The sequence below is a fragment of the Plectropomus leopardus genome, chromosome 19 (genome assembly GCF_008729295.1).
Source record: "Plectropomus leopardus isolate mb chromosome 19, YSFRI_Pleo_2.0, whole genome shotgun sequence".
Classification (NCBI taxonomy): Eukaryota; Metazoa; Chordata; class Actinopteri; order Perciformes; family Serranidae; genus Plectropomus; species Plectropomus leopardus.
The window spans coordinates 15,351,678-15,460,521 of NC_056481.1; the positions used below are offsets into that span (position 1 = coordinate 15,351,678).

Genomic DNA, 108,844 nt, shown 5'->3' on the forward strand with positions numbered 1-108,844 from the left:
TGTATATGTGTGTGTGTGTGAGAGCAGGCATTTGTGTGCATATGGGGGCAGAGGGAACTAGAGTGAGTAATGTGTGTGTGTGCATACATGAATCTGTAACGGCATGTGGTGTGGTGTGTGTAGATGTGTCACTGGTGCCCTGTTTCCCCTGCAGCCTCCAGGCACTGTGCTGTAAACTTGGCCTCACAGTGGTGATTGAACCTAAATGGATTAGCACAGTGGATGTCTGTTTTGTAAAACCTCGGACATGTTCAATTTCACTGCTTCTGCTGGGATTGCAGATTGATTTCATGGCCAATTGACATTTTGGGAAATGCATCAATTTGGATTCTCTCCAAAGTTGAATGAGAAGAAACCTACTTTGGATCGACATTGGGGGAAATACACAAATTTGGATTCTCTTGAAAATGAAATAAGAAGAATGATACCGTATCTGTCTGTTAAACATGAAGCTACAACCAGGAGACAGTTGCACCCCACGCTGCCTGCAAGAGCAGCACGTGCATCATGCAACCTGTTTTTTTTTTTTTTTATTTCGTTCCTGTTATCAGGTTAGAGCAGCCGCACTGCTGGCGTCATAGATATAGAAATGTAGATACCTCTTTGGCTGCTGCTCTAAGATCACTGCGTCTGTATGGGTGTCATATTGTTGACTTTAAGAGCCAAAAGATCAAGATCATGAAATGTATTTAGTTATAAACATCGGACAGTGAGCATGATAGTGGTTACTTGTTTGAATAATTTCAGTTTATGCAGGCAATCTAATCAGCTCTATGACAAAACAGTAATCTTCTAAATAGCCACAGCACTGGGACATGCAGGCTCCGACTTATGAATAAGCAACACCCTGTGATGGAGTTGAACATGTACATTTATTCAAGTACAGTACTTCAGTACAATTTTGAGGTACTGGCAGTTTCCTTGAGTATGTGCATGTTCTGCTACTTTAAATTTCATGCAGCTTCACTACATTTCAGAAACATTACACATGTATAATAATAAAGCTGGCAGGTTTAATTGTAGCAAATCCATTCTCCCTGCTATTGTGTAAATTGCACCAGAGAGTCAAAAAAATCATCTCCATAATAAGGCCACATCTTTAACAGTGGTAGTGGAGGCATTCATATTCTTTACTGAAAACATTATGTTCTTGAAATGTATTGTAGTAGAAGTATGAAGCTGAATTAAATGAAGTTGTTTAAAATTTAAAGAGAAATTGGTCACCTGGTGCCTTTCTTCTGCGACCCCCAGTCAGTTAATCCAATCAAATGAATGTCATTATTTAAGTTACACATCTCTAGTATTTGTGTAAAGTAGCAGTATCAAAATCATCTCATTCTGAATTAATGGCAGCATCACATAGAAAGCTGGTCTTATTGAAAAAGACCATCAGTGATACAGACATCTGCTGTTGATGCTCCACATTAGCCCTCTGATGTACATGATACATTATTTGTGTAGATTATTTCATGTGTAATTTTTCTGAAATGAAGTGGAAGTATGAAGATGAATTACATAAAGTTGCATGGAAATTTAAGTAGCAGAAAAAAACAAATACCAGTGCCAGTGCCTCAAAATTGCACTTAAGTACTGTACTTGAATAAATGCACTTTGTTATACTCCATCACTGGATGTTGCTTATTCATAAATCGGAGACTGCATGTCTCAGTGTTGTGGCTATTCAGAAGATTACCATTTGTCATATAGCTGATTAGATTGCCTCCAGTAACTTAAATTAATTCAAACAACTAACCACTATCATATTCACTCTCCAATGTTTATAACAAAACAGATTTCATGATAATCTGTTCACAATTCAGTGAGTTACTTAATCTCTCAATACCCATGTATTTGTTTACTAGCAGATTTTGACCTCCCCAATATGCATCTGTGTTTCTATATCTATAAACCAGTGCTTTTAGGAATCCCAACAGTATGATTTTCAATAAGAGTTCCCCAGGAATAAGTAGTATGACATTCGCTATAAGCTGGATGTGAGTGATTTCAACATGTTGAGCCAGGTAAACATTCCAGAAACATCTAACCTGGGGCAAAACATTAATGAGTACATAACCCTCCTACAAGCCTCCTTAATGTGTCCTGTTAAGAGGATATTGAACTGGGGATTGTAGGACCCTGGGATACGCTCTCAAGCAAATAAGGATAATAATGTTGAACTATTTCCACAAGCCCTTTTCTGTCACCTAGCCAGCAAAAAAACTTTTGTTTTCAGATCCTCCAACTTTCAGCCAAGTCTGACATAAATCTTAATCTATTAGAGCAAAGCTCTTTATGCCAGTCTGGCTCGGTCCTGTGAGCTTTGCTATGAAAGCATAAGTGCACTACTGGATAATGAAAGGTCACTCTTGAAGCTGATGTTCCAGGCATCACTTGACTTGGTCGTCATCTGACAGATCTAATTTCACCAATTCTGAAGAGCTTTTACTCCTCAGACTGAATCATTCAGATTGGAAAGCTCTGCTCGACTAAATAGGGTCTTGCCTTATGTCACTGCCTTCTCATTTGTCTTGTTTTCCCACCTTTAAATTAGACACTTTTATTGTCGTTTAACATTTGGTTATATCAAGGAGCTTTTAACTCATTGTGAAACAGTCTTGATTTGATACCTCTGTATGACCTACAAGACCATTGGCAAGAAGATTGGGTGTTTCTGTATAGTTCTTCTTGATGTCTTTGTCTGCCACATTAGATACAAATTATTCATGGCACGCAGACTAGAAGAGCCTGTGCACATTTTGTCTGGCAAAGTTTGGCAGTGACGTTAGCCATTTAAAAGTAAGAAGTGTTTTATTACTGGCCCTTCTCCCCTTAGACTGGTACATGATGCATCTATTTGATTTATGAAATACATTGTGAAATGTGGTTTTCCATAAATATATGAATTCATTTTAGTGACTACAACAAAGTTTTGTTTCCTTATCATCATGTTACAATTTTAAAGGGACATTTTGCCAATTTTCAACCAGCTTTGTATCAAAACAATTTCGGTAGATTGTGTAGATGAATTTTGGTAACCCTCTCTCCATCTAATCAGTGCCTAGATATCCCTCCTCCCCCCAGGAAATGACGTAAAATACGTAATTTGGAGGAGTCGGGGCTGTTGCTGAAAATACAGGCAGTACTTCCACATTTTTGTATAGCTCACCAACCATGCCACCGCCAGCAAGCCGAAATCCCGAAATCTGACCAAAGAGGAAAACTAGGCAGTGTTCCTAAAATATAAATCTGAACATAAATCTGTTAATGCACTGCCGATTTGTCTCCTAATATGTTTTCAGAAACATATTTTAACGCTGTGTTTCACTGTAATGGCGAGAGTTTGTGAACAGGAAGCAGGCGCCACGGTGCTTCCTGCACAGTGAAAACAAAAGAGATCAAATGGTAAAACTAAGCAATGCTGATATAAATATAAAACAAGATTCCGTCAAATAGCCAAATAGATATATCACCTCAACACTATGCATCCTGAAAACAGTTGTTTAAAGAAAGAAAAAGAATATTTAAAATATATTGCGTTCTTCTGTCACTAACTTCCAAAACAAATCCAGATCAAGATCTTTGATAGGAGATGGTAAACATTTTCCTCCACAAGAGCTGCAATAATTCATACAAAATGAATGTTCCTTGTAGATGAGGATGAGGTGTAAATGGAGAAGGATGCTGATTGTGTAAATTGTAAAGTAATGTGTGAATGGATGTGGATGTTTTTATGGTGTCTATTTTTAAGGCGGTTAAAAAAAATTCATGTGTTAATGAAGCAAAATGTTGCACAGTGCACCAAAGACTTGCTTTGCTTAAACAAAGGCACTGCACCTTTTTTTTCCCCAATAAATCCTGAATCCCCAAGGATTTTCAAAAGCATTATGAGAGGGGAGGAGGTGTCCCTGATATGTAAAATCAATATCTCAACAGAGCCAGAATAACTTGAGTCTCCGCTGTGATGCATTTTCTAGATGATTTCATTATTTGGCCATTTTCTGGTGAGGGCCTCTCGTGTTCCTATATCCAGTGTTTCCGATGATTTCATGAGATAATGAAAGACAATTTAAATTCTCTGAAACGATTATGACGACTCTCGTCTTCAGAGACGTTTATCTGACAACTCATCTCTTCTTCTCTTCCCACCATTTTCTTCCTTTCTTCCCGGTTTGTCTCTTTTCTCGTCTCTGTGTCTTCCTCCTGCTCAAATGTATAATTCATTAACACTGCACTTTTAAACACTTCAACGGCTTGTTGATCGCAGCCCCGAGCTTTCGTCATGTAATAAAGCAGCCAAATGATCATGAAAAAAACAGCACCTCTCGTGTCAACATGACGTTTTGTAAATGTTTATTTATCAGGTTTTATATAATTAGGGTCTTGTTTCATGCATGTTACTTTGCAACCCTGTCTGTCACCATTTAAATTAGCATGTCGGCTATTTCCATACGAAATTCATCTCATCAGATGTCGTCCTCTGATTACAAATCAGTTCCATTCCCTGTTATCGTAATTCACACACATTAATCTCCAGATAAAAACCAGTTGGTCAGATACAATCACCAAAACTGGTGGATAACTTGGCGAGACAGTTCACCCCAAAATCAAAAATGCATTTTTTTCTTCCCACCTGTGGTGCTATTAATCAATGAAGATTGTTCTGGTGTTGTGTTGGAGATATCCACCATGGAGATGTCTGGCCTCTCTTGAGTTTAATGGAACTAGAGCACTCAGATGATGGTGCATCTCTACGGTAGATATCTCCAACAATCGGGAACTCACACCAAAACAATCTAGACTGATAAATAGCAGTACAGGTGAGGGTAAAAATATGTATTTTTGATTTTAGGGTTAACTGTCCCTTTAAAATTCAAACTAAAGCCTTGAAACCTACCATGTAAGTCATTTCAGCGGTGTATTTTTTCACACGGCCAAAAAAAAAAAAAAAAACCCTTCAGATCAGCAAGGGACACAAGTTCAAGTTTTGATTCACTTTCCTGTCAGATGGTTAATTTGCAGACAGAATAAGAGGTTGTTTGGCACAGAGACAATTTTCATTTGGTTTTTTTTTTAGCCCGGCAATACTACTGTAAAATGGCTTAATGATCACTACAAACCAACATCTCAAATGCCCTTTCAAGCATTTTTGCATATCAATGTACGTTTAATACAATTCTGTTTTGAATGTGGCTGGCTGCACATCACCTCAGGCTGTATGTATGCACTTTTGAGATAAAAAAAACAAAACAATTCAGTGCCTTGCTCCCATTTTAAGCGACAGCGCTCTGCATTAGATCAGAATTAGACATTGCTGACATAACAGCTTGTCAGCTTGCATTTTGTTAGCGGATGTATGCAAAGCTGTGTGAGATTTAAATGATGCAGGACTCATGATGTTTATAAATATCATGAATAAAGTTCAAAGTACTCAATAATAAAGCTGTTAACATTAATTTAACATTGTTTTATGATAGCAACAGAATATACATTAGATTTCAACTGAGCCTGAGGTTGTTTGTGATTTAAGAAAAAAGTTAAACTGGTATTCTTTGGATGAAACCAATCTTCGAACATATGATGTTTTTTTTTAAATCTAGCCTATATTGACAATTGAAGACAGGGTTGAATCATATTTTTAAGTACTGGCCAGAAAAGTGTTTTTGTCAGAACATTATGACGTCACAGTGAAGTTGACCTTTGACGTTTTGGATATAAAATATAATTTTATCCTATTATACTTTTGTGTGAAATTTTGTCGTGTAGAATTTCTGGAGAGAGAGTCCCAGTGACCTTGACCTTTGATCTCCGACCACCAAAGTCTAATCAAAGTGGTCGTTTGTGCCAAATTTTAATATCGTCTTCACAAAAATGAGACAGACAAGGTCACAGTGACTTTGACCTTTGACCTATGACCACCAAAATCAACTAAGTTCATTGCTGAGCGGAAATGGATGTTTATGCCAAATTTGAATACATTTGAAAGCTCAAGAATGCATGAAGGCATTCTTGACATATAGCTTTCACAAGAATGGGACGGACAACGGACGGTGTGATAATAACATCCGAAACACAATATTCACTTCAAGCTCTGTTACATTTCTGCCACATGAGAAATACTTTGAAAAATAAGTAATAAGTACATAAGTAATAAGTCACACAATGCAACTGTAATGCCATTTTCACACCAAACGCGATAAAAATGTTTGCGAAGTTGAAAAAACCTGTGCAGTCTTGTTAATTTCTGCTTTTTCCACAAAGTTTACGTTAATGTGTCACAGCCTGCAGGCTCATATATATTACACATCTCCAAGATATTAATCTTTGCAATATAGCGCTTATCTAATAAACCTTCAGCTCTATTCCCCACACAGCTGAAGGTACATGATTACATTAGTACACAGAGGAAGCTGTTGGCATACTGTACAATCACATCCCTCTATCATGAGCAAATGTAAAGGCCACAGACACACAAACATGCCTGCATCTGCACATTATGGGCTGCAGGGTTCATAAGCGGCTGCACAGACATCTGCACACGGCACAGTCGGTCATGCACTCATGTAAACTTGTCCTCTGCCCCCCGTGACTGTTCCAGCGGTTCGTCTCCGTATGGCAACCAAGGCCGCTCACTGACTGACTGACATCTCTCATCACACGACTCCCTCGAAAACAACTTTAAATGAAACAGCTTTAAGATATGTTTTGTTTCCTTCAGTCAAACCAACTGACATGAGTGGGCTGCCTGCGTGCCTTAGTCAGAGACTCTCTGTCTCTTGATGTAAAGCTCCATAGGGGATGAGCTGGAAAAATAGAAAAGATAACTGGGACAGTGCCCAGGATGCACTGCAGTGAGTAAATGCACATCTTACGGTATATGCAGTAAAATCACATGAACCTTGCTTAGATGTTCAGTTCAGAAGAGTACACGCTTGAGGCTAAAACTTTGTGCTGTTTTCATTTATTCTTTCACACTCTTTGACTGGACTTATGAGGTAATATAATAAAAGAATATATATTTTTCGCCTCGAGCGTGTGCTTCCCCTAGATCTTTAAGGATTATCGAGTCATTAGATGAAAGGAACAAACTTTATTGATTAAAGAATTTGAAGTGTTTTGTTGAAAGGTATTAATCACCTGAATCATGATAGGATACTGCTGGAATTTTCCTTCCTTTACATTTTTTATTTTGGGTTAAAAATGTCAGCAATCTACTTTTGTGAGACGTATTAATTACTCCTGCATTTATGAGTTCTGCAAAGAATTAAAAAACGAAAACTGAACATCCTCACCTCCTTTTCTAAACATTCTTTTACAAATTGAGTCTTTATATGAATATACTTAACTCTCCTATCTGTCATCAGAACAGCTCCTGTATTCCTCAAGACAATGTCGATATCAGTCTCTTCCCTCTTTTCATTTCTAACATAAAGGCGCAGTGCTAGCATTTTCATTTCACACATAAATATGCCAGTGACTCATGCAAGGCATCAGGGCAGCTCATCTCAATGAGTGACAATACTGAAGAAGCAGTGTGTTGTGAGAAGCTCAAGTCTTTTCTTTCCGATCAGTATGCGCTGACCTTGCAGTCACATGGCTGAGAGTCAGAGAAAAAAGGACCTTGGAGTTCTCCTGTTTTTTTTGTTTATTCTGCTTATCTGTGCTTGGCATGATTTCATTTTCACAGCTGGTTGTTCTGCCAGTTTATCCCTATTAAAAATCTTTAGGAAGGACATACTGTGTTGTGAAATGATCAAATGTGTTGTTCTGCAATATATACATATTGTGCTGTCTTTTTGTATTTGTCTTACATAAATATGTTCTGTGTGAGGTTTTTCTTTATTATACTTGTAGGCTATTATGTGTATGTGACATCCATATACATGAGGATATTGCAATCACACATAACCCAGATCATCCACTCCACCAGTACTTTAGCCTCCTTCCTTCTGGACGCCGTTAAGGAAGGGCTCGTTTCAGCGAAAGCTTTGTTCCCTCAGCCATACGAGCCTTAAATAAGTAACCTCCTCATGATTCAAAATTCAGCCTGTGTTGTGTCGAATGCCAATCCATGCCTTTGCCTCTTTTGTATTAATGTTCTATTCTATGTCTTAGGTGAAAGTGATATGCATTTTGTATGGCTTACTTGTTTGTACCATGTATGCACGTGTTTGTATGGAAATGCATGGAAAAGTATTATCTATCTAAAATATACTTGCAATCAATTGTAAGCTTTTATTTTTGCTCACTTGTGCACTATTCCTTTATATCTTTTAGCTTTATTTAGATTAAACTGATTACTAATGCTGCTCTGTCTTAGAAAGTCAAAGAGCATTAAGTGCAGAAAGATTCAGTGAGAAAAAGGCTTCGAGCCAAATCGTGTAAGAGATAATGGGTGCTAATTTTATGCCTTTTTTTGCTAGCTATTAATAAATGTCACCAACAAAACCACTCTTCTTGTGGATGTGCTAATAAATTGCAATTAAGGGAGTGACAGTGTGCAGGACCTTTTCATTTTGTCTGCTGCTTTCTTTTTTGCCCAGCATCTGCCTTAAACAGTTTTTTAATGTTTTTCATACTGACAAAACCTAAAAGACATTTAGATACCGCACTCTATATTTGGACGATCTTAAAGTCACAAGGAAAGTGCAGTATCTATAAAAAAATGAAACAAATGTTAATGTTTCATCCTCAGATTATTTGTCCATTTAAACTGATGAGCTAGTTCCATTAATTATTTTTTAATTACAAATGCCTACATTTAAGGTCCTGATACGCAAAGGAAACAGGCGGCCATCGGTCAGTGTTGAGCAGTTGGTGAGCGTCTGCAATCGCTGCAGTGTGTCCCGTACAACTGGCCCTTGTTGGCTTTATTACCAACTCAGCATGTTGAATCAAACATAAGCGCAGAACGTACATGCTGGTTGGCCATTAATTAAAGTCTTTTGCAGTGTTTCATGTGCAACTTATTGGCCAGGTTGGAGGGTTATGAGATGGATAGTTGATGCTACTCTATTAAGCTAGGCTAGTTAGCATTTAGCAAGACTAACCTACTGTTAACACTACTTTTTTTTTTTTACTCCATTATGATTAGATTAAGCTACTGCTCTTTACGTTCCAAGATGCCACTACTGTGATTTCAACTCAAGCACATGGTGGGATTACGCTGCACGTGGTTATGTTTAGGCAACAGAAGCAGATAGCAACAAACCCCTGAAAATCAACAAATGCACATTATTGCAGGGATGGTTAGGATTAGGGGAAGGAGGTACATGGTAAGGTGTAGAAAGCGAACACGGGGCTCGCTTACACTGACATTCGAAACTCTGCACTGCAACTCTTATTTTAATATATGTGTTTTTATATTTTTGGGTTTTATCTGTTGTTTTCCTACTTGCTGTTTTTAATCACCTTTTACATGCTTCTTTTATAATGTTTTAAATGTGTTTCTTTTCCCCCTGTTGTTGTATTTCAATGTTCTGTGTGAAGCACCTTGAATTGCCTTGTTGCTGAAATGTGCTATACAAATAAACTTGCCTTGCCTTGCCTTGCCTTGCCTTGACATGGTTACAGAAACATTGAATAATGTGAGTTATCTTTTTAAATTCAAAAATAAAATGAAAAGGTATACCAAATATGTATAAGTAGAATACTAAACAAACATACATTAAACAAATAGTGCAAGTATAACAAAATTAAATCTGTGTGAAATTAATATCATTATAATCATTTAAAATGTATAGCTTAATAGGCCTTTTTTTATTGTTTATAGGCCTACAGAATGTATAGACTGTCGATTTGTGACTTCCATTTCATAAATAGAAAAATCATTCCTGTCTGTATTTGTCATCTGTGTGTAACGAGGGCGGACTGGCTCGCTGATGTCATTTGTTCTTGTCAGGGCCATTGTGGACTCTGTTTTGGTCAGCTGTTTTCACTGAAGCACAAGCCCCCGTCCCCGACATAACTGGTGTGGAGAGAGCACGTAACGACTATGCATTTATAATGAGGAGATTTTCAGTCTTCATAAACAGGAGGCAGGAGAGCAGAGATATGACAAAGGGGAGGATGAGAGGGAGGAAAGTGGCATAGAGCCCAAAATGATGATATAAGGGTTTTACGCCCTATATACATATAAATTGTACACTGAAGTGTTTTTTTCACAGAGTTGGCAGAGTGGTGGCTTTACAGTGTGCATCTGTGTGTGTGATGGTGCAAACGGGTGTGGCATGAGCTGTATGAAGGAGTGGGAGTCAGCGTTCTCTGGAGGCTGCGTTATATTGCCGTGTTAATGCATTCATGCATGTCTGTACTATGACATCAATTTAATGGGTCCAGAACATACATGTGTGTGTTTGTGTTTCTGCGCCTTTGTGTCCTTGTGACAGTAGCAGAGAACGAAGGAACTGAAGAGGGGCATGAGATAAGAAAGGAGAGAGACACCAAGAACACCGCAGAACAAATACATCAAGCATTTGTTGAAGATAACACCCAAAAAAAAAGCTGCAGAAAGTCTATTCAGCAGCCGGCACTGTGTGTGACAGCCTCTTGGCTCCTCTTATTGATAGACGGGTAGTTTTGGAGAGTGTAGACTTGAAACTGAAAGAATTAAGAACAAGTCAGATAAAAAGTGACAGAGACACAAAGAGAACACCAATTTTGTCTCTTCAATAGCAAGGGGCAAATAGCATGTTTCCCCTTGTCTATCACTGACTCATGAACCATTAGCCTAATTATATGGAGGAACTGAGACTGAAGAGACCGTGTGTGTGTGTTTGGGAGACGACAGAGAGATTTAGACACAGTGTATTAGTTTGAAATTAACATGGACAAAAAGATGAGAAGAGATTTAATTAGATGTCTTTTTCCCATGTAAAATTAGTACAAAGCCTGCCATTTAATAGGAGATGTTGTCTGTGTGTGTACTTGTATCTAACAATATAGGGACTTGTTTGTGAAATATGTACTAGGGAGTCAACCAATAATTGTTTTTCAGGGCCGGTACAGATATTGATTATTAATTGTTAATGAGAGCGATAACCGATATTTGGAAACGATATGTATTTACATTATTTACAATATTAAGAATTTGGAACATAACAAACTCCAACACAAAACTTTGTTAAAATGCCTTATTTAATTTGGTCAGCAATCATTAAAATAAAAAACAGAAACAGATAATTGGCAAAACGCCAAATATCGGCCCAAATAATTGGTAATGCCAAAAACCAGAACATCAACATTGAGCCTCATTCCCACTGCACAAAAAAACCACTAACAGTCGCTAACATCTGACTTTTTAATGCAATGGGAAAGTGTACAGTTGGTATTCACACTCAATCACTCTACAGTAGTCACGGGTATTAATCATCTCTGGTTCCAATCGGCATTGATGGAAACAAAACACCCGGGTGACACAATAATATCAGCTCTTCAACCAGTGAGATGCAATGATGAGCTGCCACTAGTTACCGTCCATCTCCATCTAAGCAGCGCTTGAACATCCAAATCAGTCTGCACCGAGTTTGAAAGAGAGACTGAATAAGTAAGAGATATATAAAAAGAAGTAAAATTATTACAGACCTCTGTCCATGCTACTGTGGATACACCAAAACAACCACCCACACATAATCATCTGCTGCAGAGCCATGTACACAGCTCTGCTCTACTGGCAATAATAATGTTAAGTGATGCATGTTGTAATATTAGCGACGCTGCTGTGACTAGAAACACGTCACACCAGTTGATAATCTTAATATATCCTGCTCAGTGACAACAAAAAGTAAGCAGCATGCTGCTGTCTGCTGCGCTCCAGGACACTTTCACTTCAGGGAATTCATGCTCCGATTAGGTGCCGCTTAAAAGGGGCGCCCACGCACATTTTGCAAATCGACATATTAATTGATGGCGTCAATTGCATCAATGAATCGCTCCAGCCCTGCCCCTTACTAACAAACTATGCCCACATGGTTTGTACCAATAGATGCCTCACGTGGTCTAGTTTCACAAGATACCATTACATTTGCTAGCTTGAAAGTATGCTCGTAATGTTGGTACCACCATCGAAAGGTAAACATTAATTGCAGGTCTGTATTTGAAGTGCTAACTCCAATATTGTGCACAGAAATCTGAAACCCCCCTAGGGGCACAGTCACCTCCCCCAGGCTGTTATTTGCCAGGTAATAAATCAAGCTCAAAACTCCCCCTAATATTGAGAGACATGGTTGATTTTTTTTCCCAACAACTATAGAGATTTAATTCTTCACACAGGTTGGCAGATAATAAAATGAAGAATAAAATTGGTAATAAAAGGAAAACCTGACCTCGGAATGTTCAGATATTTTTCCAGGCTGGTTACATCAACTGCTCAGTTACACCATTTAAATGACATGATTAGCTCCTGCTATTGTTGCAAATATTGTATTTTATGTCAGAAATAAACAAAAAAATGTAAAATATCATCAGCCTTATACCTAAAGGTTAGCTTAAGTCTTCAAGGAATGGATGCAAGTCAATGCAGCATCCTCCTAAGGGACAAAAACAAGTGTGTGTCTGTGTGAGTGTGAGTGTGTATGTGTGTGTGTGTGTGTGTGTATGTGTGGTGATGGTGGGGGATGCAGGAGGGAGTGAGGCAAAACAGTCACATGCACAACAGACTGTCAAGTAATAACTCCCTGCTGCCTCTATCTCTCTCCCTCTTCTCCTCTTGACTCCCTCCCTCCCTCCCTCCATCCTCCTCCTTCTCCTCTTCCTCCTCCAGCATGCCGCTCTCCTCTCCCCCCTCTGCTCCTCGTTTTATATCAACTTGAACTATTCATGCATTTAATTTCTAATGATACACGTAGAGCTTACTCTCGCCCTCCCTCTCTCTCTTTGTCTCCCCCCTCCTCCTCTTTCCCTCTCTAGTTTCTGCTCTTCTCTTCGCCACCTGTTAGTTAGTCTCCCTCTCCTCTCCGCACTGGAATCCCCTCTTTTTTTATGAGGAGTTTCACACTTGCGCTATCAGTGAGGTAAGTCCACATTTTGATTCTGTTATTCTGAAATGCAGACTGGTCAAATCTACTGCAAAATGTTTTAAATGTTAATTTTGTGTGATTTATATGCCTTTTTTTTCTAGCTTTTATTTCTCTGCATGAAATGCACCTTTATGTTTTACACCTTCAAATAATGTTTCCTTTTGCTCTCACTCTTCATTGCTATCTTTCTGTCCTCACTTTGTGTTTGGTTCATGATTATTTTTCTTCTGCATGTGAACATAAAAGCAGATTCGGTAAAAACTGGACTGAGAGACGGGCACATTCACTCTGCATTATTTTCACACAGCAGACAGGTGCAACACGTGGCAGCCTGTTCTTGTACCTTTTTACCTGCTCCTTCACACCTTTTAACATGTGCTGTCACCTGACACACTCACACACCATTGCACACACACTTTAAAGTTTACTCAACCGTGGCTTGCCTGAAAATAACCCCTCTAATTGACAAGTAGTCCTCACTGTCACTGTGGTTAGCTAAAAACAAAGTGCCGACTGTCAAGCTCTAATGAGTAGCTACTGTGTGCGCCACTGTACTATAACCATCTGCCTGTCAGCCAGCAGCTTGTTATTTAAAGGTGAACGGAGCCCGCCGCAGGGGCCCCATTGTATGTAGGACACAAGAGAAGAAGAAAACCAGCCGAGGGAGAGAGAGACAGAGAGGGAAAGATGTTCTCATACCTACAGGTGGAATAATGGTGTCTGAGAAAGTCTGACAGTGAGATAATAATAGAAAGGGGAGAAGAAGAAAAGAGGGGGAATCTAAAGGTGGAGATGGGAAGGTATAGAGGATGGGGGTCGAGGGAGGGAGCATCCATGCCTGTGATGAGTCTAATTTAAAGTGAAGGAGCTAAAAGGGGAGGGGGGGAGGTCGCATGTTGTACAAAGATATTCCTGACTCCCAGCTTCATTCCTCCCTCTCAAAAACCTATTTAACATCAGGAATATATATGTAGCCATGTCAGAAACACTGTATGTCGTTGCATAACTAGCAGCCACAGGCTTATTGTATGTATGGCTGACAAGTTTCGCCATTATTATGTTGCAGCTCACACGAATCATGTAAAGTAGTTAAACCGTGTGCTCCGAGGCTGTGTAAACGAGCTTTAGCGTGTAACAACAAACTGTGAAGTGTGAGGTGAAATCTCTACCTTGTTATTTTGAGTGCGAGAGCTTCACAGAAACAAGACGATGATGAAAAGAGAAGATGAGAGAGAGATTCCAGCTGGCAGCATGAGGGCGATCAATCATGAGGTCCCCGTGAGCTTCTGCTCCCCCCTCGAGCTGTGAGCCACCAGGCCTCCGGGCTGTATGTGTGCTGGTGGTGCTGGTAGTGGTGGTCAGACGGCTCAGACTTACAGCCACATCTGCCAGGACTGGGAGGCGACTGACTGTGCACATTATATCAACAGTCAGTCGCTCACAAGTCTGCAACAGCTGCATAGTGTGTGTGTGTGTGTGCAGAAAGAGATGAATTAATGATCTGACAGAAGTGTATCTGCATTTATGTTTGATGGCATGCCTTCGTGAGTGTGTGTGTGTGTGTGTGTGTGTGTGCTTTGACGGATGATATATTACTCAGAAGAACCCTTATTATCCCCTCATCCAAGTTAATTAATCTTTTAATCAATTCTGGCCGAAAAAAATCATCCTCATCATGGGGGAGTTTCATTACCTTGTTTTCACCTTCTCATTCTTCTTAATGTCGTGCAGTCTTCTGCTTAATTTAAGATTATTTCACTGTTGTTTTATTGTTGTGCCAGACTGAAATGATTTCGTGTAGCTGTTCTAAGAACTGCTTTGTCTCCAGGTTTGAAAAACTGGGGTTTTAAAAAGAATCACAGCGACTTGTCCCGAAGTACAAAAGTCTGATGTTATCTCCGCGCTTCTTAATTTAGCAGTGATTAACTCTGTCTGGTTGTTTGGCGCTTCTGAAGTCATCAATTTTCTTACTGCGGTCCTTAGTGGAACCAAAATGGCTGCTGTTTGCTGTTGATTTTCAAAAAGGCAAGAGGTCCATCATGTCCCGCTCTAAAGCCAGTTGTGTGTCAGAGTCCTCTCAGTCAATTGAGTGGAGGAAGTTTGCAGGCTGGCACACACTGCAGTGCGTTTCAGAAGTTTTGTTTCATCTCAAGCCAAGGAAAAGCTGAATGAGCTGTGCTGTGTATCGCCCGCTGTTGTGCTCAGCAGAGAGACTGGACCATACATGACAAATGACCGTCGCTGCCAGTAATGCTGCTGAAGGTCAACAGTCAGAGGCAACAATTTCAGAGCCACTTTCCGCCAGGGTGCCATTGGTCATATCGACATTATCCTGCAGGATGTGGCAACTGAAGGGTCTGAAATTAATATGTTTACAGGTTTTGACCCAAACAAACAGAAGTAAGTGGACAATGAGGAATAATTATAGTTTTGATGACCCTTATGAAGCCACCTGAGTAGCAGATGAACTGTGCTTGGCAAATATGTAAACACTGTTGTTTTTGCTCCTATTTTTCACATGCTTAAATGAAAGGTCTATGACTTTTTCTATGCACACAAGACTTGGTCTAAAAATTTAGCTGCACAAGTCTGTTAGTGAGCACTTCTCCTTTTCCAGGATAATCCATCCACTTGACAGGTGTGGCATTAAAACGCTGATTAAACAGCATCATTACTACACAGGTGTGCCTCTGGTTAGTCACAATAAAAGGCCACAGTTTTATTATACAACACAGTTTTTCAGGGAGCGTACCCATTGGCATGCTGACTGCAGAAATGTCCACCAGAGCTGTTGTCTGTGAACTAAATGTTCTGTTCACTAACATAAGTCATCTCCAATGTCACCTTTGTGAATTTGGTGGTATATTCTACCAGTCACACAAATGCAGACCATGTGAAATCACATCAGCTCAGGAGCTCTACTTCCAGCATCTAAACCTGCAAGAACGTCTGAGTCAACCAAACAGCTGATGCAAAAACCGCCCAGCATCTGTCTTAGGGAAGCTCATCTGCATGCATGAGGCAAATCGTGGTTACACCAGATACTGACTAATTCTTCGGGGTAACTGTGACCAAAAAAAAAAAAAAGATAAATAGAAGATAAATTTTCGATGAAAAATAAAACCCTCCTGTAATCAGGAGCATTTGGTGTTAGGTAGTATTAAAACTCAGTCCAAGCTGTCTTCTTCTAGTCTTGATGTTACATTAAAATCAAACATCTCAAAAATTATCATAATTTTTTAGTCTTGGCTCACACAAATACTGAAGTTCAATAACATGGACATTACGAATAACAACCTATAGCTGTGCTTTCTCCAGCACCAAAAAGGAAACGGCAAACTGGGTAGACAGTAAACACGGAGGAGACTATACAATAAGAATGCGAACAAGTCTCGGTTCACTTGTTCTTTGCAAAAAGAGGGGAAACTGGTAGAGCTTTGGGGTGAACATGAGTCGGTGTTTGATTTTATATCTGACCGACCAACCAACACTTTATTTAGCGAGAAATCTTCATTTTTGAAGCAGCTTGCCTATCATTCCCTTGTTCTTCATCCCCTAACAGCAGCTAACCAACAGAGGCTGGTAGTAAGTTGAGGCAACCAAATACAAAATGTAACGTTTGAACGAATATACATTTTATCTTTATAGATTATATTGATGGTGGATTGTCAAGAATACTGACAGCATATGAGGTATTTTATCTTGTTTCTAGAGTTGTGTGGACACATATGGTTAATAAGTCATATTTCTTACAGGGAGTTTAGTATATTATTTTCCACCAGGAGCAGGATGTAAAATCATTTCAAAACAAATGTAGTTGTATACTGTGACCCTGCAAGGTGATCAGTCATTGCTAAATCTTATGGTTTGTGACTAAAAACTCGCATTGTCTTAAGGTGTGAGAGGGTGTCAAAACCTCTTCTCAAAGTCTTCTAGTGTATGGTAGCCATAATAAGGATTTTAGCAAATTTACAGCTGAGATTTAAGAGAGAATTAAGTCTAGCTTGTAAAAAAATACAAACAAAAACGAGTTTTGCGTTCCTTTTTTTTTGTTTAGTGCTAAACCTTTTTTGAGAAGACTGACACTTCTCTCATATCTCACCTGTAGATATGAAGCAAAAGCCAGCAGGTTAGTTTAGCAAACAGAATGGAAAAAGGTGAGGGCTCTGTGTGAAGGTAACAAAATCCATCTACCAATGAACATGTTACATTTCAATTGTTAAAATCAAAAAGTAGGACTACTTCTTGGAGCAGTAACTCTCTCAATTAGTGGTAATAAATGACCTGTCTGCCAGGGACTCATTCAACATGGGGCACAGATCAACCAGGTGAGCTATCAGGACACAAATATGAAGGCAGGTTTGAGATCATTTATTCCTCAAATGTCAGCACGAGGACAGCCAAAAAAAAAAGACTTAATCCTGATTTTCCATTTACTTCTGTTTAATTTCAGTCACCAAAATAAAGTCGTAAGTCCTGTGATTCTCCTCATTTTGACATTTCTAATCACAGCAGTCAAATTACAGACAACACAGAGGGAGTGCAAATACTCACATTGCAAATATTCACTTCTCAGTTTCAATCGATTAATGCAGAGAGAGCAGAAGGTAGTCCGGGAGGGGGGGTCTGCTCAGTATTGAGGACAGACCGCCCCCTCAAGGCCTGCTGTCTTTAGAAAACAAAAGCTGTGAGATATTTGTAATCCACCCCCCTCTTTTTTATTTTGGGAAGAGAGCAGCAGACACATCAGCCTTGTGGTAAACTCCACTCCCTGCTACCACAACTTTATATAATCACCCGGACTCTCCCCTCCATCCGAGTACGCTGAAGAGCGTTCCAGCCTGTAAAGACCTCATCCCGTAATTACCTGCCTGTCTGTGGAGGCTTGTTAAGCACTTTAGATAACATGTGTGCCTCTGTGGCTCACGCACACACTCACACACTGCCATTTCATCGAGGACGATTAGGATTCGGGGGAGACCCCTATTGTCGGTTATCCTTTATTCTCGCTGATAGGCTTGAGATTATTCAGATGTATTCAATTGAAATGCAAATTTGCGCACATCCTCTGCTGTATTTTGTCATCTTATGAGTAATGTCTTTCTTTTTAAGGAGTTCTAATTATGTTGAAGGAGATTTCAGTGTGAGAGCTGTTTGAGATAAATGCCTCCTATCACAAGTTCTTCTTCTTGAATGTAGGGAAAATAAGAAACTCCTTTTAGGTGTTATGATATCACAGTGATGGCCAGACACAAGATCTTATTTATCACCAGCCATCATAGCAAGCTCACCTTGTTTTGCTAAGAAAAGCAGAGGTGAAATTGAGAACAACAGCTCTTATCTGTGGACCAATGTCTTGGCTGTCGCTTCGACTGAATGCATTCCAAAATTTCAATTATTGTATTGCCTGTAGTTATTTGATTTTTCCCTCCGTCTATCTATCTCTGTCTCTTTCCCTGTAGCCCTATGACTGTGCGTAAAGGAAAACGTTTAGGCATCTCCATCCAGGAGCACATGGCCATCGACGTATGCCCGGGCCCCATCCGCCCCATCCGTCAAATCTCTGCCTACTTCCCTCGCCTGTCACCCACTTCCTCCTTCTCAGAGCCGCTCTCACCAAATCAGTTGGCAGCTCCCACCACGCTAAGCCCTGGCAGCACGGGCCAAAGTGGCGGGGCCGCTGGCGGAGGAGGGAGCAGCAGTCTGCTGTCACCAGGAGGGGCGGGCGGAGGGGGCTCACTGTCAGCCATGAGCAGCATGGACACTTCCATCGAGATCGACAGCTGTGACAGCGATGATAACAGTGAGTCACCTGAAAGTAACGGCCTGGTTTCACTGAAGCTGCTTGAGCCCAAGAATAGAAATGAAGTCAACACAGATGTGGATTTGGGACTAAGGGATAAAATGATTCCAAGAAATCAAAGTTGATCTTTGCTAAAGTGGTGCTGCTACGCCCTTCAAGTTTTCTTTTCTCACACAACATCCCAATCACCAGGAAAAATGTTGGCATTTTACGCTTCTGCAAACCACACGCACATTACATTTCTAAGCTTTTAGATATATTGAAACATCATGTTTCAACAATGCTGTGGTTAATGTGTGGTTAGGTTTAGACACAAAGCACTTGGTTATGGTTAGGAAAAGATCATATTTTGGCTTAAAAATCCTGTTTCTAGGGGCACAATCCCTGCTAGAAACCGTGATGTCTCCATAAAAAATAGGGCTGTACACGACTCAGAATTATGACAGTCGAATCGGATTTTGCTTTTCAATATAACTATTCGATCATTCTTTTTGTTTTCCATTCAAAGTTTTTAAGTTTGAACGGACTCCGCAGGATGTTTATTGTGACAGCAGCATTCACTAGATAGAGTAAATAAGCTTACGGCACTAACAAGGGGTCGTAAATAAGCAACATTTTTTGCTGCCTCTAGATGTCTAATAAAAGCCAGAGACTGTATCTGATTAAGCTTTTGTTAGCTGCATCTTCACTGCTTCTAAGTAGAAGGTCTCTCCTGTCTCCCCTTGTTCCGCTGCCTGCAAGTCTTCAGTTCCCAGCTACCAAAGAGTAGAGCGAAAGTCAAGAGCACTTACTCCACAGCAAAATCTGGGGACCAAAACGTCCCCAGAAATACACTGCTCAGAAAAAAAAAACAAAAATAGATTGCTCAACCTGAAGCAATCTCAGTAGACTGAGGGCCTCCTAATGATGATTCAAATCTCCGACTTTCAGGGGGCAGCGCTAGTAAAAAACAACCACTTTTTGTGGGACTATCCTGACAGGAAACACAGTAAATTCTCAATTAAAAACAACCTCTTTCATGGCTCTATCCCAGCAGGAGACGCAGCGATGTCTCAGTAATAAACAACCACTTCTCATGGGACTGTCCTTGGTGGAAAAACAGCGCCCGGTCGTAAAAAAAAACAACCGGTTTAGTTTGTTGATCTCATTGGCCTGCAGCTTAACATAGGTGTCTCTCAGGTGTCACACCAGCCACCATCTCATCTCCTCCACCTCCTGATAACAAAATCAGCTCCTATACTACATCACTTCAGAAACATTAACGTTCTATGAATGATGTATGTACATTTCTGCAAACCATGAATACATTAGGCTACATTTATATGCCTTAATGCCAACATTCTCTTCTGGCAACCGGGCTGCACACAGCACTGTGGTTTACAGTGATGATGGTGGCAGATTTACCGAAATCGAAATTGTCAGCTGAAGAAAACTAAAACATTTGTGTCAGATTTGAAGAAATTTCCTCAAGGTGTTCTTGAGATATCGCGTTCCCAAGAATGAGAAAAACTGCAAGGTCACCGTGACCTTGATTTTTGACCACCAAAGTCGCCAGTAAGGAGGCATGAAAAATAAAGGCCAAAATCACTTCCTGTGGCCTTTAATGAGATCAAACAAGATATAGCATGTTAAGTACTGTTTTTTTTGTTCCCTTAGACAGAGGCAAGCATGCAATTTGCTAACCGGGTTTCCAACACATTCATTTACTTGTGGCGGCCTGCCACGATTAAAACATCTGCCACCACAAAATCGATTTTCTATTTTTGGAACTGGACCATTCATTGGGAGCACTTTAGAAAAAACTGGTCTATGTTAAGCTTGGCTAACCTTTAACTTGCTTGTTTACCAGACATGAGATTTGGATACTCATCCCATCTAACTTTCAGCATGAAGGTGAAAGTAATTTTCCATAATGCTAAAATTTGATTTTAACTGTCCTTATTACTTCCTGCCGTCATCTCCATGGAAAGTAATAAAGTCATCAACTGAAAAACCATAGTAACTGTAACATTTTTACCTACTACCTTCCAGCCTCCCTGGGGACGTTAGAGTTTGACCTAATGTATGAGCGAGCCACCAGCTCCTTACACTGCACAGTCCTGAGAGCAAAGGTAAATACTTTCCTCTGAAACACCACTAGAGCCAATACAAGTAGTTTGTCTTGTAGCAACAGACAGTAAATATTTTATTTAGCTTTGTATCAGTCATATCTGTGTGTTGAATGGGTGAAACAAAAAAAACTGTTGTCATTTTTCAATTGTAAGCATGTGAATTCAAAATAAATTTTAAAAAAAGCTGTTTCCAGGCATGCCAAATCCTATTAACCTTTCCGCTAGGGGCCACCAAAAGGTTGACATTTTTGTTTTTCAGTGAAACTAGTGCACTCCCTGGGTGCATAGACAAAAGGGAGCACAAAAGATTCAAGTAACTGAAAGACCCCAAGCAGATGTCACATTTTTTATTACTTGACTTTAAACATAGAACAAGGTGCAAACTGTAGGTGGTTTGGGGGCCGAAGGCAGTCACCCACAGTATAAATACATCTGGATGTTTCCATATATCCTGCAAAAGACACAGTGTTTGATTGTTGTTGTGTCAAATATCAGCGGTTCTAAACAGAATCCATAATATGACAAGAATGTCAAACCAAGGTTGGAATTTGTTGCTGTTTTGAGAGGCAAAAATGGTGTTGTGGACTTATTCTTTGAACCATAAGAGTTTGTGTGAAAAGTGGTCTATATGTTGGCATCTTGTGTATAAAGTAACATGTTCCCTCCATGTGGTCTTCATGTTTAAATTTAACGTAACAAGAGGCTTATATTGCTTAATCAACTGCCCATGCATATATTGAGCATTGAAAAGAGACACTGGGATCTGTCTGGGACAACTGATAATTAGTGTCATCTGTGATTGATTATGGTTATTTGCCTGATTAAGATTATGTCACTTGATATATAAGTGGCCTCTATTGGATAATATCTCCCTGGTGCCAGCTGGACATATTCTGTCCACAATCCCAGCTCCAGCTACAATTGAGAGGAGAAGACTATATAACCTGGATAAGAAGAGATCCCACAGATAATAAAGTGGCTTTTGAGCGCTTCTCACCTGAAGATAGCTACAGTCAAGTTTGCATATTCATTTTCCTTTGTTACTTGTGGTACAGCATAAATTTGGCATATTGTTACAGTGCCATGATGCATTTAATTAAATATGAAGTTTATTGTGAGTTATTCTAGTTTTGGTCTGCATTGCTTAAAGGAATACTTCACCCACAAAATGATCATTATTATAACAATTACTTAATTTGTGAAGAAAACTACATTGAACAAAGACTCCAAAACCCAAGAAATCTTGTGATAAACTGGAGTAAAGGGGAGACCGCGTTCCGCAACAGCAAAACCATAATAAAGCATCAATATACAAACTCTCACACAACTAGTGCTCTATAATCCAAGTCTCCTTTATCAAGTACTTTCCAAACACTCGCATTTTCATGAAAACCTTACTAATTAAAACACTTTTGCACACTTCCAATTAGCATTCCATCAAGCAGAGTATAAACGCATGCTGTCACTCGTCGCTGGTGCCCAATTACTCCAGTTCATTAAGGATTTTTGCGATTTTTGGATCTTCATTCACCTCTGAGACATGCAGGAAGAGCCAAGTTTTCTTCACAAATTTAACATGACACAGGGTGCGTAATTAAATAAAATTAGCAAATTATCCTTTTGCGAGTTAGGTATTCTTTTAAAACAGGTCTAAGCATTAGTAGTCGATTGGGCATAGTAAGCCTCAAATCTTGTCCAATTTTAACATGAAGACAACATGGAAGGAACGTGTAAACATTACACACAAACAGACCCCTGTTCACACAGATTTTTATGGTTCTAGAAGACAACCTTGGCTTACCATACTTGTCGGCTTTGGCTCAGGTGATAGAGCGGATTGCCCTCTAATCAGATGTTAGGAGGTTCGATCCCCAGATCCACCAGTCAACATGTTTAAGCATGCATTTACCTCAAGGCACAACTGCTCTGAGTGCTGCCTCAAAGAACCACCAGCAAGGTTGTAAACTCTTAATCAGGTTTCTTTTTTACTTACAACTCTATTAAATAGCTACTTAAAGTTTTATAATTGTGTATAATCACCATAATTCAAAATAAAAGCCTGTCTTGCTACATATACAACCTGCAATTCTACAGTTCTTACGGCAGAGAAACAGCTGAGCAGCTTTTTGTTTTCCTATGTAAGAGAGAGAAATTAAAGAAATTACACAGACTACAATTTGTAGACCGTTTTTAAAATGGGTATTAACGCCTCTGCGCTATATGGCTATCTATCAAAGTAAAATCCCCCCCACTTCTTCTATCGCTGTTCATTAGATTTATTTTGCAAATGAGCTCCTCACCTCCCTATCTGGTAATTGTTTAACAATTCACTATTGGTGCTGGTAGTTCACACAATGTTCTCCATCAATTATTTTATATCCTTTCCTTATATCTTCTCTTTATGTTTCTATTAGGGTCTGAAGCCGATGGATTTCAACGGTTTGGCTGATCCTTATGTCAAGCTGCACCTGCTGCCGGGAGCCTGCAAGGTCTGGTGTTATTTTCAGGACATAGCTTAGTCCCCACGTTTTTCTACAAGACTTTCAGTGACCTGTTTGAGTGCACACTTTGTCTCGCTATAATTTTGAGCTGCGTTACCAAAGTGCATGTGCGGATCAGTAAATCGGCCCTAAAACAAAATGACCTTGTTGCCAGTAAGAAGTTGTTTTCCTGTTGAGGTTTTATTTGCAGTTTGCAGCTCTGAGATTGTTTTCTTCTCCTCTCTGCTGTGATGCACAGGCCAATAAACTGAAAACCAAGACCGTTCGCAACACGCTGAACCCTGTGTGGAACGAGACGCTCACCTACTGTGGAATCACCGAGGAAGACATGTACCGCAAAACACTCCGGTAAATATTTGCTTTATGTCTGGCTATTTCTGTCTCCTTCACTTCCTGCCTCTCTGCCCTGTCGTGCTCATCAGGACTGTTGCTTACGAAGGATTTCTTATCGTCTATTTCAATCACAGAGTCTTTTACTCTCGGTTTTTAGGCCTTTATACTCTCTCTTCTCTCTCCTATCTCTGCTGATCCTTTGATCCCCCTCTGTCACCTCACCTTCATTCCTCCCCGTCTTCACATCTCTTCTGTCCACTAGGACCAGAAAAGATCTCCCTCCACTCTATCTATACCATCCCTCTCCTTGTCTTTCCTTCCTTCTGTCTCTCTGCTTTCCTCTCTTTCCAAGTTGCAGTGACAGATTGAGGTCAGACGAAGCACCACGGGGTGTTTTAATTTCATTGACCCCCTCCAGAGGTGACGAAAGCTGCGAATCGTCTCTGCCTGTGACTAAAACTTTGCCACAGCGCACGTGGGAGTGGGATTTAAATAGGATCAACGGTTGATCTCTCGGGGGAAATTAGAGAAGCTGGACCTACTATCGGCCTACGACACTGTGTTAATTTAGCAGAGGCATTTAAAGATCAGCAGACAGGAAGTTTAACCTATTGAAACATAATGGTGTTGCACACTGCAATGCACCGACATTTGAAATTTTATGACTTTTCTGCAACCATGTAAATCTGAATGATGTAATAGATATAATTAAACTGCTGGGTGAAATTATGAGGGATTACACATTTAACAAATGGCTACTGTTGATGTCCTTGCATTTTGAGTGAATTTAGTTGCCTTGTTTTGTGCTTTGCTTAGCACACACTAACTGCCTTTATACATATTGGGCTTTTTTTGGGGTGATCAATTTATGTGTCAACAAACAAGGTTTCCCCCAGAATTAGAATCTAAGTGTGGCGGTGCACAGGATTACTTTTTTTTTCTTTTAAATGCATGAGTGTCCCTTTGTAGTAATTTGTGTTCCTTCTCTAAATTCTAAGGTTTTTGTGAGTCCGTGAACACTGCACAGGTGGAGCTCTCCATTGGTTATTTTTTTCCCTCAACGGCAGTTTGTCATTGCGTTTACACGCACATTCAATTAGAGGTACGCTTTTAGCTCGATAAGTTCATTTAACTGGACTACTGTCCTTGTCCCAGAATACAAGCAATGAGGGAGAATTGATTTATTGAAGGAACTATGTCCATCTCCGTCACAGTAGGTCACAATACGCCCCCTTTCAGCCAGTTGGACCTTCTTCCAGTTGACCTATTACATCACACACCAAACAAGGCTGCAAGCCGCAAACAGGTTGCATGTTGAACGGTGACAACATGGGTAACTTTCTGGCACTGTACTTTTTGTACACACTCTACCCTTCCATTCTTCTTTTTCTTTTGTTTTTCTCAAATTTCTTCTACAAATTTATGTTGTTTGACTTCTGGGTCAAAGGCTGGCGCAGGGACTTTGGGGGATGCAGGGAACGCCTGGGCCAGTTCAGGTCCGATTGAGGTGTATACATGAACGAGAAAATCGAGTGTTAGTCAGACTTCAAGAAACTCAACTTCATATGACAATAGTTTGCCTTTTCTAACATCATGTAAACGTGTTGTGTGAATGAGGGGAGCAGCCTCTGTGAGTGAACGCAAATTTTAAATGCGTCTGACGTCTGTGATCAGAGTATGCTCTGCGCTCCGAGAATGTGGTGCAATACATATCTGATATATCCCTATATATTCCTATAAAGCTTCTTATAAACAGTCCAGTTTTAAAGACTAAAAATCTATGGTGGCAGATGTTTTTGATTGTGCCAGCCTGCCGCAAATAAATGAATGTTTGGGAAATCCTGATATATACATTTAATTTTATTTTTGTCATGAGTACTGTCATACACTTCTTGTTGCCTAAGTTTGTGTAGTTGACCCCCTCCCCCGTGCATCCCCCCACCTTGCTTGGATCGTTGTGAAGGTTGTGTAGATGGATAAAGTAGACTCAAAACAATGTAGCATCAGATACAGTACACAGTCACTAGTGAAAAATGGATCCAATATTTACTTCAGTGACTTTGGAGTTGGAGAATCAGATCATAATCTGAACTTACGTTCACTTTCTTCATTGTAATTAATAGACTCGCTTGTCGCTAGTCTCCTAAAGGGGCAGAGCAGAGGTGAAACGTGACACAGATGCAGGAAAGTGTTTATGCTTATGAGGATAACAAAAGAACTACACAGAGGCTATATACTGTAGTTCGAACCAAGACTGCAGTATTCATTACTCCTTTCAACCTTGAATATGGCAGCTAAACCAGATCCACTCATTCCACTCTTACCTTTTTACAATAAAAGCCCTAGGCATATACACTGCATAACTATTGACCAGACAGAACTTAAACTTTGCTAAAATGAAACTCAATAAAATGCCTCACAGTAGCTTCGGCTATACAACAACTTATGACAGACAGACAGATGCTGGTCGATAGGATACGGCTTGTAATATTGCCAAATCTAATCACATTAAAACTTTTAATTAAACAAGTGTTGCAACTGTCACAAAGTCGCATCTCCAGCATGAATAGTTTTGAAGTAAAATATTCACAGGTGGGTATTTCGCATTTTGTGTTGTTTATTCGTCACGTCCCCAGTGAGTAAAAGCCTTAAGTGTCCACTGTATCTATCTATAAGTTTGAATAAAAGAGCTTCCTCCCAAACTTTCATTTTTTAACTGAATTTCAACACTTCCCATACAGGGAGAAATTTATCACAGAAAGGGGAGGTTTTCCAATTTCCCCACTGACAGTGGCTTCATTCAACCAGAACTCAATGTAACCACAAGATATGCTACTGTTTGAAAAAGGGTCACACTGATTTTTTTTATACCACCTTTTTCATTACTGGAAAAAAATACAGCACTATTACTGTTTCTGCCTCTAGCTGCAAACCAGCAGCTGCAGCAAACTGCAGCAAATCCCTTGAAAGATCTTACACCAGTGCAAAAGTACACTTTCAGAGTTAGCTATGATTAAAAATGAAGACAATGTAGTGCTATAAAATCATGGCAAATCAATATTTTGTCCTACTAACTAAAGCCCTGTCTCCGAGAAATATACATATAGAACTAATTTGAAACAATAAAGGGAAACAAGCCATTGTTACTAATTAACACAGGCTACCTGGCAAGTTGTGAAAATGTTGATACTGAACGCATCAACAAAATGTTCGCTGACGACATATTCCTTTAATTTTGCAATACCCTATCCACTCATAGCGAGACTTAACTTTGACTCACCATGACGTGGTGCAGTAACACAATATTACAGTATATCAGGGAATTTAGAATTCCTTTAGGTATGTTTTCCAAAACTGTCATAAGTACAGGCTCCTCTGTCTATCAAACTCATTGCATGCGGTGCACAGCATGCACCACCACAGCTAGCTCAGTCTTCGGTCTCTACTGGTAAAACAGACAGCTGAGCTGAAAGAAATGGTGACACCTAGTGGTGGAGGGATAAGTTACAGGACTGTAAACAGCCAGTGGCCAGCAACAACAGAGAGAGAGAATGTGAGGAATAACAACATGTTTTTATATCTAACTCTGTGAATTAAGGATTTATTTCAACCAAACCGGAGCTGGTGATTATTACCTAGATTACTAACAACAGTAGCCAAGACGATTTGGGTAGGTTTTATTTTGTTTGTGTGAAAGATGAATTCAAAAGGTTTACAGTTGTATTTGTCTGTTTAATGAAGAAAATATGTATGAATTTTTTACTTTTCTTACATTTTGTTTGTTTATTAGTCTGAAAACATGAGAGTAGGTAGGGCACTCAGCATAGGGGCAGGGGGTTGTTAGCGCTGCATACTTACAGTGTCAAATACCATTATATACGGTCATATACTGTAAACTCCAGTGAAAATTCACGAGGATATGAAATATCACAGCCCAAGTCTAATTTTATTATGTCTATTTATTTATGCTTTCACTACCGAAATGAGCTTCTATACGAGCTGATATATATTTATTTGCTGTGACACTTTAAATAGCCTTTGAATTATACCGTGTCAAACAGTATCAGTGAACATCTTTAGTTACATGTCTGACATGGACATTTAATTGGTGACAGCTTGTGCTGATTAGATTAATCACCCCGCTTTAACAGCATGATGAAATCTTCTTGATCTATTACAAAATGTGAGCTGTCACACTCACAATGAAAATGTGTATGTTACCGCCTGCTGTGTAACTGTTATAACTGTACATCCGTCTCACATTATAATGACTGCGTTAACGCTCACTCGCCACTCTCCATCCTCAAGTCCTTTTAATCACGGCCATCCTTCACTCATACATCTAGCAGACCATCTTTCACCTCTCGGCTCTGACTGAATTCATCTCTCTTTATTCCTTTTTGCCTTTCACCAGTCTTTTTCTGTCTTCCATTTTAATTCTTTCCTTTTTTTATTTTTGCTGCCGTTCCATTCTGAGGGGCTCATAAGCTACTAGACTCTGGGGATACCGACACATATCTGGTGTCCCCGGGCAACTGGCCTCTTGCGCCTTCTTCATTTCTGCATTACCGTGTTTTATTACCGGAACCTGAAGGCAGCAGTTGGCTGCGATGTTTCATTCCTGTGGTCATGAATTCAGTCAGAAGATGAATAAAACCGAGAGCAAAGATGACTTCTCTGACAGATTGCATTCTTAGTTTTCCTCTTGTCTTTCATTCACATTTACATAAAGCTTAGAAAGTGGCAATCACATTGGATGTCTAGCATGTAGTAGCATACTGATTTTCCACTTCTGCCTACAGTACAAACATGCACAACTGCATGCATAAATGAGCTCTAACACACACACATGCACGCACGCACACACACACAAACACACAGATTTAAATAAATTTTTTTCATTTTTATCTCCTCCTCTCACCCACATCACTCCATCCCTCGCTCGGCAGCTTTTTGATTTGACATACGCTCACAGCCTCCATCTCCTTCACTCCTCTCTGCTGCTCCCACCCAGTTATGCATTTCAGGTGTCATCATGGCGTAATGGTGTTAACGTTTGCCAGCACCATAAAAATGGATTGGCTTAACCTCACATGATGAACTTTCACACTATTTAAATTCTCACAGCGGAGAAAACGGTAATTACTTGTACAGTGTGCATGTACAGCTGCTGGATCTATAGGTAGGTTTGTCTTTAATTCAGGTCAGATCTGTGTCAACAGTTTCCTCTCTCATTTTAATGTTTCCACAATATTAGGAATAATTAAATGAGTCATAATATGCAATGTTGTTTAAGTAACTCCATCACTGTTGCTCACACTTAGAGACGTCTATGTTTCACTCTGTTTCTGCCTCATCAATCAGCTTTCTTTATGTTTCACTTTCTTCCCATCTTTGTCTCTCGCTTCTCCCCCTCCCCGCTCTGTCTCTCACTCCCAGGGTGTCCGTGTGCGATGAAGACAAGCTGACACATAATGAGTTCATTGGGGAGTCGCGGGTGGCCCTGCGTCGCGTGAAGCCTGACCAGACCAAACACTTTAACATCTGTCTGGAGCATCCACCTCCTGTGAGAAGAAGGGATGGGGGGCAGAAAGAATTAAAAGGGAGGATAGGAAAGAAAGACTAAAAGGAAAGAGGGTATTAAAGTGTGTGACAGAGATAAATGACTCGAGGGTACAGTAAAATTCAATATATTAATGCTTCCTGTCTGACTCACAACCTCATCTTTTAAAGTAGAAAACAGAGGAGGGTGGAAATGAGGGAAACAGAGAGGGCAGGAAATTGTTTACAGGCTAGCGGGGAGGCGTTAAAATGTCGATATTTAGTGGACCGATGACGACCAACCACCCGGGTCTCATAAATACAGAACACCAAAAGTGTCTGTACAATCACTGCAGCACTGTTAGAGCCAAACAAAGAAAAAGAAAATAGGCCAGTTTTCATGCTACATAAACACAGTCATAAATGTTTATAGCAAGGATCCCTCAAGTGTGTTTAGTCGTTTTCCAGAAATACATAAACTGAGGCAGGCATTATGCAGCCAAACAACATACTTCATTCTTAAAAATGACAATAACACTGAACTTAAAAAAAAAATGTAATCTAGGGTTACAGATGCAGAATTATGACAGTCAAACCAGATCTGGCAGTTTATTACAAAAATTCCACGATTCACACCTTTATTTCCATATAAAGTTTGAGATTTTTAACAGGCGTCAGCAGGAGGTTCAGGTTGACAGGGACATTTACATAATATATTAGACAAGCTAACGCATGCCATCTACACTAATGACTGATCAGAAATGTGCAACATCCATCTTTTGCTGACACCTCCAGTTCAATCAGGAACGCAAGGCGTTCTTCATTTACGTTCATTTTCTTACCATGCCGTCACACGTGCCATTAATCATGCTGTGAGAACTACGAATAAATACACAAATTTACTGAATGAGTTGGTAAATAAAAAGTCTCACAGAATACAGCAAACTCTGCTAGCATATAGCCCTCAGCCACATCGTCAGCATACACAATAAGTTCATTTCAGACATAACCAAAACTTTCAACTTAAATTTACCGTGTTAGCTCAAGAGGAGTGAAACTGAATTTTCCAAGCAGTGAGCATCTTCACACTTCACTTCATATTTCACCTTTACGGTTCATCTTATGCTGCAATGTGAACACACTCAGCCTCCACTCTACCTTGCAGACATAAAGTACAGCTCTCAAAAAAGTACCAGAACACAGCGCAATAAAGGGATGTTTAACTTCCAGGGTGCAGGTCCTTCCAGACACATATATTTTTATGTCTTAAATTTAGAGACTATCATTGCACTGCAGGGTTTCCCATGTATTCATTTGTTTATAGCAGCCCTCCACCATCAAAACATCTGTTGCCAGACTCAAACCCTACAAACTGCTGCTGAGGAAAAAAAGAACTCATGAAGACTTCCACCTAAGCTGTGTTCACGGACCCATTAAAACATACAAATTTAGAAAGGAGTCAGAGACTGATAAAGACGGGAAACACACAAGTTTAAAAGAATGGGAAGTTTGTGGAGCCCTCCCCACCATCTGCTACTGATACAAATAAATGTATCACTTCTAAGCAGAAAACAGAAAATAAAATCATCTTATCAACCTCACTGTAATCAATCTAAATAAAAACTACCCCCACACCCCCAAAAGTTTGAGAGGAATAGTTCCACATTTCTGGAAACATGTTTATTGCTTCTATGCAGTTACATTGCATGGCCAAAAATATGTGGACACTCAATTAAAGTATGCAGGCACTCCGTCATCACTCCAGAAAAACATCCAGATATTATGTTCTGTGGTTGTCACTTAGCAACCACAAAACTATGAGCATTAATCTACTGCTACCATTCCTGTAAAACCAGATTTTAAAACCTGGCTGCTGGGATTTGCTCACATTCAGCCACAAAAACGCCAGTGAGGTCAGCCACTATTGTGGAGCTAAAAGGCCTGGCTCGCAGTCACCATTGAGACTCATCCAAAAGGAGTTGGATGATGTTGGGGTCAGGGCTCTGTCCAGTCAAGATCTTCCAAATCAAACTGGAAAATAATTACCTCTGCCAAGGAGGTCATGTTTTCGGTTCATTCTGTTTGTTTGTCAGATGGATTATGGAAAACCTAATGGCCCAATTTTTATGAAATTTGGTGGAAAGGTTAAGCTTGGACCAAGGAAGAACCCATTCAGTTTTGGAGCAGATCTGAATTGCAGGGTTGCTACACGTTACATTAGCATTTCGAGATGGGCATTTGGCTTTGGCGGAAAAAACGCCATAAATCTGGAAATCCAGTAGATGGTAGCAAGGTTCAATGGCGACATAGCATGACACTAAGGATTATGTCAATGTGTAATAAAGATCACACCACAGATATTGAACAACAGTTTTCCCCATTAAACTTGCATGACATAGGGCAAGTGTGCACACATTGCGTTTTTCCTCATGTCCACATACTTAATTTTGCTTCAAGGTTACAATATGTAACTTTTCCGCATCAAAATATCTAAAAAATGACTGGACCAAAGGTTTATATTTGGTTGAGTTGAGAGTATTTAAATCATCCCAAATATTTCCAACGATGTTCAAACCCAAAGAAATCTGTAATTTAATTTTTGAATTTTTATTTTTTATCCAGTTTTTAACCACATTTCTAAGGCACACTTTTGCGATCCTTGCTATGCCAAACTACGTAACAGATTTTTTAACCTGGAACTGCTTTATTCAGTGTGTGTGTACTTGTTTAAACCACCTGCTCCATTTGTTTTGGAGAGGAAGAGACCTCAACAGATAATGAGCCTCCAAAACAATGAACACTGAAGGAATCCTCACCAGGAGAAACTGACTGCAGTGACGGCATTGCTCCGAATTTTGTTAATGTTTCGATTGAGACCCCTAGTGGCATTACATATTGAACGCTTAAGCCAATATGAGCTGGTAATACTGGCCTACTGAGAATAACAAGTATTGGGTAAACAGAGCACAGAGTATGACATCTATTCTGACAGCTCACAAACAGCTTTTTGTGCAGGCTAAATGTCAGACGGGTCACGCATTGCAAAAGGGTACATAGAGATTGAAAGAATAAAGGGAGTGGGGGGGGCAGAGGCAATAGAGAGAGCAAAGTGAGAGAAATGAGAAACAAATGGATTAAAAAATAAAAGTGGGGGAGAGCAGGGGGCATGTGCGTGAGAAGGATTGGGAGGATGCTGGGTTTTTGTTCTTCATGAGTTGGAAAGGGCTGTTGGTATTAGATTGGCCCTCTGGGGCCGGTGACCACTCTGTGATCAAACACTAAAGCTCTTCTGTCATCCTGCGACGCTTTGTCAGGCCTGTAATTTTTCAAAGTGGCTTCACCCTCGACTCGATGCGCCTATCCTTTCCTTCCTTCCTATGCTCCTCTAACCTGCTTGTACAGCGTTTCTGTCAGTCACGTCCCTTTATTATTTATCTCTGTCTCTTCTTCTTGCCTCCAGCTGCCTTCACCGACTGCGATGAGCACAGCCCTGAGAGGAATCTCCTGCTACCTGAGAGAGGTAACCACATGACCCCTTTCTTAAGTCTGTCTGTCCTCATAGTCCATTTTTTATCCTGTCTACAAGGACTGCAGCGAGTTTTGTTCACCCAGTATGAGACTATATGACTACAAGCATTATCCTACAAGTATGAGAATAAACCTGTCAGTATTCAACGGTTGCTTTCAGGTTTAATTCTAGTGCCTAGGAACATTATGTGTTAGTGTTCAAGTCTAACAAGTGCTGAAACAAATATTAATCGGTCAATTATCAAAGGTAATTGGCAGCAGTTGATCACTGATTGATTATTTGTCAAACAGAAATATCTAACATTTACTAGTTCTAGATTTACAGTAGGTTTTAAAAAATTAAACAGTAAATCAAATTATCAGAAGAGTATTTAAAACAATCACTTTCACTCAGCTCTCGTTTGATTTGTTTAACCCTCCTAAATCTGGATTTACATCCGTTTTCTTATGCAGCGTTTAAAATATGAGCAGATTGGTTTGATGTCTTTCTGAGACATGGGATAAAAAGACAATGACCAACTTGGCAAAAACTATATAATAAAATGGCAAGACCTTAGTAAAAGATGATAAAATATCTACCAAAAAATAGTTTTTAAAAAAAGAGGAGAGGATAAGAAAATGATCCAAAACAATCTGGAAATATAATAATATCCAGACAAATATATTTATGACTATAATAATTTTGTATTTAAAATTATGTCACAAAAATGAATATAAATATATATAAAAAATAATCATTATTTTCTGTACTTTTTTTAAGATCATTTGTTGTTTTGTTTGATTTGGGTTTTGTTTTTGGTTTTTTTTTTGATTGTTTTTTTTTTTCATTTTATTTTTATTTTTACTTGGTTTCAGATAACTTTCTTTTAACTTTTTTCACTAATATTTTTCCTAATTTTTGAGCCATGTCTTTTCCCCGTGTTTTTGTGAAAGAAATCAAACCACTTTGCTTTGGTTTCAAAGGGTTAATTTTACCAAGTCTTGCAGGTTAAAATGAGAGCCATTTATGTTAAAGCATAGGCCACAAATTGAACGTAACATCACAGCCATCATTTGTATTTTTCTACACCTCCAGATATCTATTGGTTTGCATTAATCCCTCTAAGACATGAAAATCAATGTGCAGACTGACTTGATTCATGCAATCCATTAAGCCGGCATTATTCATTGTTGTGAGGTAATTAACTGCTGTACTTCAATCTGTGGTTAGAGTCGATAAGTTTGATTTCTGGATCATGTGGAAATGAATGAAAACTGGTGGCTGCCTGTTTTGAAAAAGGGAAAAACATGCAAAAAACTAAAACTACAGTTGACATTACAGTGAGAGTATTGTAACTTTTATTGTCAAAAAGTGACAATTACAAGACAATACAAAAAAAATAGTGTAGGATAATAGACAGTAGTATCTATCTAAAGTTGGGCTGGGCAATATATTAACATTACACCAAGGCTAGATATTGTCTTAGGTTTCGGATAAGGTAGTATTGTAACTGTTGTCTTTACAACACTTTGCTGTACTGGTTTTAAAAGCTGCATTACAGCAAAGTGACGTCATTTTCTGAACTCACCAGACTTCTATTAATTGCCTTTAGCCACTTTGTCATTATAGCCACATTACTGATGATTATAAAAAATCTCATTGTGTAAATATTTTGTAAAAGCACAAACACAGTATCGTCACAGTATTAATATTGAGGTGTCTGGTCAAAAAATACCAAGATATTTACATTTTCTTCAAATTGCCCAGCGTGCAATGGATAATCATCTCAAAAAATATCCACGTGTCATGGTATTACAGTATTACAGAATTATTATCATCATTATTATTATTATTATTATTATTATTATTATAAGGAATGGTTGATCGAATGTTTATTGGTTGATCAATGTTTATTATTAAACTTTTTTTATGCAGGTGGGTTAAAAGTTTACCTTTTGAAATTAGCACAAGTTAAGGGGAGATTCTCAATCCCGCTGTTTTTTGAAATAGCATCAATAAGTAAATGTAAACTGTATGATAACTGTTCATATTTATACTACTGAATCCCTACCCTATCCCTTTAAAGTGTGCCACAATAGCGAGAGCAGAGTGGGGGCTCCCTTCTTAGCAAAATGACCATGTCGTCCTCATTAACCTGCCATCCCTCTCCAGCCTCAGGTCTGGACCCACACGTTGTCCTATCTGGACCCAGAACTCTAACCAATACATTAGTGAGAATCATTATCATCGTTTCGATAGAGCATTTCTGTTTCAGCCAGCACCGCATTGTTGTGTTGATTTAGCGACCATGAATCTTGCAGACCAATTGCACGTGTTACATCATCTCACATGATGCTTCTCAGCCAATCAAATCTGTGCATTACGATGAGCATTTTGACCCAAGTGAAGACAGACAACAACAACAGTCAGGGGAGTAATGAAAGAGTCAGATAAAAGTTATTATTCTAAATAGAGAAAACAACAAAATAAGACCTTTTAATCAATAACTGATAGACTCTTAGGTGTTCGTTCTCATGGACAGTTCAAAATTACCATGTGTCAGACCATGGCAGTCAGCCAGCATACCCACTCAAATCCAAAATAAGGCCAGAGAAACAAATGGAAGTGAGTCACTGAATCAAAACGCAAGGTAGACATGAGACAGGGGGTTGGGGTCAATCAACCTTGTTAAATCTAACAAACAGCCAACTGTGAGAATGCAATTTGGCTTGAGGGTGACTATGGGGCAATTGATCGGCCGTCAAATGTATTGAACATGGAACACAACATTAGCTATTGCAGGCTGCTGGTCACACTGGGCCAAAAAGGCTGCAGCAGCAAAACCCCGAGTGAACTGAACTGAGTAAAGTGTGTTTTTAATTGCCTATATATACTCATTGATATACTCATTCTTTCACAAGTTATTTCTCGTAACAGAAAGGATGCTAGTCTGGTTCTTTAATTAATAAACCGATGTGAGAGCTGTTAGAAGTTCTTAATGTCTTAGTTGTTTTTAGACACACAGATGAATTTAGAGCCTTTTAACACATATTGGGTAAATCAAAGAAGGGGCCCGTCCAAAAAGTCAGTCGTCCCTTAACTTCATTAGTATAACTGGAGTGAAACAGCTGCTTCTGTGTTTCTGGCTACATTCAAGGTTGTTTAATATGATCGTCCTGCCAGTTCTCTCGCCTCGCAAACCCACCCACAAAATTTATCTCTTTCCCGTTTCGTCTGTCACTGTGTGTTTGTAGCCGCGTGTGGCTGGCTCCACATTGATGCCTGTTTATTTTCACCTCCCTAATGAGTTGCTCTCTATCGATCTGTGAAGGTCTGAGCTGTTCTATTACCAGATACCTGGTGCAAATTATCCTCACTAATTGCGAGTCTCCTGCTCAGTCACGGCAGATGGCGAACTGGCTGTTGGCAGTAATGATGATTCCAAGAGAAAAAAATACAGACAAGGAGAGGAGGAAAAATAGGAAAGAGAGATGTAGTTTATAAAGGAAAGGGGCAAGTGGTTGAGACAATTACAGAAAGGGAGGGAGGAGCATGGAGGAGTGCGGGGCGTGTGGCATATTGATCGTCCTGGCTGTGTCCACCTCACGCCTGCAGATAAGACTTAATGAGAGATGGAGAGAGATAAAGGAGAAGAAAGACATTTAGTGATGGGGGCCTGTTTTACATTAAAATGACATTATAGGCAATAAAACAGCGCGCTTTTTTCATTTTCTGTGCTGAGATATAAAAGAAATGTACCTGCAGTGAAGACAAATAGCTCGTTTTTCCTATAAATAACATAACGTGTATTGGTGCTGTTGGCCATGAGGGTGAGTCACGGTCCTGTGAAAACCTCGTCTTCATCCTCTGTTGTTGCTCCCTCACTTTCTTTCATCTGTCACTTTAAATCTACTCTGTTGTTCCGCTTGTTGTCAAACAGTTTGATGTTGTCCGTGGAAAATAATCGAGCCAGGAGCGACAAACTGGACTAATATGTCTTTAAGGCGGTGCTTCAGTCTGTTCGAGACAGGTTGCCATCAGACCGACTGACTGCACTCCTGTTTATCACTTGTTCTCAGCGATAGTGATGGTTGACTTTGTCTCTGAGCTGTGAGAGATGAACTCGAATGATAGATGAAAGTCACTGAGCTCTTTAGGTGTGTTTGCTTCTGAGAAAAAAAGAGTGATTAACTCCATCACAGCGAAGGACACAAAGTACATTTTAAAGCTCTGTAGGTTTTCATAAAATAAAAGACGCGTTTTTCTTCTTACAAGGAAACGGTTGGATTCATAAACGATAAAACTCGCTCCCTGTACTAAATATGGGTTCCAAAAGGGTTCTTCCCAAAGGGGTGAGGTTCTACCCATACATAATTTTTTGCTCGTGAAGAACTCTGTTTTTGAAGAAAGCTTTCTTTGGGGTAAAAACCATTAAAGAACCCTTTTCAGTGAAAGAACCCTTTTTCTTGGATCAATTAACAATCATGAGTGTAAAAGACTAATATTCTTTTTAAGTGGTATTTTTAAATGTAATGGAATCATAATCAATTCATTTTACTATGTGTTCTGTCATAGTTGATATCTTTATCAGAATTATATATATATATATATATATATATATTATATATATATATATATATATATATATATATATATATATATATATATATAGGTTCTTTATGTTGGGTTCTAGATGGAACCCACTGAAAAGGTTCCAGGTGTAACCTTTACAAAGGCCCAAAAAGGTTCTCCTAAGGGGACAAGCTGAAGAACCATAATGGTTATAGTAATTCTAAGAGTGTGCTCAATGCATTCAGGGGTTTTGCAGCTCCAGCCATAACAAAGAGACAAAATAGAGCAGAAATATAAACCTTGAGTGTATGATTTGCTTTCGGTCTAAAATTTGGCAGCAACAGATGGGTTCAGTGTGATTGAGTAAGAAAGATGTGGTGGGCATCTGCTGGCGACGTGTTTTAGGCCCCCACAGACGTCTCGTACTGTTACACTGTGTTCTAGCATTTATCCCGTCACCTGTAGCAAAAGCAGCCGCTGTTCAGCAAAGGTTGCATAAGTTTGCTTTGTTTTCTGCTGTGCTGATGCGGGAGGATCTGCACTGTACTGCCGCGGTTTGTTTTCACTGCAGCTTTAACCTGCTCCAATTGATGTCTTGGCCTGGGTTAACACAACGCTGACATGTTGTCACCTTATTAAGTTGATATTTCGAGCATGTATTCAAACAGCTGTGGCTTATTTACACATCTAACAAACACACAGCAACATTTGCATTCATTTGAAGTCGTGTTTGACTCGATCTCCTGAGGGAAACACCCGACTCTTTAGTAAATGATGACATTTTTCAGGAGTCCTGTGGGTCATGGGATTCCTGCGGGATTACTGCACAATGCCAATTGTATATCACATTGTATAGTCAATTTCAGTCTTCATCACGTGACTATGATGGGAGAGGAAAAACAGTCAACAGGAGTGAGCAGGACAGTAATCATTATAACAATGGGTTGATTTTTATATAGAAATATGCAGTTCTAATATGAATAATTGCAGAGTCTGGATGAGAAAGCAGTCATTCTTTTTTTGTGGGGGTGGGATGAGACAGGAGTGAAAATCTCATGGGACCCTCTATAGCTGCTAAAAGCTCCACCATCTTCACCAGCAAGTCGTTCACTTTTCCTGTCTGCTGCTGTTTGGTGTTGAGTAGGTAGTGTGCCAAGAATTCATCTGAGTTTTTTCACATAAAAAAAATACAGCTGCTATAGCTAAAAAACGACGTTGATGAGGGCAGTGAGAGTGAGCTAAACCTGTAAACTGGGCTGTAAAACAAAAACAAGAAACTGGAAGGTAGAAAAACGTACAGTCAAGAGAAACTGCAAAGTCAGATGATAACTCTGTGAGGGTTCATCGCCACACACAACCCCTTTTACATTACACACAGTCATAAATCCACTTCGTGATATAAAAATAGAACAAATCGAATGCACATCAGGTCATGGCACAAGATTATTTTCAATATGAGGCTTCCTTTTAACTTTAAGGCACCAATCTAGAAACTACAGATACAGCTTTTATTCTGATGCCTATTTCACGATAAACAGTTACAAATTCCCTACAGTTCGTATTACTGTTTCAAATTTTAATTATCATAAAGATTTGTTGAATTACCATACTTTGAAAAACTCACAGTTAGTACTGCCCAGCATTGATCAAAGTTAGCAACACTCTCCCAGACACAGACACAAAGGTGCAGCATGAAACGTCAGTTTTATTTGCTTTAGGCTTGCTGACTGAGCCGCAGGCAAACCCAAGCTAAAATCCCTGTGGCTGAAAAATTAAGCCAAGGCAGAAGCACCAACATCTGCAGTTCCTCAAATGGCCACTTGAGGCTGGCACCTGTAAATTTCCATTGTAAAATGCCCAATTTAAATGCAGAAATAAACATGTCTACAGTCTGCTACAAAAAATGGTTTTGCTCTTTACAGCTTATTTCAACATTCATGGCAACTGTACAGCGATGTATTTTTATACAACTCACTAGTTTATATTTTATTAAAGCTCAAAGTTATACCAGGGTTTTCACACACCTTTATTTATTTGTGGCACAGCACCACAACATCAGCATCCACCACTACATATAGATTTTCTAGTTCTAAAGCTTCGTCTCTCTCTCCATCACTCCAAGCAGCAGAGTGTACTCTTGGCACAGATGGAGCAGTATGGCGCCAAGTGAAACTTGACCGTTCATTAATTCATATAGTTTTAGTATTGTCTATCATTTTTACAACCTACTTTAGAAGAAACAGTCTGCAATCCCATGTAACGTGCACACACTTGGATCCAGGACTGTGTCGAAGCAGAACTAAGTTTGGTGTCACTCGCCTCTGCAGCAGCTGCTCCTCTTATCCATCCATCTAATCTGATCAGCTCCGATCATCTGACTATAAACTGATTGAAAGGAAGCATTGAATGTGAAAATCGAATACATTGTTCCTTGATAATCCATCCCATGGCTCAAAATCTACAAACTGCTGCAGAGGGGAAAAAAATCAATAGTCATGAAAAGTTTGCTTGTGTCGCATTTACAGACTTGCAAAAACCTCGTAATTAAGGGAAGAGATACAGAATGATCACAAAATCACACACATAAAAAAAAGTTGAAAGTTTGCTGAACTAAAGGCTTCAAAATGACAGTCCACAAACCAATTGGTGACGCCATGGTAGCTACATCTATCATTTGATACAGTCTGTGGGCAAACCCAGTGATGCCGCTGGTCCCTCGTACCATGAACAAGCATTTCAAATACAGGCTATCTTTAATGTTAATGCGCATTCACTATGGTTTTCATATGTTTAAATAAGGTATTTTATTATTTTAATGTTTTTGCAAAAAAAAAAAAAAGAAGGTATTTTTAATTGAATTTTTGTTTTTAAATATAAAATATTGTGATGATACTAGTAACAGTAATGATTTGGGACACACAAAAATTTTCCTACCATTCATCTCTATTTCTGACTGATTTTTTTCTATTTTCTTATTCTCTCTTCAGTGGGAAACTGAGCAGCAGAGAAGTCTAGAGGAGAGAGGCCGTTTGCTGCTCTGCCTGCAGTACCTCCCCCCCTCCAGCGATGGCGATGTAAAGGGCGAGGCCAAAGAGAGGGCTCGTGGTGGGCTGTGCGTGGGCGTCAAACGTTGTGCCCACCTGGCAGCCATGGATGTCAACGGCTACTCAGACCCCTACGTTAAAACGTAAGGATGGCATCAAACCCCTAACTGAGCGCCATGGCGTGTTTGATAAATGAGATGGAGGAACCTGAGCGATTAAATAATGAATACTTAGACTGATAGATTGACATTTCAGAACAATTTCCACATGACTTATCCAGCACCAAGCTGCCTCTGCACCTTATTACCTGTGTTTGGTCTTAACTGGCCATTGGCTCATAGTGACCCCATGAATCACCTTTTGTCGCCACTCGTGAGTGATAGATGGCTCGAGTTAACGCTGCACAAGGTAATGATGACAAATGAAGGCAGCTTTCACACATGTGGAAGCAACTGTAAAATATATCACTCACTCACCAAGATAATGGTGACAGTGTGTGTGCGTGTGTATTGACAGCCTTCAAAATAGAAAGGCAGTGACATGATGTAGTGTTATGGGTGAACTGTATCACAGAGGAGAGTGCTATTGCTGGTGTCATAGGGGTCCGTTAGAGTTTCATCACTCACTGATGAAAGAAAAGCAATAGCACGTGTGTCACTATGTGTGTGTGTGTGTGTGTGTGTGTGTGTGTTGGGTGGGGGGCGGAGAGGGCAGGGAGGTCCCTGGGCTGAATGATGCAGCCTGACAGAAACTGGACAAATGGGCTTGAAAATCTCCTCTTCTCCTTGGTGCTCTTCCTGAGAGTTGGCTCAGGCTTTAAGGTTGTTTCTGGAATGAGTAAATTACTAAAAAAAAACTCTCAGCACACACATGCACATAAATCTGAGGATGCCACCACGCTCTCCTCACTTCAGCACACACCAATCTCACCTCTCTTTTCTCGTCATGCCTCAAATTCTTCCTCCTTCTTTAAATCCACCGAACCTACGCTCACATCCCTCACACATCCACAGTAATACATCATGCACCTTGTTTCACTTTGGATGCGTGCTCGCATCTTTGCCCTTTGGCGCAAGCTTTTTCCCAGATGCTTTGTTGTGTCTGAGAGCGTGTGGGAACATACGCTCTCCGAGCTGTGGGTGGTGGGTGGAAAGCAAATGTGAATAGAGATTTCAGCATGCTCCTTCCAGCTGGCTTAAAAATATCCTGAGAATTTAATGACACCTCGTGAAGGACTGCTGAGCTTTTTCAATCTGTGCTGTTTTGGTGTTCAGTCCTCACACTCACATACAGTTAGTTTCACGAATAACACATTAAACCTTTGAGGGAACAGTTCGACATTTCTAGAAATACGCATATGCACTTTCCTGCTGAGAAAAAGATGAGAAAATGGAAACCACTGCCATATCTGCACAGCATACAGTCAGCAGCTAGTTAGCTTCGCTTAGCTCAAAGACTGGAAACAGCTAACCTGGCTCCGACCAAAGGTAACAAAACTCAACCTTCTTATACTTCATTAATGTCACTAATTAAGTCAGTCTGCACATTTATAAAAAAAAAAACAAAACATCAATCTCAATCACGATTTTGGATTCCCACAATAAAATAGTAGTTGTTTGTTGAGTCTCATTTTCAGGTCATCAAATACTGACGCTTTGGGCTGGTAGTTGGACCGCATCACCAACCCATCAGTATTTGACGACCTGGGAATAAGACGCGACAATCAACTGTTTTTCTCTGAAGCAGTGGTTCCCAACTGGTGGATTGCGGTCAAAAAGTGGATCGCAGGACCATTCTAAATAGACAACAAGTTACTTGTGAACGTGTCAAGTTTGGAAAAAACACATTACGACAATCACATTACAAAGTGCACAGAATTTCTGGCACAAAGCTTTTATTGTGAAGTGCTTTATTTTGTTTAAATTTTGTGAAATGAAATTGAAAATGTGGCCATTTATAATGTGTGGACCTTGAATAATGACTGAGGAGAAATCTTGACACCTGTGACTGGACCAGTTGGAAACCACCGTTCTAGAGTTAAACACAGCACTTTTAAATTAACGTGATCGACTGAGATACTGACATTTAAAATGTATGCTCCGCTGAGTGAAAACTCTGCTGCATATAAAATCAAGCACTTCCTAAACTAATTCCAGCCTCCACATTTGAAGAGCTGTCATGCCGCAATGCGTGCAGCCTGCGGTGGCAGTCTGCAAAAAAAAAAACTTTAAATGTTGCAACTGTAGATGGCAAAACAAAACTCATCCATTCATCAACCATCATCATCCCTCGTATGAAAGTATATAGGATTTAGGAGAGAACAAATCATGTTCATGCAAAGAGTGCATGAGACTTGTGTCTGCACCACAAAGCAAAACAACCAAAAGCAAAAACCACAATCCGCAGTACGATTAATGTATGACGGCCAAGAAGAATAACATTGCTAACATCACTGAATCACCATCCTTGTCCAGCATCAGCTCAGTCAGCAACACAGTTCAGGGCATCACAGTACAGTGACTGCAGTACAAATAGATTAATAAATAAAGCAGTGGGTAAGTATCCAGTGCTCAAAAATAGATGGAAATAATTAATGCGGTCTCAATCCATTTGGTCCAAGATATGTGTCCAATAAACACTGTTCTTAACTGGATGCACTCTGCAAGGGCATCCTCCTTATCTTCAGTTAGCCCATATTTGAAGTACAATTTTATTTCTATTATATTTTCAGAAGATGCACTGAATTCTGTTGAATAACTTCAAGTGTGTTGTATGCGGGGTAGTTACTATATATCACAATTTACTAGTTTATTTATATTTTGTATTAATAATCTGAATCTGCAAAGTATCTTAAGCTATCAGATCAATTTAGTGGTGTAAGAAAAAAAACAATATTCACCTCTGAGATGTAGAGTACTTAAGTAGCCTACAGTACTAGAGTAAATATACTTAGTTACAAGCCACCACTGTTGACAATTATCCATTTAACTGTTTTTTTCTCACTCTAGGAAATAAATATTAATGATAGTAGCTGTTAAGTATTACGTTTCTACACTACATTGATGATATTTACATTTTTTTTATGACTTTTCTTTATATGAAATGCAGGCTGACCAACAATTTTTGAGGTACTCATTTCAATTTCCAACGGTTAAACTTTGAACTTTCAATGTAAATAAGCACATTTTAAAAAAGCATCAAAATAGAGCTTGTTTATGGGGCGCCCAGGAGCTCACCTGGTGGAGCCGGCCCCATGTACAGAGGCTGTCATCTCCTCTCTCAACAAGAAAACAAGAAAACTCTCGAGACAAATACACAACAACAGCAACACACCTCGGCGGGTGCAACGGTCAGTATAAGACGATAAGAAAATGAAATATCATGTCCCCTCTGAACGATCAATAGCAATTCAACATCACCAAAGCAGCCAACACAGACGCAACTCCACACACGTTGCCTGGCAACGTTGACATTCTACTATGTACAGTGAGCGTGTTGTTGTACTCACCTGTCTGATTCTGTAGGTCACCGCGAGGTAATCCATCTGCACCAGGGTTAACTCTTCCGCTCGTTCACTCTCACGCGGCCTCTCCGCTCCCAGTATGACCAGTCCACTCAGCCTCTCTGTCCCAGTGAACAGTATTGTCAGAAACAAGTCCAAACAAATCTGACTGAAGGTCAAATCTCTGTAAAGTTGAAATATCCGCTGAAGGATCCACCACAAGACTGCAGGCGTTTAGCGTGTTCGCCGCACCCAGCATGCACCTGTTGGGGTGCGTTTGATTTGGGTCACCTAGCTTTCCCTCCGGGGATGCTTTCCACCAGTGAGTAACCCTTTGACACCTGAACACGTCGGCTTGAATTCTTTTAAAAACATTGAAGATGGCAATGACAACTTCTAACCAAATGCAGAAAAATGGCAAGAAATTATTTAAATAAATAGATAAATACAGAAGTACCTGTAAATAAGCAAAAAATGATAATTAAAAAATAAAATAAAAAGAGAAAAAAACAGGAAGAGAAAAAATGAGCTTAAGCAAGTGAAAAAAATAATAATCTGTAAAATGTCTGTTATGTTAAAACACACACTGAAGGATCGGTGATCCACTGGATCCACCACTACATTGTCAGCATTTAGCATGTTAGCCACACCCAGCATGCACCTGCTGGGGTGCGTTTGATTTGTTTCACCTAGTTTCCCCTCCGGTGGGTGCATTACACAAGTGAGTAACCCTTTGAAACCAGGGCAAAATTGGCCTGACTTCCCTTAAAAACACTGGAAGATGGCAATGAGCGACCTGTAAAGAAATGTCCCCCCAAAATATTAAGAAATTAATGGAAAAAAAAGTTATCTGAAGATTGAAAATTGCACTTGCTTAACCCTTAAAAACAACTGCAAAAAAATTAAAAACATTGCTGTAACATAATTTTAAATATATAATTATAATGAAATCGTTTTTCCCCCTTTTTTGGATGATATCTAACAATTTCCCTTGCTTGTTAAGGGTGAATGCAGCAAAACAAAACAGATGTTGGTCCAGTTCTAAAGGGTTAAGGGAACAAGGTTGTTGTTGTTGTTGTTGTTTTGATTGTTGTTTTAACATTAACCTATAATAACATAATTATTTTATCAATTGCAGTGTAATGTTGCTCACAAATTGCTTAGCTTGGCCCAACCACAACCGCAAAGTTAACTAAATATTTAAAACAAAAAGATAAAATGACTGTTTACTCACTCAAAATAGTACACAAAAAAAAAAAAAAAAAAAATAGGCCTATAGCTGTCTATTTCTGCCCCTGCCTCAAAGGAAACACTTTTTTTCTAAATCACCCATCAGGGAAAAAAGTCAGTAAATGAAAGTGACATGGCAGGAAACCCACTGAATCTAACCATAACTGACACATATTCCTGAGTGAACATAAGGATTTTCTATATGCATGAACTTCACTGACCTTAGTTATCCCTGGTTGCCTATTTGCCAGTCACCACTAAAGCTTCACTCTTCCCTTAAGCGGCACTATGAGCTGTGAATGATAATCTCATATATGATGGTTCCCTCTCTCTCAGGTACCTCAAGCCAGACGTTCAGAAGAAGTCCAAGCACAAAACAGCGGTCATAAAAAAGACTCTCAACCCGGAGTTTAATGAGGTAGAAATCCATGTTTGTGTATGTGCATACGTGTGGGAGTGATGGTTGAATGTAAAGAGAGAGCTCATTTAGTCCTCAGAGGCGCTGCACTGCATGCAAGCTCTCTGCAGCTGTTTTGTCAAACAGCCAATTACAGTTTGCTTATTATTAACCGTTGCCTCATTAGTGAGTATTTTAGAGGTTTATAAAAGAAGGAAAACATGTTTAAAGTTTGATCTTCTGACTTTTGCTCTCATTCGCTTAACCTTTACATTCTTTTATTTTCATCCAGGAGTTCTTTTATGAAATTACCTTCTCAGAATTAGCCACCAAGACGCTGGAGGTCACAGTGTGGGACTACGACCTGGGAAAGTCCAATGACTTCATAGGTGAATTCAGAGACAGCTAATAATTTCCTGCCTGCTGGTGTTTCTTGAATCACTGATCAGCTGCCTGGATACTTTATTCGCAGTCCAATAATGTTGGGCCCATGGCAGATGTTACCAAAGATATTTTAAGCTGTTCTTTATTATCTGCTGCTGAGGGCAGCACTGAGTGTAATTTGCAACGTTTAGTTGCCAAAAGGGTGTCAGTGAAGTTTTGGCTAAAAAGGAGTTTCATACTACACTTGCTCTGCGAGTGGGAATAAGTAATTACATTTACACCTGTTCTTCTATTTGAATAACCTTTTCCCACACTTTGTCTGAGATCCTTTAGATTCAAGATTTTCGTTTCTTAGGAAAAGGTCAAAGTCTGGTGTTTTTCTCTTGGTTTTTATAACAAATACAAAGAGACCAATAACAGCATCTTTCTCTTAAAACTTTCCGAATTCTTTGTTCTCTCAAGTCTCTCCAGTGTGAACTCTTGTCTACTTCTTTGTAGTTATAAAGATGCAATCATTATCCTTTTCAAAAAAGATTACTTAGTCACTCTAATTTGAAAGAAATTACTTATTCCACCCATCACTCAAGTTGATTTTAATGCAGTACACTGTTCGGCTCTGTTTGATAGCACATTTGTATCATTAGGAACAGTTATAATCAAAGAAACTCGAAAAAAAATATGTATAAACCGTGTTAATTTGATGCAAAAAGTTAGTAATTGGGTAATATTTTTTTATCTGGTGCCACATGATAATTAAGTTAATTATTGTGCGTGCATACAATAAATAACTTGCTCCCACCAAAGTCACTGCTGAAAGAAAATTAACTTATTCCAACAAGATAAATAAATTGTTTCCCTCAAGATAATACCATCACTTTTTAATGTATAAATACTTCATATTTTATTATATTTTCAAGTTGATTTTTTTGCTTCTTCTATATAAGGAAAATCATGTTTTCACCTCCTTTGGTCTGGGTTTCTTTTGAACTGAAATGTATTTCTGTCTGCACGTAATTTCGCAAACAATTGGGAGAAAAAGAGAACAAAAACTGTAACGACTGCTAAAAAAACAGAACAGTAGGAAATAAAACAACGGTTTGGAAAAATTTCAATAGACCAAAAAGGTGATTACAACTATTCTTCTTCCAATAAATCAAAAGAAATATCAGACAAAATGCCAACTGCCATTCTGAAAATACATTTCTATATTTTCCCATTTTAAACACTTTTTTTTGTTAACTTGTAGAGTGTGTGACTCATGAAAACACCCCTTCAACTGAAGTTCATTATGTTTATTTGTTCTCTTTCATCTGGAGTCACACTGACTTTCATTTTACTTCTGCGCTGGCCAGGTGGTGTGTCCTTAGGGTGTCACTCACAGGGAGAAACTCTGCAGCACTGGATAGACTGTCTGAAGAACAAGGGCAAGAAGGTGGAGCGCTGGCACACACTGACCAACGAGCTGCCGGGATCTGCACTGCAGGAATGAACTGATCCTATTCCACCGTACCGACACTGGAGAGACCGCCTGACAAGAGACGTGTCATCGCATGCCCTGAGGATTCTCTGCATGACTATGAGGGATTCATATCCTACTTATTTTGTGTCACTAATGAGATCATAACTCACACCCAAAGGGGGTCACACTCGGAGATCAATACACTAATCTTGGATCTAAATAGACCGGATGCAAATTTGACAAACAGTTCCTAATGCAAAGCTGAACAGCATGAGAATTTTCATAATCATATTCATAGGGATCTGTGTCCCTTTTGTGGATCTAATGTCAGTCTAAATGCTCTTTGCACTGCTTCAAACAGGTCAGATCTCAATCAACAAGAAAAATTGAAATCGTGCAAGAAAATACAATGAGGGAGAAAGCTGAATTATTCTGCAATTCGACTCTCATGTCAGGTTTTACTTGCTCTCATAACATTCAGCCTGTTATTTTTCATTAACTGCTGACATCCATCATTATGACCATCCATCTCACGGTGCACATACCTCTCCCTTGCAATAATTTTCTGCCTAATGCTTCCGAAGACCTCCAAGTGGTCTTGATACTGTCAAGACATTTTGTATCTATTGATCTGATTGCCATTGGATTATCGGCAGACAGCACAACCTGATTAGCCAGTTGGATCTTCCATGTTGATGGTTCGTGTCAGTTATTTGCATGTTTGGTGTTGAAGGAGCAAACTAAAAGACAAATATGTGCCAGGCTCTGCTGCAGGATGTTCATCATTGTGTTGCTCCCAATTCTCCTGAGGTGTGTTGCTCTGATTAACTGAAAGATTGTTTAATTTAATTCAAGGCTAACAGTTTTTTTGTTGTTTTTTTAAAAAAATATTGTTCTGTTGTTTAATGTGTCAGCTCTGATATCACAGTGTCAGTTTCTTGTCGGTGACACGTTGATGTTGACCTAAATTTGCTCCACAATTCCTAATTTGTATGAAGGAGAAGAGTGATGTAATTAACAGAGAGGTCTCAGAGCAGATTGGTTCATGGAGAGCTGTGCACACTGTAAAATCTGACAAGTTGATCTTACCTAAAATAATCAAACCGATTGCCTTGAAAAAGGAAAGTAAATATAACTGTAAATCTTAGTTCGTGTTTACTTTATTTATTTAACTATTAAATTTACTCAAATTTAAGCTGTATTTATTTAATTCTGTGAAGTTGTTGCAACTTAAAAATGACAAATAAAATTAGCTTTTTCTTTCTAAGTGTTGGCAACTTCAGTAAACCAGTTTAGTCTGACTTAACTTGCTTTTGCGAATGATGACTTTAGCAGATCTGCGAGTTCTGTTTTCTTAACATGTTTAGGAATACAGCAATATGATTGACTAGTCTGCAACCAGCAGAATACAGATATATAGCACAGTAAACTTGGTTTGTTGATGTTGTTAAAACTTAGAGATGTATTTAATTAAACTTGTCATTTTTAAGTTGCAACAACTTCACCAAATTAAGTAAATATAACCCAATTTTAAGTAAATGTAACATTACATATTATTACATATATATATTACATATTACATATATAAGACAATTGATTTCCCACTTTTTTTTTTTTTAAAGTAAAATCAAGTTGTCAGATTGGACAGTGCATGGTCACACTCAGACACACAGTAAATAAAATCATCAGCCTTTGTTTGATATCTAAATTATGAATGGTGTATAAAGCACAGTGCTGCTGCTTTACTATGGATCGTATTAACCACGCTGCAGATTTCATCTTGGTCTCATGTGGTTAAAGAGGCATGCTGAAAATACCAGTGGTGTTTATATGTAAATATGTATTGTGGTTCACTTGCTTTGGATGTTTGTCTTTTGGAACATAAAAGTGTGCATGGTTGTTTTTCATAAAATATTCATATTGATTTATGGCTTGCATCCCTGAATTTTTATCATATTTGCTTCAAGTGGCTTCTTTGGATCGCTTGATGTTTAGGTGCAGCTCATAAATCCAACACTGCCACCTAGTCTTCAGGCTCTGCAGCTGCAACCACCTCTCTGACAATAATCTCACCCAAAGTGATGGGGCAAATGTGTCCTAGCAGCACAGAGGCACACAACACAGTTAAAAGAAACTCAATAAAAGCATTGTTTAACACTTTATAGTCCTATGTAAAGACACCAAACCAATAAACCCTCTGTGACTGACTGTGATTGGTCAAATTAAAATAAACACCCAAAGGTTTTAAACATGCATATGAATGCAAATAATAGACATAATAATTACAATTTCTCCCAAATATTTATCTTCAGTATCAAATACTTAATTTAGAATGCAATTCCAGACAACTTTTCAACTAAGTAAAAATACTCTTCTGTGATTAATATTTTGCTTAACCTTTTTAAACCTGGGCGGACAACTGTTTGAACCTTGAGCACATTGGTTTTATAAAAAGAAATTAGTAAAAGGTGATGAAGAAAATGACCTGAAAATTAGTTTTTAAAAAGCAGGTGAGAATTATTAGAAAATTATTTTGAAAAAAAGTCCAGATAAATATATCTATAATCATTATACTTACATGTTTTAAGCGTTAGAGGAAAACATGGAATAAATTCAGCCGCACGTTTGACCCTCCGTCAGACAGAGGAGGGTAAAAAGAAAAGTCAGGTCATCAAATTGTGTCATGTCATTGGGGGTTTATCACACGTGCAGTAAACTTTGGTCTTCACTTTCTGAAAGGCTCAACAGCAGGCACACTGTCATAGAACGCAGGGGATGATCGATTTATTTCACAGGCGCCCACAGTCAGGCTTGGGTCGATATATATTCACAAAGATATGGGTGAGAATTACAATTCTACAGTTATGGAAAGGATCTTTTTTAAAAAGACTATGAACAAGTTTTTATATGAAAATATTGGCTGCTATCCATTTAAGTTTACCCAAAAAGTTCTGTCAGGCCCAGCACACCCAAAGGTACTAAAAAAAAGTGTACTCTAAGAGCACCTGAGAGGACACCATCCCTTTATTTCTAGCGCCATCTGCTGTAAGCCTCCAACATCGCAGCTCCAGTTACACTATCATTCTCCATCGTTCCCACGCGGTTAAAGCGCCGTAAAAGCCTCTTACGAATAGCCTTGAATCAGACCCATGCTCAGATGAGGAGGCTGTTGTGCACCACAGCATGGTCACGCTCCCAGGACGTAACGTGTCCCTGGCATCGTTAAAGGGGGCACCCTTTACCGTCTGTATGAGACACAAGGGGCTTTCCACATACTCCAATGTAAACCAGTCCACATCATTATTAGATGCTCAGAGAAACAGTCGTAGTATAAAAAGCACAAAAGTCTGCAAAGGTGAATGCCCCAAAAAAGAACAGGACTTTGACCCAGGAGACTAATGTATGTGTCCCATGTGAAACTAAGAGTCACCATTGGATTTTTTGGACACATCAATCATCAGTCACATGAGTGATTAGTCAAGTCAACAACAAGCTTTTCCGATCCCTAACCAAGTAGTTTTGTTGCCTAAACGCCGACAACTTTTTAGTGATGTGAGTTAACTCGTCAAGATACAATTGAAAAAAGGTCGCCCATAGTGTTAGTTACTCCAGAGGCTTCCTTTTTTTTGCACATTTTTGGATACTTTCCTCTTAAGTTTCTCATTGCCTTTTCCCATGTTTTTGGAGATTAAAGGTAAATTTACCCAGGTTTCAAGAAGTGCATAGGCATTAGTAGAGGAATGTGAAAACACCTCTAACAATATAACCTACAATAGTCAGTATAATAGAGGTCAGACACTTTAGGGGACATAAACATAAGAAAAACACATTTAAGTTTAGTGACAGCATTTAAACAATTCACAATGCAGGTTAAACACAAAATAGACAAAAAAAATATCTATGTTTGATTTGTCAAATTGGACTGTAATATTCTGAAAATCTTCTGACTATTTATTGAACTTTTTACTTGTTCCATTTGAGAGTGAAGTCAGGGGTCTGCATCAGCGTCAGGACATTGGGATGTTTCTGATGAACTCACCACTGCTCGGTGACCCACAGTATTGATAGAGCATCATCCTGCGGGGCTGACTGCGAGATGAAGTGTCTGAGTCAGAAACGGAGTCCTGCACGTCGGGACAGAGGCTCGGTCTAGATTTCAAATAGAAGAAGAGGTGTCAGGAAAACAGAAACGCTGTGCAGTTTCTGATTATTGTGCATTTTCTGGTCTATCCTGAGTGGGAAAAAAGGAGCTCTGTGAAATCAGACACGACTGCTACTGTTTCATCTTAGTCACTGTTTGTTCCTCCTCTCGGCCTGACTGAGAAACACACAAGTCTGTCCTCTGCAGATCCGGCCTGTAATACAAAAACAACTAATAACAAACATTAATAGCAGTGCTTTCATTTCAGAAAATGAATTGGGGGGAAAAAAGACAAAGAAATTCATTTTTACCTCTGGCAGCTCATGACAGAGTCACGATTTTAAATGTTTAACTATGAACGACCATGCCATTCCCATACAAGACTTAAAGGGAAAGTTCACCCCAGAATTAAAACAACATATGTTTCCTATTACCTGCAGAGCTATTTATTAATCAAGATTATTTTGGTGTGAGTTGCTTATTTTTGGAGTTATCGTCCATATAGATGTCTGCCTTCTCTCAAACAAAGGAACTAGATGTCACTTGACTTGTGGTGCTCAAAGCGCCAGGAACTATTTTTTGTCAACTGAACTACATCCGCCAACTGTATCATCATCCAGAAGGACACACACATCTACTCAGGGAAAAGAGGCTCGTACTCGTGACAGAAAGCGATGTTAACATTAACTAGCACAGTGGTGCTAGGTGAGCTAGTAGCAGATGCATCACCTCCTTCAGCAGGACAGTTTGCGGGTGTAGTTTGGTAGAAAGAAAATAGTTCCTACATGTAACTGCTCACAACAAGGTCTGTCAGTTATCAGTAACCAGGTCATGATTTTTGTTTTCTTAATTTTTTTTTTTTTTTGCACTTTGAGCACCACAAGCCATGTGCCATCTAGTTTCATTATAGTGGAGAGAAGGCAGACATCTCTACAGTCAATATGTCCAACACTCAGCAAGTCACACCAAAACAATCTAGATCAATAAATAACACCACAGGTAAGAGAAAAAAAATGTATTTTTGATGTGAACTGTCCCTTTATAAGTGAGATATCTGTGGTTTTATGAGAGTAATTTCGAAAGAGTTTAGGTAAACACAGATACAGAACATTGCAATAGTCTAGGTCCAGATGTAATAAAGACATGAATGAGTCTCTGCAGACAAAAAAAGATCTGATTTAATCTATTTCAGAAAGCTGCAGAAAGGAGGAATTGGACTGTTTATTTTCTTCAATGATCTAAACTGAGATTATTGTAAAAAAATGAGAGGGGACACTCAAGGACAGTAAACATTCAATTTTAAACCATTCTGGGGTAAAATAGTAACAGAGATGGCCAGCAACTGATAAAGATGCTTAATTAAATTTCTGCAGCAAACATCTAAAAAAAAAAAGACATCCGATCACAATACAAAAAAAATCAGTTTCTAGGGATGCAGACAGACTCTAATATAACTGTGAAATAATAGCGCATATTTTTGCTCAGGGAGGATTAGTCTAAAACCCAGTGGTTTATCAGATTTCTCTAAAACCACAAACATTTATTTAAAACCAAGCCGCGTCCTGTCTGCAGGGACAAATGGCAGCATTACTGCTGATTGAGACAACACATAATAGATAATGATGAGAGCTACTTGTAGCACATGACGTCATAGACTGGTGTATTTCAGCGACAAACATCTGGCTGTCTGATGCTCTGCAAAGGATTTCATTTATTAAACATTCACTTTTTTGATTGAAGAGGAAAAGATCTCTTTTTTCCTTATTCCATGTTATTGAACTCCTGTTAAAAAATGTTTAAAATAGACAAATATTTGCTTGGGCTGCCTCTTTGCACTGTCATCTAATAACAATAAAACTGGAAACATCATAAAAAAGTCAATGCAAAAAAAGGCTGCTGCTGCCACTGTGATGCCACCAAAGACACCACAGCATGGAGACACACTAAGAGCCTTGATAGAAATATTATACTGATATTTCACCACAGGGCTCTGCATCTACTCTGTGATGATAAGTGGTATTCATTAAATAGACAGCAGTGACCACATTACTGCCACCTTGCTGGGACTATGATGAAAAGTTGAGGTTAGCAGAGAAAGTGTAGCAGTAGAGCTGCACAGTAATAATGGGCCAGATATAAGCCTGGAGCTCACATCGAGTTTCAATTAAGCTACGTGTAGATATTACACTAAATTAATAATTAATCAACTAGACATCATTTTAAACCACAGTTCATGAGCAGATTCGCAAGGATTAAAGACGAGTGGGGTTGGAGCAATTGGAAATTAAAATATAAAGTGTTTTCTGTTTCTGTAGATTTCTGTATATTGTAACTACTGTGACGTCTGTTTTTCACATCTGCTGTAGTTTTGTTTATTATTATCATTATTATTAATTTTATTATTGCTGTTGTTTTCTTGTTATTGTTGTTGTTTGTTTGTTTGTTTTGTTTTTTGGTTTTGGTTTGCCTTTTTAGTTTACAGTATACCATATTTGCCCCCAAGACTATTTAATCCATATGTAATATCTGTTATAACTAAAAAAATTAAATATTGTTAAAAAAAAAAAAAGAATTGCATGGATTACTTACACCCCTTCTTCAAATGCTTATTAAGGGGGATTGTACCTTTTTTATAAGACTGGGGGTTGGCTTGGGTGTGACCTTGTTTTGTTTTTTATCTTGACCCTCCTCAGAGCTACAAATATTTTTTCTTTGAGCCTCCCTGAGTGCCTGGAGGGAGATGCATGACTCTTCCTCCATCATAAATAACCATATGTCTGTATGTTCACACCAAAAGTTGGTATGGAGCCAATGCTCTATGCACGGAGGGAGTTATTGCTAAAACACTCAGCTTATTTCTTAGGCAAAATGCAAATCTTCCCCATAAATCACATCAGCACAAGCTGCATGTGCATTTTAGCATAGCATCACACAAAACCAACAAAACTGAATAAGCACTCACACTCACTCACACACATTGAACACAGTGTTCACAAAGCCAGCGTTAGCAACATATGCATATAATGACTGTTTTCCAAATAAACCAGTAACATACACACTCGTTACAACTATAACATACACAACAGCGTCAGCAGCTACCAGAATTTCAGTAACTTGGTGTGGCGACAAATATTATATTTTTTTTACTGTTTGATCAAAAGCTGAAAGCTAAAAAAACAAAATCCAAAAGTTAAAAAAAGAAGAATTAAATGTTTATTTCAAAGGATCTGGTGAATGCAAACAGTTTTTTTTTTTTTTTACTTTTTACATTTTAGTGTATAATAAATTGAATAAATACTTTGATGAAATATGCTCACAGACTGCCTGTAATTTTAAAATCAGACAATAATTTCTGTTTTCATAGTTTCTGGCTACAATAAAATTATATAATTTTGGCAATTAAAAAAAAAAAAGAAAAGAAAAGAAAACATGCCTTTCAAACTCACTTGCAGGTTTTGGGGTACAGTGGTTTATTTTTTTCATTGTCTACAAAGTATGACAATTTAAAATTGAATATTCATCCCCATTTTTTTAAAAACAATTTTTTGAAATCCCTCTCTAAATTTGCACCTCCCTTCAAATAAATTAAGAACAGTCCTTAATTGTGAATTTTTGTCACAAGTAACAGTCAGGAGTTGGAGAAACTGCGTACATGTTTTATGAGCAGAACTAAGCCATCATTAATGTAACACCGGGGATTTTCATCAAAGTATCTGCTGTAAAAATAAGGTCAAGCAACAGTTGGCCCTTTTAGGACATTCTGTCTAGTCAAAAACAAAAAAAAAACACAGATGTAAAAAAAAAAAAAAAAAAAATATTTGTCTCAATTCCATTTAGGTTTATTATTAAGCCCTGCCAGTGAGCCAGCATTAAAAAACAGGGTTCTGCAACAAAAGCAGCTAAACAGAGTGTGGTCATATTACAGTTATTAGTTATTTTTCCTGCTGTGATCCATTGATTGCATTATGCAAATTCATCACATTAGCGGCGCAGTTTTGACAGTGTTTTGACAACAAACAATGAAAATAGAGGAAAGTTGTGACTGAATGAGTGATGGAAACTGCAGCTGATAATTGTTGTCAACACAGTACTGTGTTGACAGTAACTGTATTTAAGAAGGGGCCCAGTGGAGTCCCCTGTCACAGTGACCCTTTTTTTTCCTTTCCAAAGAGGAAATCCTCAACAGTCCATCAAAGCATTAATTCACACTCATAACGATTGTTGTTCAGCCCCAGTTCTCTTTGCAAATTAAGCAGGCTCAAATAGAACAGCATCGCCACAGGTCAGTACGTCTCATTATTTCCTACGCTGACTGACAGGATGATCATGATGCATCCAAACGCTGCCAAGCTGACTCACAGCCCCAGTGTTTATGTGACCCAGCTGGATAATCCCTGACCCACTTACTGCATCTGGATGTGACTCTGTCTGATATGCTGATCCTCTTCCGAGCCGTACTGTACCGCATATACCTACTGGTAAATTAGCTGAGTACAAAGAAAAAATATCTTTTACTGTCAAAATGTTGACATTGGTGAGGGAGAATTTGCTGCTCTCAGTGCTTTCACATTTCTGCAAATGTAGTTGATTTTCATCTCTGTGAGCAAGTTTTGCTTTAGGAAAAAATGTGACATTAATTCATTCACATATTGAATATAGCTGTGCTTATTTAGTATGTACATTATTATTTTTTTAACGTTCGTTGTTCAAAGAGAATAATTTTACTGGTGGCTATGCATCATTTTAGAATCTATCAAGCCCATGACTTACAATGTCAATATAACACATCTCAGTTCATGTGCCCACTCTCTCTGGATTTATGGATTAATCATTTGGTCTATAAAACACTAAAAACAGTAAAAGGTGCCCATCACAATCTCCAGTACAACACCCAAATATAATTAATAAACTATTATGTAAGACTGCAATTATATTTGATGGAGACATTTTTGTCCCCGTCAGGATGAATGAGCTAACTTTTAATGTAGTGTCATCAGGTAAAAATTTGAATTTGTCCAATACTTACTGACCACTCATGACTTTCCCATCAGCCCCAGATGTACTTTGTGTTTGGGGCTAAATACCAAATGCTAATAAACTAAGATGGTAAACACTGTAAACAACACAGGGTCAACTTGGCAACAATTTGTTAGAATTGTCATTGTGCATATTATTGATTTAGGTAATGGTTAACAGTATAGGGACAATTTACAATGCCTGTCAATAGAAGGGCCACATGTTATTGTGCTTGCCTCATATTAATTTAAATATCAAAACAATTTGCTTGCTCGGTTACTTTTGGAAAAACTGGACATCGCTGCAGAAAAAAAACAACTAAAAACCAGCTTATGCTGATTTTAGTTGGTTTTAGCTGGTCGATTATGGTTTTAGATGGTCCTGACCCAGTTCTTGCTGGTCTTTGATGGTTTGACATGCTGGTGTGACCAGCCTGTAAAGCTGTGCAGATTTATCTTTATGCATAATGCATGACAGCAGACTGAACTAATTTATGCCTTTTGCTTTTCATTCTTCCCCCTCACAACGCTGTTATTTCTCCACACTCAAGGACATTGATGTGATTTCAGTTTTACAGGAACTTCAATGGACAAACCAGCTACAGTGAACATCACAGGATGATATGACGAACTAAACCATCAAAAATGATGTGAAAACACACCTGAAACTGGTCAAAAAAGCTGGTCAACCAGCTTAACCATCTAAAGCTGGTCAAGCTGTTTTTTTCAGCAGGGAAGCAGCATTTTAGCATTTAGCTTCAAACAGTGTCTTGTGCTGTGTTCCATTTACCTCAGAGGTCGAAGGTCAGAGCTGGGAATGATGTCACAAATGAGTTGACAGCGATCCAGTATAACAAGTTGGAAAACCAGCATGTTGTTTACAATACAAGTTCTAGCCAGGTTAGCCATTGTTAGCAATGCCAGTTGGTAAAGAGGCATTAGACTTGATATTGTGCATACAAACACTGCAGCAACCTGTCCACAGACATCTGTAGAGACAAGAAAAACACAGAAGTGATGGTACCTACGGCTTTCACTACTGTTGATGCACAGGACAGCCATCTTGGATTACATCTTGGTTAGGTCCCGCCCCCTGAAAGTGGGCGGGACCTAACTTCCAGTGTGAATAGATCAAAGTAATGACTCCAACTTCACCACGTGGCAAGTATGTATGTAGACTCCTGGTGTTTTCCCTTTAAAAATGACTTTTTAAACTAAAATTTACAGATTAATTGTAATTACTGTTTTCACCAGTCATTGCTAGTTTAACCCTCTAAACCCTGGATCAACATCAGTTTTCTTATGCTTTGTTGAGAAACCTTTTACAAACATTTGGAACATGGGCAACTTTTGTTTAATTTCTTTGGAAAACATGGTTTAAAAAAAAAAGGCAATCCGGCACCTTAGCATTATTTATTTTTTTTTTAATTATTAATTTATTTTAGCACTTTTTAGGTCATTTCTTGTTTTCATTCTTTCATTTTTATTTTTGTTTATGGTGGCTTCTTTCTTATTTTCCATGTAATTCTTTACTAATTTCTTGCTATTTTGGGCCATTTTCTTGCTTTGTTACTCATTGCCTTCTTCCATGTTTCTGAAAGAAATTAAGGCAAATTGCTCAGTGTTCAAAGGGTTAAAAACATGATATGATATTGTTAATGTATCAGTTGTCCACTGTTTTACAGGACATGTTCATTACTATCAGTTCTGGTGCAAACATCTATAACAAACTATTAAAACAGTATTTGTTCTTCATGATATTCCTCCCCAAAAAATTGCTCATTCACTGTTCTTGTTTTGGTTGCTCATAAATAAAAAAGGGCAGCGTAGGAAAATAATGAGCCATCATTTGCTTTGATTCTGTGGAAGTCATCTTAGGCTTTAGCTCTCATTACAGCCAATCGCGCAGTGCATTTCCTTGGCTCTGGGCGTCTCCCTTCAAGCATTTGCTCTTCGCTCTGCTGACAGCAGGATGCACTTTCAATCCCTGCAGTTTACACACTATCACAGTACAGACAACTACATTAATGCTTGCCTGTTTTTTTTCTTTTTTTTTCTTCTTTTCTCATCTGCTAAAACATAAAACCTATTCTCTTCTCAGTGGCTCAACTCTCTGGATATGACTCACTTTTGACACTCATTCTCCCCCACCAAACAAAATCTCTAATCTCCTCCGTTGCTCTTTATCTCTCCGAAACAATGAAAACACACTGCATGCATTGTGTCTTTATTATGAATGTGCTGCAGAAGAATAATATTCCAAGTGCCAGTTTTATCTTTGTAATTTTTAAACTTCTATCATCATACATTAATAAAAAATCCACAACATGCCAATAATCACAAAGATTATAGAAGCCCGTTGGTAACACGAGGACTGTCGGCTTCTGTGCCTACGTTAGATCATAACTACTTAACGCTAACTCATATCGACTAGAGAGTTATCACAATATTGAGATTTACATCTGCAGACTACATCAACTGGTGATTACAATTAAATTTACATATTAAGTGCTAACAGAGGGGAAAAAAAAATTTAATCATTACAGAAGTTGTGGCGTATCTGTACATGATTCAAAATCCAGTGAAGGAGGAGAGTTTTATCAGTTCATGAAACCCATTGTTTCAGATCACAGTGAGAAGCACAGGTAGATTTGAGGTTAGTTCAGGATACATGTGAGAAACAATAAGAATATTAAACTAGATTTAAAAAGTTTTTCACCACAGCAATCCACATTTCTCACCCATATAACCATGTTTGAAGCAGTGTTTTACTAATTCAAAAGACCTACTGTGTGTGACAACAAAATAATAATGTGTGATTTAAGTGTAATTTAGGGTTTTTTAAAGGGACAAAAAAAAGCCACAATCTGTCTGATTTGAAAGTACAGGCTACCTGTGGATGCAGACGGAGCCTACAGCCACCAACTTTGACTGCAATCACAAGCTATTTAATTTGTTAACCAAATAGTGATGCCCATATGCACATACAATACTACCACCATCTGTCGACAGCACTTCAAGAGCATCACATTATGAAATTCTGTTTCAAAATGATCTTTTACAAACATTATCAAAAGATAGGTTATAGGTGATGGAGCATAATTAGCTTCACGGTGACTTGCTACAGTTTGGGGTTTTTTTTGGTGAACATGTATCCTTCCCCGGCTCACAGTGATCAGTGGTGTCGAGCGGATATACAGTAAAGTTGCAGCAGAGTAAAAAAACACTCTTTCTCTCTACAACAGTTCTGTAATCAGAGTTGGGTCTTTACAAAGCAGGAAAATTTCCCTCTACATTTTTTTTGGCACATATTTTTCCTTGCAGTGATGACGGTGCCTTCTGTGTGAGACTTCCCATAATCCCATTCAGTTTAGCACCCATAGCTTGTCCTTGGTAAGCCTCTTTTTCATCTTCTTTGCCACCCGTACACTCACTCTCAAGCACAAGATGTAAGGGGCGGGCGGGAGTCATGAGAACCACAAAGAAGAGTCAGAAACAAGAGGACACACTGTGATTCAAAGTGTTTCTTCTCTGTGAGGGGATGAATTTCTGCTCTCTCATTTCAATGCAGCCACAAATCCCACAGCCTCTCCACGTATCTGAGAGGATTTAACGGCAAGCTGATGGTGTCCTGTCCTCGGGTGCAGTGAAAGATGGACTTGGGCGGACATTTTGTTGCATGTGGCGCTGAAGCTGGGAGGCGATCCTTCCTGTTTGGCGTTCTGTGACCACCTCCACTGGTCTCCCCATTTTTCTAGTCCACCTTGTCAGTTCTGCGGGTGATGATTGGAGTCTTGAAGAGTTTCTCAGGAATCGTTCTGAATGCGTTGACCAGAATACGAAGGGGCTGATTAGACTGTCTACTCCCTTCGCCATCTAACAGACAAATTTCCCCCACCCCACCCCCCGATTTAGAGCAGCAGCATTTGCATATTTTATTTTCTTCCATTAGCAAAAAGGGATTTATATAGATTACAGAAATACAAGTAAGCACTGTATATCGGGTGCATATTTGTCACATCCAGGTAATGACTAGGCGGTAAAGACGGTGGTGCAGGTGCGGGCCAGACGGTCAGTTGCTTTATCCAGTTTCACCCTGGGATGAAACTCAGGTTTTCACATTTACTAAAAAAAGAAAAGGAAGTGTATTAGTTGAAGCGCTATATATTCTGCAACTTAATATGGATGTATAAACTTTCATAGACCACAGAGGACAGAGATACATAATGAGAAAAAAACAAGGATTGTTGAGCCCTTATAGTTGTGTGTACAATTGCTCTCCCAGTCATCAAGCTAATGAGAACATCTCTCAGCTTAATGAGACCCAACAGGCTACATTCACAGTACACATAAGTCTCTGCATGAACTGAAATGAAAGACAAACAATCATTTAACTGACTGACCCTTCCTGTCCATATTTAAAGGGGACTGATTATGCTCAGTTTCAAGTTCATCCTGATATTTGGGCTTTCTACCACAACATGTTTACATTCTTTAATGTTAAAAAAAATGCTTATTTTCATCCTACTGTCCGTGCTTGAACATGTGTATTCACCCTTTCTCTGGAACACTCTGTTTTAGCACCTGTCTCTTTAAGACCCCCTCCAGAAAAAGCCACGTCTGCTCCGATTGGTCAGTGCTTTCTTGGTCTTTCGAATCTGGGAATCAATGCACCGCCGTTAGGGTGTAAGAAAATATTGACACTTGAGTGTTGCTATATTATGTCTCGCTCAGTAAGTATTGCTATGATGTTAGGTGTTACAGGGACTGTGATAAATACAAATTCCAATCCCATTATTAGGACTGCAGAAAAAGTAAACTTGTTTAATACACATGGTAGTGTTCCCCATTGTGTCAATTTTAATAACAACATGGAGCTATTAGTATACATATATATATGTATATATAATAGTTTGAATCGTAATCCCTGTATTGCAGATCCAGATTCCTGCCAATACACAATCCTAATTATCATTGCAGCCAGGGAATGACTGTAACAAAGTATAGCGGCACTTTCTACCGTGAAAAATCACCAATAAAACTTCTAAACCAAAACCCTCACAACTGGATATGTTGCAGCAAGTATATGATCTGAAATCTGGGAAAAATTACCATCGGAAAACAAGATTAAAGGTTTCCCTGATGTTGCCATCTGGCTACATGTTGCAGTGGAAATAGTGTAAACGATTGCAGTGGTGTGCCGGGAGCAGATGACCATATAAAGAAATCCGTCACTAGCTAATCAGCTTGTCTGGAAAGTACTATATGTTTTGGTGACGTTAGCATGTAGCTACATGCAGCACTGTAAAAAATGTAAACACATGCAGTAGCTTGCCTGGAGCAGATGCCTATATCAAGAAATCCTGCACAAGCTGACATCAGGTTGTCTCCAAAGTACTACATGTTTCCCTGGTGTTAGCATGTAACTTAATGTAGCAGAGTAGGCTACATAATGCAAACACTTGTAGTATTATACTTGGAGCAGATGACAATATAGAGAAATCTGCCATGATCTAACATTAGCTATCTGGAGGTATTTCATGTTTCCCAGGCATTAGCATGTAGCTACATGTAGCAGTGTATATAATGTTAACAACTGCAGTAGCTTGCCTGGAGCAGGCAATCATGTAAAACACATCTGTCACAAGCCAACATCAGTTTGCCTCAAAAGTATTACATGTTTCCCTGATGTAGCCATGTAGCTACATGTAGCAGTGGAGGCTACATGGTGTAAACACTTGCAGTAGCGTGCCTGGAGCAGATTACCACGTGAGGGAATCTGCCATGATCTAAGATCAGCTTATCTGAACACATTACATGTTTCCCTGGTGTTAGCATGTAGCTACATGTAGCAGTGTAGGCTACATAATGCAAACACTTGCAGTAGCGTGCTTTGAGCAAATGACCATATAAAGAAATCCATCACGAGCTGGCATCAACTTGTTTAAAATAACGTTGGAAAGTATTCAGAAAGTTCTAAAGCTTGAGGTTTTTGTCCAAAGGGATTACTAGTAGATATGTTTATCTCATTATTTGCCATGTTTATCATAACCACTAAAAATTGAACTATCATATAAGGCTACATGACAGAAAATAAGGAAAAGCATAATAAATCCCCTTTAAACATACACTACTGCAAAAAACAAATACTAGTCCCTAACAGTAAGTAATAATCACTGATCTGTTATCAGAATCCCTTTATTTGGTGAAATAAATGTACATTTATTGGTCTTGTGAGCATGTCAACACCTCACACTCTCACATACATAATATATATATAGATGCATATACATATGTTACAGGGACAGCAAGACTTCACAGTTTGTACAAGCAAACAGGGCAAGGCATACAACAGACAGCGGACTACACAAATCACTACAGATACACACACAGCAGTCTGAGGCATGCAGTCGGTTACAGCTGGAGGCCACCCGTGCAAATAAAGAAACATGTCAGAAAAATGTAATTTTGAGTCTGATGTGATTAATATGCTCTGATCTTTGTGTAACGTTTATATAATTTCTAAAGTGCTGCAGCGTATAAAGACTCGTGCAGGCATTGTAACTAGTGCAATATTGTGCAAACATGAGTAATAATATCAGTGATTACAGTCAGATTGTGCTGACGGGGCTTAATATTCTGTTGTGATGGGATAAACTGTGTCAGCAGCAGGTGTTTGGGCCAGGAGGATCAGTGGTAGCAGGGCTATTGCTACAAATTCAGAGGGGAAACACTGCACAGAGGAGGGTAAAAAGGTTTAAAGGTCAGATTTGGGACACTCACTGGCCAGGTTGACAATGCAGGCGATGATAATGACCGTCCCTCCTACTAGTGAGACCATGGAGAGCATCTTGGCGACGCGTCCCAGACGCACGGCCCCATCCAGGTTTCCCTGCTCGAGACTGTTCTTGGACTAAAGGAGAAGATTGAACCAACTGTTAGCTTGATAGAGATGCATATTTTTTAACAACACTTAACAGAAAAAAAAAGCTTTTTCTCACCATGATGGAGTAGACAAATCCCACAATGTTGATGGGCCACACAGGGCAGAAGCAGGCCAGCACGGAGAGAAGGAGGTAGTCTTTGACCTTGGTGCGGTCCAGGGGTGGGTTGGTGGCGATGCTGGAGTGGCGAGAAAGCGACGGCCTAGGCGAGAAGGCGGTGTATCCGATGGAGCTCGCCCTGCTCCCCTTTCTGGTCTTGTTGTGATGGGGGTAAGAGATGGAGTGTTGTCTTCTGGGAGGAGAGCAGATGACCGGAGAGGTGCTCTCTGCGGGTGCCGGGTGGATCCCGTTACCTACACATGAGGGACAAAAAGGACGGGCAAATGTTTGAAACACAGGAGAAGGAAAATGCGCGTGTGCTCTAAGAGCTCCGCCATGCACTGGAGTTTGACTTTCCCAGAGTGAGCTGACTAAGCAGCTGTATGACCCACCCCTCCTCCATCCATCCAGCCACCCGCCGCTGCCTTAATATGGGGTCAAACTCACTGTTCTTCAGCTTCTCGTTGATGACTATGACCAGCTCGCCTTTGGATTTGCTGCGGGGAGGCCGTGTGCCGGCCGGGCTGCTGCTGCTGCTGTGGATGAGCGGTTCACCTCTGACTGATGGGCATGGCACAGAGATGGGGGCTTGGCTTGACAGAGAGTCCTCCTGGTCCAGCAGCGATGGTTGTTCCTCCCCTGGCCAAATGGTGGGAGTTGGCATCATGTTCACAGCCATGCTGACAGCAAAGATGAAGTCTGTTTGTGGTCCAGTCCTGTGTGTGCTGCCTCTAGTTCACCTGGGGGGCAGAAAATGGTTTTAAGCATCTTTGTCAACAGTAGCTGCTCGCTCCCATTTACTTAGGAACCGTACTAAAATTACTGTTGTGGGAAGAGTGAAAGGATTGTGTATTAAAAATTTTTGTTAAAGAAAGGTGCTCTAAAATGTTAGACTAGGGGCTAATCTGAGAAGTTGGATTTGATTTCATTCATTCATTCATTCTAGAAAAGGAATAATGTGTTAAATGAGAAAAAAATGACAATATCTCTGGTTCTGCTGGATACATTTTGATGAATTTTAAAATCAGTGTTGGGAGTGCAATAATAAATTTGTAATTTTAATTAACACATCTGTAATTCTTTATTATTGACAAAATTAGCTGAAGGCTACTAAAGGTAATAATACTATTTAGCTATTTAGAGATAACATGGGGAGTATGTTCTCTTCTAAATCAAAGAGAGGTCCAAATAAAATATCAATAAGGGGCGAGGGGTCAAGGCCTACTTTTTGGAAATAGTACCGCTCAGCCCATCCATCTCACTCCCAACAGCTTTCACACAGTCCCTAAATACATTCTGCTTTAGCCGATTTAGAGTTTGTTTTCAGGCTCAATATCACGATAAGCCTCTTTATAATCCACTTTGACTTCAGATAATATTTATCCTCGTTTTGATCACTCCTTATGTCATGTTGAACTGTAAATATGCTCGAGGTAAACAGATAAGCACGCGATGTCTCTGACTGTAAATCAGGCCTACTATTAAAATAGCAGAGCAGCTATCTCAGGTAACAGTGAAAGCAGGTCACAATGACACGGGCAGTACAAAGGCATGGCAGATGGAGGCAGGTTCCTTTGAAACCGTACTAAAGGCCGTAGTCTCCGTGCAGGTGTGTACATACCATTATTTCATCATGTGTACACAAGCGCTAACCGCACATATGGTGGCCGGGCAGAGAACAAAAGGTAAAAAGGACAGAGGAGAAAAGGATGAGGACAAAAGAAGAAATACTCGGATGGACGACAGGAGGAGGAAAAGGAGGTGGAGGAAGAGGAGGAGGGGAGCATTAATTAGCCTGCTGCTGCTCGTGATTTGAATTGATGCTTAAATGCAAAGATAAGCAGAAAAAAACACCTAGCTTGCATTCAGTTCTTACATTTCAGTCATACTAAATTGCAATTTATTTAGCTTTTTACCAACAGAAAAAGGTGAAAAAGGGTGGCTATTAAAATAAATCAAACTGACCTTTTTAATCGCGTCTCAACACAGCCGGAGCGTGCCTGGTTTTGGCATCCTTATTTTCAGGTGCAAAATAATATCATCAGACACGAGCAATCATCTCAGCCTATGTGCAAACGTGCGCCGTCCGCACAAAATCCGACAATATGTGAAAGCTGGAGAGGCGGCGGTGCATGTAGCGCCTTGTTCCAGCGCAGTGTGCTGCTGGGATGGATGGATGGGGAGTCTCCGGGAGGAGGGGTGTGTGTGTGTGAAATGAAAAGTGAAATCAACCAGACTACGTGGTGGGGGGGGAGGGGGGGGGGGGGGGGGGGGGGACTGGGTTATAGCATCCTCCTCTCCTCAGCTAAAAAAAACAAAAAAAACAACAGCTTCTCACACTGAATATCCTCTGATGCTGCATCACATCAGCGGCGATTACATGTGTCCTCGTGCCTTCGCCTCGCAGAGGACAAGAGTTCACAAATTAACCCAATTAGGTTTTCAAACTGGAAATAGGCGACAACTACCCCTTGAGATGGCGATTAATGTGAGAGGAGATTAAGGGAACACTTTGCCCTTTATTTTTAAAGTGACCATCGGATTTATTTATGATCATAAAATAAACAAACATAAGATGACACGTGAGACATTTATTAAAAAGCAGTGGTGCGCCACCAACTGGAACGCAATCGTAACTACAAAAACACCATGAAACTGCATAAAGGACAATTAAAAGCTCCAGAGATAGACATCATATACATTAGACAACGGTAAATTAAAAAAAATAAAAATAACAAAATAAGAAAAATCACTTTCCCATGGCACTCAGGATGTTTGCCTGAAAAAAAGAGAAATGGTTATTAGCATTGGTGAAATAAAACAAATGTTATTTATATAGCACCTTTAAAAGAAATCAAATGCAATTCAAGGTGCTTTACAGTTTGATTAAAGACACAAAACAACATATGAAATAAACAAAAATGGACCTTAAAAAAAACAGATCTTAAAAAATGGAATAAGTGAAAAAAAGAAAACATAAAATGTTGATAGTAAGACACTACATAAATGCCAAGGTAAAATGATCGATTTTTGTTTATGTTTAAAAGTATCAATACTTTCAGCTAAAAGGCAAAATAATTCGTAAAAGCTGCACTAAAATGTGTAAAGACTGGCCACCATCTTACACGTATTTGTATGAGGCGTCTACGGTGACGTTAGTGGCTTCAGAGCTTTAAACAGGATTCCCACAAATGTCATGGGGAAAAAAATCATCACTTTTCCATGACTTTTCAAGGGCTCATGATAAAATTTCCCATTTTGGAAAAGCATGCACATCACTTGCAGCACTTAATGGCCGGGTGTGGTCCTGATGATGGCACTCCATCACCGTGCTGAGCCAGACTTTACAGCAAACTATCTAATAACATAGCTTGATACATTTTGCTTTAGATTTTAATCTCAAGAAGTCCCTTGCTAAAGTCAGGATCAACAAGATCAGATTTGAAATGGCAATTCATTGAATAGTTGTTGAGATTTTTTCAGTTTAGACGAATGTTTCTCTTAAAACTTGGCTTACCTTCATAAAGGAGGAAAATCTCTTGTCTGTCATTCCCTCAACTTTTAGCAGATCTTCCAACTGCAAAAAAAAAACCCAAACGAATCAATAAAGTCACCACAATAAATGAGCTGAAGTCAGACAAACACTAAAGATGAGTTGTTGAGCAATAAAACTGGATGAGAGCTCCACATTTTCTCTACTAACCTTTACGAAGTGACCATGGATCTCCCTCCAGCCCAGGATGAGCTTTGCCTTTTTGTCGCCGATCTGCTGCAAACCTTTCAGCTCTTTGAGGGAGCCGTTATTGAGAACGTTCAGGATTTTCTGTCTGGAGTGCTCCAGCACAGAGTTGTCAAGTTGGGACTCCCAGCCATTCTCCATTATGTTCTCTTTGCCATCTGGAGGCTGAGAGAGAGAAGAGGTAGATGCAGTATAAGGTTATATAAAAAAAGACTACATTCAGAATTGGCATTTAAAATAATTACAGAAAATGTACATGGACATCTTTTTGAACTGTCGAGATTTATTCATCCACATTGGTCTGGACAGGAGGTTAATATTGACCTAATAAATTTGAGCTCTTGCAGCGTCTGTCGAGACAAAAAACAAATTGAACCTAATGCACCACGTCAGCTTGTATCTGATGCTTGCAATTCTGCAGACGTGTCAAGCTAAGCGCAGCAGAGTGGAGGCTCGGATGCTGACCTCAACCTGGTCTGAAAGCTTCCTCTCTTTCTTCTTGACGCAGACGGACGGTTTCTTGACGACCGCAAGCTGCTGAAGAGGCTGGAGCTGGGACACTGGTGGGGAGGAAACCACAGAGAAAATAACGTTCAATTCTTTTGGTGCTAAACATTGGAAACATATCTGTTGGCAATAAAAATGTTCTCAACAAGGAAGGATGTGCAACAAATCTGCATTGAAAGTTTCAATATGGTGTTTGGGGTCTAGTGCTGTTTCAAAGCCAAATGTGTGAGACAGGTATCAAGGTATCCGTGTCAATCCCCAAGCTGCTGAGCGGTTTAAAAATAAGTCCTTTCTCATCATCATTGGATACATTTTCTGGCTCCTATATTGTAGACTGAGCTCCTGTATCACATTGCGGCTCAGCAATACCTCCAGTGATTCAACATGATAGAATAAGTGAGTGACAACTCTTTTGGGAAACGTGAACAACAGAGGATTACACAACAGGAAAAATATTTTTTTTTTAAAATAACACTTCCTCTTTCAGGGGAAATTCAAAACACACTAGAATCTGACACATGTAGTGATTAATTTCCATTAGATGAAACTGTTGATGCACAGATTTATCAGCTGATATTCGCCTGATCATCTGCTAAAATAAGTAAATAAGTAAATAAGATGTCGTTTTGTTGAGTTACAACAATATTGCGCAGGCTAAAAAGCACATGGGAGAAGTTTTCCTTGCAGGCTTTCTCCCACAGAGCCCCTTCTGAGAGAATATTTTTCACCAAGAACACAACTTTTTTCCCAACCCTAACCAAGAAATCAATTTACGTAGTAGCAGAAATCCGTCTCTCAGCTGCCATCCCATTTTCCCAGAACAAGAGCAAACACGTTTAGGACAAACAGAGATCTTCTCCTGACTGCCACAGGGACGAAAGGACATCGTAAACTCAATACTGACATGTCAGGGGACGCACCTTTTTTCCCCTCCTGATAATTCTACATTGTGAACAACAAATCCCTGTTGACATCATCAGGAGAGCGAGTTATCGTAAGCAGCTTTGAGCCAGAACTCAAAGGTTGTGTTCAGTTACATTATGATGCGCTCAAGCTCTATTTAGTAAAAACAAAACAAAACAAAACAAAACAACACAACAAAAACAAAAGAAAGTATTGGTTCAATTATAGCATTCTCATGATATTTTCAACTGTCAATGTTTTCACATACATTAAAGCAGATACTGAAGAGGAAATTATGAAATTATGGTACATAAAGGAAAGGAGCTTTGAAGCTGTTTTAAAGAAAAGTTTTTCATGTGAAAGGTTATATTGAAGCTTGTTTCAAAATTGTGTTTGACTGAATTTTTGCTCATTCAAAGATAGTGTAATGAAGGACTGACTTACATAATTCCAGTTACCTTTTTTTAAATAAAGGGTTTTTTTTTGTCTCTGTGCAAAATAGGGGATAAATAAACAACAAAAACAAAAAACAACAACAACAAAAACATTGTGGATATCAGCCAAATCAGTATTTGAACTCATCCATAGTTTCTAACTGACCTTGTAAGGGTTGGACCACGGCCTGCTGCTTTTTGACTTTTGCGGCAGTTGTCTGTTTTCTTTGTAAAGGAACCACGTTGTTCTTGAAGGCAGCCTCCTGTTTGCCACTGGACTTTTCTCCAGCCAGCTGACTGAATAACATGGCCTTGCTCTCAAACTCCCTCTGCTTCTCTTTGAGCTCCTGCAAAAACAAAGAGTGAGGCAAGGTTGTAGAAGAGTGAATCGATCAAGTTAAAGATCTAACATTATCAGCATCTTGTAAATCACACACAGACAAGAGAAACTAATTTTAATTCTAAATTCAAGAAAACTATCCGTGAAAAGAGCAAGCCAACATATAAAGGTTAACTGATTTTGCTGACAGAACGCCTCGAGAAAATGGAGAAACTTTCGCGATGAAAAGTTCAACAAAAAACCAAAATGTTGTCGCACGTCGATGTATATTAAAGCTATGTTACACTGTCAGCTACAGAAAAAAAGTTTATTGTTATGTTACATTAATGTACTTCAATTTATTATACACATCAAATTTCCATGATTTTTCAAAATTTATAATTTTGTACTAGTTCCATGACTTTTCCAGGACTGGAAAAATTCCATTTTTACTTTTAGAGGTTTTGACTGTGGGAACCCTGTAGATCTGTTTTTAGCACGGTCTCTGTACGATCCAACATCACAGCAATACTTTCATTGCAATCTGAGTTAAGGAAACTATTTGCTAATATAAGAAAAATATAAATAAATAAATTAATTAATTAATATATAAATGTGCTTTCGGGATTCTTTGGGTAAAAAATATGAGAATAACAAAGTATAAACAATGAAAATACAGGGTTTTTTAAGAATCAATACAGCATCAAAACACATAATATTGTGATACTTAGATGTATCAACATTTTCTTACACCCTAAGTGGATAAACTGAAGATTTTATGTAGATGTGCGTCTTCACCTGGATCTCCTTGCGAGACTGGGCCACATCTTTCAGCATGCCGAGTCTGTCTTTGTTCTGGCAGTTCATCATCAGCTTCTCCAGAGCTAACAGCCTGTCCATCACTGACGCTTCTGACGGGCTGCGCGAGACACACAAACAAATCAAGAGAGAGGAGGAGTGGGGTTGGGGTTAAGTATAGTAGTGGGATTTGAGATGCATTCGGAAGTCAAAAGGCCGATGAATACAAGTTGTTGAGATTCACAGCACAGGCAGATTTATACATCTGATAACAGATGGTAAGAAAGCACTGCTTGTATCTCCCCTAAAGAGATCCCAGTAGACACAGCAGCTGCAGCCAATGGGAGCTCTGCAGACAGAGTTGCTTTCAGCACACATTATAAAGTCTTGGCCCACTGATTCGAGGCTATGGCTTGTTTAAGTCGCTGCTATGTGGGTTGAATTTGACATAGTGGCTCTGAGCAGATGTATTTTCTTCCAACATCACAGTTCTTAAGTCTGATTAGCCAAAGAAATAAACGTGTGTGTGATCTTTCACCTGTGATAATGTGCAGAAGGTGAGGAACCATCCTGCTCCGCTTTCCTCTCGTCTTTCTGCCTCTTCTTCTGTGGCTCGGTGCCAGAGCCGCCTGCCTCGTGGTCTTCTCTGGCCCGCTTCACTGGAGATGAAGGCAGAAGGGAAATTAACAGTTTAGTATTCAGTGCACTCGAGCAACAGTGTTTGTGGGGTTCTCTGGAGTGTAAAGCAATTCAGATGAAGATGGCACAGCATCAGTCAAGACTGCATTGCAGTGCCAGAATTAAAGCCAAGGGGAGAATGGCATGATTTAAGACAACGCTTATATACAAAGGAAATGTATCTAAACATAAAACTTGAGTGGTAGTAACATTTCTTTAAATACATTCATAGTGTTTTGAGACAGCAGGCTGTTGACTCTTGAGTCATCATCCTCTGGGATGTGACACAAGTGCCCCCTAATGGCCTGGGATGACAATCTGCCAGAGCTTCCTCTTAGCCCATTATATTTCTTTCTAAAAAAAATTCACCAGATCTATTCCTCGTCTTGTCTGAGAGAATTTGACAACATTAAGTCTCATTTATTAGTTTCCTGGTTACACCTTTACTAAGTGCTGGTCCTGTATGTCTGCCATGAATTCCTTAATTATCAGTTTTTCAAACTGCAATTAATATTAAACAAAAAAAAAAGAAAAAAAGGCCGAGTGAAAAAAGGGTGCATTTCTCACTCAGTGTTACTCACCTGGCAGCACAGCCACAGTTTCACAGGTGAAGGGTTTGTTCACGATGAGCTTGGATTTGGAGGCAAAGTTGAGTGCACTGAACGTGTCAAAATAGTACTTGTACTCGGGTGCAATATTGGTGATCATGACCGAGTGTGCCGAGCCGCCCAGAGAGTCCTGTAGCAGCCGTGTCAGTTTACTGTCTCTGTAGGGCACACGGACGGCAGTGCCAGAGTTAAGAGAGTCCACGACCTTGCTGAGAGTAAAGAGAGACAGGTTGATGGCGCCGCTCTCCTTTAGGCGGATGCCCTGGTTGCCGGTGCGACGGTTGTCCTCAGACCCGGCCAGGTCTATCAAGTACAGCTTTCCTGTCTGTTGTCTGTGGGGCAGGGCACGCTGAGTCCGCACAACCTAGATCATTGAAAAACATTGGGATTTAGGAATAATAGCCAACAAAAGAGGGTTGCATTTTAAGACAAATGTGACACATTACGGATTCAGCCATACATCGTAGGAAAGAAGAATGCAGAAAAAGGATCAAATCAGTGAAAGGACAGCAAACACCAGTTTGTTTCTCTCCCATTAAAGTCCCAGAAAGCCCAGAGGTTGCTTGTGGGAATGTTGCAAGAGAGAATTGATTTTAGCACCAGCTACCAAATCCTGGCCTACTGCTCAGAGGCCACGACCTGTTTAAGATGCTGTTTAACCGTCCACTGGGTACCCATGAACAGACTCAAGGATGCCATATCAGACCTTGATGAGGAGGATGGCGTGGCTGCGGCTGGAGCGCTGGTTGAGTTTGGTTGAAGCGGTTGTACGATTGAGGCTGGCTGGAACAAAGTGTTTGTCGAAGTCCGAGAAGGAGGAGATGGTTGTGTGAGTGAGACCAGGAATGAGGATGTTTTTGTCCTTGTCCTCTCTGATTGGCAAATCCTGGGAACTCGGTGACAGAAGATCTAGCACCTGAAAAAGAAGACAGATGTGCACCGTCAAATATCAAACACCACAAGTGAATAACCACAAATGCTTTAAAAACGGCAAAGAAATTTTAACATAATTAGACAGGCAATACAGTCGACAGAAAAATTATTCAAGTAGTATTAAAGTTTAGGAACATAGGAGGGGAGCGCAGCTTTGAAAAGGGTTTAAATTAAACTGAGGAGAGTGACTATTTCTTAGAACAGAGTGATCTGGTTTCAGGTACAGCAGTACATGAGCAGTCGAGTTGAAGATCTCTGTGTACTAATGTTGTTTTATTTTTTTAAACAGATTTTTTGGTGGAAAAGTGGAGTGAGTGGAGAATGTTTTATGTGATTTACATGATCAAGAATTAATGTTGGTTATTTTAATTGATAAAAATGGGAAATTTTCCTAATTATTTTATGATTTATATTTCAACAAGTCAACAAAATTAAAATTAAAATATTTCCAGGTGGAAAGCATATGAAAGCCCATGAACTCAATAGCTTACCCTTTTTTTTAATAACAACAGAACAGGAAATGACCAACTTTAAATTGACCATGCATATTATATGTTACAGTATGTTGCAGAGACATGTTAATGCTGCAGGGCAGCTAAGGCTGACCCAAATGCCATAGTAACTGACATCCAAATCAGTGCCATATTTGCTATATTTCTATTTTCTATAAGCAAATGTTTATAGATTTATTGAAAAATATTTTATCATGAGTTCTTCTCAAACAGGACATTTAAACTTAGTGATAGTTTAGTGACTGACCTGCTCTCATCTGTCACTAGCACTTCACTGCTACTGTAGTGGGACATGTTAACCACACATGACAGGCGTACAGATGCACTAGCAACATGTTAAAAAAGGCAGGTATCTGGAACGGTTTCAGAATTTGGGAGGGTGACCCCAAAAAAATCCAGTGCCAGAAATGCTAAAGGAAAGTAACATATTACAGATCTGCAATGAGCTTGGTAAATAATCTGGAAACTAAACATAAGAGCTTAACTGTATTGCAAAGCAGTTTTTTTCCTAGTTGTTATGGCTTATGTTAAGGCAACGTGTATGAAAAAAAGGACATAAGTCCTCGTTTTCAAGTAATCCCATGTTAAAGCTAAATGTCAGACATGGACTGCCAAAAAAGATGTTGACAGAATTGCTCTAATGCCAAACTGTGGGCTCAACTCAGATTTTGATTGAATGGCATCAACCTTGATTCACTTTCTTATCTGTGGACAGACGGCATAAAACTACTGGGTTCCACAACACTGCCAACCATTCATACCTTCTCATTATAAATTTCCAGATAAGACATGCCAATGCTGTAGTCCCATCCTTCATCCTCATCCTTAGCTTTGACCATATTGAAGACGGCACGAACAGCTCGGGGGATTACGCCTGGCTGATCTGAACTGCCCATCATGGTGTGGGTTTTACCTGTGAAAGAGGAAGTAGTGAGTTAGCACACAAAAAAATACATTTCTGAAAAGGAGCAACTCATAAACAAAGGGAGTGAACTCTAAGACTGAATTATTCTGACAAAAATATAATAAGAGTGTTTAACAAAACATCATAATTCAAAGCATATTTTATTGGTGAAGTTGTTATTTTACACAACCTAAGCCCATCCAAAAAAGTGAAAACTGGAGACTGGGTATGCCTCAATAAACATCTTAAGTGCAAAGTAAAAAATTGAATATTGTGATTGCATACCAGCTCCCGTTGGTCCATAGGCAAACACACTGGCATTTTGTCCATTCAGTATGTGTGGTAGAATGGGCTTTACTGACGAGAGGAAAACGTCTTGCTGTGTTGTTTGCTCACCATGAAAAACATCAAAACTGTTGGACAACAATAAGAGACATTAGCAAGAAAGCTTTATAGAAATGAGAACGGTGAAGTGCTAAGATACAAATGGCACTGACTGGTATTTGACTGTTTCTGTAGCATTTCTCCAGTTGATTATCTCCAGATTCTGTGAGTCCAGGCCTCTTACACACAGCCCCTCGCTTTTCTCATCATGCTTGCCCATATACGGTCGCAGACGAACTGCCACCCGAACCCTGGTTGTCTTCTTGTTTGCTGCATCTGGTACAGCCACACGCTGAGCCATGTTGCAATTCCTCAAAACAAAAATAATAATGTTTTATTTATATAGCAATTTTAAAAACACAATATGGATAGTCTCACATTTAGATAAAATGTACACCTAAAAATCCAAGCACACGTACACACAGATATATACATACATATACCTGAGGACAATACATGGGCAAGAGTTACTTGTGGCATTCAAGTATAATTTTATAAAAAAGGCCAACCTGTATAGATGAGTTTTCAGGAACTGCTTAAAGCAAGGCACGGATTCGGCACTTGCGATTACAAATTGAGGGCTTTTCCAGAGCCTGGGAGCAAAAACTGAAAAAGCTCAGTTACGTCTGAAGTTAAAATAGGAATGGGGGTATTGATAGGAGGCCTTGAACTGATGATAGAGGTGGCTGGCCAGTATAATAGGGGCTCAGCATCTCTGCTATATAAGGGGGGGTTTGGCCATGCAAGGCCTTATAAAAAGTAAAAATTTCAAACCAATTAGGAGAGGCAAGAATTTGGATGATATGGGAATGACGACTAGTCTGACTGTAATAAAGGTAAGAAGTGAGTTGCAATAGTGTAAAAGATTTAAGTATGCATTATTAGTTCCAGTTGTCGTGCTGATAGTACTGATTTGATTTTTTACAATATTTCTCGAACGGCAAAAATAGGTCTGAATGAGTTTTATGATATGGTAGTAGAAGTTCAGAAGTTGGTCAAACGGAACACCAAGTTTTTTTCAGACAGTCTTTATATTGTTGCGAAAACTAACAAAGTAGGCCTGAATGACATAGGCCAAGTTAGCTTGGTGGAAGTGCCGTTTTGCCTTTGTAAAAATGCATATTAATAATGCAAATTATTAACAAATATAGTTACAATAATTTAAATTAAATTGAGAAGCCCCTAAAATAAAGCACTGCAATAAGAAGCTACGCTTTTTCTCTGTTGACGATAGCTTCAAACAGCTAACAACAAGCTAGCTAACGCTCGGTCACGTCTTGCTTCTCAAATGACCGTTACTCACCAACATTTAGCAGGTTTCTGCTTTATCGATGTTAGTACTAATGTTTCGCTTTTTCTTACCGATATTTTTTAGACTCCTTGTTCTCAACTTCTATTTTCCAAATGCGACTTTTGGCAACATTGCGGACGCAGCCTTTTAACAATGGCGAACGAGCCCCCTCAAATCTAACCGAACCCTTTTCAAATGTGGAGCGCTGAAACCGGAAACAACCATGAACCAATCAGAGATCGCTAAAACATTGGCGCCTGTTTGACGTGTAGCGTCCTTACTTAAAAGATTAAATCGTACATAAACCATAGTAGTCAACGATATCGTTTGCACAAATACGTGTACACATGATAAATGAGAAATCAACGTGAATAGTGAAGCACAATATGCTTTTTAAAATTTCTGCCGACATGTATTCAGTCCCGTAGGCGACGGCGCGCTGCGCAGGAAGTCGTACCAAAAGTAGATCTCTACAACACATACCTCAACTGCTGTCCGCCTTTAGCGCCGTCGAAGGGTTATCCATACGTTGTTTAATCAGCGGACATGCGCAGTCCAACAGAACCAAGCAGGTCGTCACACAGCTCTGTGGTCCAAAATGGCGCTATGTTTACGTCTCTGCATAACCGTGTATTATCTCTAGCAAGTCTCATGGAGAGCTTAGATGGTTTTATTTATTGCGGAAGATAGTTTGACCTAACATTTAACCACATCGTTGATCTACGACAAACCGGACATCCGGTAATGACATTTTAAGGCACGTATCTTTATCAAATTTTAATTTGCTGTTTACAAATAGCAGACGGTTAGGCCTGACGTTAGCTAGCTAGTTAAGTCAAATAAGGACAAGAATACGCTTTAAAAGTGCTTTTGTTGACTGCCTACCATTCAGCAAAGTTGAAAGTCATCGTTAGGCTGCAAGTTAAACATTAGAGGCATTAAACCACTCTTGCTTAGCTCTTTCGAAACACTCTTACCTCACATACTTTCAGTTTCATGAAACTGCATTGTTTTCACAATCCATCCTTCTGTGCAGCAGATCTGTGGCTTCAGAGTTCACCAGCAGCAGCAGGAAGATGCAGGCGGAGGCCACAGACACCTCACTGAGAGAGGGCATAGAGGCTCTGGGTGTGAAGGACACAGAGAAACCTGCAGCGGGCAAAGAGGAGGAGAGCAACACAGAGCAACAGGACACGGAGATGACAGCTGCCACAGAGGAGGACACAACAACCAAGGATGAAAAGGGTAACTGCAAATTACAGCAGTAAAAATATTACCTGCAGCTATACATCTTGAAAGCACATAGAGTTGACAAAATGTTTTACAGTAGAGGAAGAAATCTTTGTGCAGAGTCTTAAAAGTGGTTAATTCAAAGTTGTTTGAGTTTTACCCGATGCTTTATATGAAGTACTGTAAGTTGTGTACAGTATACACAGATTTAGATATCAAGGGGGTGTGGGGTCCATGTCCCACTCAATATTTAGAACATGTGAATTTGTCTCCCGCAATAAAAACACCAACATAGCAAAGGACTTTTACTTTGAAAAAAATAAAGACATTGCTGCTAAGAGGCACAAACTGGTGCATAAGAATGTCACCAGAATGGACAAAGTTAAGTGTTTGATGCTTACATTTTTTCTGGCCGGGGACACCCCTTGTATCGATACAGCAGAAAACGAGTATTAAAACTGTTTCAGATATTCACACTCTACGTATAGATATTTTTGACAACACTAGTACAAACAACTCTGTCAAAACACTGTGCCCTCACAACACCATGAATTGTAAAGGTTGTTGCTGTAAGTCACGGACCAATCACACATTACATTCTTACATCACATGATTGGCTGCGACCAAAACTATACATATAGTCTTTTGATTCAAATATAGATACAACAAGGATAGAATACAGGTATTGTTTGACTGGAGAAGTTTTAGTAGTCCTTGGTACTATTATTTTGGTCGATATCTTAACAGTATCAAGCCCCAAAACCCAGCCTTGGTTCAGTGTCACAGTAATTCATTTGTAGCTCCTGTAAGTGCTGAAGTGCTATAATTCTGCTTTTGTTAAACTGACTTTCTAAGCATTTTTGCTGCCTTCTCAGATGGAGACACAGACGCAGTGGAAGAAGACGCACACAAGGATGAACCTCAGGCAGACACAGGGGTGGACAGTGAAGAGGGGAAGCAGGCCGCAGGAGTGGATACTGAATGGGAGCTTGCGTACAGCGATGAGGAAATGGAGGACCCCAAAAACTGGATGCCCCCTCCTGCTGAGATCAAAAGACTCTATGAGCTCCTCTCTAAAGGGGAAATGCTGGAACTGAACTTTGTGCCGCTCCCTAGGAGGCCCCCTACACCTGAACGCACCCCCTCACCTGAAAGAGATGACGAAGAGGAGGCGGCGAAGGAAAGGGAGAGAGAGGAGAGAGAACGCAGGTCAGCGTACCCTTTATTTATTTGATCTCTAAGGATTTTAGTTTGTGTGCAGTCAATGTAAAGCCTTGTTTTTTTCCCTAGGCCTCCAACTCCAACTGAGTTTGACTTTGATGAAGAGCAAACACAAGCCACTCCGAAAAATGCCTTCATGAACAGACGCAGAACCCCAGGTAATGACTTCTGAGATTTGAACCACATAAACTAAATTAATGAAAGGCGTTTTATTTTCTCTCAGCTCTTTACTGCTGGGTTTCATTATAATATAAAAGTAAAGTGAAAGGGATTTTTTGGGTGTTTTAAGATGAATCTAGTTGACCTTTTTTTACCCCCCTCTCACAGGATCTTCAGCCCGTTCCTCTGTGAAAAGGGAAGCCCGGCTGGACAAAGTGCTGTCAGACATGAAGCGCCACCGCAAAATCGAGGAGCACATCATGCGTACGGGTCGAGATCTCTTCAAGAGCGAGAAGAAGCTGGAGGAGGCTCTGTCTCCAAACAGCCAGAAGGAGCGTGAGAAGGAGAGGGAACGAGACAGCAACCCCAATACCATCTTCTCCCCGAGACAGAGGAGATACTGAAGTATTACGAGACGAGGACTTGCCCACTGGCAAACAAGGCCAAGAGCTTTTTTCTGAGGCAAAACTTGAATTTTTTAATGTGACGAGTTTTGTATGTTTTCTATGTGTGTTTTATATGTTGGCAATAAACCTTTTAACCCTGGAGAATGTTAACTGTTATCAGTGTGCAGTAACAGAGGTAGGGATGCATTGTTGGATACCTGGCAAATAAAGGTACATCATCACATTTATACAAAAAAAAGCCATCAAGCAGTGCTTGTTAAAGCACATTTCCCATGATGGCCTATTACACCAGCAGATATTAACCTTTTAACATACACTTTTATGTCCTGTAGTTTTTGGCTTAGAGTCATTAGCACAAATCAGCATAATAAGAATAAAAAGCGTATAACATTTGAAGTGTAAGGCCAAAATGCATGTATAAGGCTTCATTTGAAAGGTAACATCATCTAGTTTGTGGAAAATGTTTGGCATGACACAACCTTAATTTGTGTTTTTGTCTTTGTTACCTAACAAACTATTTTTGAGGAACAATAACAAGGACATGCCTTATGCCAAACTTTGCAGACCAACTTTGCGTTTATCACACCTGTTTGAAATGTCTAAATCTATAAATGGTAAATTTCTTGACATTCACAAAGTCCTGATTTTCTATTAAGACTAAATGCTCTTTATACTGTTGTAGACAGTATCATCTAGTCCACTTCCTGAAGCTTTAAATGCAACTGCTGTGAACCCTTAATATCACCACGTAAACACATGGCACCCTCTAGTGGCTTGCATTTGCCCTATGACAGAGCAAAAAACTCCAAGAAATGTAGGTATTTTTGATCCTGTGCCTTTTCCCTGTCTTTATTTTTATGTCCAAGTGCCTAATGAAGACAACGATCTTTATAATTTGTCCAGTATAGAGCACGAAAGCTGCAGCCGCCAAACAGGCTGTGATGTAATCTCTACATGTGACTGTGCTCCATCTATTTTCTTCCCTCTCACAGTGCTCGTTTTTGCCACGCGAAGGCTCAGACTGTCATTGGATGTGTCAGATAACAATATGGGAAGAATCCTACAGAGAAATTAAAATGTTTTCTTTATCTTTCACTGATCCAGTCTGTTAATTTGTCTAAAGGAGGACTCTCATCCTGAAATATAACATGTGGTGTCTTGCAATATGATGGCACAAATGTTAGTGACAGCTGGTGAAAGGATTTCTGGAGAAGGGTTTGTTGTGTTGGACACAGAAAGATTATCTCAGAGTGATATAAAAGGTTCTCAGTGTTGTCGCTTAATATTTTTGTGATTTTGACAATTGTGAAAGTTAGCAAGATGTCAGAATGAGCGAGACGTGGTTACACAAGCTAACAGACAGACCAAACCAGCGGAAAACTAAGGAGGATTTCTGTGTAGGGATCCTTTCCATAATGTTGTAAGACACTCAGGGTCCATCAGTGGCAAAAACAAGCACTTTTAGTGGACGTAAACTGACAGTGCACTGTTGCCTGTAGGGATTACACTGCAGCCTGCTTAAAGCTGCACCTCTCAATACTGGACCGTTTTCAAAAACCGTTGTCTCCATTAGTCACTAAGACACAAAACATAGGAAAATGGGGTCGAGGTCAAGATATTCTTAAACTTCCCCTTTAAATCTTGGTGCATGACTTAAAAAAAAAATGCCACAATAATCTTTATCATTGACAAAAACAAAAGACTCAAGACAGGCTCAGGACAGAGAAGTATATTTTAGCTAAGTTGGAGTAACAATACAGCCTTCACATAAGGCTCAGAAGCATATAGTATAATATGTATGCATAAATATGCATTCAAAACCACAAACCAAATAAATAAATAAATAAATACTTACAAATAAATAACGAGCATTTTGTGGAATATACAGTACATCAGTTGAAATGTTTTAGTATTTTCAAGAAGCAGTACCTTAGGAGTTCATGGAACGGGGGAATGGATGTTCTGTGTTCAACATGCCCACAGTTGTCCAGATGTTTTGGCACACGCTGCCCTGTCTCGATGGTTTCTGAGCTTTGTTTTATTTATTTTTTTCTTGACCTATTTTCAGGACAGTGAAGCTGCTTTAAAAACAAACATATAATGATTAAAACTAGCCAGTTTGTTCGTAGGAGGTTCATAGAACCAGTGGCTCAAATAAACGGCTAAATGATCAAACCAATTTATACAATGTAAAAGGCTTTAAACAATTCAGACTTTGTAATAATGGTTAAAAAATAAATGAGCAACATCAAAAGAAGTTGCCATGGACAAATGTGCCGCATGTAAATCACAAGGGAATGCTTCCCTAACAAGGTTATTTTTTTTCCGCTTTTGTTTCCCTTCAAACTGCAACATTGCAAGTCTCCAAACAAAGCTATAAATACTCAAATCTTACGGATCCCTCACTGAAATACTCCAGCCAATCAAATGGATATTTTGAGATTTATATCAGCACCAAACTAAAAAAAAAATAAAATAACACTCATTTAAAGTGACTGCTACTGTGCATCACTTCCTTGTATGAAAAAAAAAAAAACACTTTGTGATACCAGTAAATGGAATGAAGTCATATCTACACTGAAATGAGAAGCACTGCCGTAACGTCTGGGGAGAGTTTGCGTACACTAAGCTGAAAAACAGTGAAATGTTTTGTTTTAATGCTGAAATGTCATTGTTCAAAAATGTCTGTAGAAACATCAGATGCAGAAATGAGACAAAACCTAAAAAAAATAAAATAAAATAAAATAACATTGACCTAATACTGACATGGAAATAGGGACAATTTTACATCGGCTATGTACACCCGTCACATTTTTCTGTCAGAGGAAACCTCTTCCTTCCCCTCCGAGGATAGAAATAAATAAAAACCTAAAGAAACTGCAAAGAATGGGGGGGAAAGGGATAAGGCAGCAGAATACAGTCTTATGAGATTATCTCCCTTCTAAAGATGAGTCGGTCTGCAGGTTGGTTACATTTTGTTAGAGTGACAGTGACTACATAGAGGATACAGATATTGAACACTAACAAGTCAAAATACTGCTTAGCCGGGATTTTTTTTTCTTTTGTGAAGGTCTTCTTCATTACTAAACTGAATTAGGCCTTCCATCTACAGCAAATGTACTAACATACAATATAATACATTCCTATTTTCCTGCTCTTCCTATACCGTGAGGCAGAGAGGACTGAATTTGATCTACATGAGGGAAATAGCCAACTATGCTTGCTATACATCCAGGCAAATTCCTCTCAGGTCAGTGCATGTTCCTATCTGTCACAGTGCCGGATGACATCTTTAAATACTGAGCGCACTAACACTCCTCGTTTCCTACAAACTGGGAAGCCGAAGTGCTGGAAGGCCAGCGATCAAATCTTTTTGCTGTTCAGAGTTTTGATTGCTGGCCGCAAACACTTCAGCACTATTTGAGGCCACTGTCTGTAGCTTTCTTCATATTGCTACTAGTTTCAAGTCTCACATTTTTCCCCTCACAGCTTTCTTTCTGTTACATACTCATTGGTACATTCGCCTTCCTCCCTAACCGCCCGCCACCCCCCCTCCCCCACCACTCCTCTCAGTGAGTGGCCAGCTCAGGCTCTGAAGAGCGTGTGCTGTAGCCGTTGGCAGGCTGGGGCAGTGTGTTACCATCCGACTGCCTCTCCTTGGCTGCGCCTGTGGTCGGACGTGGTCTCTGAGAGCGGGAGGTGCCTGTGAATAGCCGTAGGGCGCCCCTGCAAATTAGGGAGAACCAATATAGCTGGGGGGCCATGAGCAGAGCAGCACCGAGGTTACAGTGCCAGGGCACCGACAGGGGAACCATGTGGAAGGGAATGGACGCGTACCTGGACCCAAAGACAAAGGACCGTAAATGCACGCTCTGAGCCTTACATCTTTACAGGGAAGCATCGGTATTTTTCAACCTGGACCCAATTTTCACATGTTTTTGTGTCTGAGTGACTAATAGGAAGAACAATTTCTGGAATTGGTCCAGTGCTGACTGAGAGCACTGCAGCTGACAGCGGGTAAACAGGTTGTAATGTAAACACACACACGCCAAAGTAACCAGACTTCTTTTTTTTGTTTTTTTAGTTATTTTTACTTAAATGCATAAAGCGAGCATATTTGAATATTTAACTGAGTGAAGTAAGAGTTGATTTGAATCCTAGCCTGTCAGTGACACCAATGAACTTTCAAAACTTTCCCGTTTTCACCCCATTTCCAAGATTTTATTTAAACAAATTAAAATAGGAAGGCCAAACTTCCCAGTCATTTTAAGATAAACAAACTACAACTACTACTACAATAACTAACTACAAAAAAAAAAGCTTTTTCAGCACTTTTCTTTTGATGTGTCAGCACGTATTAAGGCATGGTTTTGGCAATGTCGGTTTGGTCTGTGCGTACCACTTGATACTTGTGACAGCATTACATTTTAAATTAGTATGACAAGTAACATATTTCACATAATGTTAGACATATTTTAGGATTTTTAGCATATTTTAAACAGTAGCCAAAACACTGCATATTCAGACCATTTCTTGAGCTTTCTGTTAATTCCCAACCATTTCCAAGCCTGGAAAACAGTTTTTCTAATTTCAAAACTTTTCCAGGAATTTCATGATCATGGGAACAATGACTTTAAACTGACAGCACATATTTGCTCTGTGTGGTTACATTGCAGCCTGCTTCGTCACTGCAGCCCTGTCGCTCAATAATAAAGCAATAGAAAAAAAATGTTCTTTTAACTCACTTTGACACAAAAACATGGGAGAAGAGGGTCAAGTGAAAAAAACCAAAGCTAATCCATGAGACAGACATCATATGGCCGAGCAAGTTACCAACCCAAGCTGAGCGAGGCAGCAGAACATGAGAAAAACAGAGATGGAAGACAGACATACCTTCCATAGACGTAGTAGAGGTAAGGGAAGAGGAGGACTCGACAGATGAAAAAAGTGATCAGCATAAGAGCCCCATTCACTTTGTGCAGGAGAGTGTGTTGCTGTTTGTACTGAGAGCAGAAAAAAAAAACAAGAGAGAGAGAGAGAGAGAGAAAGAAAAGCAAGCAGTACAGTTTGGTGAAAGCTGACGGTGTTAATCTTATTTGCCATTTTTTTTTTATTGTTAATACTAACATTGTTATATTTGTTAATGCTATCTGCATGGACTGAACATGTAGGGATGGAGAGCACGATATGCCATGCAGCTGGTTGGACATTGATTTCTACAGGCGGCAGTAGGGCAGCGTGTTTCAGTGAAGCAGTCTTTTTTTGTTTTTTACATTTGTGGATGACTTCACTTTTATGTCGAAAAGTGTACCTGCCTCAGTGAGATAAAACTGAGGACAAGCTTGCACGCATTTCTCATAAAAAAAGGGTTTTCCTCTTGCCAATTCCAAAGTCTGATATCCTAGAATTACCTGGTACCCCATCAATGAATACTCTATTGCTTTTAATTCTATAGGTATAAAAGGGCAGCACTGGGAGGCCACAGCTTATAGCCAGCTGTTGTTTATCAAACGACCACATGCACTGTTGCCAGGGACGGGAGGTGCAGGGTGTTGAGTGATAGAGGGTAGAGGGACAAGCTGATATTGTATCTGTTGAATATCCGGTCTAAATACTAGGGGCTATATTCGGAGGCTAACAGCTGTGGGAGCCTCAAATGGGGGACAAGCACGAAGTGATGGAGGGAAAACCTTCATCCGGAACATTAAAAAAATTAACACACATCCACACAAACCTAAAACTAATACAGGGAGGGTGCAGCTCCTACAATTGTGTATTCAAACAAACTGCGTTACCAATAAATGACTGAAGCTTCAGACAGTGCTGTTCATGTAAGACAACAGGAGCCGATGGGCATGACCAAGCTGCATGCCGGGAAATACATTCTCCGTTGAATAAAAAAGGGGGGAAAAAAGAAGTGAAGAGTGCAGAAGAACTTCAGTGTGACACATGCACATGCAACAACACAAGCATAATCTGCGCTGAGGCTGAACAGAGACACTCACCTGGATGAGTATTTTTCCTAAGCAGACAGATGGAGTGCTGAGCTCAGCCATGAACATTATACCCTGGAAATAATCTCCCTTTCCTTGTCGCCAAAACTAGAAAGAGAAGAAGCTGATTATTTGTCAAGAATGCAATCACTGCTTTTTTTCCTTTGTGGACTTTTCGGTAGATTTGCAATAAATATCCCTCATTAAATAAATATCTAGCTGGGGGCAACAAGTTAAAGCACTTTGGAGATGTAATTTCTACTTTCCCAGAGTCACACCAACTTGTGGGTGGCTTTTTAATGTCACGGTGAACTCGTGGTGCACAGTGAACTTTTGATATGAGATCAACTGACAACTTCTTTTAAAAAGAGGGAAGTATACTTTTAAAACATCTCAGAAATGGATGACTGGATTGAAGTGTGCAGCGAATCAATTCATTATCCTCCAATTACTGAATTAACTAATATAATACTTCCATTTTATCATATACTGTTGTTAAATTGGCATTACATTTGGTGAAAAGCACATTATGTCTTGTTTGGGAATCAAAACTTAAAGTTTAGGACTTTAGTGCAAAGACTTGAGATGTACTGTGACCTGAAAAACAATGACTTGGTACCATGTGTGGCATGAACGACATTCTATCACCCATGTAATCCATATGTTTACATGCACCCGTGGTTACGCTGGCTGTCGATAACACACATTCAATTTCAAAATGCAAAAGAGCTGAAATAACTAGTTGATCAACAGAAAACTTGCACTTTTTTTGATAACTCAGTCATTTTAGTGAGTATTTTAAGCAACAAATGACAGATTTGTCTTATCGGTATCATGAACAAAATATCTTTGGGTTTTCTGATACTTTATACACCAAACAAGTAACTGATTGAGAAAATACTTGGAAGATTAACTGATATAAAAAGTCTTTAGTTTCAGACTTGACAATGCAATTATTTGGGAAAAAGTAATCCCAACTAAAATGTTTCTTTTACAAAAGAATGTAGCAACAAAATATTTGTAGTGTTAAAAACTCCTTAATATGTACCTTTATACTACAAAAGTACACATAAAGATATCTATTAAATTTGTGTCGCTTTCAATAAAAACAGAATAAGAAAATACTGACACAATTCCCCCTGGACCAACTTGTTCCTTTAACACATTATGAAAACAACCCATGAATAGGAAGCTGCATACAGATATTTTATTATTCTTCTGCCTCACCTCACTCAAATCTCAGCCCAACAGAAAGAACAACATGTGACAGTTACCACAGAGACGGGGAAGCAGACGGTGACCATGACAACATGGTGCAGCACCATGAGGAACTCGCGACGCAGATAGCTGGTCAGTGCTGTGCTCATGTGCTGCGGCGCTGCCGAGGCCTCCTCGTGCCCTTTGACCCGTAGCTTGTACCAGTAGCACATGAACATTGCGTAGATGTCGTACACGAAGTAGGGAACAGCAAACATGATGTAAGTGCTAGTCAGCCAGTGCCTGTGTAAAGAGGAAAAAAAGTGGACTTTTAAAAGAGAAAAGATAAATGAAAGGATAAAATAGCATGAGTAAATAATTCCAGAGCTTTGTTACCAGCAAGTTTTTTTTTAACATCATGTTTGCCTGTTAAACTGGTTACTAAAATTTGACATAGCTGTGACGGTGCAGCTACAGTTGAGTGGCTACCTTAAAAAAGAACAGCTTTTCCCATTTGCAATCCAGAAAAACCTCAGTGGAACTAATCCCACCGGGTTATAACCATCTAAAACAGCACTGAAATGCTCAGGGCAGTTTTAATAAGAAAAAAAAATCAGATAGCTCAACTATGAACTGCTTACACTCTCTTGCATGGGACATGACATTTGCAGCTACATGTCAAGGCATCTGTATCAAGTTACATTTTTGGTTTACATTTGTGGCTGATATGCAACCCAAACTGTCTTTGCATCTGAAAGCCTCGAAAACTACAAATCCTGACAGCTGATTTGTTAGATGAAATAAAAAAGACAGGACGGGCCGGTCGAAAGTTATGATTCTGATGAGTATTTCTTGACTTACTGGCTCTCGATGATGTCCTCGCAGGAAGAAGCAATGATGTAGCCAGCTGAAGAAGCCATGACTGCCTGAACTGATGAAACCAACCTGGGAGCAGAGAATGGCAAACAAATAAGTAAGGATGCACAATATTACATCCCCACAAATAATGTATTTCTCATCATTAAACACACTGTAAGAAAGTAGAGCCGTTATGTTTTTATGCACACAATATGCAGCTGAAAGCTCTTGATAAAAATAATGAGTGCAACTGCAACAACCTGCCATACTTGAGAGTCGTGCAAAACATACACGAGCTTAAATACCAAACAACTTGGATGGCACTGCAGTAAAAGCACTTTCAAATTTGAATTTTGGGGGATACACTGTTGTCATGAAAGTATGTACAAGTTTTAGAATGTCTCACCTGGCAGATACGATGACTGCATCTCCTTCGCTCCACCTCAGCGCTGGGATTGACTTTAAGCATTGTTTGGATAGCAGGAAAAGGCCTGGAAAGAACACGGACCCAGCAGCTAGAATGGTCAGCATGGTCCCTGGCAAGCTGTCTGAGAGGCAAAAAGTTCAGCAGGCAATCTGGTCTTTGAGATCCGTCGCTCTTCCCCTCTCTGAAACACACAAAATGTCAGCGAATGAATCAACTGTTCATATTGACGTCGTTGGTGGCAACTCCCATGTGAACATATGGGGCTGCACTTACAAAGATAACAAACAAAGCTTACTATCAAAGTCCAGCATGTGGGGCAATGTATTGTTCTAGCTTCACCCGAGGTCTTGCTAAATGAACAATACAGATACAGTGGGGTTAACAGCCCAAGCATTATGCTTGTATGAAATGTGAAAGAGGGCAGTGCACAGGATCCAAGACAGGGAGACCAACATCAACTACATAACCATAAGTTAGATTTAAATTCAGATAAAACCAAATAGATGTTATCACCAAGGCTTATCATACAGAATTTTCTAATATTCATTCTGCAAATGGCACTTCCATACATAGAGTATCACAGTACAAATACCTTGGTATCTGGCTGGATGATAAAGTTTACTTGAAGCACCAAATTGACATCCTGACTAATAAACTGAGAATGATTGGCTTTTTTTAAAAACAAAAATACAAATTATTTCCCTTTATAACACAAAAAAATAATGTAATCATTTTAATCTGTTTTGGATTATGGAAATGCTATTTATAGGAAAGCTGTGGCCTCTACATCAAAATCACTGGATGCTGTCTACCACTCAGCCCTAAGGCTCATAACTGGTGATCCTTACAGCACCCACCATTGCCATCTTTGTCAAAAGCTCAGCTGGCCACATTTGGCTGTGAGGCAGGACCAGCACAGTTTTTTTCCATCTATAAAGCTTTAAAACAGATGCTTTCAACCTATATTTCATCCCTTTTAACTCTGCACTCACATTATCTTGGTGCTCAGTCAGAGAACAGCTTGTTGCTCCACATTTCCCAAATCAGAACTGAACTAGAAAAAATGTCATTCTTAAGTGCACCTGATACATGAAATAATCTGCAAAACAACTTAATCTTGGACATCCTTTTAAATGCCTTTTTTGAGATCTTATTTTCATTGCGTGTATGCATTTTTAATTATACTTCTACACATTTACATCCTGTATTTATTTTTTTTTTAGCTATTATACATTGCTATTGTTGTTTTGTGTAATTTTAATTTTATTTCGACTGTTATTTATTTGCTTGTTGATCTTTTTTGACGTCTTTGTTCATGCTCAGAGTCACTGAAAATTAGGGTGTCCCTCAACTGATTCCCCGCCTCTAAAATAAAGGTTTGAATGAATGTAACTGCTGAGTTCAGTGACAGGGGCCTTATATCAGATAGGAGGCTCTTTTGTGTAGCATGCTGCTCTGTCCGTTTAATGTCATTGTATGCCTTATGCACTGCATGTATTGCAATGGCAACCATGTGGTAGTCGCCTGCGGTTTTATAGTTGGCTTACAGTAGGCTAGCTGACTCATTAAAAAGTTGAAGCCCATTAGCAAAATACGCATTGCGCTTTTAAAAATCCAGAACGTCGAAAATATCGACATAAGCATGGGCTGCTGGGGTTCATAGTTCCTGGCAACGTTATCCAATGCTATCTGTCTGTAAAATGAAATATTGGACATTTCTGAAAGGTAGTTGGCCATAGAGGGGAGTTGAGCCCGGCTGAAGGTTGACATAATAATCTGGCATTGACGCTAATGTATCAAACTGTAAATGTTAACGTTGGCTTGATCAACTTTGTCTACGTTGCAAATGCAATCCGAGTGCACTCATCATTTTACTTGAACTAACGCTAACTTAGCTAACGTTATACAGTACGCTTGCAATCAAATACACCGGCTAGTTAAGCTAAAATTAAGCTGAACGTGACGCAAATTGACAATTTTGGTAATTTAGTTGTCAATTTATTAGCAAGTAAAACTGGATCAACTAGCATGCAAGTATGTATGAGTGATTATGGAATATCTTGCTAACATCAAAAGCCACCCCTCGCTTAGGTAAGCATGACAGACTGTCTGCGCTGTTGCTAACAATGACGCTAGCACCGTTAGCTAAGTTAGTCACCGCTTGCTTAGTTAGCAACCATTTCCTTTTGACCAAATTCAAATAACGCTAGTTAGCAAAAAGACGACACCCAATAAGCAACAGCTGATTACTAAATGTACCACGGTGAATGTTTTACCTCTCACTCGCGGTTACGTTAAACTGTTTTGTTAGCTTGTTATTTGTTTGTAGCAGTTAGCAACTAAGCTAACCGACACCGTGAGAGCTAACCGCGGCTAACTAGCTAACACATTGGAGTGCACACATGTTTAGAATAAATGAAAGAAATCGTATCATTTACACAAAGACTCTGCAGTTTCCAGTCAGCGGCTAGTCGAGACTCGTGTCCTGCAGAGAGCGGTTAGAGATGTCCCAGGGGTCTCCGCCTCGATGATCCGCATGTTTATGTGGCCACTTCGATGTCTGAAGGGTAGCAGCAGCGAGCTAACGCTAGCTTGCAGCAACTTAGATCGACATCTATGTGAGGGCAGCTCGCTGAGAGCATTGGTGACTGGCCCGCATGCAAGCTTAAGTAAATATCTTTAAAAACACGGCAAAAAACGACGGTAAAAACAATGACACCGGATGGAGAGGCAACGTTAGCTTGTCCCGTCGCTATGTCATGTCACCTGTCTCGCAGCAGCAGAGCAGAGACGCCGCTGTCTCAGCCTCGCAGATGCAACGTTGAGTCAACGCTGTGGACTGCTGCGCCAGCTAGTTCCTACAGGTCCAGGCAGCAGCATCTCATGTTATGACGAGAAATTTGCACCAGTCACCGCACTGCATTTTGTAAATTGGGTTTTGTCGTTGCAGGGGAACGTTGAATGGATTCCCCATAAGGAGGGCATCTATTCAGCTGCATTCATACTTTGCAATATCCATTCTGTCCACTGAAAAAAATACACGAATTTATACACAAACAAAACACTTATTATTTATGTATCTCATTCACAGAACCATTGCAAATCTGTTGATTTAAGACAGTCAAAATGTTGCATAACCAGTGTCATTTGTCTCTGTAAAGACGCACATAGGTGTGACCTTTAGTATCGACCAGCATTCACAAATGAACTGATTAATCACCAGTCCCTATCAGCATGGTTCTGACATTTTGCAGCTTGCAGATTACACGCCAATGCAACAACGTTCAGGTTTTGCAATGATAACCCAGGTCTGGCCCTGTCTTTAGAATTTAGTGCATGCCAAAAATGTAACAGTGACTTGCACTGTTTCCACAACTGGAAAAATATGTAAAAGGGTACAAGATGTAATTGAGGGAGAAAAGTTGGTTATTTTTTAGTTGAATACCTCCTATTGGTCAGCTAACATGGTCATAGATGGATGACAAACCGACCTGTCACAGGCAGGAGCCCAAAGTATCAGAGGCCCACTGGCTTTCACTTACAAAATGTCACTCAAAGAGACACGGGAAAGACTTAAAATGACCACAAAGAGGCACAAAATGAAAACAAAGAGATGCACAACAGCTGCAAAGAGGCACAAAATTACTAAAATCATATGCAACATAGTAACAAAGAGCCTTGCAGAGACTATGAAGAGGGTACAATCAATCATAAAGACATACAATATCACATCCAAGACACCACAAAAAGGCACAAAATGACTTCAACGACTCAAAATTACCACAAAGAGGCACAAAACAACTACTAAAAAAATGCAAAATAGCTGCAAAGAGACAAAAGAGACTCATGAAACTACAGTAAAGGGGACAAACAACTATAAAGTGATCCAAAATAACAACAAAACAGCACAAAATGACTTCAGAGAGACTCAAAATGATTACAAAAAGGCATTACAATTACAAAGACATGCAAAACTGTTGCAGAGACACAATGAGACTCACTGAGATTATGAAAAGGGGACAACGACTACAGAGATACAAAATGATTTCAGAGAGATGGAACCACAGAGAGGTACACAGTGATCCACAAAGAGGTACACAATGACGGCAGAAGAAGAAATGCAAAACAGCTGCAAAGGACTCACAAAGACTACAAAAAGGGAACAAACAACTGCAAAGAGATCCAAAATCACAACCCAGAAATACAGAGATGTGTAACAACTACAGGGAGACTCAAAACCAAAACAAAAAGAGGCTGAACAAGTTTAAAGGAGAGGTGGAGGGGGCCTCTGCATGTCTGTGGCCAGGGGCACTTTGTCTCGTAATCCGCCCATGGTCATACTAATTGTGTATAATTTTCAAAACATACTGTGTCCATTTAGTTTGATCAAAGCTTGTGCAGGGGTAGTAAGACTTTAATCAGTACATGCAGACGTGGTTGGAAAAAAAATACAAAAAGCAGGATACCACAGGCCCAAGATGTTGATGACTTTAGGGATCTTAAGAAATGTGTAACTTTTAATGATATAACTTAAAGTTCAGTATAGTGCAGAAGAGAAGTCAATCCATAAATCAGTATGACAAATTGCGTACAATGTTACAACTTTAGTCACCAGACATGCAGCTCTGAGGTTGAAATAGGGGAAGTTTTGTCTTGAGTGTTAAACTTAATGAGGCACTTGCCCTATATTAAAAGACCATGAAAAGTTTGACTGCTACTAAAAATTATATTCATCTCTAAAATGCAAAGACAGAGTAAATGTTAAAGAAAAAATCTCAGCTTTATGGTGTTATTGTTTCAAGGTTAACCCTTTGATACATGAGCAAATTGGCTTGATTTCTTTCAGAAACTCGGTAAGAGGACAATGAGCAACTCAACAAGAAATTTCTTTGTCACCTTTTAGTATTTTTTTGCAGTTTGCGGGACATTTTTTGCCAAGTTGCTCATTGTGTTTTTTTTTCTTGGGGTGTTTTTAAAAAATATCACACCAATTTTCTAAGGTTTTAAGACCTCAGAAATGCAGCACAAGAAAGCTGATGATGATCCAGGTGTTAAAGGGTTTAGTGAATTCTTCAAGTTATTTTGTTTGTAAGGAGCAAACAAAAGAGCACTATTTAAACTTTTTCATTTTTTTCCCCAGAATTACTTTAAACAGTCTGCAGAGAACGTGCCTGAACTTGGTGTATTGGTGCCAATCGTGAGAACATGCAGTATAGTTGTAACAAGATAACAAGTTTGTCAGGCCAAGAAACACACAGTATAGCACGTATTTCATTCCCTTGCACTGTAGTTTCGCTGCTGTCAACAGAGAGGATTAGTTCCCCTTTGCATGACTTTAAAACACTGGATTAATGTATCCAGAAAGACATTAGACATGAAAAGTGATCTTTGCACACTTTGTATCTCAACAGGTGAGTATCGCATGATAAGTGACACTCTGTCAACACTAAACTTATTGACTTAGTCAACCAAAGAAACGACTAAGTACATTTATCATGAGTGTTGACAGTGTTCAGGAGCTGATTGTTGCCTCCCCTCTGGTGATTAACATTGTTTTTTTTTTTGAGATTGTGGGAAAGTATTTGATAACTTCTGTTGAATCAGAGCAAAACTGATGTCGATATGAAGTCACGTTTTCCATAGGAACAGTGTTAATAGGTTTAAGGATGGATTTGTTTCGTTCATAAACTGGGTGTTTCAAACCCCATAGAGATCACCAAAGATTGACAGGGGGTCGTAAGGCCTTTTTGATTGGAAAGTTGTAGTTAGTAACTTTTATAAAAAAAAATATATTTTTTGTCATATTTGCTGAAACTGTCACTATGTCCTGACAGAAACACATGTAGCAGATTGTATGTGAAAACCATGTTCTTCTGCCTCCTTATAATGATCTTAATGGTATTTGCAAAAAGCCTATGCATCTGCAAAAAACGAACCAATCAGAGCCGAGGAGTCTTTAAAACAGGTGTAATCCACGTCAATCACAGCTCCTGAACTGCACTCAAACTCTCAAACTAAGCAGCGCTGATCAATTATGAATCATGTTTGTGTTACTGCATTGCCTATTTCTCGTCTCAAAAATTTTCAGAAGCATATTTCATGTACTGTTTAGCTGTGAAATGACAAAGTTTGCTTCAGCTATTAGGTGGTGCTTCGTTTCGGCTTGACTGATTTCAACATGATGACCGGGTCACAAACTTTTTTGGCCCTTTCCAGGCCTACTGTATATCTCCTAATTTCTTTGACTTCTGTGAGGAAAACAAAATGAAATTCACATTTTTTAAGTTTAGATAAGATATAAACTTAAAAAAATAGGATAGAATACATGTTTGCACAAGACTACCAGTTTCATTTGTATGAGAAAAGCTGTTCCACATTCAGATAGGCTGATCAAACGAATGGCTCTGAAATACCTTTTTCTGTGTGTAACTTAGTAATTCTGTGGCACATTAATTAACCATAAGTTAACTTGATCCATTACGCATCAGTTGATCAAAGACAATCACAGAAACTGGATCACTGCTTAACGGCAAACAATAATTCAATCCAGTTACCCATTATTTCATGTATTAAATCATCATGATTCATTAGTTAATTATGCACTACTAAAGCTTGTGTTTTGTACCCTTACTATAATCTGTTACGGTAACAGTTAACCCCTTGAAACCTGAGTAAACTGGCTTAAATCTCTTTCAAATACATGGATGGAAGGCAATGAGCAACTTCACAAGGTTTTACCAGAATTAGCAAGGAATTAGTAAAAAGTTACAATTAAATTACTTGAAAATTAGCACAAAAAAAGAAAAACGGTTAAAAACAAACAAGGAAACGGCTTGAGAAAAGTGCTAAAAATGAAAATGTAATAATTTATAATTAGTTATTTTCTCTCCCTCTCCTTTTTCCTTTCTCTCTTAAAAAAAAAAATCAGTTCATTTTCTTCCCAGCTTTAATCACTTGCCATATGCAGAACATCCCTTGGTTGCTCGTTGCCTTTTAAACCACGTTTTAAAAAAAAAAAAATCAAACCAATTTGCTTTTAAAGGTTTAAACGCGTGTGAAAGGCTTTCGAACATAATGCAAGAAACTGATGTCGATTCAGATTTCAAAGGGTTAAAGGTCCAGCGTGTAGGATTTAGGGGCAGAAATATTATGGAATATTCACAACCATGTTTTCATTCGCTTTTTATCAACTGAAAATGAAACATCTCTTTTCGTTACCTTAGAATGAGCCTTTTATGTCGGGTCCTCAGAGTCCTCTACAGAGTCCGCCATTGTTGTTTCTACAGTAGCCCAGAATAGACACTCACACTTGCTCCTGATAGGGTTATTTGTGTTTTCGCATTGGCTTTCGTAGTTCTCCGTCACGCTTGGCACACGGGAGAAGTTTCAGTTCTGCAACCTCACCGCTAAACCCTACACACTGGACCTTTAACAAGACAAAATAGTTGTGTAATTGATGAACAGATCAGCACACAAAACAGAGCCCATTTACTCTTTTTACTTTAAATTGTCCAAATTACAAAATAATAACATGGTCTCTACTTCATCTACAAAATAACATAATATTTATGACTGTATTAAGCATCATTGATTTTTTTTTTTTGCTCTAACAACCTTTTAGACATGCATACTGTTGAGAAATATAAAAATATAAATATAAATACATCCCATTAATATTCTTAATGAATCCATGACTAAGATTTGAAATATTTCATCATAAAAGAATTAAAATGCAGTTGAGTACGATAAGGCATTAAGATGTATCACAAGAGCTGTACAGAATCCTAGAGTAGAGGTATTATTTTTTTTCTTAGTGTGATGGAGAAACCCTAAAATTAACTTTTTAATAAATCACTACTTTTCTCAACAGGAAGAACACATTTCCAAAGAAAAAGAAAAGGAAGAAAGAAACAACTCTACAAATTTCAAGGAAACATATTAACACAAAACTGAAAAAGCACTCCAGTACAAAACCAGGATTTGTTTACAGCATACCAAGTGGTGTTGTCAAACTCCCATTGTACTTATGACTTTATAAGCCCTTTCTCGACACCACGCCACTCACAATAAAACTCAAATCAACCAAAGATATCCAACGGACAAGTGACCATTCCTCACGTGATTAATGTAGAACGATAATGACTTGCGTTCAGAGCATTATGTGCTATACAGAGTTAAATGACTAAATCTAATGCATAAGTTTCACCCATTGGACTGGTACATAGAGAAAACAAAAAAGGACTATGGCAATGACAGTTACAATCAAATGAATGGCCAACAATGTTAAAAAGTTCTGAATAAAATCAACACTTTTATAATTATTATTGTTTACAGCCAACTAACTCGGTGGAACTGCTAAAAGTTTCTTTTGTCCTGACAGCTCCCTAACAATAAGCATGACTGAGCTAGCTTACTTTCATGCAAAAGGTAGTTTTCTGGTGCAAGAATTGCCATGTCAGAAGCTTAAGTGTTGATTAGCAGTTTTTTTTTCTTTTTTTTCTCTCTTTTTTTTTTTTAAATGGCCAGACCCAGAGAGGAAGACTCAGAGCAAGAAAATCCAAGAAATCTCAAACCCATTTTGATCCTCGCTGAATCAAACAATAACGTTTTAAGGTGCTTGACACTCCTGAACACAATTCGATTCTTATCTCTGTACCTTTAGGAAACAGATGAACAAATACATCCCACAATTCCACACTGACCACAACACGTATGGCCTTCCGTCCTGATCGACAGCCCTCTATAGAGACTTAAAGGTCAATTTCGGTATTTTTCAACCTGGACCCCATTCTCTGATGTTGTTGTGTCTGAGAGACTATTAGGTACAACTACTTTTGAAACACGTTCTGTATCGAAAGAGACCGCTGTGGCCAGCAGCCGCAAAACACGCTGCAATGTAACAACTCGGGGCAATTGTGCACCATCAATTTACATCCACTAAAAGGGCTTGACTTCGCCAATGACAGGCGTCTAAGTGTCTGACAACATTATGGAGGGGAGCCCTACAGAGATAGACCTTTTTGTTAAAGAGTAAGATCCTTTTTGTTTAATACAACCCTGAAATTACCATCGCTAAACCCACCAGATTCCATTCAAATTAACAGTAATTTCAGCATTTACAGCAGCATATTTTCACATCTAACTGGGTAAAACAAGAGTTTATTTCAACCCAACCAGAGTTGGTGATTGTTGGAAGAGTGGAAAGACAAACCGAGACAGTTTTATTTTTATTTTGTTTGTGTTTACTTTGAATAAGGCGTGTGTTACGATGATAAAGTTACTGTCTATTTAAATGGAGTCTGGTGAGTTTGGCAATTTTTTGGGGCTGTTTCTGGTTAAACAAAGGCTCTTACTCTTCAACTAAAAGGTCTATCTCTGTAGGGATAACTTCTATATGTTTTCAGACACTTTACATAACTATCTAAGCCTGTCATTGTCCAGAACAAGTTCTTTTAGTGTATATGAATAGACAGTACATAACTACCTTTGCAATTAACGCTTGATTAGCCCTTTTAACACAGAGATCTCGCTATGGGGCTGCTAGTAAGTCCCTTCTTTATGCCTGACCAAACAATGACGCTACCATGCCGCTCCAATGTGTGATTTTAAATAGCATACTGGCATCGCAGAACCAAAAGAGGTGTGATGGGCGTCACATTTAACACAACACCGTCAGCCTCTCTTGTAACATAAAATACACGTCTGCAGTGCTTTATAAACAACAACAATGGCATTAAAGACCATTTACATTCTCTGTCATATGGCAGCTGATCTTGTCCTCTGCTCAGAGGGTAAGCAGCTCCCGAATCTCACTGTTTTCCCAATTTGTGGACATTTACGGTCACTGTTCTTCTGCCTTGAGTTAACCGCTAACTGCTACTAGCTATTTTTTAGATCACCCAAGTTGGGTCGCACACATAGTACATAGTCAGAATGCCAAACCTGTCTTGCCCATGATCCTGTGAGGTAAGACAACCCTGTCCTCCCATTCAGCGATTGTACCTTTTTATACAGAGCAGCATAACAGCGCATTATTCCCACCTTAAACAGGCCGTGTAAAAAGTTGCTATTGTAGCCTGTTTTGCCGCTGCCCATTAATGGACCAGTTTCCAAAAAACTGTTGTACCCATTAGTCACTTTGACACAAAATCATAAGAAAATAGGAACCAGTTAAAAAAATACCTAAATTACCCTTAAAGTGGCATTACAGCATTGCAAAATCAAATATTGATTTTAGTTTTGTAAGCAAACAAGCTAACATGCTAGCAGAGGCCTGACTTACACACACACCCAAATGCACAACTTTCCCTCTAATGTGTTTCTCCGTTACGTTTTCAGAGAGCTACTCTCTCCTTACTACTTTTTAACGCAAGCCATTTGGATTCTTAGAAAGTGAGCTGCAAAATGGAGGTAAGATCAGAGCTGGTGTGAGATATACAGTACTTGGTGCACTTGCAGAGAGCAGCCAATGCCAGGGTCGAGGGGAGGGACAGAGAGAGAGGGCAGAGAGGGGGAGAGTAATACAGTAGATGCTCACAATACCACAGTTTCATTGGAGTCTTAAATGCACGAGAGCACTCGGGAATATTCGGACAGCACATCCATGTTTGTCGTTAGTGTCAGTGAGCCTGCTGCAGCCAAAAAGGTCCCTCTTTCCATGACTTCACTGCTCTATTAATACAGCTTCCTTTTCTCCGATGCTCCAGCTCTGAGGTGATACTGCCCTTGAATGCTGACTGGAGTTAATCTCCCCCTACCTTTTAATCCTAACCTCACCTATAAGTGGGGACATCACAAATCTGAAACCTGATCAGCATCTACGCGTCACTTTAACCTTCTCTAACCTTGCCCTCTGTTAGGGGACTGAGGTTATTATTGCCGAGCTCTCTACTGCTAACTGTGGGACTGTGGTGCCGCGATGCTAGAGCAGTCTGTGACAAGCAGGTCCACCACCGTGTTGCCAGTGACATACACAGTAGGTGCTGTCACCATGTTGCTAAGGGAGACAGAGCTGCTGGCAGCCACATTAGAGGTGATAGGGCTTGGGGTACCCTGGCTGTTGCTATGGGTGCCCATGTGACCCTGGAGCTGAGTGGGTGTCTTGCAGTGGACGCCGCACAAGTGGCAGACCAGTATGCCGCCTGAGGCCGTGCCGCCAAAGCCCCCCGGACTGTCCTTCCACTCCTGGCCATGGTGCTTCTGAGCATGGACTCGAAGGTACGTCAGTGTGGTGAAGCCTGATGGAGGAGAGGAAAGCCGAGAGTGGAGAAAAGGGTGAAAATGACACTTTGATGTTGAATTGACAGTCATCAATATGAAGCAAGAGTCATCTGAACTTGTTTTTGCAAAGTGCTTAAAACTGACCGCAAGAGGAAAACAATCAACTCTCAAATGAGTCTGTGGTGAAATATCATCTCATCATATCATGAAGCAGATAAATCTCCTTGATCTTCTATGCAGAGCTTCAATGAGAGGTTGAAATTACAGGCTGAGTGGTTTGTGCGCCTGCATTACTTGCTGAAAACGACTGAAGTGGTTTATGCTGGCTTTCCACGAAACAACTCCGAGCGATTTCCTATGTCGGAATAAAATCATGAACGTTTTACCTCAGTTGGTGCGCACACCTATGATCTTGATTGTTTGTTTTTTCTCGTCTTGACTTTCCGACAAAATAAAACATGTTGAATATTACTGAAAGTCTTTTGTTTAGTTTTTAGTTAAGTTTAGTTTCTTGGTACATGCAAATACTGTAGTTTAATGACGTGAACATGGCCAACAACCTCGCTCCAGCACCAAACAGGACAGTTATCATGGAGGCGTCCCTGAGGTGGCACAAGAACGTGCACAGGCCTCGGTTCTCCTCTGCTTTGCAAAAGAAAGAGAAACCGGTGGAGTTGTGGAGTGAGCAAGAGTCTGTGTTGAGTTTGGCGGGTATCAGTTTCAAAATCCAGCAATTATGGAGAGAAAGCTTATTTTTTTAACTGGTTCGTCTCTCATTCCCACAGTTTCCTCCCACTAAAATAGAACAGCTAGCCAGCAAAGGCTGGGTCTGAGTTAAGATGACAAAATCCAAAATGTAATGTTTGTCCTCAAATATAGTTCATCTTTATAGATTATAATGCCAAATTGACAAGAATGCTTTTGACTTTTTATCTAGTATTTCTTGAGAAATGAATTTTTGTGGACACATAAGGAATTTTTATTTCTTTGAGGGAGTTTGGCATAATATTTTTTACTATGAGCAGGATGGGAAATAATCTGAACAGGAATCTAGTTGTTGTGCTGCACATAGTGACCCTGCAAGATCCCCAGTCTTTGTAAAGTCTTATAATCTATCATATGTAATGAAATAAATATATCGGTGTGAACTTACTGCGGTTGCAGAGATGGCAGGCATGGTGCTGTGACTGGTTGTGCACCCTCATGTGATCTGTGATGTAAGCAGCAGACAGGAGCTTGCCACAGATGTGGCAGGGGACCTTCTCCTCATGGCGAATCATGTGCGCACGCAAACGATCCTTCGTGGCAAAGCTGGACTCACAGGTCTAAAAAAAAAAAAAAAAACTTATGAAAAATTTGAAAATATGTGCACAAAAAATCTCCACCAAATGTCCTCTTAATGCTTTTGCATTTATTAAATAACATTAGCCAGTGTTAAGCACCCAATTCAAGATAATATACTGTATGTAATATTATGTGTATATATATATACACACACACACACAATGTATAGTAGTATTATGAAGTGTGTTTGTCATGCTCATGTAAATATCAGAGTTTGACCTGCTGCAAGTAAACATAATGATTACAGCATAATTACAATGAGATAAGTGCTAAATATCCTGTTTCAAGAAGACATTTATTTATCCAGATCAGTTTCCATGGTAATATTCTCCATGGTCATTGACTCATGTCAATGGATATTAGCTGAAGTATGACTGCACTGATATATAAGCCCTCAACTTTGAGTAATCTGGATCTTAATGCATGTAAACATGGTCATTGTTAAAAAATAAAATATGACGCACCGGACATTTGAAGGGTCGTTCCGAGGAGTGCACCTGTCTGACGTGACTGTTTAGATGGTCAGGCCTTTGGAGAGAAAAAGAATCACCATATTAGGACAGAAAATGCTTTGTTTTCACATTCAAAGTAAAGTAGCAAACCTTTGTCTGAAATATCAGAAAATAGACCTTTTCTCTGAGGGACTGGCACTGAACACTAAAGATAACTGAACAATAATGACCAGATGAGTAATAAAAATATGACATGGTGAAAACAGAAATGCAATGTACATTACCAATCACTGTTATATGTGGTTTGTCATTTGATTTATACTGCCAGTTACATGATAGTGTGTTCAGAGGAATGCTGTTTGGCTTCTCCTGTGCTGCGAGCGCCTAGAATTCATTTGCTGGCAGACTTGAATGACGTGGTTCACAACAACCACAAAACGGGTGGGGAGCTTTAGGTGCTTGTAAACACGCTGCGATGATACAAAGCTGGTTGAAAATCTGCAAAGTTTCCCTTTAAAATGAGACTATGTGACTTTTGAAGAAAGAAATGGAACAGTCTCCCTCTTCCAATAGAAGACACTATTTCTTGATCTTTGATAAGCAAACATTTTAAAGGATAGTTCGACATTCACAGACATTTTTCCTTATTTCTTATTCATCTAGAGTTAGATGTGAAGACAAATATCACCCTAAAGTCTGAATGTTAACTATGAAGCTACAGCCAGCAGCCGACAATCTTCGCGTAGTTACTGGTCCCAGTCTACAGAGAGCCAAGCACATAATGCTCTATAAAACAGCAAATTCTCATTTGTACATTTTGTTTTTGCACAGAATAATAAATGGGATATAGCAAAAATAAATAGCGAGATTTAGACGTGCTTTTCTTATCTTTGGACAGAGCTTGGCTAGCAGTTTCTAGTATGGGTCAACAAATAATCGGAGCCGATATTTGCCATTTTGCCAGTTATCTGTATCAGTGTTTTATTTTAATAATCGCCGATAAAATTGTCAAAGAAAGTGTCAGCATGGAGCGTGGGAGGAACTTTTACTTTTTCACTTGACTTTATTAAAAGGTAACTGGCAACTTACCGTACGTAATGTTTAAAGTCTCAATTTTGATTAAACCTTTGCCAAAAAAACTTAAAGTTTTGTGTTGGAGTTTGTTTATTCCAAACTATTGACAGAAAGATTTTCATTTTTATTTTGAATGCCTATCGGTTCCATATAATGGTTATCAGTCTCATTAACTACTAATAATAAGTATTGGTTTCGGCCCTGAAAAACCAACATTGGTTGAGCACTACTTTCTTGTCTTTATGCTAAGCTAAAAGACATCTTCCCTTCGACTAACTCCGCTCTGATAGTAAATGTTCCACAGCGTCACCTGGAGAAAGCCTTGCCACAGTGCGGGCAGACGTAGGGTTTTTCCACACCGCCCTGGTGGGAGCGCACGTGGTGGCTCATGCGGTCCTTCCTCTTGAAGCGCTGCTGGCAGATGGGACAGGAGAACGGCTTCTCGTCTGAGTGGGACAGGCGGTGGCGGTTCAGATGGTAAACGTCACGGAACGCCTTCCCGCATGTCTCGCAGGCGTGGTTTTTCCTCACCGGGTTCGGGTTGGGATTTGCGGGCCGCTGAGACAAAACAGACAAACAGATAAACACACTATAGAGTTTAGATTGAAAGTACAGTTATATTCACAAAAACAAATAAATTCAGTGTTAAATATTATTAACACTTTTATATCTTTTGTTGCATGCAAATGCACACAGATATTGTCGCCTGATTCGCACCACTTGTGCATAACATGTCTGAAGGCTGATTTGCATGTTAGATTAACTTCCTCCTGCTGGATTTTAACTCTTTATCTGCTTTCACACTGTTGGTGTTACAGAGAACATGCAGGGGAGCGTGGTGGTGGGGGGGGGAGCCTTCTAGCACGTTGTTTCTCAAACTGGGGACCAGTGCCAAACACTGGGTTGAAATTTACTGGTCACTGAACTGATTTTGAACTTACAGAAATTAACACACAGAAGAGTTTCAGTCAAATACAAAGCAGGTGACACACAGTAACTGCTTGTGAGTCCCAAACAGTAAAAAAAACAGGTGTTTAACCGTCCCTGTGGCCAGGCAGCTAAAGAAACAACATGCTCGAAGGTTTGGGGTTGACGACAGCCATCTCCACAAGGCCCTGACCCACCTGTACTGTCGCCCCTGTGGCCATGACGACAGCAGCAGGAGGCGGAGCGTGGGGGTTAACACTAGCCATTGCGTTAGCCATGGCAACCCCTTCACCATCCTGACTACCCAGGGGAGGCTGCTGGGCCCCCGCCAGCACGCCGGGAGGGGCGAGAGTGGGAGGTGCGGAGAGGTGTAGCAGGGAGAGAGGAACAGTGGGCCTCTCCGCCCTCCCTCCGGCCCCCACCGCCATCGCCGACGGGGCCGCCACCGCCACCGCAACCTGGCCGGCTGCTCCCTCCTTTGCCCCCTCCGCCTGCTCTCTGGCCCTGTCCTTCATGCGTACCCCAGTGTGGACCGACTGGTGCCGCCGCAGGTTGTAGTTGTTCTTGAACTGCTTGTTGCAGATGGCACAGATGTGGGGCACGCGGGCCGGCCGAGACACTGGCTTCACTGGACCACAGGGAGGCGGGAGGAAAGACAGGAAGTTGTTAATTTCAAAAAAAGGTAAGTTAGCATTTATTAAATAGTGATTTATAATTAACTTCCAGTCTATTTAGGTAACAGTTTCAATCTAGCAGGTAAACAGGTTCAGAGAGAAAATGGCAGGTCATTTAATAGAGAAATAGCCAAATTACTATTAAGTGATAAAGTGTCCATAAATGCAACATTTAACTCAGTGAACCTCTGCAAAGCATCTTCCCAGTCAACCCTGTTTTGGTAATCTGCAGGTGAAAATACATTTAAAAGCCTCCACGGTGAACAGACAGTCCAAAAAAGGCAACCATTCGTCATGTATTGAAGTTATTGTGGTCCGTGTTTAACAGCAAATCTACATCAAAATACGTGTTTATAAGATCTCACAAAACTTGTGTGGTATAACTCAAGTCTCATTTCTCCCTTCGTATGCTCAGTACTTCTCGAACACATGCATTTATGCTAAAATATTACAATTTTAAACACTTAGGGCTACAAGTAGTGTTCCCTGAGTGTGCTTGGGCATGCGCAAGCCAAGCGCACTACTCGTTTTTGCCTAAGACTGTTTGCACTTACGTGTTTTACATTGTAACGATTTAGTGAAAATACATGTGCTTGGAAAGTACTGAGCATAAGACTAAATAACTGAGACTTGGAAAATACTGCACGAGTTGTGTGAGAGTCTGGAAACACCCAATTGGCGGAGGCATGCAAGAAAAACAGTTTTCTTCATAAATTCAACATAACAGAGTGAATACTTTATATAGAAATGGTCATTTGGGGGATTAAGAACTCCTCTGATGTTTTAATGTAGTTTTGCTGTTGTTAAAGTGGTTCCTGTACTCTTTAATTCAACAAATGTTGATCAGTGTTTCCCAAAGTCAAATATCTTGTTTTGTCAAGACATTCAGCTGCATTCAGAAATGTTTGCTTCTTCAAAAAAGTCTTAAATAGACTGATTATGAAATTATCTGGCAATTAATGCATTAGTTGAAACCTAATCTATCGGTAGTTGCTGCTCTAATGTCAACATATAGTCAGGTTCCATCAATATTTCTGAGTATTTTAAAGTTATATTTCTAAATGTGTGGCAAAGTAAGTGATGACCAAATCTTCATAAGTGTTTAATAAAGTTAATCATACCAGTGTATTACATTTGCAGATTTTTGCTATCAACCAAATGTAGGATATTTTGATTTAGTCTTGAGTTTCTAGGTTGGGTGCTTTGTTTCTTTTTGTGTTTTGTTCCCCCTTTTTTCAATTACCTTGTTTTATTTTAGTAGAAAAACCTGGAGGAGAGCAGTGTCTGTAATAGTTATGTAAATGCACTAACCATCTTCATGCTGCATTTATATATTTACCCATAATTTCTATGTTTGTGTATATTTGCTTACCATTTGTGCAAATAGATGCCACTTCACAGTAAACAAGTACATAAAGTGTGAAGAAGCAGTTCAGCAGGTCCTTTCTTCCTGCTGCTGTCAGTTACAACCAGCACTGCTCTCAGCGGACCACAAACAAACACATTGTATAAACTGCACTTAACTTAAAGGTTAAGTGCAATTTATCACAATGTGCAATTATTTCCCATGTGCAATTGATGTAAGTATTTTGTAATTTTTTTTTTTTTTTTTTTACTATCGCACCTTGTTTTTCACTATTTACATTGCTCTTTTGTATTTTTATCTTGTACACACCTTGTACCTTGAGCTGTAACAATGTGAACATCCCCACTGTGAGACTCATAAAAGATCATCTTATCTTAAACACTGAGAAACACTGAGATGCTGTTGAACAATGTAACTTGATAACCTGATTACTGGGATGTTCATATGTTGAATTTTAGTTGTTTTTTTTTTTTTTTAAACATTATAGATGCAAATCGATCTTTTAGAATTTCAGCTATTTGAATTTTGAATGTTCTGCATTTGAAATAATAATAAATAATCTCTCTTTTCACCTGCAAACCACCAACATAAAGGTCACCGAGTGTCCACCACCTGACTGAATCATGGCCATGAGAATTGAGTGTTGTGTATTTACTCTTGTCAGCTCCACAGGTGTTGTAGGATGCAGTGCAGTGTCCCTCACCAGGCAGGGGCTCCTCACTGAGAGCAGCAGTGTCCACAGTTGAAGGAGGCTGTGCTATGTGCTCTGTGGGTGGGGTCTGGGGAGAACTCGTATGCACTGGCATGAGCTCTGATTGGAGGCCCCCCTCCACTTGGTTTTGGGTGGGAGTATTCTGGAGAAGCAAGCAGAAGGCCATCACCAAATGTAAACACAAGTCACAGCATTATCTTGAGGTGAAATACGAGATGTGAGGTGCTGGGGGACTGCCGGGGCACACACATTGTGAGAAAATGCGCGCAGTAAAAAATGAGAGTAGAGAGAGAAATGCTCAACAAGCCTACCTGGAAGAGAAAATTGCTCCAAGCAGCATCCATTTTGCGCCACAGCGATGGAGATTATAACGTCAGCTCCTGATTGAGATCGAGGAGGGCAGCCTTTGCATGGTTTTGATCGGCCCACCGGTGATTGAAGCGCAAACAGCCGCCTGTCCTGCAGCAGGAACGACGGGCGTCTGGATTCTCGCGAAAAACGTGAATAACGTCGTCTGCAAAAATATGTTTTTCTCATTGAGGTAGCCTAATGCTGTCAATTAAAATGCACGCAGCTGTTGACTAACGCAGGCTGCAGCACACAGGCAGCAGGCCAGCTCCAAATAACGGCCTATTTTCACTTTGGTTTCTAACTTTCAAACACAAATCTCACCAAAACGCAACGTCACACAACAAAACTGCTTTCAAAACACCCCAAAAAGCGCATATTACAGTATCACACTTTCGCTATAAACACAAACCACTCAACGTGAAATAAATGCGTTTTTACGCAAAGAGAACAAATATGAGTTATAACACACGTATCTGCAGAAGCTCATGCTTTGTTTTTAATTTATGAATCTATTTTTTCCGATTTCCCCCAATAGGCCAATCGGGTGTTTGTCGAAGCCTCGTTGTTGGATTCAAGCCCTGACCCCGGCGAGCGGCGCTCTCGCCGGGCCGCAGCCTATCGCTCCACCTCGGCCGTTCAGCTGCGAGGATGTCATCTTTCTTTTTTTATCGCCCGCTCTCCCTCCTCCCTCCCTGTCTCTTTCTTCCTTTTCTTTTTTAATTCCTCTTTCTTCTCCCCCTCCTCTCCTTTTCTCGCACCGCTATGTCCCACTTGCTCTTAAAGGGATAGGGTTTCCTCTCTGGACACCCCCCTCTCATTTCCGTCTCCCTCGGCGAAGCCCGTCCTCTCCCCTTCCTTCCTGGATTTTTCGGCCGACACAAAATGCGCCACACGATTTTTTTTTTTCCCTCTCCTCTCCTTCCTCGGGGCCAGCTGGAGCAGATCTCCTCTCCTGCACCGCAGAAAACAGCCAGAATGACTTTCCATTAACGGGCAGATTACAGACGCATCTTAAAGGGCAGTGCGCACAGATCCTCCCTGTCGGCCTATAATAATGATGTCAGAGTCAGATATAGTACACAGGACGAACAGCAGATCAACACACACAATAGATGACAACACATCAGAATAATTGTGCACAAATACAAGAAAATGCATGTTTAGGAAAATATATAGGCTAGCCACAAGTTGACATATTGTATATAATAGGCGTTCTTAACCTATATAGCCAATATCTCCAAGTAAAAATCTATAATAATATATATATTTTTTAAATTACTCGATTAATCAATCAGTCAACAGACACAAAATAATAATTTATTTATTATTTAACACCACTTTAAATTAAAATATACCTAAATATACAGGTTCCAGCTTCTAAAATGTGAATATTAGTTGATATTTTTATATTATGATGTATACTGAATATTTGTTGTTGTTCTGACCAAATTAAACAGTATTTTAATATTTAATATTAAACATGTCAACATGGGTACAACTATGAGACACTGAGATGGGAATTTGTTTTTACTATTTTCTGACATTTCATGGACCAAAAAGAAAATAATTGGGAGAAGTGATCAATAGATAAAATAATCCAGATTTGGTGTTTTTCAACCAATAAATCTGTTGACCATTTTGATTAATTCATCATCTGGTCCATACATTAAAAAAAAAAACCAATAATTTGAGGAAAAATTAAGAGAGCATACATTGACATATTCAAACTTTAAAAATTTTCAAACAGCTAATATTCACATTTGAGATACTGAAGCAGAGATTGTTTTGGTTTTTTTAAAGACTCAAAGGTCTAGTGTGTAGGATTTAGGGCCATCTATTGGCAGAAATTGAATATAATATTATAACTATTTCTTCATTAGTATATAATCACCTGAAAATAAGAATTGTTGTGTTTTCATTACTTTAAAATTCTGTTTATATCTACTTAAGGAAAGGGTTCCATGAACGTATAATGAGAACTGGATACAGCGTTGAATGCAGGCCTCAGTTCATTTCTATAAAAGTTGCTCAGTGGTGCATGAAAGGAAAAACGCTCAACTTTTGCAGGACTAAATTACTCAGATTATGTGGGTAATTGCATTGTGGGACGCATTGTGCGAGTGATTTCCAGTTTAGCCCTCTGCTAACTTGAATGGAGATAAAAGTTATTTAATTGTGCGTCTCTGGTAGACTTTCCAAATTTTATTGGACTGAATGGATCGAATCCTGCTGGTTAAACAATTATTTGCAGGGGTTGTGACATTCAAAATAACATATCTTCTGATATACAGACTTCTTTTTTAACATTGTAAGTCTATGGTAAAAAGTGTATTTGGCTCCAATGGCATCATGTGACAGATTCAGATGTTGTAATTTCACGTCCCTACACTACACTTTACCATGTACCTTCCCCTAATCCTAACCATCAGTGCCAGCGTGTGCGTTTGTTGACGTCCCGGCGTTGGTTGCCATGCACTGTTGACATCTAAACATAACCACCTGCTGCGTCATCCCACCATGTGCTTGTGTGACATCATGGTAGCTGCATCCCAGAACGTAAACAGCAGACGCAGAGGGACACCTAAAGTGATTTATTTAGACACGCAAAAACACTGCAAAGCTGCAATCTGTGACATCTTGGTATGAGAACGCGTTGTCCTCTCTCACGGCGTCTGCCATGTTGTTTTAACAGAAGCCCAGAATGGACAGATCAAACGCTAGCTTTAGATACGGCCATTCGCATTTTCGCATCGGACACAGTAGTTTCACTTCTGCAAATTCAACACCTAGATGCCACTAAATGTAACACACTAGACCTTTAAAGGATTAATCAGTTATCAAATTAGCTGAAGATTAATTTTCTGCCAATCAACTGATCAGTTCACTGTCTGGTTACCATCCCATGATAAACACCTTAATAATAATAATAATCTCTGTAAAGTACATCAAATCAAGACGAGTTAATGTGTTAATATCAATTTATTATCTTTTTTTTTAAATTACTTTTTAAAGCACCCCATGTCTTTTCCAATACATGTGTTAAGACCCTTCTTCCTTCTCCTCCTCAAGCCTGGAATAGCTTGATTTGGAATATTTAATAAGGATTTCATCCCCTCCCTCCCCCCCCGAAAACTCTGCAAAACACAGATGAGCCTGTGTCGCTTCTTCGTCTTCATCTTTCATCCAGGCACGACGCAGGAACTCCCTGCTCTCGCCGACAACCTCTGACACTGACAACAACCTGTCTAAAATCACTACCACACCGATTCCCCCCCCCAACACAAAGGCCGTCCCGAAACCTGCCAGTCTTAGTTTATATAAGGAGTTTATGCATGCACTGAGATTCCAACCGAGCATAAAGTAGTAGGTTATACAGGGAATTGTCTTGAGCTGGTGTTTCTGAGTCATACAAACAGCAGGGTGATTATCTTTTCCTTTTTTTTCTGGATTAAAATTAATAGAAAAAAAAATCAGATCTTCCTTCAGAAGCATCGTGTGCACCATGAAACACTGATTGGTGTCTTTATCTGTGTGGACGGGCTGCTGCGGTCACTGCTGCTGTGCCGGCACAAGAGGGTGCACGTTCACAGCAGCTCAGTCGACGCACGTCCTCTCACTTCTTCTT

General features: G+C 39.5%; 6 protein-coding genes across 12 annotated transcripts; 2 read left to right on the plus strand and 4 right to left on the minus strand.

Annotated features, from left to right (window-relative positions):
* Positions 1–12,829: 12,829 nt before the first annotated feature.
* Positions 12,830–48,068, plus strand: LOC121959217 (double C2-like domain-containing protein alpha). The gene is given in 12 exon segments (XM_042508441.1): positions 12,830–12,901; positions 12,904–13,007; positions 18,476–18,816; positions 20,848–20,927; positions 23,342–23,416; positions 23,667–23,776; positions 29,201–29,327; positions 32,763–32,822; positions 40,370–40,569; positions 45,495–45,576; positions 45,848–45,944; positions 47,292–48,068. Coding segments are annotated over 12 exon segments (1,485 nt in total). The 3' UTR covers positions 47,429–48,068.
* Positions 48,069–59,664: 11,596 nt separating this feature from the next.
* Positions 59,665–65,747, minus strand: prrt2 (proline-rich transmembrane protein 2). Its single transcript, XM_042508369.1, has 5 exons — positions 65,563–65,747; positions 64,045–64,337; positions 63,556–63,851; positions 63,338–63,467; positions 59,665–60,679 (listed from the first exon to the last, which is right to left on the minus strand). The coding sequence occupies exons 2-5, from the start codon at positions 64,274–64,276 to the stop codon at positions 60,663–60,665; spliced, it is 675 nt and encodes a 224-aa protein (XP_042364303.1). The 5' UTR covers positions 64,277–64,337; positions 65,563–65,747; the 3' UTR covers positions 59,665–60,662.
* Positions 65,748–66,126: 379 nt separating this feature from the next.
* On the minus strand, positions 66,127–76,647 carry kif22 (kinesin family member 22). Of its 2 annotated transcripts, none has more exons than XM_042508334.1 (13): positions 76,585–76,647; positions 74,430–74,627; positions 74,218–74,345; positions 73,790–73,941; positions 72,290–72,499; positions 71,557–71,947; positions 70,836–70,956; positions 70,298–70,418; positions 69,347–69,527; positions 67,802–67,896; positions 67,301–67,501; positions 67,115–67,174; positions 66,127–66,376 (listed from the first exon to the last, which is right to left on the minus strand). In XM_042508334.1, the coding sequence occupies exons 2-13, from the start codon at positions 74,615–74,617 to the stop codon at positions 66,347–66,349; spliced, it is 1,878 nt and encodes a 625-aa protein (XP_042364268.1). In that variant the 5' UTR covers positions 74,618–74,627; positions 76,585–76,647; the 3' UTR covers positions 66,127–66,346. The 2 variants fall into 2 exon arrangements, with proteins under 2 accessions (XP_042364268.1, XP_042364267.1); XM_042508333.1 differs by lacking the exon at positions 76,585–76,647 and adding an exon at positions 75,679–75,822.
* On the plus strand, positions 76,181–78,774 carry pagr1 (PAXIP1 associated glutamate-rich protein 1). 4 transcript variants are annotated; one of them, XM_042508336.1, is made up of 5 exons: positions 76,181–76,364; positions 76,644–76,852; positions 77,713–78,046; positions 78,128–78,216; positions 78,386–78,774. In XM_042508336.1, exons 2-5 carry the CDS (start codon positions 76,684–76,686, stop codon positions 78,619–78,621), a joined length of 828 nt encoding a protein of 275 aa, XP_042364270.1. In that variant the 5' UTR covers positions 76,181–76,364; positions 76,644–76,683; the 3' UTR covers positions 78,622–78,774. The 4 variants fall into 4 exon arrangements, with proteins under 4 accessions (XP_042364270.1, XP_042364269.1, XP_042364271.1 ...); XM_042508335.1 differs by having other exon boundaries at positions 76,647–76,852; XM_042508337.1 differs by having other exon boundaries at positions 76,181–76,348.
* Positions 78,775–80,338: 1,564 nt separating this feature from the next.
* tlcd3bb (TLC domain containing 3Bb) lies at positions 80,339–89,954 on the minus strand. The gene is made up of 7 exons (XM_042508137.1): positions 89,538–89,954; positions 87,079–87,280; positions 86,676–86,759; positions 85,892–86,117; positions 84,630–84,725; positions 83,518–83,627; positions 80,339–82,461 (listed from the first exon to the last, which is right to left on the minus strand). The coding sequence occupies exons 2-7, from the start codon at positions 87,201–87,203 to the stop codon at positions 82,194–82,196; spliced, it is 909 nt and encodes a 302-aa protein (XP_042364071.1). The 5' UTR covers positions 87,204–87,280; positions 89,538–89,954; the 3' UTR covers positions 80,339–82,193.
* Positions 89,955–95,599: 5,645 nt separating this feature from the next.
* On the minus strand, positions 95,600–106,351 carry mazb (MYC-associated zinc finger protein b (purine-binding transcription factor)). 3 transcript variants are annotated; one of them, XM_042507915.1, is made up of 7 exons: positions 105,180–106,351; positions 104,860–105,010; positions 102,314–102,744; positions 101,500–101,747; positions 100,128–100,191; positions 99,473–99,644; positions 95,600–98,336 (listed from the first exon to the last, which is right to left on the minus strand). In XM_042507915.1, the coding sequence occupies exons 1-7, from the start codon at positions 105,210–105,212 to the stop codon at positions 97,993–97,995; spliced, it is 1,443 nt and encodes a 480-aa protein (XP_042363849.1). In that variant the 5' UTR covers positions 105,213–106,351; the 3' UTR covers positions 95,600–97,992. The 3 variants fall into 3 exon arrangements, with proteins under 3 accessions (XP_042363849.1, XP_042363848.1, XP_042363850.1); XM_042507914.1 differs by having other exon boundaries at positions 104,812–105,010; XM_042507916.1 differs by having other exon boundaries at positions 102,638–102,744; positions 104,812–105,010; positions 105,180–106,339.
* Positions 106,352–108,844: the final 2,493 nt, after the last annotated feature.

Coding starts and splice junctions, on each gene's coding strand:
- mazb (XM_042507914.1), bottom strand. CDS start 105,212: ATGGATGCTGCTTGGAGCAATTTTCTCTTCCAG. Junction 105,011..105,179: donor GGAGCAATTTTCTCTTCCAG/GTAGGCTTGTTG, acceptor TTGCTTCTCCAG/AATACTCCCACCCAAAACCA. Junction 98,337..99,472: donor CTGCCATCTCTGCAACCGCA/GTAAGTTCACAC, acceptor CTCCTCCATCAG/GCTTCACCACACTGACGTAC.
- pagr1 (XM_042508336.1), top strand. CDS start 76,684: ATGCAGGCGGAGGCCACAGACACCTCACTGAGAGAGGGCATAGAGGCT. Junction 78,047..78,127: donor AGAGAGGAGAGAGAACGCAG/GTCAGCGTACCC, acceptor TTTTTTCCCTAG/GCCTCCAACTCCAACTGAGT. Junction 78,217..78,385: donor GAACAGACGCAGAACCCCAG/GTAATGACTTCT, acceptor CCCCTCTCACAG/GATCTTCAGCCCGTTCCTCT.
- tlcd3bb (XM_042508137.1), bottom strand. CDS start 87,203: ATGCTGACCATTCTAGCTGCTGGGTCCGTGTTCTTTCCAGGCCTTTTC. Junction 84,726..85,891: donor TCTGCTTCCCCGTCTCTGTG/GTAACTGTCACA, acceptor TTCTCTTTCTAG/TTTTGGCGACAAGGAAAGGG. Junction 83,628..84,629: donor TAGGAAAAATACTCATCCAG/GTGAGTGTCTCT, acceptor TTCTGCTCTCAG/TACAAACAGCAACACACTCT.
- kif22 (XM_042508334.1), bottom strand. CDS start 74,617: ATGGCTCAGCGTGTGGCTGTACCAGATGCAGCAAACAAGAAGACAACC. Junction 70,957..71,556: donor AACTGTGGCTGTGCTGCCAG/GTGAGTAACACT, acceptor CTTCATCTCCAG/TGAAGCGGGCCAGAGAAGAC. Junction 70,419..70,835: donor CCTTCTGCACATTATCACAG/GTGAAAGATCAC, acceptor TGTCTCGCGCAG/CCCGTCAGAAGCGTCAGTGA.
- prrt2 (XM_042508369.1), bottom strand. CDS start 64,276: ATGGCTGTGAACATGATGCCAACTCCCACCATTTGGCCAGGGGAGGAA. Junction 63,852..64,044: donor CAACGAGAAGCTGAAGAACA/GTGAGTTTGACC, acceptor CCTCATGTGTAG/GTAACGGGATCCACCCGGCA. Junction 63,468..63,555: donor GATTTGTCTACTCCATCATG/GTGAGAAAAAGC, acceptor CTTCTCCTTTAG/TCCAAGAACAGTCTCGAGCA.